Source organism: Protopterus annectens, chromosome 3.part0, assembly GCF_019279795.1.
Source record: "Protopterus annectens isolate FY-2018-M chromosome 3.part0, PAN1.0, whole genome shotgun sequence".
In the NCBI taxonomy this organism is placed as follows: domain Eukaryota; kingdom Metazoa; phylum Chordata; order Ceratodontiformes; family Protopteridae; genus Protopterus; species Protopterus annectens.
Genome location: NC_056731.1, coordinates 1,026,780,630 through 1,026,924,808, shown reverse-complemented (window position 1 = coordinate 1,026,924,808; position 144,179 = coordinate 1,026,780,630). Strand labels below are relative to the sequence as shown.

At 39.4% G+C, this 144,179-nt stretch overlaps 1 protein-coding gene across 1 annotated transcript; it reads left to right on the top strand.

Moving 5' to 3' along the window:
- Nucleotides 1-29,434: 29,434 nt before the first annotated feature.
- On the top strand, nucleotides 29,435-113,131 carry DPM2 (dolichyl-phosphate mannosyltransferase subunit 2, regulatory). The gene is made up of 4 exons (XM_044065324.1): nucleotides 29,435-29,554; nucleotides 56,857-56,946; nucleotides 81,568-81,669; nucleotides 111,696-113,131. Exons 1-3 carry the CDS (start codon nucleotides 29,537-29,539, stop codon nucleotides 81,667-81,669), a joined length of 210 nt encoding a protein of 69 aa, XP_043921259.1. The 5' UTR covers nucleotides 29,435-29,536; the 3' UTR covers nucleotides 111,696-113,131.
- The last annotated feature ends 31,048 nt before the right edge of the window (nucleotides 113,132-144,179 follow it).

Genomic DNA, 144,179 nt, shown 5'->3' with positions numbered 1-144,179 from the left:
GTAGACCTACACTGACAGCAATACAGGCACGTGAACACACTGGGCCATTCGTGGAGCCTTAGAATAGCATCCTGCCTGAGCAGCACACACCTCTGCAGCTGGCACACAGGCATACGTTATGCCTGAACACATCACACATAACACATAGCACACAAATCCTGTGTGCCAGTCACAGCCTGTACAGCTAGACAATACACCTGCCACAGTTGTGTTAGCTACCTTTATTGTCTGGTACAGTATGGTCACGCTCACCAGGCTGGACAAGGTGAAGGTCACAGTGATATGCCTGTGGGGCACTATGGTCCACCACATAACACAAGCATACAGGTCAGTCAGAGGCATGGACACATATGACTCAGTCATTGTCCATGCCACATACCTTCTCCTGCTGTACTTGTAGGGTGCTGACATCATCAGTGTTTAGAAAGGGGAATGTGCATCCTGTAGTGTGTTTTCCCAGTTGCCAAAAGGGACATTTCCCTCACACACAATTGCACACACACCAACCCCACTCACACACACACACACACACACACACACACACACACACACACACACACACACACACACTGAGCATTTGCAGCATTCAAACCCCCTACCTAACTATGTTATGACACTTGAGACGGACGCATTAGCGGAGCGCGCTATTCGCATTACTGGGAGGTTTCTTTTCTCCTGCTGTACTTATAGGGTGCTGACATCATCGGTGTTTAGAAAGGGGAATGTGCATCCTGTGGGGAGGCAGACACAAGCACACTCTGGCTAAGCTGTCATTCCCTAGGGCAAACAGCCTAGTGTTGACCTCTACACCCATATGTTTAATTGTCAAATGCACATTATTTGTTGCTGATAGACTGTTTGCACGTCTTTATTGCCATAGCATTCCCTGTTTGTATGAACAACTTGTGTATCTGTGGAAGATGTTTGCATATGGGAGGGATCCACTATATCACATATGTCTCTGTAGTCATTTAACTGTGTGCACTGGGCAGATTGCTGTAATGTGGTTGGTTCCTGGAATAACACGTAAAATTACCAGATATGTGTGGCCAACTGCTAAACTGAGATTTGGCCTAAGTGTGTGAGCATGCCCAGTTCAGCCTTCCCATGGCATGTTGTCTGAAATATGTCTCATTTATCAAAGTGTGTGAGCATTCCATATGTTGAACTCTGCAGCCCACCACATTTGTGGATGAGTGTGAACTTCAACAAATATCTCCCGTTTATGGTTGTGTGTCATGTTGTGTAGTTACTGTACAACTGCTTTGTGTGTGAACACAACAGGATTATACTGTGCCTGCAGGGTTTCAATGGGATACTTTGCATACAGTTGTCAACATCCTTTCACACTGACCTAACACTGTAGTACTGTATAGTGTACTGGTTCAGTACTTTGACTGTGATGGACAGTATCCTGGGCTTTAGTCCCATCACTGCTTTAAATTTCCATAGTGAGCACAACAGCCTGGTTAGGGGCCAGTTGTACACATCTGACCATGTTGCATTATGTTCAGATATGAACGACTTAAACCAGGCTTGTCCAACACTGGTAGTGTATTCCACAACATAGGTGTACATTTGCAAACACTAGCGATGTGCCCTAGTCCATTTCTAATGCTAGTCGGAGAGTGTGTTTGTCCTTCGACACACATTGTAAGTGGAGTTTGCCATGACATATGTATGGTTAGTATACTGTGCCTCTGTCTACCTGTGACATGACAGTGATACCCAGGATAAAGCTACCATCTCCCATCCACTCATCAAGATTCCTCTTGAGGAAAATCGGTAAGTGACTCTATGGGTAGCCTGTACTGGGAGTTTACTCATGGGTGGGGGTGGCTTCTGTGTTATGGATCATGCAGTACAGCTTGTCCTATGTAAGTCAGTGCTGGTAGTGCTGTCTGTGCTGTCAGGAGGCTTGCAGCAGGTTTCTGTCACTGCACAGACATCAATGTTCTCCATACTGGGGATGGCCTCGGGAGCATGCATATTGGGGTTTACACATCTGGCATTGGTCAGCATTACCCTTATGTTTCTTTCCACTTACGTTTTCTAGGGTGGTGGGTTAGTCTTTTCAGCCTTGCCTATGAAAGGCTCTATGGAGGTGGCAAAAGCCTTATCCAATATCCAGACGCCCAGGGGTAACAGGTGCAAGCCATCCCAGGAACAGCTGCGTGGCTTGTCAAGCATGACATCCCAAGCAGACAGACATTGGATCCCCTTGGAATGACACCAGTAAGTGTGCCACTTGCTATAACTGATCATTCCGTGTTTGTACTGTGGCATTATTCTTGGTAAGGGTAGGATGCTGCAAACGGTGAGCGTCATACAGGCCTGGACTACATAATCAGAGAGCTCATCTATGTCTCTTTTCATGTAGTCTAGGGAGGTACATCTCAGGTCATTCACACCAGCATGGACTATGACTGCATCATATTTCTACTTGCTTTGGGGTGACCTGCATACTTGTGTTATGTGGCGTATTGTGGCAGCCTACAGGCAGCTTACTGTACCCTTTCCCTTGTTCAGTCTGGTGTGCGGGACAGCAGTGTCTCGCTATGGAGTCACCTATTACAACTGTATCGGGCATGTTGTTTCTCCTTCTGGCCTGTGACTGTTTGGCACACCAGCTTTGTGTACTATGTGTTGCATGTGCTATGTTTGGAAGTTGTTTGATTGGGTGTCTGCTTTAGAGGCCTCTGTTGGTGTGCTGTGTTTGTAATTTGTGCCTCCGGGAATGTTTTTGTCTTTGGTTTGCAGTTGTGATAGGTCTATGTGGGACTGGGTTTGTGGTGTGTGTGTGTGTGTGTGTGTGTGTGTGTGTGTGTGTGTGTGTGTGTGTGTGTGTGTGTGTGTGTGGTTACCTTCTCCTCCTGACTAGTTTTGGGAGTACTGAGTTGAGGGAGCTCAGCCTCCAGTTTGGATAGATGGTTGCATCTCTCACATAGATTTGTATTTCTTGGGGGGAGTTGGGGGTTGTCTGTGTACTTGGGGCAGGTGTAACATTGCCTCAAGATTCACAGATTCAACTTGTTGTGGCTGGCCTTAGTGGATTGTATGTGTGGACATATTTTATTGCCATACTACTGAACAGTGATTACTTCATTGTTTAGGTTTGCTCTATCATGTAGTAGCTTCCTCATTCTCTTGCATGGTTTGGTTATGGCTGGTGTCCACCATGCCAGATGCCTGCATGTATGGCATTGTGTCTTGTTTTAATTTAGGATTGCATAATCCAAGCATTCCTGGCAGTGTTTGTGGAATGGCTGTATTACAGGTTCTGCGGTGTGGCCCATATTTTGCACCTGCACAGGACCTTTAATGGATTCCACATCAGTTTGGAGGAGTGCAAATATTGCTTTACACATGTTTTCCACTGTGGTTTTCTGGCCAGGGACTGTGGTCAGGATTTGTATATCCAGTGTGATTACTCTATGGTCTGGTTTTACCAGTGAGCAATACACTTCTCGTCTTGCCATCCAGTACCCATGTTGCTGATTTTCACATCCAGTATGCTTACCCCTCTTGTGGGAGTGGTATGTTGTTCCTGGGCATTTTGGTTTATGGATTCTATGAACTTTTGTCCTACAGTGTTGGAGCTAGTATAATGCTCCCAGTCTATGTCTGGGTATTTTCAATCACCCAATATAATGTGGTTTGGAGGACTTGATATATTCATGTATTCCAGCATAGGCCAGGTGCAGTTCCTGGTGTTGGGACAGTAGTCTGTAGCAGGCTATAAACTGGGGGGCAGTTTTAGCCACTGTTACTTGACCATGGCTAGTCCATGCTGCTTCTTGTTGTGGTACCAACATGGGGGTGTGGTTATCCTTGACAATTATTGCTAGTCACCCTCCTTTTGTAGCTTGTTCCATGTTTTGAGGCTGTACAGCACAGTATGAGGTGTAACCTGGTTGTGTTAGGGTGCTGTTGTGAGCTTTGACCCAGTTTTCTGTTACAGCACAGATATCAACGTTCTCCATACTGGGTGAGTTTAGACTGCATGCATCTTGCTGTCTCGACTTCTCATCTTATTCTTATCCCTTCTGATACCTATGGAGGTAGGTTTGTGTTTTGAGCCTTACCTATTCAGGGCACGCTGTGGGTAACAACAGCCTTTGCCAGTATCCATACGGCCTGCACTGATAGGTGCACGCCAGTCCTAGCAGGTGGAGCATCATGTCATGCTCAGCATGTCATCCCAGGCTGGCACACATTGCATCCCCTTTGACTAACTGCGATACTTCAGTCAATTATTGCACTTGATCATCTAATTGTCATATTGTGGCATGATGCTTAGTGAGGGTAGGATGTTAGTCAGGGTCCTCAGGTGTGCATATAGTACATGGTGTTACACATGGCATTCATGCCTCAGGTGGTGCTGCAGGGCTGCCTCTGTCGGATGCACATATTACACTCCCTGTACATGTTTGTGAGCAGGTCATGTCATTTTAGGCATCCCTGTTATTATCTGAGTGAGTCAGAGGGGGCATCATTCCCAGGGTTCCTACTGAGCCAGTGTATGTGCTATGCGTTGCCTCTTTGCCAAGGCCAGGGCATACTGGGCACGCCTCCTTCTGCCTACTGGGGCAGGCTCAGGTTGTTCCTCCTCCGAGTCACGCTCTGCCTGTGATGGCCTTGGCAATGGTGGGGGACTGTTTGGCCCGGCCCTATGCTGGTCCTGCTGCAGCTGTTTTCGCAAGATCATATTATGTAGCATAGCACATACCATGACAGTTTGGGTACATGTAGTTGGTGTGTACTGCAAGGCTCCACAAGATGTGTCCAGACACCGGAACCGTGACTTGAGCAGCCCAAACACACGCTACGTGTTTGTGCGTGTGCCTCATTATGGCGTTCCTGTTCAGGTGTGTGTGCGTTTCTGATGGGTGTCATCAGCCATGGCTCCAGTGCATAACCTGCATCCCCCACTAGGTGTCCGTGCAGGATGTCCCCATTGGCAAATGTCTGGTACAGCTGCGTCAAATGCCAGATGTGGGAATCATGGTAGCTCCCAGGGCAGCCAGCACACACATTCATTATTATGCCCTGGGCATCACACACGACCTGGCAGTTGATGGAGGGGAAGCCCTTGCGGTTAATGTATGCCCTACCCCGCTCACCGGCTGGTGCTTTGATGCGTATGTGCGTGCAGTCTATTGCACCCACTACCTCAGGGTATTCCGCTATTTGCTGGAAAAGACGCATATTGCTGGCCAATACCTCACGGGCATTGGGGAAATATACATGATCACCGACATGTGCTGACATGGCATCCAGGAACTGGTGCAGTACCCTGGAAGCTGATGCCTGTGATATCCCCATCATATCACCAGTTGGTCTCTGGAAGGTACCTGTTGCTAGTATTCTTAGGCCAACACATACCTTGGTTTCCACTAGGATGGGTTCCCCTCTGTTGGTTCTGTGTGTGAGGCGTGGCCTGCACAGCTCCACTATTTGCTGCAGGAGGTCTCTGTCCACTCTATAGCGCTCTACTATCTCCAGCTCATGTAACCCGTGGTAGGTGACCCTGGGCCTGTACACTCTTCTCCGTCTCCTCACTGTGGGTTGTCTAGCACCATCTGCATTGTCACCACCCTCAGCAAGTCGCCTATGTCTCATTATGACAGCTATGGCAGCCCCTAACATTTCTGCTCTGAGTTCAGCTTTTTCAGTTTTCACTTCTAATAGCTTACTCCTGTCTTGCAGTGTCTCTTGAGAGAAACATCTTGCACTGCTGATTGCAGATTTTTAAGTTTTGGTCTGAGCTACTATTCTGCCTGTGTAATTGCCTGCTTCTAATTGTTTTTACCTGCTAGCTCCAGCAATATTCCCTGGTAGCTTCCTACTAATTCTGTTGCTTCCTTTTTCCTTTCTGTTTCCTCAGGGGGGAGCAGTGTGTATACCAGCAGAAACAAGCTCACAGTGGCTTACACGTGCACACACATGCTTACACGGCTCAGAATCGTCTTAATCAGGTTAAAACGTGCGCACACCAACGCAAACAGTGTTACAGCTCTGCCAACAGACTTCTACATGCTAAGTCTGCCCTACACGCGCGCACATCCGTGCAAACAGTGTTAAACATCTCCCAACACGCTCCCACATGCTCAGTCTGCCTTACACGCGTGCACACTGTCTTACTCGTGCTTCATGGCACGCACACGTGCGCATGCACGCCCAGCAAGAAACTTTGGTGTAGGCAACAGTGTACACCTTCCATTTCTTGACTTTCTCATGCTTATCTAGTGGCACACCTCTTTCCATGATATCTGTCTGACATCTGTCATGTAACTCTGACCTCCAATGAACTGCATTTCTTTCTACCATTCCCCCTTGTGATGTCACCTATCTCCTACTGTGTTCCTCACCCTTCTGTAACTCTTACACTACTCAGAATGTGCTCATTTGCTATGTAACAGTGGAATTCAGTATCCTAACATTCATTTGCATCAGATTGCCTACTAATGCTTAGTTACATCTCTTAGACTCAGCTTCCCCCCTTAGCAACCACTACACGGTGGCCATGTTGTATTTGGTCTGCTGGTCCCTGCATTGAAATTCCATGTATTGCATAAAACCCACATTTGTGGGTTTATAACCTTCGTTTTTATGTTTTATAAAGCGCAGCCCATTTGCGCGGGGCTGCGCTGGGTTTGAACATCAGCGATTGCCGAAAAAACATTTATATTTTTAATATTTTTGCATCGGGTTACCTTGCCAATGGCCACATATTTGGCCATTGGCATGCTGCCTGACACATATGCACCCTTTATTTGGAGCTGACATGGCTCCATTGCGGTTTTTGCATTAACGTACTCAGTTGTCAACTGAGTACATTTCTGCAGCTAAAGCGGCTCTTACACGGGCTGTTCTGGGCTTCCTGGATCGCTAATCATCCCCATTTGCATGCTATTCGGCTGCAAGTGAGGTAATTAGCTTATCCACGCCCACTCCGTGTAAGAGACATTTTAGCTGGTCTCTTACACGGACTTTGGGCTGTTCCTGGATCGCGAAGGCTGCATGGAGTCTTACACTACTCTTAGACTCCGTGCAAGCCTTCGTGAATCCGGCCCAGTGTCTTTCAACTATTTAACTTGTCTTTTTCAGAAATAAATCATGAAAAGCAATTGCTCCTCACAGTCACTAACTTCATGTTTATTTTTCTAATGTGCTGCAGCTGTTACAGCATGTTAAGTGGCTGCCATCATCTTCCCTTACATCTCCTCCTACCACTGGTTATAGAAATAGTGAACCAGAATAGTTAAACCTGCAGGGGTTGGATGGTTTGCAGTAGCAGTATCCTAGCTGCATATACACTGAACTGTTGCTGTTAAAGTTTCTTCTAATACATGCTTAATCTGTAACAGTAAAACTGATTTACTGACTACATTCATGTTCTTTTTTGGTTTATTTTTCATAATGCACCACTAATGCTGCTGTTACAGTGCACAAGGAGGACTGCTTACTCTCAGCCTCCAGCTAGCTGACAATATAGTGAAAAAGTCAGAAGCTAATCTTGAGGGGTTTGATGGGAGTGGTATTTCCTTTAGCATTAACACAGTGTCAGCATATTAGCAACAATGCTCTCAGTTACTGACGATTATTGCAGCATACTCAGCTGTTACCATTAACTTCATGTGGGGTGCTGCCACTCCCTTAACCTGCCAAGCAAAACTAGTTACATGCATGGATGGTTAGTGATACTAGGCTGCTGCCCTGCAAATAATAAAGCTTTTTTTTTTATTTTGTTTATTTTTACTTAAAAAATAACTGATTTTCCTGTTTTTGGACTTGGACTCAGAACTTGAGCAACAGTGCATACATAAGAGTTTTAATTTCTCTTAAAAAGATGGCCTTCTCATCTAAGACTGGGGTGTTTTCAAAATAGCCCAGCATTTAAACATATGTCCCAAATGAGAATAAGGTTGTTAGATTTTACTACATGCACTCCTGCTGTTTCAGATGGGCAGAAATGACACTTCACTGGGGGTTGATTGGGAAGCAGGATGGAGTGTTGAGCGGTCTTTTCCAATTAGGTCAAGCTTATCAGGTGACTGGTGCCTCAGCCTGAGATTCAGGTGAAAGATGACTGTGCTGGTACATGGGACTAACTCACTGATCAAGGTTCATTTTTATTAAATAACTTTAAATCAAATAATAATGCTCTATGTTGTATAACAGTGAAGCGGTTCAACTTCCTGGTACTACGAGCAGCCTGCAAAATGGTATTTTTATTAGTGCTGACTAGCAATTTGAGATAAAATGTGAGTGTGTGTATATTATATATATATATATATATATATATATATATATATATAAGAGAGGTTTGCAGTGTTGTATTGTAAAATGCATTACTTTGAGTATTATTTATATATTTGTTCATTCATGTGATAGGTTTATAGGTAAGAACTAAACTATCTGCCCTTGGGGGTCATTTTAAGACCAGCCAATTTCCTTTTTTGTGCTCTTATTAACCTGTCTTACAGATTGGCCTTACCCTTTTCCCATCCATACATCCAAGAAGTTGTGAATATGGCCAGGGATGAACTTTGATTTATGTGGATAAGGAGTCTATTCCAAAGCAGTGGTATCCTCTGTGAGATATATCTGTCCCTCCAAACCATTCTGTTGATGTTGTAGAAGAGGTTTAAATCTCTTAACTGATTATGTCTGGTGCAATTTGACTTGCTGATGTGCAGTAAATCTGTCAGTATTGGGTTGGAGGATGCCTTCTATACCAGACACAGCACCTGCTAGCAGTCTGTGGGGTAGTGAGTATAGTGACAGGGCTTTGAGCCAGTCCATGTAGGACATGCTGTTTAGGCCTTGTATACTTTTAGTAAGGTATCTCTGTGGGCATTCCAGTTGTTGCATGTATCGGGACAGATACATGCCAAACAGGGCATTATACTAAGTGATTGGCTTAATGAGGGCTGAGTAAATGGGAGGTAATGACATTCCTAGAGCTAGATACAATCCCTTTGTTTTTAAGCTGTGCAACATAGAAGGACTTTCTTACAACAATGGACACGTGATGGTCAAGTTAGATCTTTGTCCAAATAAATTCCCAAATCCGGAACAACCGAGTCAACTCTTAATGGTGTATTGTCAGTGTGGTAGTTCCTTCGGGTAGATGACTTCCCAAATGCATTTTTTGGCATTTAGTTTCAGTCCATGATTTTGGTAACAGTTATTGATTTGGGACAAATCTTACTACAGGATGGTTAAGTCATTTGGGGATTCAGTGACTGCTTCTAGCTTACAGTCACCTGCAAACTTAGTTAGCCAGAGCCCTTTGGTATTGGCTTTTACTTCAGAAAAGTAAATGGCAAACAGGAAAGGTCCCAGCACAGAACTCTGGGGGACTACACTAGTGACCATCTCTTTGTGGAGGTAGTTTCTACTATTTTATTTTCTGCATCCTGTCTGTGAGCCAGTTGGCAATCCAATGGGTGACACAGGGGTTTATTTATCTTTTCTACTATGCCCGAGTGCAGAATTGTGTCTAAAGCTTTGGCCAGGTTGAGGTATGTACTGTGTACTGTTTTGCCTTCATCCATTGCTTTGGTGATCTTATGAATAAAAATTCACCAGGTTGAGTAAGCATGACCTTCACTTGATTATAATAAGTCATATGAAGTCTACCCAGTCTTTAAAGTGGCTATAATCAGTTTCCACAACTGTGTGTGTATTTACATGTGTGTGTTTGCGAGGTTTATACTGGGTTGCATTGCATCTGTCTGACATTAACAAGCCATTATTTATTTGTTCATTTAATTAGATGCAGACATTTAGTATATACTTATATATATATATATATATATATATATATATAAGTGGCGGAGTTGGTGGTCAAGGAGGCAATCTCTGGGTGAAAATGATTACTGACCTCTGCTGTTATTTAGTAGTCATTGATCTGGCTTGGCAGGGCTAGTGTGTGCGAGTAAAATGGGCTGAAATTCATTAATATAACCATCATTACTAATTTTTATTAGTTTGCAGTCCGACAGCTGAGGTGTATATAGTCAATAAAGTGGCTATATTGAATATATTTACTGAATCAATATGTGTACGACTCCACCTGGAAATGAGTAATCACTGCTATTGTTTGATTCAGAATCATAGTTGGGCATTCTAGCATGTGCAGTTCCCTGATCTGGTACCCTCATCATTTCTAAAAAAAAAAAAAAAAAAAAAAGTTCTTCCTGCCACACTTGAGGATCAGAAAATAGAGTTTTCCTTTTGAATTCCAAAACAAACCACTTGGGTTACTACAGCTACATACCCAGCCCTGATGTACTTCAGCCTTTACAAGAACTGTAGTACTGGCATTCACTTCTGAATGCTGGTGCTGTACTATCAACCCATTGGCATCTGCCAATGGAGTACCCAACACATTGTGCCCAGGGTACCTGCCTTCTTTGCTGCAGCCTATCTTTGGCTCTAGTATGATTACAGGTAAATAGTTAATAACCTGCCATATTTCAGTCCCAACCTATTCAGTGGCAGATTTAGGCAGCAGTACAGTGGCACCACCCTTTTTGCCACTGTAACATGCTACAACTTGAACTTCCAACAACCGTATTTTAAACTTTTCACGTATAATTTAGTACAGCATTTTTCCCTAGCATTCAGCATCACCATCACCATGCTGAATGGTGAAAAATGGGACAGGGAGAGTCAACAAGATGTGTTACCGTACACCCATGTGATAGGAATTAAGATGCTCCAGGGGTTGGTAGGGTGGCCTAATGGTTAAGGTGTTTGCCTTACAAACACAAGGTACAGGGTTTGAATCTCACAGGGGATGATTGGCTAGGTTTCAAATGGCTCACAAGGGCAGTTAGCCTAGTACTAATCTATGAACCTATTAATCTATGCAGTCTGCAGTAAAGAGTGTGGAGGAAAAACAAAGTATTGAAATTAGCATAATCTGGATTTTAGTTCTTTTCTAGCCCACAGTTGTGTGTGCTGCTGATGCACTCTTCGTTTTGCATAGTGCAGATCCAGGCTGTATATTTTACAGTTCTGCTTCCCAACTCACCAAGAGTTACCATTGACTCTGGGCCAGTGCTGGGGAGGTAACACAGATGAAATAAAAGTGTATGTGAAACTGTAAGGACATGGGGGGGGGGGGTTCTCCTGAAATCCCTTTCATATATTGCCAATTTCCATGAATATGCTACTATTTTAAAACATTTATTAGAGAATGAATACATCTGAAATAAGATAAGTGAACAGCCCAATTAAATATTATTGAAAGAGTGACCTTGTCATGACAACAAATGTTTGACTCCTCATCTGTAATGGAGAGGAGTACAATGTCTTTACTTCCCCCTTTTATGTTTATCAAATTAATGTAGTGCATATTTTGTTGGCATGATGATTTCTTCACACTGAAAAGTTCATGCAAAGCTCTCAATGTCTTACATCCAGAATCAGGGAAAACTCCGGAAATGCTTGAGAATAATCAGGGATGTAAATAACCTGTGAGATTGTGACATACTTTGAGTATCTGTACTATGGAATGTGATCTTACTGATCTATGACAAGCAAAATAATTCAGTCAGGCTACATGCTATTTACATTGCAGCTGGTATGTGTGCTTTTAATTAACAGATGTTCTCAGTATCCATTACTGCTGTGTAGACCAGCAGTATCCCTCACTCATAACAAATTCAGAAAAAACATTCTGCCTTTGACAGATAGTCATAGTTCTCTGGCAGTTCACAGTAGAATGTGCCATGTCTTTATGTATTTAGAAGTGTTTTGATGATTATTTGTGATGATGTTGCATATTTGTCTGTTTTACAGCTTATATGATAAAGAGTTTATTCTTAGCCTTATGCCTTGGTTTTTCAAAGATATCCCAACCAGTCCTCTATGGCTTGCATGAGGTACTGAAAGAATTGTTCAGTCAACAGCAGAAGTGTGTAAGTGTAAAATACTATTATATTTTGTATAAACTAAAATCAATAATCCTGAATTGATTTTAACATGTATTTGAGCCTGCAAGGTAGGTAAAAAAAAACTATCCCACTATAAATGTGTTCCATAAAACCAGGAGTCCTGCAATTCAAAGTCTTATAGTCAAGTGTTTTATGAAGAAATTTAGAATCTGTTAAATGACCAAAATTCTGTGGAAAGCCTGTGTCTTGCAGTTCTGTATTTATTCTACGTCCTTGTAAGAAAATGCAAAATGTACTATAAACATCTTGACAGTAAAATTTAATATTCTGTACATCACTGCAACATATGTGTGCTGATATAGAGACTTTACATATAGTTGCTTATGTAGTTACATTAAACATATAAAATGGGGTGATTATAACTTATCTCTGAAGGCTCACAGATCTTTATCTGATGTTAGATTAGGGACTTCCATTTTATAGTAGTTATTAGACACTAGACAGGCTAAAGGGTAAAATAGGCCTAGAAATCGTGTTTCATTTATGCATAAAAGACAGTAAAGCAGAAAGAAAGAATAACCTTGCTGGTCAAGCATGAGAGATAAAAGTTCCCAAGGAAAGGTTACAGACTATTCTTTTTTGTTCTCTTTCTCAAGGGAAGAATCAAGAAAATGTTAAACAAGACAGCTAGGTACTTGTAGAACAAGACAAGGCTGCAAAACAAAACACGACCCGAGAATTAAGGCTAAGAAGGCATTTAAAGCATTACAGGGTTTTGGTATTATTAAATATACTTCAGATATACTTAAAGAAGTCAGTCAGTTAGTTAGACCTGATATACAAAAAAGATTAAACTACAATAAAGGCACTCAATCCTGAGTACAGAAGACAGGTCAAATAAAGACTGTTTTTACATCAAGGACAATCAGAAGATATGTGCAGAAACTTTGAATATATTTAGCAGAACTGTTAATAAAGAGACAGTATTCAGGATATTGTAACCATCTAAAATAGCCTTATTAAATGCACTACAGTGTTTGGAGTTGGAGAATTCATTCTGAAAAATACACAAGACTTGGCCCATAAAGGAGAGACTGGCACCCGTTCAGCACGAGTTTGGGTAATTAACAGATAAAGACTTTTGTTTCAGTCTCATTTCAGTTGTTTCCAGTTAATTACAGTAGTCAGGTCTTATCAATTCTTACAATAGCGAGCCACTATAAATAGGGTGAAATAGTTAAGTAACTCCCAAAACCCCATAGTAACCTTGCATCAGCAGTCAAGACTTTGCGTGTTCTACAAAAAATCTACAGCATAGCAGTATTTCTTTCAACTACATGTGTTCTACACACCAAGTATTCCAAGCAACCTTATCAGCCACACTTCAGAACTTCAGCAGAAACAGCTGCAGTAAGTAACCATTTCAAGTACAGTTTTAGTGCAGCAGCCAACTTAACTTCAAGGTTTCATTAGCAGTTTATAGTGACAGCAAATGTTTCATAACAGACTTTTCAGCAGCATACCAGTGTTTTTTCCAGAAAGACTGTAAACTCTAAACAGAATAAACCAGAAATGATGGCACTACAGTTTCTCATTACAGAGCAGACCTTTCAGTAAGACAGCACTACTTCATGCAGACAACGGACAGAGCAGACGACCTCTACATACAGTAATTGCAGCTGTTACTTCAGGAAAAAGTCTCAAAGAACTTCAACAGACCAGCACTAAATCAACAAGCTTCAGCAGTGTTCATTCAGAATATAAAATACATTATCCAGTTAAGAGCTGCCTCTACAAACTTTCATGTTTCCCGTGTGACATCACACAGCCCAGAAGCAAGAAAAACATTTAAAAAGCAAGAGACAACAGGACACATTCTTCCAGGATCATAAAGTTATGTAAGACTTTATATGCACTTTTTAGTTAACAGCTCAAAAAAGTTTAAATTCATCAGTAAAAGTAATTTGCATACCGGTTGTATAAACATGTCGAATAATACTTCTACATTAGGACATCAGTAAATCTTTAGTTTAAAGTTAAAACCTGGGTAAAGCAGTCTTAAAAAATGTGTTCCAGAAAAGTTATTTTAAAGTTAAAGGTTATTAGTTCAGGAATGTTAAATATTTCTAGATGCAAAATAATTAACTCAGAGAAACAGGCTACAGGAAAGCATTATCATAATGAGACTGCTTCTATCAGTACAGTTTCAGACAAATGTAAATGCTTCAGCACATATAATTCAAAATACAGAATTATGTTGCAGTATTAAAGGTACAAATGTCAACACAGTCAACGTACATAACATGCAGGCGGTGTCTCTAGTTCACATTACTACACCTAGTTTGTTATTTTCTGAAGCAAGTGCAAACATTGCACTGGGGGGATAAGATCAATCAAAGTGCAGACTTAGATAAAGTAAATTCCAGTATAACTGAAATATAGACTTCAGTGCAAAGTGAAATTGGTACAGTTTCAGAGTGAAATAAAGAAAGAACACATTCCATGGCTATCTGTAAAGGGTGCAGCAGTCCGGCACCAAATCAGAGCATTAATCTGTCATTGTTTAAGGTTATAAGAAATTACACTATTTCATTGTTTACAGACAAATCAACTTCAGTTACACACAGATCTGTATTAGAGGACACAAATGCAGTTTTGTCAGGATTTAAAGGGTCAAAGATTACAGCAGCTAACAGTTCAAAGTGTAACAGTTCTGTACTAGGTATGAACTTGTCAGAGTTATATGCTATTTTAGATTTCAGTGACAAGATTTTTGCAAATGTACAGATTTTAGAATTGGTTATGACAGAAACATGTAGATTTATGGGTTAAAGATAAATTTTCAAGTTCAGCTGACACAGCTAAAGTGCTCAGAAAGACATATTGGGTGTGGCCAGTTAGAAAAAAGGGTAACCGTATACATCTATGTCTTGTAGGGTACATCAGAAATAACAGTCAAGTTAATTCACAGAATAAAGGATTCACAATTACAGATTTGGCAAATTAATTTTTTGTGTTATTGTTTTGTTTAGCAGTCATTAGTTAAGAGCTTTGTATTAAAGTGTTGCAATACATAAACAATATCTTAATACAGAGGCAAGAAAAGCATTCATGCATAAAAACAGTACATGTATCATTAAATTCAAAGTTTCAGCACTTATATTATAGATAACAGACAAGTAAACTTATGTAATCAGTTTAAGACTGTATATATTTCTTACAGAAATAGCAGTTTACCAAGCACACCAGATCAGATTACAGTCAGCTTAGTAAACTGAATTAAACACAATACTGTATGCTATAATGTAGTATGGTAAAGATCACTTTAATGCCTTTACAGGTTAACTATGTATTCAAGAAAATTGTAGACCGTAATGATAAATTCTTGCAGCATTCAGTAGTACTGAAACGTTAAATGTCGTCAGCTAAAGAATCGATTATGGTGAGACAGTGGGTTGAGTTTCACTCACAGAACAGTATGTTAAAATCTGAGGGTCACAAGAGTAAATGTAAAAAGTTCCACAGTTAAAATAAATGTTATATAGGTGCAGAAATGCACAGTGTTACATTACTACTTAAATTTCATTTGAGGTCATCAGTCTGCTTACAGACTTGCAAGGGTTTATTAGCAGCAAATTTCATGCATAAATATGTACATAAAGTCAGCACAATAAGCAATGCTATCAGTTTATAATTGTTAAAGCTGCAAATGTTTATTTCATGCAGAAAAATATAAATAAGGTCATGGCAATAAGCAATTCTATCAGTTTATGACTGTTAATGATCCAAATGTTACTTTAAGGACCTGATACTAAATACAATCAAGAACAGCCTTACACAAGAAATGAAAAGAAGAGTTTTATAAGGCCTAACTATAAAAAGGGCACTTCAACATTAAAGCAGGCCTTCCTTTATCTCATCAGTGACTGGGACAATGCATAGTAAAATATGACAAGAGCTGTGGTGTAAAAGTTGACTGTCTATGTGTTTCAGTTATTTCTTCAGTCTTTGTTTAAAGTTAAAATGTATGAGTTAAAGCAAGTATGTAACCCCAAGCTACCATATAGGGGGCAATCCATTAAGCACAGAAGAGGTTATCAGGGACCTGGGGACCCAGGTTGACAGTGGCCTTTCTTTTGACACTCACATTGCTAAAGTGGTTAGAAAGACCTTCTACATTGCCCACCTGATCATGAAGGGATTCACATCCAGATCAAGTGAGGTCACTGTTCCCCTGTACTCTTCACTTATCAGACCAATGATCGAGTACAATGCCCCATTCGGGATGCATCTCACCCGACACCTGCAGCAATTGGAGAGACCCCAAAAGTTCCTCACCAAAAGGATAAAGGGACTCCAAAATCTGTCATATGCTGCCAGACTGAAGAAACTCCAGCTCTATTCAGTCGCATACCGCCTGCTCAGAGGTGACCTGTGCCTGACATACAAGGCCATGTCCAACCCGGAATTAATGGACATGCTCCACCTCAAAAAATCCAAATCTACCAGATCCACTAGAGCAAGCGACTTAAACCTTAGCACAGATATAAACAGGACATGCTGGATGGATAGATTTGTCACCCAGAGACTCCCTATGCTGTGGAATAAAATCCCGGTCCATGTGAGGCAGAGCACCTCGCTGGCTCTGTTCAAGAGAAATCTTGACCGGTGGATGGGAGATCGTAAGTTTACCCCGGGAATCATCTCTGTGTCACTGCTGGACAGAGGCACAACAAACTAATGGGCACAGTATTTTTTAACATAAGGGGTGGCGTAAGCCACAAAACTTTGGGCTAGGCTTATAAATGCCTTAGGGCAGATAGCCTAGTATAAACCTATGAACCTATGTTTTCAGACAGTTATAGAACAGTACTAGTTTCAGTTTATGTTTTTATCTATGTGCAGACAAAACTGACAGGAAAATAGATTTCAGTTTATTTTTTTATCTGTGCTCAGGTAAAACTGTCAAATGCCCTCATGCTTTCAGACAACTGTATAACAGTAATAGTTTTCAGTTTATCTATGTTTAGACGGTACTGACAGAAAAAGCTACTAATAATTTAGTTTTCACAATATAACAAGCTAGTTTTCAGTTATGCTTTTATCTGTGTTCAGTTAACACTCTCAAAAGATATTCTTTTAGTATTAGTTTAGTTACCAGAATATACACAGCTATTTTAAATGTTCAGTACACCCTAATGTAAAATTCAGTCAAGATACAGAATATGACATTCATACTCAGTTATGTGTTCAGCATAGTACATTTCAGTCAAATTTCAGAATATTAAAAAATAATATTCAATCACTTCACATTATTCATTTGTTTTAAGGGTAAAGTAACAGAATTACATTTAGTCATTAGTTAAGGGTAAAGTGACTTATTGTACAGGCTTATTACATCATCCTTCACATTAATCAGTCATTAGTTAAAGGTAAAGTGACAGAATTATTTATTACAGGCATATTAAGATAAGTTATCTAAATAATAGGTAGTAATAGTTATTCAGTATACTCAAGGCATAACATGGCAGGCTTAATTTGTTAGTTAATTTACAAATTACAGTACACTTTACATAATTATTGTACATTAGTCAGAAAGTTAAAAAAAGACACTAACAGAAAATGCAAAAGTATAGACCTGAAATACAGAAAGAATAAGTTTTAGTAAACTAAGTTATCTAAATAATAGGTAGTAATAGTTATTCAGTATACTCAAGTTAAACATGGCAGGCTTAATTTGTTAATTAGTTTACAGATTACAGTGCACGTTTACAAATTACAGTGTATTTTACATAATTATTGAACATTAGGTCAGAAATTTAAAAGGACATTAACAGAAAATGCAAAGGTATAGTTCTAAAAAACAGAAAGTATAGGTTTTAGTAAACTATTATAGCTCATAAAAATTCATAGAATATTTCAGACACAAATTTAGGAGACAGACCTCTATTACAGCACATAAAAGTTAAAAAAGGTAAGTAACATTATAAGCAAATCTAAATGTAAATTTATAGACACAAGTTAATACAGTGCATGGTAATTATGCTTCAAGACCACTTATAAAGTTATCTCTTTAGTGCCAATTTCAATTAGTCTTCATAAAATAGCCATCATGCTTGATAGGCTATACAATAAAAAGAAACAGTACAATGTTTAAAGATTTAAATCTATAAACAACAGAAAAAGGTTTTATTTGCTATAAGACAGAGACATCACAGTACACTAAGGCACCAGTTCATAAGGTAAAAAAACATAGGAAACAGTGTAACTTTACCATTACGGTACATAGAAATTTGGAACAAATAGGCAGGGTTAACAGTTCATACTCTAACTTAAATAAAGATTCACAAAGACAAGTTAATCAGCTTTAAAAGCCACAGAATTAAAAGACACTCATTTTCAGAATAATGTACAGGTTTTGAATATATCACTCATATAGCAGAACTTAGACTTAAAGACTCTAAAGACTATGAAACTAGGTAATATGAAAATTAAATCATAAAAGTTAACAGACTTCAAGCCTAGTGGTCAAAATTAATTCAAAAGGGCCATAAATGCTCAAGTTACACCTAGGTCAAAATTAAAATTGCAAGTTTATTTACCAAATAAAGAAAAATTATTTTCAGATTATGAGTCAGGTAGCATAAAGCTGTATACAGTAGTTAGCATTACAGATGTAAGGTAACTACAGAAGTAGGTCTCTGTAGGCTTTTGTCAGGGACCTCAGGGGCAACTGTTAGATTAGGGGCTTCCATTTTAAAGTAGTTATTAGACATTAGACAGGCTAAAGGGTAAAATAGGCCTAGAAATTGTGTTTCACTTATGCATAAAAGACAGTTAAGCAGAAAGAAAGAATAACCTTGCTGGTCAAGCATAAGACATAACAGTTCCCAAGGGAAGTCTACAGACTGTTCTTTTTCTGTTCTCTTTTTCAAGGGAAGAATCAAGAAAATTTTAAACAATACGATAGCTAGGCACCTGCAAAACAAGACAAGGCCTGATAAACAAGGGTAAGAAGGCATGTAAAGCATTACAGGGTTTTGGTATAATTAAATATACTTCAGATACAGTTAGAGAAAAGTCAGTCATTTAGTTAGTTTGACCTGATATACAGAAAAGATTAAGCTACAATACAGACACTTGAGCCTGCGTACATAAGACAGGTCAAATGAGGACTGTTTCCATTTACATCATTCAGGACAATCAGAAGATATGTGCAGAAACTTTGAATATATTTAGCAGCATTGTTATTATCAGCAATGTTAACAAAGACAGTATTTTAATATTGTGGACATGCATTAAAACCTTATTAAATGAAAAACACTGTTTGGAGAATTCATTCTAAAAAGTATACAAGACTTGGCCCATAAAGGAAAGACGGATACCTGTTTAGCACGAGTTTGGCTAATTAACAGAAAAAGACTTTTGTTTCAGTCACATTTCAGTTATTCCCAGTTAATTACAGTCCAGTCTTATCAATTCTTACATCTGATATTGAAGATAAACACGTTGTGTCTTTCGGCTTTTCCCAGTCAGGGGTCACCACAGCGGAACTCTGGTCCGCTAATGATTGGCAGTAGATTTTTACGTGCCGAGTTGCCGGCCCTGACGCACAACCTTCAACGAAGGTACGCCCATTCACGCATGTCTCTACACAAAAGACGCTCTAGCTGAGAATCGAACAGGACAATGTCTTACTGTGAGGCGACAACACTACCGCAGCACCACAACCGCAGTCTATTGAAGATAAATATATTATTATTAATAAATTTCAAAGTTTTGCTTTCACTCCTCTGTTTGCCTTGTGTTTTAAATTATGTAGCAAAGCACAAAAACGCTAGGTTTTCAGTCAGAGATAAGGAATATGTCTCTCATGCAGACAAAAGGTCCTTCACCTCAAGAAATATGCTCAGGTAGTGTATGATCTGCTTCATTTATATCGGTGTAGAATTTTAAAGAAGCCAGGTTATAATTAACTAAATGTTAAAACAACCATATTTTTCTTTGTTTTGCATATTTACAAGGTTAAAGAAGTTAAATAAGACAATTTATTATACCTATTGTATGTATTGGGAGTATAAGGCTACATGTAAGGTAAGGTAAGAAAACAACACAAATGGGCAAATTAATAGATGTTAAAACTTGAGCATTGTAGTACTACTCCAGAGAGAGAGGACGTTTTTCCATTGTTAAGTAATTCCATGATTATGAGCTCTAAAGGAAGCGGAGCTTTCATAAGAACATTTTAGAATAAAACACAAAGTAAATTATGTAAGTTTGTTAACAAACCTAATATCCTGAGATCATCTTCCTAAATTCCTATAATGTGTATTGTAAATGTTTTAGAATGTACTTTGACATAGTTATGCAATTTGTTTTAGAATTTCAAATGTGTTTTTCTTTGCAGAGTGAGTTTGTAGATTCCTCTATGAAACAGCAGAGAGCCAAATGTAGCTGCTCTAGATAATGTAATTGCATACAGAGCATAGATCTTGTAGGTAACACTTAATATTGCTTGAGACTTTAAGATGTGTTATTTTAGCAAGTCTGTATAGTATATACATTTATTACTGCATAGGAGACTTGAGGCTATGGTAAACTGTTGGCCTGTGATCACATTTCTCAATGAAGGCAGAGTCTGAAGTCTCAGGTTAGCAGTTGAAAGGAGCCACTAGTATTTTGTAATATTTAGAGCTCTCTACATGGATTATGTAAGCAGCAAAGCCTAGTAACAACCAAATGCATTTGTTCAGTGCATGCTAAGCAGATTACAGACAGTGAACCTACTAAAGTCATTCTTGCAAAGGCAAGCTTCTAAATTCAAATTAGCTTTTTACTTTGCTATTGAACAAGTTTGCTGTTGCTGTTTAGTTCCATAAACCTGACTCTTTTTACCTCACCAACTTGAGTGTACCAGACCTGTCTGTCAAAAACTTCTTTAAGTTCTTAGAAATTCATATTCATTACTTCTCTAGTGTTGCCAGTCCACCTTAGCTTCTGTCACCTCTTATCTTTTTTTGCATTCAGCCTTTACAACCATCAGTACATTCTCCAGTTAGTCCTGTCTTCACATTATGTGGCCAAGTATTTGAGTTTTAGTATTACTATCAGGCCTTCCAGTGAACAGTTTGGAATTGTTTTCTTAAGTATTAATGAATCCGTCTTCTTGCGGTCCACAGAACTCTCAAAAGTTTTCTCCAACACCAGAAAAACATCAATTTTCCACTATTTAACTGTACTCATAGTCCAATTGAAACAGCCATAATTTATTACTGAGAAAAAAACTCAGCTTTGACTAAAACAAGCTTTGTCAATAGTGTCATATCTTTGCTCTTAAAAATCCCTTGTTCAGATTTCCTGTAGCTTTTCTTCCAAAAACAAGCAGTTCCTATTCTAAATTTACAGTTACCTTCTGCAAAGATCTTTGAGCCCAGACAAATAAAACCTATCGGTGCCTCTGCTTCTTTACTTGCCCATCTGTTTGTAAAGAATTGACAGGACTAAATGACACCATTTTATTTACTTATTGTTTAATGTTGAGCAAAAAGCCAGCTTCTTCTGTGCCTTTTTCTTTCACCATCATCAACAAGCTCTTAAATTCTTCCTCCCTTTTAACAATTAGAGTGGTAACATTTGCATATCTTTGACTGCTAATATTTCGCCAAGCAATTCTGACATCATTATCCGACTCATCTAACTCAGCATTTTGCATGATATATTTAGCATATAAATTGAATAAACAGGGCGGCAATATACAGCCTTGTCCTACTCCTTTTCCAATCCTGTTACAGTAAGTTATTTCATATTTGATTCTAACTCTTCTGCATACAGATTCCTCAGAGAGACAAAGAGACTCGTATCACCATTTTTCTAAAAACTCGCCACAGTTCATGTCCACAAAGTTAAAGCCCCCCATTCACGTAATGCATTTATTACACATTATTTTTTAAGTGCCAAGATATTTTCACCTTTTCTTAATATAAAAATGATTCACTGCCCTTAAACACAGCACAAGTTATACGCCCAGTAACCCACTCTGGTTTGTGCATTTTTGGAGTTCAATCAGCACACTAGAAGCTGTGAGGGCACTAGGCTTTGCCATGTAGATTACAATGCAACCAGTGTGCCTTTTTCACCCATTAAACATAGGGTGGTACTAGGCTATCTGCCCGAAGGCATTTATAAGCCTAGCCAGAATGTTTTGGCTTTCGCCACCCCCTTAGATTAGTTCCCTGTGCCTCTGTCCGGCAGAGCCACTGAAGTGATCCCGGGGTAAACTTTCTGTTTCCCATCCACTCGTCAAGGTTTCTCTTGAAGAGTGTTAGCGAGGAGCTCTGCCTAATGTAGATTGGAATCTTGTTCCAAACCATGGGAAGTCTCTGTGACAGCAATCTATCCCTCCAGCACATCCTATTTTGTTGTTGTGGTGAGGTTTAGATCCCCAGAGCGTGTGGCTCGAGGGGATAAGCTTTTCTTTAGGTAGACCATGTCCATCAGTTCTGGGTTGGACATGGCCTTGTATGTCAAGCAGAGATCACGTCTCGAGTAGGTGGTATGCAACCGAGTACAGATGGAGTTTCTTCAGTCGAGCTGCATAGGGCATCTGTTGGAGGCCAGTAATCCCCTTGGTGAGGTACTTCTGTGGTCTTTCCAGCTGTTACAGGTGTCTTGTAAGATACATCCCGAATAGGGTGTTGCACTCTATGATGGGTCTGATGAGCGATGAGTTGAGGGGCACAATGACCTCTTTTGATCTGGATGCAAACCCTTTTGTGATAAGGTGTGCCATGTAGAAGGATTTTCTAACCACTTTGGCAATGTGATTATCAAAGGAGAGTTTACTATCTACTTGGGTCCCCAGATCCCTTATTACGTCTTCCGTATTTAGGGGACTACCACCTATGTGGTAGTTGGTGGGTACTTTGTTTTTTCCAAAGGGGAGGACTATGCACTTTTTGGCATTTAGCTTAAGGCCATGATTTTGACACCAGGTGTCCGTCTCAGTGAGACCCTTTTGGAGTATGTCTGTGTCAGCTGGAGAGTCAATTATAGCCCCTAGTTTGCAGTCGTCTGCGAACTTGGTCAGCCATAGTCCTTATGTGTTTGCCTGTACCTCTGAGAAGTATCTGCCGAACAGGAGGGGTCCTAGGACTGAGCCCTGGGGAATGCCACTTGTAACCGGTTTAGAGTCAGACCTAGCTCCCACAACTCTTACCATGTGGGTTCTGTCCATGAGTCAGTTGGCAACCCATCTTGTGACGTAGGGGTTTATGTTCAGGCTGGTGAGCTTGTCTATAATACCAGAATGGGGAATGGTGTCAAAGGCCTTTGCGAGGACTAGGTAGGCTGTGTGTACTACCTTTCCCTCGTCTATAGCCTTGGTAACTGTCTCAAAGAAGTCCACTAGGTTTAGGAGGCATGATCTGCCCTTAAAGCCGAACTGGGTATTGCCCAGTGTTTGGAGGTTCCCAATGTCTCTGTTAATGAGTTCCATGATGATGTGCTCCATAGCCTTGCAGACCAAGCTAGTCAGGCTTATAGGGAGATAGTTCCCGGGATCTGTTGTGGCTCCACCTTTGTGGAGCGGACCGTTGCTGTGCGCCACTCTATGAGTACGTAACCTGTGGAGAGGCCGAGTCTGAACGGTGTGTTTAGGTGAGGGGTTAGTTCGTCTTTGAGCTCATGTAGGATGCAGCCTGGGACACCATCCAGTCCCATTGATGCTGTGTTTTTGGCTTTGGAGAGGGCTGTTTTACCCTGAGTGTCTGTGATTTCAGGAGCTCTACATTCTTCTGGTATGGTTATGGGCCCTTTTGGGGGTGAGAGGGAGGTGAAGTTTACGCTGAACCTGTCTGCCAGGATGTTGGCAATATCAGCCGGTTCGGTGTATTTTGTACCATTCTGCACCAACTCCGAGCAGATCTGAGCATTGCCACAGATTCTTGACATAGCTAAAGAATGCCTTGTGGTTATCTTTGGAGTCTTTGGCAATTTTTCTTTTGAAACTCGCCTTGGATGATTTTATGAGGGATCATAGTTTCTTGCGGATACTGATCAGGGATGTCTTCCCTTCTTGGGATTTTACTCTTTTCTGTACTAGTGTTCTCCTTCTATTGTATAGCTTGTTTATAGTAGGAATACACCAGACTGGTTTCCTTTTCTTGGACGAGTGAGTCCTGGTTTTGCTTGGGATAGCATGATCCATGCATTCTTGTAGGTGCCCGTAGAATGCATTAGTAAAGTATTTTGCAGCTTGGACAATGTTATCCTTTAGCATGGGAGGTTTGAAACTTTCCACCTCGGTCTTAAGTAATGTGAAGTTTGCTTTTGAAAGGTTTTTCACGGTGGTTTCCTTGTCTGGGGGTGGGGTTGGAATGTGGCTATCCAAAGCGATTTGTTTATAGTCAAATCTAACCAGTGAGGGGTTGACCTCCGGTGTGGAGCGCCGGTCGCCCATGTTGGTGATGACCAGGTCCAATATGTTGTCATCTCTGGTGGGAGTGTTGACCAGTTGATCCAGGGTGTTTGAGTTTATAAATTCTAGGAAATGTTGAGCAAGGGAGTTAGTACTGGAGTAGTTCGCCCAATTATTGTTTGGGTAATTGAAATCACCCAATATTAGGGTGTTTGGTAAGACCTTTATATTTCCCATTGTTTCCAGAAATGCGGAATAGGGGTCCTGGGACATGGTGGGTGATCTGTAGCAAGCTACAATTTGAATTGCAGTTTTGCCCGTTGTTAGTTGTACGTGGATGATCTCTGAAGCATCGTGCTGTGCCACTAACCTGGAGGTGTGGGTATCCTTGATGAAGATGGATATGCCCCTGCCTTTTGTATTTCAGTCCAGGTTCTGTGGCCGAAATGTATAGTATGAGTTGTAGCCTGGTAGTGCTGGCGTGCTCTCGGGAGCCTTAAACCAGGTTTCTGTTACTGCACATATATAAATTTTCTCCATACTGAGGAGTGCCTTGAGTGTGTGCATTTTGAGGTTTAGACTTCTGGCATTGAGTAGCATTACCCTCAGTTTTTTGTTACTTGTGCTATTTATGGCGGTGGATTTGTCTTTTGAGCCTTGCCTAAAAAAGGCACTATGGGGGTGGCAAGAGCCTTGGCCAGTATTCGAAAGCCTAAGGGTGACAGTTGCAAGCCATCTCTAGCGAAGCAGCGTGGCTTGTCGAGCATGTCATCCCAGGCAGACAGACACTGGATCCCCTTTGAATGACACCAGAAACTTAGCCAATTGTTGAAATGTATCATTTTTCTTTATACTGTGGTATCATTCTTGGTGAGGGCAGGATGCTACTCAGGGTCAGGGTCATTCCAGCCTGGGCTACAAGATCAGAGAGCTCTTCCATGTCTCTTTTCATGTAGTCCAGGGAGGTACAGCTCAAGACATTCACACCAACATGGACAATGACAGAGTCGTATTTGTACTTGTTCTGTAGTGACCCGAGTGCTTGTGTTATGTGGCGGACCCTGGCACCAGACAGGCAGCTAACAATAACCTTCTCCTTATTCAGCCTAGTGAGTGGGATGCAAGTATGCCTGACTACAGAGTCACCTATTACTAGTATGTTGGGTATGTTATTTTGCCTTAAGGGTTGTGATTTCATGGCACACTGGTTTTGTGAAGTATGCGTTTCATGATTTGTGTTGGGGGGGGGTAGAGGTTGCTTGGATGTCTGCTTTGGAGGTCTCTGTTGCTTTTGCAGATTTTTATTTAGATAACAGCAGAGTATGTTTTTGTGTATTTGTGTGTGTTTTTTTGCCGGTGCTGGTTTAATGGGTCTATGTGAGACTGGTGGTGTGATGCAAGTATTTCCCTTCTCCTCTTGACTGTCTGATCCAGCCTTGGGTTGAGAGAGCTTAGCCTCCAGTTTGCATGCATCTCTCACATGTAATAGTGTTTGGTGGTAGGAGGAGAGGGTTGTCTGCGTACATGAGGCAGTTGTAACATTGCCTCAAAATGCCCAGATTCACCAGTTGGACTGGAGAGTACGCTTGAAGCTGCCCTTTGGACATGCCTAGATAGGTACAGTGAACTGTTTTACTGAATGGCTGATAAGGTAGAATAGAGATCCTTGTCCTTATGTACAGTATAGGAGGGTCTAGTGCTAGGGTTTATAAGTGCTTGCTATGAGTTTTGAGCAAGTGCCGGGCTGAGAAATGAATGGCTTGAGTGCTTAAGTTGAAAGTTTGTCTAGTTCCAAGGTAAAAATTGAAGAGGAGACTTTGTGGAGCCGTGAATAGTTATACCCTAGCTAACCGGCACTGCCTGGCCTGCAAAACTGGGCAAATGCGGTATTTATAGCAGGGAAATGAGAGATAGAAATTAGCCGAAAATGGCCAATAATCTACTAATTTCTGGGCTGAAACCACTCCTCCAGGTACAGATAGGCTGCTCAAAGCTCCCCTCCCTCAGATGAACAGAGAAACTTCCTTCTATCCAAGTAAGGTATGGGCAAACACAAGAGATTTGTAACACAGCCCTGAATTCAGCACTTAACCTGAAAACTGGACTATACTAGCTTAGAAAGGTGGGAAACAAGTATAACTTTTTTTGTTTTTTCAGAAAATAAATAAAGCAGCTACAATAAAAAAAAAACTCTTTAAATGCACAGAAAAGGATACTTATTGTTATATATCTCAGATCAGAGTTGTAGTCAATGTTACTAGTAATAAAGTAGGAAGAAACACAAATACAGTATAAGCAGATGAATAGAATGCATATATATATATATATATATATATATATATAGAAAATGAACAACTGATTTAAACAAGTTACCCAATTAACCAGAAAAAAGATTAAAACTGCGCCCTGCTCCAGCAGTCTTCAGACAAGTTCTAACTGCACACTCCTGCTGCTAGGGTGAAGGGGAACTTTCTCCAAATAAAGATGGCCTGGGTCAGTGCTCAAGTTATACAAACAAAGCTAGATTCTGCAGGCCTGAATCTCGTCTATGCTGCAGCAACAAGGCACACCAATTTCAGAAACAGTTCAAATAATCAGGCACAATAAGCCTGTGACCAGAAATTCTCAGCTCAGAAGGGCAGAATCCAGCCTCCCACAAGAGTGCAGACCACATCTTCTTAATGTAAAAAAACTGACCCAAAGCCCAAGTGCTTAAACCAGAACTAATACACTTTAGAACAGACACTAAGTCTTCAATCAGCAGCTCCCAACTCAGAAGGATGTAAGCTTCCTGTCCTGCCACAACAGTGCAGACCACAAACCTTCCTAATGTGAAACAACTGGTCTAAAGCCCAAGTGCGTAATCCAAAGGCTTAGAATTGTTTATCTTTTCGGCTTTTCCCGGTGAGGGATTGCCACAGCGGAACTCCAGTCCGCTAATGATTGGTCAATTTTTTATGGTACCGAGTTGCCAGCCCAACGCCCAACCTTCAGCGAAGGCACGCCCATTCACACATGAGGCCACTCTACCACGGGGAGGACATGCAGACTCCACAAAGAAGGCACTCCAGCCGAGAATCGAACTGGAGAACCTCTTGCTGTGAGGTAACAATGCTATCGCTGTACCACCGTGGATTAATCCAAAGGCTTAGAATAACAGTTACAATTTAATCAGCTACTAACAATTAGTAATAAATGCAGCAGAATAAATGCTATTAAGTACTTTTAAGAACAGGCAGCAAGAGCAAAATAAGTAATAAAAAAGGAAAAAACATAAACACAGTAAGCAGATGAATAAAGTGCAAAAAAAATTTTTTTTCTCTTCGTATTAGGTAGAATGAGCTAAAGACACTAGACTGGGAGGAGTGTCACAGATCAAATATACAGTAGGGGCGGGCAATTGCAAAGCCACCAAGTATAAAAAGAAAACACCAAAAGGGAGAGCAGGGTGGGGGAAAAAAATCAACTCAGAAAAATAACACTTTCAACACAGATCAGAAGCCAGCAAATATGATCTAAATCAATCAATTAGGATACTGTAGAACTTTGTAAAGAAGTGCCAAAAAATATGCTTATCAATTTATATTTTGAGTTGTTTCAGTAGCACTCTCAGAACTCAATTAGATTCAAGCAATATTCTTCTGTATATTGCATACATAATCATGGGCTGCCACAGTGGTGCAGCAGTTAGCGTTGTCACCTCACAGCAAGAGGTTCTTCGGTTCGATCCTCGGCTGGAGTGCCTTCTGTGCGGAGTCTGCATGTCCTCCCTGTGGTCACATGTGTTTCCTCCGAGTGCTCCTGTTTCCTCCCACATCCCAAAGACATGCTATAGGTGGATTGGATACTAAATTGGCCCTAGGCGTGAGTGCATGTGTGTGTGTGTGTGCCTTCTGTGGAAGGTTGAGTGCCAGGTTGGCAACTCGACACTGTAAAACTCCACTGCCAATCATGAGCGGACATGTGATCCGCTGTGGCGACCCCTAACTGGGAAATTCCGAAAGAAGAAGAATATTGCATACATAATCATGTCTTGCTATAGCACAGTGTCTATTTTGAGTTTCCCATTTGGGCATTTTATTAGATTCTTATGGGTCATACTAACGTGCTATAGCATTCTGCCCCAGATTCATCCATTTATTTATAGCCCTTCACAGATATACGTTTCAGAAGCACGAGGAAGATGTGAAAGAGTGAATTCTGTTAATACTTGTGGGTGGTACAAGTTGTTAGTTCAGTGGTACAGCCAGTGACATTATAATGATAAGTACGTTGTAGAAAAGGGGTGTTGAAGGAAAGAGAACATCGGTTTGTACCTTTTGAAGATTTCACTTGCTCATTAGAAGCTTTTTTTTTTTGTGCTACTTGCTCTTGGAACTTTTTCATTTTCATAGTATGCAACTTCTTAGCCTGCTGTGTTAATTCCCTTTTTCTGAAGGACTCTGAAGGTTTTTCCCAGTTTCTTTATAACAATTATTTACGTTTGCTGCGATACTTGCTGCGTGACATTTTTAGCGGGTCTGTCCATACCGCTCAACGTTCCCTGATTTTGGCTTAAATTTTAGCCCTGCCCCTCTTAAACCCACCTAAAACTGGTGATTTTTTTTAGAAAAGATGGTGAATTACACTTATTAAATAATGGTAATAGTTAGAATTGTATATTAATACACATTGTCTTAATTCTGTCCATGTCTCAAGTTAATACCACTAATATTTTAAAAGTGTCCGTGGTTATTTCTGGATTTGTCCCTTATTGGTTGAGAGTTATGGTTAACCCCATCCATTACATTCCTTTCTGCTGCGTCCCACCCATATCCACACTCCTTGAAACCATTAGCCCCTAACTTACATGTCTGAATCTGAAACAATAAACCACCAAACACTTACCAGGAAGTGCCATGCCAACCCTAACTGGTACACGTCACGGATGCAGTCACGCTTCGATACGGGCAGTGTCCATACAGAATCCCCAAAGAGCATTGCGAATACTAGGCTACCTAAATCAAAAGGTTTTTGTAATGAGTTATAAGACAACTTTGACATTAACAGACCGACTATGATTTACAACCAGTAAACCAACTGTATTAAAACAAAACGCAAAACTTGAAATAAATGAAGTCCCTCTGACAAAAGGCACAGACTTTGACGTGTTATAACAGGGACTGTAGCAAAAGAATATCGCGAGTTGTCACGAAACCGAACTTTTGTTATGGCGTTAACTAAGGAAGTGAGTTATGGACTTAGATTCAAAAATACATGGGAAAATGAACACGTTATTCTTAACATTAATATGACAGAGATGAAGCCAGAGAGAACTAGTATATAGTTTTATTGCCCTTTTGAGACACGGAGGAAGTTGTTAGCTGAAATGCATGTTAATCTCGGATATTTCTTCTGTGGCTTAGTTCAAGATGTGTCTCTTTAAAATGTATGGTAGAATGAAAATATTGTCATAAAGTAATATCTGCCGTTGGCACTTTTGGATTTATTCTGCTAAAAATGAATTGCAGTGCAGATCATAGTATTCTGTCCGATGTTTAAGGAATGAATACCTCCATTTTAAAACAGATGTGGTGGCTTTTCTGTTTAATTCATCGCTGATTCTTGAATATTACATTGTTGTGCACCGTATAAAAAGGGTAATGTTACCAACTTGCAGAGAAAGAATTAATGTATGTACTGTCAGGGCCATACATTGTTGCATTAGCAGTTTGTGGTGTAACATGGTTTATATCTGTGCTGTATTTAATTTCCAGTATTATGAGGGTCCTTGCTCTAGCTTTTGCTCCTTGAAGTGTGGTGAGAGTAAGTTGCTGTGTTCATACCTCTCAAGTGTACCTCATTACTAGGAACGTACCTCATTTGGAGACTTAAAAGTTCATGTTCCTGAAGTTCCACATTAAAGAAGTCTGTGACACATTTAGTGTTGGAAATATTTTAAACAATATTCATGGTAAAAAGAAATCCTATTGGTACATTAAAAGATCTTTTTATAAGTAAAACCATCATATTTTAACCATCCTGTGAACTTCCTGGTTTAAGTTATTAGTAACTCATTAGTAGGTGTTCCACATTTTGCCATTTGTTCCACATTATGAAGGCTAGTGTTCCTCATTTTGGAAATGGAAGGTTGAGATCTATGGCTGTGATACAAGTCATAAAATTGGAATGGTTAGTGATGGAGTGAATGGGTGCGTGTATAAATTATACAGACACAAGTAGATAAATGTGCATGAAATGAGTGATTGCATATCATGTATATTAGTCTATGGATGTGCATATAACATACATGTGTACATATATGTATGCTCACACATCTAGTATGAAAATATGTATTTGTGTGTGTATATATATATATATATATATATATGAATTTAGTGATGCATTCATGAACCGATTTGAAATGCTGTTGTATTTTTATTAGCTGTGGGAAAAGAAAAGGTTGACTGTAACATAATGCATAGTGCGTGCAGTAAAGCAAAGTATGTGTACATTTGCTTATTTATTTTAGATTTCATTTGACCAGAGTGCCTCCCTGAGCTAGTAGAACATTTTCATGTAGATCAGAGGAGTACTGATAATTCTCCACATGTTACTTCAGTGTGTTAGTATTGCAGGAGTAATAAAGCTTGGGCTAAAAATAGTTTTGTTGGAGTTGAGGGGTACCCAACCACTATATTGTAGAGTAAGCAATTTTACCAAACTTTACCCACATGGTGTGTGACAGTACATCAGACATTGGGGAAAATAATAATTTACAGAATCACTGTAATAGCTTTGTGTAGAAATTGGGTCATTAACCGTGTCCGTAAGTTTGAGACGGTTGTCATTTCTATTTAGTTTATACTAGAGTACAGGCAGCTGTGAATAGCAGCAACACTTTTTTTTTTTTTTTTTTTGCGAAGTAGAAGATTATGTGTTGTAGTGTGACATGTATAGTGAGCTAATGATTTTGCTTAGAAACAATACAGATATAGGTACTAACTTTAATTAAATATTTGAAAGCTCTAAACTTACTTCACTTGGGGTTTAATTTGTCCAAGTCTTTTGGGTTTCTAATGCCATGACAGGAATGAACCCCATTTATAAGCCAAAGTATGACTAAAGTTCATGAAATTAGTATTGTTTCCATCTTTCAGAAGTGCACTTTGCAGAACCTGCAATGTGCCCAGAATTGACTCCTTTTGCCATTCATGCAGAGTTACACTTACTTCAGTAGCATATCTAAATAAGACTGTAAATTCTTTTTTGTGAGATCCATTGCTTCTACTGCTAGTATTGGAACTGTCTGGGTATACATCCACATTACCCCCATTTCTGCCTGCAAATTCTGGTATTTTATGATTTAGTGTCTCTCTGTAAGACACTGTAATCACTGTGCTTAGCAATTTTGATGATTAATGCTACGTTTGTCTTCTTTAATGGACGACCATATCTGTTTTTCCTCAATCTGTTCTTGAACTGTTGGTAATGGGTGATCACATGTGATATAAACTTCATCATTCTCTATAACACTTTGTGGCTCATGTTTCCAGTGCTTCACAGCTACTTCAATATTGTGATGTTTGCATAATCCGCAATGCATTAGTCTTGCCCATTATCATACCTTTCAGTATACAAGCCCTCAGCCATTAGTGTGTCACATCCAGCAGCAAGATGTGTGACTGTTTACAATTCACGTTTTACAGAACCTACATATGTCTAATTATCCAGCATGTTCAGTAGAGTTTGTAAATCAACATGTATGTAGTCCACTGTCCTAGGCCGCCAATGTTAACCTTTTGTGTTTTGTTTAAATTTACTCCTACTTATCCAGTCCTGCATTAGATCCTGATTGACATGAGGTTTTTCCAGGAGTTTTCTGTACTTGCAACTATATTTATGCATTTTCCACATTTCTTTCCTTATCATCTGATTCCTCACCTTATATTGTTTCTTTTGGCACACTCGATTGCTGCCTGATTTTTTTGTCTACTTCTGGTTTAATTTCCATTCTTGCTTGACACCGATATTCTTCCACTAAACTAAGCAGGGAAGTCATCTTAGACTTGCTATCTTCATGTTTTAAAATTTTCATTATGTTTGGATCTCGTGAGGTCAGCAAATATGTATGCAGTCCTGCAATTGCAGATCTGTATATGTAGCTAGTTTCGAGGAGACCCTTACCAACTTCTGAATGGAAAATATGTAATCTTGGTATACACTAATTTTTTATAATTCATTTGATAAGCATGGAGCATTTTTCTTATTTTTATGTCCAACTGATTCAGTACCTTTTGGGCCCAGTCTGTCACCTCAAAACTGGAAGTTACAATGGGAAGGGCCATTTGGTTTATAGCTTGGACTTTGTTCCTAGATGTCAGGGCTGATTCCAATATTAATTTTAGTCTACTAAAATGTTCCTTACTAAGTTTGTTTAATTGTTCATGTTTTATTGTTGATACTTCATGAATTCCCAAATATTTATATACTTCTTGCTCAAGTTCCTTTATATCACATTCCTGTCCCAGACTGATAGTTTCTTGGTGCTTTAGCTTTCCTACATTAAAGGTAGCCTTTGCACATTTATCAAGACCAAATGACATTCTTATATCATCTGAAAAAGTTTTGACCACTTGAAATGATGCTTTCAGCTCCTCATCTGATGAACCATAAAGTTTTAATCCTTTCACAAAAAGAAGATAAATCTTTACATTTCACTGTTGTCTAGGAGCTAAATTGTAACCATGACCTAATTACTTAAATAGCTTAATGGGTTAAGGGCAAGACAAAAGAGCAGCGGTGACAAAGAGTCATGCTGAAATATCCCTCTTTGAATTTTTATCTTTGTGATAATAATTTGTTCTTTATCATGGCTTAGCTGCAGTGTGGTTTACCACGGTTTCATGGTCACTGTAATGTAATTGATCAATGTAGGGTGTAACTTATACATCTGTAAGCACTCCTTTATCCATGAATGTGGGATGCTTTCATATGCTCTTTTTATAATCTAACCATGCAATACTTAGATTCTTCCTCTTTTTACAATTCTCTATTGTGACTTTATTTAACAACAAATTATCCTTTATTCCATATGACTTTCTTTTGTTACCCTTTTGTTCTTTTGGCATTATTGAGTTTTCTTATAAATGACTACAAACTCTGTTGGCATCAGTTCCATTATACAGTTTGTACATTGTTGGAAGACAAGTTATTGGTCTACAGTAGAGAGTTGATTATCCAAACTAATTGGGACCAAGGGTAGTTAGAATAATCAAACTGTTCAGGTAATCAAACATACATTGAACTGGATATAAACTTATAAAATCTTGTTTTTTATGCATGCAGGGAATACACTTTTCAACCATTCAGTGATCCCAGTAGACAATAAGGAATATTTTTCACACATGAACCAGCTACAAGCTCAAAAAACAGGCACAAGCGAATACATATAACGTTTACATATTCAGATTTTATGATTTTTCCTACCCAAAGACTTTGTAAGACTGTGTTCAGATAATTGACTTTTCGGATTATCGATGTTCGTTTAATCAACTCTTTACTGTATAGTTTTTAGTGCATCTTTCAGGTTCACTGTAAAGGAGGAGTATAGTTTTTCCTGTTATTAACCAGGATGGTATATGTTCGTGATGTGCATATAAGTAGTTCTTACTCAGGGCTAAATATTTGTGTAACAATGTTAATACTTTTAGCCAAAAGTTGGGTACTGCATCTGGGCCTGGGGTTTTCCAGTTAGGAGCTTTTCTTAATTTTGTTTCCATTTCTCTGGCTGTCACTTCATTCCATTTCACATCCTGTACATTTGAACTTGTTACTGTTTCTTTTACGTCTTCTGTCCATTCAGCATTTTTATGTTCCACAGGGTCTTCATAGATATTTCTTTAAAATGTGACTATTTCTTTTTTTGGTGGTGTTTCTATTCATTTTGCTTTGTTTACCAGTTCTCTACAAAACTTTTTTGGATCATTAATGAATTGCTTATTTTGTACTTTTCTGTTCTGTTTATCTGCATATCTTGTAAGTTTTTCTGCCTGTGCTGATAACTTTAGTTAACTATTTGCAATAGTGCATGGTAAATTCTGGTATGTTCTAATACTGCGCATTGCTTTTATCACATCTGTCTTTCTTAAGTATTTTTGCTAATCTCTTCCCACTTTTATAGTCTTCTAACAGTGGCACTTCTTGTCTTAATTCCTTATAGTTTTCTTTATTTGATACTTCCATGATGGCATTTGATTTTGTCTCTTCCTTTCCCTTATTGTCCTATATTTTTTGGTAAGACTTTTATCTTTTGCTGCACAATAATATATTACTTTTGTTACATTGCTTCAATTTATGTCTACAGTCTTGATTACTGTGTTCATTTGTTTTATCAATCTTCTGGCATTTTAGGTTTATTGACTTTCTTAATCTATTTCTTTCATCGATCTTAATATGTCTATCCATGTCTGTTGAATCAAGCAACTCTTCCTTTAGGGGTTCCTGTCATGTAGTCGAACATTTACAAGTTCAAACCTCATATGGTCGAGACCATAAGTTAGAATTTGTAAAGGTTCGAGCATTTGAATGGAAATCTCCAGGCAGAGGTTTCCATTTTGCTCAATAGGGTGCAATCTCGGAGTCAGTATATTTAAGTAGCGGGGGGTGTGGGGGGTGCAGGGGGGGCTGCTTAAAAGAGTTTATTTTGTTTTCCATTTTTTTTAATACATAGTCAAAGCTTTGTAACTTAGAACATAATAGTTTGAACATTACATGTTCGAAGTTATAAGACTTCGACTATGTGATATAGACCCTTCCCTTAGATTTTTTTTCTTGTAAACTGAAGGCACATTCTTTATTCTCCCTTTCCTGCAAACATTCTACAGAAAGTTCCAAAACGTCTTCCTGTCACATATTCTCTTCAACTGCATCCTACATCATCCATTGCTATTTTGTATGGGAACTCAGGAACTCACTTGGCTCTCACTCCACAACATTAACTGCATCAGAGTTGTCACCGTTTCTTGTTCCTTTCCTTGCTGTGCAACTCCAGCTGAACTGTTGTACTGGTTTCCTACTGAAGGCTGCAGGGTATCTTCATTTGGCAGCTGATAGATGCTTCCTATTCCACCTGTTTTTCCTTAATTTGGGGACTAGTTCCATCAGGCTGTGATGTTACCAGAGTTGAATTTTCTACATTAAATCTTTCATTTCACAGGTAATACACTTCAGTTTCTATTTCTTTAACTTCTCCATTACTAATCCTCTTATCTCTTTCTCCCATTTGTTTTCTTATTTTTTGTATTGTAAAATTTTCCATACCCAGATACCTTTGCCTGTATTTCTGTTCATATCTTTGGTGCTATTTTTTTTGTATTGATTAGTTTTGCTTTTTCCTTTGCATAAATATTGCACCATATTAAACCTGTTCTATTTATATATTTTTTTAACATTCCATCTGAATTCCCTTTAATACGCTTGTTTTGCTAAGACATTAGATACACTAATAGTCCCAAACCTCCCTTATCTTCCCTATTACATAATACTGTGTTTTAGCAGCATTTAGTCTTGAGCCCCACATTACAGTAAAAAAGTCTGTTATAACTCTGTATTCTTTGCTATTGAAAACGTATAAACTTTTAAGTACTTTAACTTAACTAATGCCACAGCATTTAGTTAACTTTTTTCTTAAACAATAGCTTAAAAGACTTCAATAATGCTGTAATACTTCTAATGTCTTATAATGTGTTATCTCATTTTTCAGAAAGTTTATTCATTTGACATTTGTTAACCGGGTTAGTCTGGCTGAGCTAAAAAAAGCCCATTTTCAGTGGAGACTCATGGAGAAAAGCTCCAGTATAGTGACATAATTATTTACAGAAAGTAAAAATTACATAATTATTTACAGAATGTAGAACTACTAAAAGTACTAAGCAATATCATGATGGTAGAAATATACATATAAAAGCACATGAAATAGATGAAGATATGAAAGAAGCAATAGGAAATTGCCATGGTGAATGAAGGCAGAAAAAATATTATGAGCTAATAGTAGTAGAGTTTAATCCTTGTTTTTTTTTTTAAAGGTAGGAGAGAGATGGAGGAGGAGATATGAGAACAGGACGATTGTAAAGAGACTGTGTTAGGTGAGGCAAGTATAAACAATAAATATGAGGGTTATGGTTATAGTAGTCTGATCTATTGAGTAGGGAGAAAAGGACAAGGGGATGGCAATAAAATACAGTATAGGTGTAGGTGAGATGTATGAAGGTATAGTTGGTTGAGTAGAAAGTGTTAGTAAATTAAGTAGGGTCATGACAGTAGCAGGGCTGTGAGTCAAGTAGAAATTGTTTTAGCCCTTTTTTGAAGTATGCGGGATGTTGGGTGGTTCTAATGTGTGAGGGGAGTTTGTTCCAGGCCTGGGCTACAGAGAAGTTTTCCTATGTTTTTGTTAGGTTTATAGGTGGCCAGGAGTTGTTGATTAGATGTACGGAGAGAATGAATGGGATTGTAATATATAGTGAGGGAAGACAGAGAAGGGCAGGCTGTGAGGTTTTTCAAAATGTTGTGAAAGTAGTGCAGCGGTTAGCATTGTCGCTTCATAGCAAGAGGCTCTCCAGTTCGATTCTCGGCTGGCGTGCCGTCTGTGCGGAGTCTGCATGTCCTCCCCATGGTTGAATTCACTTTAAAAGACATGCAGGTAGGTGCATGCGTGAGTGGGTGTTCCTTCCTTGAAGGTTGGGTGCCGGGCTGGCAACTCAACACTGTAAAAATTCACTGCCAATCATTAGCGGTCCAGAGTTCCACTGTGGTGACCCCTAACTGGGAAAAGCCGAAAGACAGTTTGGAGTTGTTGGAGAAATTCTAGCCATTGGAGAAAGGCAGTGGTGTGAGTTATATGGTAAGTTGTTAGCAAAGCAAGCTATATGCTTGTTCTAATTTAGTTAAAAGTGTGCTCTGGATATTAGTAACGATAGGGGCTGCATAGAGAAGGGAGGAGATAAGTAGTGTTTGAGCCAGTGAGAGTTTCGTGTCATGGGTAAGGAATTTTCTATTTCTGTATAATAGTTTGTTTTTTATGTTTTTTTTTAATACAATGTTGGATGTGCAGGTTAAATTTCAGTTCATCATCAATAATGGTACCAAGAAGTTTAGTATGGGGGGGTCAGCTATAATGGTAGTTGACTCAAGGGATGTAATGACAAAGGTTGATTTATGGTGTGTGAGGGTTCGGGGGAGGAATAATAAAAGATTGTTTGTTTGTTTGTTTTTTGGATTCAAGATGAGCTGATTGTCAGAGAGCCATTTTTCAGTGGAAAAGAAAGTGTTTTGGGTGCGTGTGTGGAGGTCAGTGATGGTGTCTGAGATGGTTATGAGTGTTGAGTCATCAGCATATTGTATAATTGAGGATTTTGAGCAGGCAGTGTGGAGGTCATTTGTGAAGATATTGAAGAGTAGAGGACCAAGAATGGATCCTTGGGGGATGCCAGTTTTGATGGGTAGGAAGGAGGAAATGGAAGTAAGCCATCTGACTGATTGCTGCCTATTGGAGAGGTAACTTGCAAACCAGTCAAGAGTGGGTTGAGAGTGGAAAGTTTAGACAGAAGTAAAGGGTGATAGACAGTGTCAAAGGCCTTGGAGAAGTCAAGGAAAAGGCAGGATACTAATTGATTGTTTTCTCTGGTCAAGGCTACAGTGTGGGTAAAAGATAACAGTGCGGTATTAGTACTATGGTATGGCCTGAAGCCATGCTGTGTGGGTGTTAGTAAGTTTTCCTGGAGAAGAAAATCCATGAGTTGAGTGTGCATGCATTTTTCGAGTAGTTTTGATAGGGGTGAAAGTATAGCAATGGGCCCATAGTTAGATGGATCAGTAGAATTTCCACCTTTGTGTAATGGGACCGTGTAAAATGATTTCCATATGTCTGGAACTGTGGCCTCATATGGATCTATTGATTAGTAGAGTAATAGGATAGACAATGGATTCGGCAGCAAATTTGAGGAAGGTGGGAGGATGGTTGCCTGCAGAGAGAGAACAAGGCTTAAGTTTGAGAAGCAGGGACCTGATATAGGTAGTAGAGATAGGTTTGAGGGAGAAAAAGGGTGTACTTTGTGGAATAGGAGAAGTGAGTGGGGGTTTGGGTTGTGACTGGTATGAGTTAGTTTTTGAATAGTTAGTTTTTGAATAGTATGAATGAAGTTGTTGAGGAGGGAGGCAGTTTCATATGGGGTATTGTTAGGGAATGGGGAGGGTGTGGAAGGGTTTCTTGAATGAAGAATTTTGTTTGTAGTAGACCACAATTTTTGTGGATTCGATTTTCTGTTGAATTGGACTGCGAAGGTGTGGATTAGATTTTCTGTTGAATTGGACCGTGGAGTAGAAAGTTTTCTTATTATTACTGATTACGTTTTTGCAGAGATTCCTGAGTTTTCTATAGATTTGGAGTAGAGCTGGTATTTTGTTTTTAATCCAAGCTTTCCATGCATGTGGGATCAGGTTTCTTTAGTTAACCAGGGAACGTAGTTAGCTTTTGTTCTGATTTTCCTAGGAGGGGCAAGGGAGTTGAGAATGTCCAGAAATATCTGATTACATTTTAGTATGGCTTCATTGAGAGGGAGCTGTCAGAGGACTGACCAGTTGACGTGTGATACTAGGGAGTTAAATGTTTCAGTATTGAAAGTGGACGGTTTACAGATGTCTCTGTAAGTTTGTAATTTAGGTGTTTGGAGAGTATATCTTTGGATATATGTAGGGAGATGGTCACTCAAAGTATCAGGTAAGGTATGGGAGCTATGATAGAGAATGGGGGTGTTAGTGAGTATCCAGTCGAGGACTGGGTAGGTAGGTGAAGTTTTCTGAATACATATAGGGAATGTGACTAATTGGTGAAAACCATGTAATTTTATGCTGAGTTTTGGGGAGTCAGAAATAAGTTTGGACCAGTCAATGTTTACATTTCCAAGGATGACAGTTTCATAGGTTATATTGAGAGAGATAGAATATGTTCAAAACTGGGGATGTTATTACCTGGTGGGATGTATATAGAGGCTATGACAAATTTCTTGTGTGAGTTTAGGTGGCAGTTCAGAATACGTATTTAAGCAAGATGGAAGTTTGGAATAGGGAGTATAAGGCTAGTGAGATTAAGATGATCAGAACAGAGGAAAGCAATGCCTCCACCTTTCTTGGGGAATCTGTCAGAGCAGAAAATGTTGTAGCCAGGTGGTAAGACTGCAGTATTGGGGATGGAAGGTTTTAATAGGGTTTCAGATATGGTAAGAATGTCTGGGGAGTGTTGGGGAATCCAGGCATGTAATTCACTGGTTTTGTTGACAATGCTTTGGGCATTCAGGGAGTAAATAGAGATTTTTTTTTGGTACAGGGTTGCTGGACTGGGAGGGTGGGAGGCTTTGTGAGTGGTATGTGAGGATGTGTCATTGGGGCTGGGATTAGGGTGGATATCTCCAGAGGGAAGTATGGTGATTGCAGATGGATAAAATAGTTGGGGGGGGGTGCAAAGTGGTTGACTTTAATATAGGTTTATTGAAAGAGGCTGTATTATTAAGTAGGCTAAACTTCAGAAGGCAAATGTTACAGATGTTAGAAAGAGAGGGGGAGATGATAAGGTAGTGGATGTTATTTGTGTAGGATTGATTGAATATGGTAGTTGGGAGATGTGGTAGGGTAGAGCAGTTTTGTGTATAATAAGAGGTAAAGATAGTTAGAAGGATAAGTAGTGAGAGGGTTAGAAGTAAGCTGATATTAAAGTGGAGCATTGTGAGGGTGTGGTGGCACTGATGTATTGGATAGGGTAAGCTGGAGGGTGTGGAGCATGTGACTGTTTAAGGTGTGTGCAGTATAAGTGGGGGAGTGGTTAAGAAGAGGAAGTGGAAGGTGAGTGGTCAGCTGTGGGGGAGAGGTGTGGTGAGAGTATAAATCTAAGAAAAGGATGGGTAGGTGGGAATGGGGGTAGGGGAGCAGAGTGACCTTGAGTGGAGCGGGTTCGCCAATCGCCCGGATAGAGAAAGGTGCCAGAAACAATCAGGTAGGTTGCTGTACATGAAGAGATGAGTGGAGGAGAAGCATCTAAGAGAAAAGGAAAAAAAGTAGGCGATAACAGGCAATGGAGTGAAATCAGGTCAAGATCTAATTAAGGGCAAGAGGTGTAGATAGGAAGGGAGAGAGAGCACTAAAATAGGACCAATGTAAGGGCGGGGGAGTTGAGGAGGGAAGGTGAATGGAATGAGAGTATGGATAAAAGAAAAAACAGGGGTGTTTTTATATATGGATGAAGGATGGAAAGTTTGGAAGGTGGTCAAGTTTGCTAGGATAGGGGCCGTGCAAGGAATACAAGTAGAATTGGGAAGTATAGGCTAGGAGAAGATGGGGAGAGAGGTTGAAATGCAGGGGTGGTGATGTGCAAGCTGCCGGCACAGTAGCACTATAGGAGAGTCAGTTTGTTCAGTGTACATACATCAAGACTTAGAGGTTTTCAAGCAGTGAAAATCAGCATTCTAGTCGCCGCACTGGTCAGGAAAATCTCGAGCAGGAACAATTGTGTTCTGTTAAGATATGTAGGCAGAAGCTGGTACAAGAAAGGGCGTGTTAAATAAAAATGGGAGAAAGGAAGTTGTTAACCATCTAGGAGTGTAGGCTATTATAAGAAAGAAAAAGGTAGGAAAATGAGCAGTAAAAGGAGAGGGAGACATTGGGAGAGAAAAAATACAGGGAGGTATGGACAGTAAGTGCAGGTATAGTATGAACGGAAAGGGGTAAGTTAGAGTACTGTAGAGGAGTAAGGGTGGTTACATTTTAGAGAGAGAAGGGTAAGGTAGTCATTTATACTGATAACTACTATATTTGTCAGCAAGCAATGGTATAGCAACAGTATTTAGAGTAGGTGCATAACAAAGCACAAGGTAAGACAGTGAACAAGTGAAATATGCAGTTCAGTTCTGTAACCTTAAATAAACCACTGTCTACCAAGTACAAAAAACATGCTGCTCACTTCATACATTCAAATAGCAAGTAACATAAAAACCACTGCCGAACAGGTTACACTTCAGCTACAAAAAAAGTAACAGTAGTAACATGTTATACCTCACCACTGGTAATTGGTAAGGCTACTGGCAGAGCGAGTTTCACTGGGGCATCATAAAACTGCTGTCGAACAAATTTGACTACAGCTAAAATAAGAGGTAACTATAGCAGTATGTTGTATCCAAACAAAAGTATAGACTTTTTATCAGACCTCACACACACTAACATTTTTTGTAATGGAAAAGATCCACACAGTCTGTTTTTAAAAAATCTGTTAAACCCGTAATTTTTACTTTATTCAAAGCTAAACATACCTTCTGCAGTAAACCTTCCACCTCATTTGTTACCTTTTTCATTCATATCATACTTTTAGCCAATAGGACTATATCTTCTGCATTTTCCATAAATAATGGTACTTAAAACTTTTATCCTGTAAAACAAAGTTTGCACCTTTTAATGTGCTTAACCTGCTACTCACAATAGCATTCCTATCTAATGAAAACAGCCCACTCATGGACATCTTTGTCTTATCCCCTTTTCTGTTTCAGTTTATCTGTTCAACCATCCATTCTTTGTCTTATCCCCTTTTCTGTTTCAGTTTATCTGTTCAACCATCCATTCATTATAACTGTCAATATTCCACTCTCATATGCCATTTTTTTAAAAACTTAACTTTTTCACTTATTACATATGCTTTTAAGATATTTCATAACTGCTATGTGGCATTATCAGATGCTTTTAATATTACAAGCCAACAATCTTGCATTTTTTCTGCTATATGATATACTATTAGCCATGTATTGTATCAGAATTAGCATTTGTTTACCCTTTATCCCATTCAGCCTCTCAGTTAACATCTCCCATAACACTGCCTCAGTTTTTTAATGTACTTTCATAATAGTTTTATAATGAGTATTATTTGGGTCTATATCACCATATTGAATGGTGATAAGTTCGACTGCCCTTTTGTTTGAACCTAAAAGTCTGAAAGCAACGAACTCACAGAACAGAGATTTTTTTTCCCAGGGAAAAAAATTGCTGCTCCGTGGAAAAAAAAGTCACAACTTTAAAACAAACTGAAGTGGGAGGCTTCACCCCCACACCCCCCCCCTACTTAAATATACCAACTGTGAAATCGCACTACAGTGGAGGAAATAGCAAAGCCTTGAAGACGGCCCACCAATTTTTTTCCCTGGGAAAAAAATCGATGTTCCGTAACTTCGCAGTTTAGGGCTTTCGGACTTTTCGTTTCGAACAAAGGGCGTTCAAACTTATCACCATTCAATGTGGTGATATAGACCCGTATTATTTAATGTAGTTGGTCTCCAGTTTGATGCATCTGCCTTACCCCTTTTTCCATGCGACTCTTAACACTCCTTCAGTATTTTTTTTCCTTCATTCCATTCTCTTTCCATTCACTCAGAAATTTTGTGAATATACACTTTTCTTCTGTGACATGAATTTATAAAAACTGTAACCTTGATCATCGGTATCTGCAAGTGAATGCTTATTTACTTGTTTAAACACATAATTCAGTTTTTGTACTCTAATATCCTTCTGTAAATCATTGTTAGAGCATTCTTTCACTTTATATACCTTCCAGTAAAAATCTGCCCATACTAATACTGCTGAGATACCTTGTCACTCTCTGTATTTCATTTAATCTTTGGTCCTGTCTCATCTGACAGTTCCTTAGAATTACTTATTTTTTCTAACTATTTTTTGTCAAAAATGCAGATATTTCTATCCTCTTATTTGCCTAGTATTTCTTTATTCTTTCTTTATAAATCTTCCTTCTTTAACTATTTCACCTCTTTCTTTTCCAAAACTACTTCAGAATTGTTCACCATTACTTTATAACTAACTTTTTAATGTAGTGTTTTTTCACATTCAAGTACAAGTGTCCTAAATCTGGGCATAACCCCCCCCCCCCAGGACGCTCATTAGTTGTATGTGGTCTTCTGGGAGTGGATAATCTGTCTGCAGATTTTTGAGCAGAACCCAAATTCCCAACTATCTTTCTCCATCCCTTACTGCTTTGCACTATATCGATTCATGATCACAACCTTCCATAATAGTAGCTATCTGCTCCACATTGTATCTTTTTCTTCTTCTAAATAAACCCTCATTTCTTCTTATTTTGACTACTTCATTATGCTCCAGCCTTTAATTCACCTCATTTCTTTACATTCTAGAGAAGATACCTGGGCAATCTCTCTTCTTTTATAGAAAATACTTCCCTCCATATCTGTCCTTTTCCAGCTTTCAGAATCCACCATCACTGAATTTATTACTGTCCTGCAACTTGTTGCTTCCTTCTTCATTGCTATTCCCCACTACCTGACGTCTATAAAATACATATTTCTATACTTAATTATGCTACTATTCAGCTTATTCTCCTCCTACTGTGCCATCTTTCATCCTACCATGACTCCGTACTAACTCGTTACATCTCTTCAACTCTATCCCATCCACATATCCATTCTTCCTCTTTGCACTCTCCACACATCGCATCAAACGTATTTAATATTATTGCCCCTCACCTTTATTCCAAATATAGACTGATTAACTGCACTTCAGCTCAAGCCAAAACAAAATTAAGTGCAAGAATGCTGTCTGAGAAGCAAGCATGCATAATTTCTCAATATAATAAAATCCTTCTAGGAAGAGATATACACCCTAATCATGGCCTCACCTGTCACAATGAACGCAAAGATAATTCTCAGCCACACACTTCTGTAACCCAGCAACAGCCAGTCTACAATCCTGATGATCTAATTTTTGCTGAAATAAATCTTAGACGTATAAGATATAAAACTGCTGAACTACATGCCTGGATTACCCAATAAAAGCCTGATGCTCTTGCTGTAAATGAAACTTATCTTAAGACCAGCATAAATAACTCCAACGTTATACCTCCTGTCTGTAATATCATCCATAATGACCATATGAAGAGGAAATGTGGTTGTATTTAATATTTCCTAATATCTATTACATTTTCCCCTTACTGCAACCAAACACCAAAATTCAATTCAGCAGAGCTTCTTATCACGTTCCTCAAAATAAACAATTATATACAAATGTGTATTACTGTCCTTTATATCCCACCTGGCGATAGTGCAGCTATACTGGAAGATATTCTACACTGGATAGCCATAACATTTCCACAAGAAAAAAAAATTTGACTAGGTAATGTGAATGTCAGTTGGTTTGTTATAAACTCTAACTTCCCTACATCTAGCACAAGCTTGTATGGTTTCACACAACTAATTAATAGCCCCAAACTTTAGAGCAAAACATCAAATTCTGCCTTAGACTGGATCCTAGTATCAGACCCTAGCAAGTATTCCACCACAGGTAGAATGTTAGGCTCTCTCAGTGATCCTTTCCCAGTCTATATGACCAGACATCTCACACATCCAGTTAAACAGCAGGTTTATAAAACAGCACACAGCCTTTCCAAGTTTAACCCAGGAATGTTCATTACTGCACTGCCATCTGTTAACTGGAGCTTCCTAAAAATCCTCCCCTTAGACTGTAATTGAATTCAGTACAGCTTTTCTGAGTATGCTAAATAGTCTTGCATCTACTAGAAGGAAGAGACTGAAAACAAATAATACAATTTGTCTGTCCAAAAAGAGTTGAATGTTAATGCAGGATAGAGAGAAAGCATGGAAAGAATGGCAAAAATATAAAACCCCTCAGTAACTTAAACTTCAGAATGCATTGCAATTACACTAAAAAGCAAATAAATGAAAACAAAAACCACACTATAATAACTTTCAGTATAATACTAAATACCCATCCTAAAAAAATTTAGACACCCGTTAAAGAAATCTTACATCCCTGCCACAAATTCAACCCAGGCCCCTCTCCTGATAACTTACCACTCAAAACTGTAGTACAGTTCAATGCTTATTTTATAGATAGTATAGCATCTCTAACCAAGGATTCCTCAACATCTAATCTGAACCCTGCCCAGTAGCCACATATCACCACATCCATTTTCACCTTCAAACCTGTACCTACATCCTATATAAAGCTATTCTTAAATAAACTTATACTATGCTGTTCTTCATCTGATTAACTTTCAAGTGAGTACCTAAAAGTAACAGCTAATAGCATTGTCCATCCTGTCTCAGACCTTATATAGGTCAGTCCAGGAATTGCATGTTCCCTCTCTCTCTGAAAAAAGTCATACACTATCCCTCTGCAGAAAGGAGGAAATTTAACAAACATTAATAACTTTAGACCTATAGCAATCTTATCTCCTGTCACCAAAATACTTGAAAAATGTATTCAAAAACAATTGCTAGACTATTTCCTGCAAGAACTCCTATCCCCTACACCAGCGGTATTCAACCTTTTTTGCACCAAGGACCAGTTTCATGTAATACAATTTTCCATGGACCAACCATTGCGCATCTATAAAAATAAAGCATAATAAAGTGCAGAACAATTACAACTCGCCATAATGCCGAATCGGTGGGAGTCCTGAGCTTGTTTCCCTGCAATGTGACAGTCCCATCTAGGGATGATGGGAGACAATGACACAAGAAATGTGTTCCTTATGTCCAGTCTATTCTGTAATTTTGTTTTGGTTGCTGTAGAAACACCTGCTTCACAAAGACAGTATGTTGGAAATGGAAGCAAGGTTTTCAACACTTATTCTAGCAACTTTCTAAGTTTATAAAAGCAGTATTTAAATTTGTCCCTATTATTTGTGGCTCTATCCAGAATTATTCTGCGAGAGGTTGAGAGGTATGGTCGAGAGGTATGCAAACCTAATGGAAACCTTATTCTGAATCTGGCAACTTTATAAGTTTATAAAAGCAATATTTAAAATCTGTCCCTATTATACATGGCTCTGTCATACCTCTCAACTGTCCAGATTTTCACAGAATGTCCAGATTTTTGCCTTATATTTTTGGTCTGTTTCTCATAATATCTGTGGTTTTCTGGATTTTTGTGACAGTTAAGTGAGGACTGAAGTCATTATATAATGGCAGGTATTTGAGTTTCAGAATCCTTCAGAAAATGCATGGTAACACACGATCTTGTATTCTGTTAACTTTCTAAGTTTATAAGAGCAACATTTAAAGTTTGTTCCTGTTTTTGGGGCTTTGTACCCCTGTTATTTTTGGCTTTGTCCAGAGTTATTGTGTGAGAGGTTGAGAGGTATGCTGGAGAGGTATGCAAACCTCTTAACCTCTTGTGTTGCCAGGGATTGCTGTCACTTTTCACTCTCTCTCTCACGCATACACACACACAGTCTTTTCTGCTTTCATGCAAGCATTTACTCACACATGCAGACAGAAACATAAATGCACATACTTTTTTTCCCATTTCATTTATTTTTATTTTACAATCGCTAAACAGCAAAAGTGCTTCTTAGCGAGTGGCTCGATCGATCTCACTATTTACTCTCACACACAGATACACAGTCTCTTCTGCTTGCACGCACACACGCGCGCGCACACACGAACACATATATTCTACTTTCATGCATGTATTCACTCACACAAGATCGCTGTCACTCTCTCTGTCTCTCGCACACACAGTCTTCTCTGCTTTCATACACGCATTCCCTCGCACAAGCTCTCTCTCACTGTCTCCATCTTTCTCTCTAACACACCCCTCTGCTTTCGTACATGCTCTCACTCTTTCTGGCTCTCTCACACACACATTCCTCTGCTTTCCTACACGCATTCACTCACACAAGATCACTCTCACTGTCTCTGTCTCTCTCACACACGCACTCCTTTGCTTTCATACATGCATTCGCTCACACAAGATCCCTCTCACTCCTTCTCACACACATTCACTCACACAAGATCACTCTTATTCTCTCTTGATCTCTCACACACACACACACACACACACACACACACACACACACACACACACACACACACAGTCCCCTCTGCTTTCAAACATGCAGACAGAAACATGAACGCAGTCACAAACATACATACACACACACACACACACACACACACACACACACACACTTTTTTGTTTTCACTCCCTGCCTAAAAGTTTCTGTACAGCCCGATACCAAATGATTCATGTCCCGGTGGTTGGGGACCGCTGCCCTACACAACATGGTTTCTTTCCTTCCCATAGTACTAGCACTGCCATTCTAACCTGTATAGTTACTGTCAATAAAGCTAAAAATAATGGCAAACTAGTCTCTTACTCATTTCTAGACGTGTCTAAAACCTTTGACCCAGTCTGGCACAGCAAACTTGTACTTTGAATGTCTTCACTAGGTCTCTCTCAGCCCACCCTTCTGTGGTTCAAAAAATACCTGTCCAATAAGTATCAGTCAGTAAAATGTCACACCATGCTCTCTCCTTACTGTCTAGTAACCACCTGTGTACCACAAGGGTCTGTCCTTGGTTGCCACCTCGTTAACATTTTCACCAACATCTATACATCCACACAACAGGTCACCCTAATACAATACTCTGATTCCACCCTCATTTGCACATCTGACAACATGGTACACCTTCAACAAATTACTCCGGAAGCTTTAACAGTGACTGAAGTGTGACTTCGTAATGCACAACTCATGCTTAAATCAAAATAGACCAAACTACTACTTGTTTCAGGACTTGTACAAGGTTGCTAAGACCTGGAACTCCTTACCTATGTCCATCAGGTCAATACCCCTCATATCTTTCAAAACCAGGGTAAACTATATCACTAAATGTGAACAAGTACCCCTTCATTCCTTATACCTCTTCACTGTCCCTTCATCACTTACTTCCTTACTGCTATCAAATTATCTTCCCTGACTTTCTCTCTTTATGTACCATAAGCCTGTTTTAGCCTTACTTCATATTGCAATTGCTATTGGTATTAGACTAACTTAACTTTAATTGCTCAACAAACTGTGTAAATTTTTTCTAAATATTAGAAAATTGTCATATACCTTTTATAGATTAACCAATGTTTTTATATTATATTTAATTTGTTATAATTATTTAAACTGCAGTTGTTTTTTATTTTATTTTTTAAGATTGTAAAGTTATTGTACTTAAAATGTTTCATAATAAATTGGAGCTTTTTTCCAGGGCCTCCCCTGAAAGTAGGCATCTACCCAGTCGGACTTTCCTGGTAATTAAATGTCAGTAACTAACTAACTAAATAAATACTTAGGCCCTCCAATGATGGACGGTTGTGCCTAAGAGTCCAACAACTAAGAGTTCTCTAGAGTAAACAATGTGGCAATTTTCTAAGTTCTTGTACCATCTCACAGCTCGTTCTAAGTTCCAGTGCACTTTTAATTTAACAGTAGTAGTTTAGTCCAGGCTTCCTAAAAGTTTACATGACTAATTGTATTTTATTTTATTTTATTCTACAAATTGGTTTTAAATACCATTTTAAATCCATTGAAATTTAAGTGTATATTTTGTTTCCATCATCATACATACATTTTTTTTCTTATTTTTATTTTTTTCTGGTCAGGAATAACAAGATCTGTCCACCTGCCCATTAAGGAATCTGTGTCTCTGGACAGGATTGGGAAGTGGACATATGCTTTAGGCATCTTCACCCTTAGGGCCTTGAACTACACTGCTCACATGAACCACTTTCAGAAGCCTAGAGGAACAAGTGTTAGCCTCTTTGAAGAAGTTGGAGACTATTTTGGGCACTATGGTTAACACTACAAACTTCATATGGCTGATGTGTAATGCAGCTGATGGAGCAGCACAAGCTGCAGGTCGAGGTATTATGATGAGGCTTCATGCCTGGCTTTGCCTTTGTGACTTTGTGATTAACTTTAAAGCATCCTTTACAAATGCTTCTTATGACAGCTCCTCCTTGTTTGGACCTTACATGAAAGAAGAAATGTAGAAATCCAAGCAGGATGGGAAGATGCTGTCTGCCACAGTAGACAAGGTTGAGACCCCACAGTGATCAAACAGTAGGAACCAAAAGGGGGTCCAAAGCCTTATTGCTGAGGAAATAGTGGCATCATGTCACTGACTCTGCTTTTGAAAAGGGCAGCTGTGGCTGAGGTGATCCCTTTAATGAGCACAGACCCAGAGGTTTTGAGGTGGTTTGCAAAATCAGGGATTTCATGGACCTTTATCTGACAGGCATTCTAACCATCCCTGAAGGGCTGCCCAACCGCTACCTTCTGAAGGCATTCAGGGAGTTGTCTGTTCCTCTACTCTGCTGCATGAATGCTCATCATGCAGGATTCTTGGGTAAATAAGTTAATATCCAGAAGTTAAACAATTCCCTTTTCATGTCTACCCCTCATAACAGTGTGGCCATTTCCAGACATACCACCCTATTAGCAAAAAGCAATCGGAAGAGAGATCTTTTCTGTTCGTAAAAAAAAGAGCCATCCAGGAAGTCCCACCAGGCCAGACAGGTTCAGGATATATTATTCAAGATTCTTTTTGGTTCTGAAGAAAATCAGGTATATCGGGCCAATTCTGAACATCAGCCATCTATACACATATGTAAAAAAAAAAAAAAAAAGAGCCAGTTCAGGATAGTTGTTTTCCAAACAACATTGCCTTGTCTGCAGGCAAAAGATTGGATGTGCTCTACGGATCTTCAAAATACTTGCCTTCATATCGAGGAGAAACTTTCGCTTCCATCTGGGAGCCAGTCACTTTCAGTTCAGAGCCTTGCCCTTTAGCCTCCCCACAGCTCCCTGAGTGTTCATCAACAGCACGGCAGTAGTCACAACTCCAACTCTTGACTACAAAAGATTTGAGTGTTTCCATACCTCGATAACTGACTTGATGCTGCCACAGCAAGAGAGGCCTTGATCAGTATTGGGGACTACTTGCTTCTGCTTTGTCTGTCCTTGGGCATATAAGTAATCTTTGAAAAGTAATAGCTGCAGCCACTTAGGCGATCCAGTTCATAGGATGCCACTTGGACAAAACGTCATACATAATTTCAGTGGCTCTCGATAGAGTTGAGAACTTGTGAAATTCAATTCAAACTCTCCATCGGTATTGCCCATCTTCTGAGTTTTGGCACTTAGGGCTTCTTCCATCCTGATGGTGCTGTTTGCTCAATATCACATGAGAATACTTCAGTGGCTGCTCAGAGCTCAATGGTCTCAAGTTTTGGATAATCCTTCTGCTCCAGTAATAATCACCTACTTTTACAGACTACACTTGCAATGGTGGCTGACTTCCCCCATACATTCTTTCAAGGAGATCTTTTGTCATGTCACCCCCATAGTGGTTGTCATCATGGATACCTCCTCCTTGGGGTGTAGCGGACATTGTCAGGAGATGGTTCGAGTTACTTGGAATCAACAAGAGACTAACCTTCACATCAGTGTTCTAGAGATGAGAGCAGTCCTCTTGCATTGCAAGCGTGACAAGACTTTTTATTGAAGGGAGTGTTTTCCATCCAGACCAACAACATGATGGTTGTATGGTGCAGCAACAAACAGGGAGGAACCAAGTCCTATCCTTTTATGCCAAGAAGCAGTGAGAGTGTGGCAGTGAGCAATTGCTGCACATCATTTCTAGATAGGTGGTTCTTCTGGGAATGAAGATTGCTGTCTTGTCAACACACTCGGCAAATCCATTCTGATGACATATGAGTAGTTTCTCAATCCAGTTGTAACACAGCAGCTATACAGTCACTGAGGTCATTCTTGCTGTGACCTATTTACCTCCCCAGCTAGCACCAAGTGAAGCAACTACCTTGCCTTGATACCTCAGAAGGGACAGTCCCCAAGAGATGATCTAGTCAGATGGTCGCCTTTCGGCTCCTTTACACATTTCCAGTTCTGTCCCTAATACACAGGTCTTTACAGAAAGGCTTGAGATGCAAAGTCACATTGATACTCATTGCTCTTCACTTTCCCAGGCAAATTGGTTTTCTCCACTAAAGCCTCACATCAGGACACCTCCCTGGCTTTTAGATCCCAGGAAAGATCTGTCCCACCCATCTTGGCCATCTCATTCAGACCTACACGATATCAAGTTAACCTCCTGGGTTCCCCAGTTCCAGTGATGTCCAGTGACCTTTCTGTCTTGAAATCAATTGTGTGTTGGTCCACATCTCGGAAGGAGATGACACCTGCTATTTTGCTTCTCAGACTATGCAGGGCTGTCTTCAAAAGAGACATTCTTCTATGTCCACAAGTCATAGAACCAGTAACCCCATGGGACCTCAACCTTGCAAAGTGAGCACTGACAAATTCAACACTTGAGTCAGGGTCTTCCACTCCTTTGAAGTTTTTAACCTATAAAACCATATTTTTTACGGTTATTTGTTTGTTTGTGTCTTTTGGCTTTTCCCGATTAGGGTTCGCCACAGCGGAACTCTGGTCTGCTAATGATTGGCAGTAGATTTTTACGTGCTGGCTTGCCGGGCCTAATGCACAACCTTCAACGAAGGAACGCCCATTCATGCATGTCGCCACACAGAAGACACTCTAACTGAGTATCGAACGGGCAACATCTAACTGTGAATTACTTCTGCTAAAAGGATATCTGAAGCACAGGCACTGTCTTCTGTTCCTCCTTATTTAGCTTTTCATAAGGGCAGGGTTTTGTTGCATAGTAACCCTTCCTTTTGTGCCAAGGCGGCTTCCAACATTGTTTGAATTAACCCATTAATCTGACAGTATTTTTTCCATAATTACTCAAGCAAAGAAAAATAAGCTCTGTACAACTTTAGATTGTCACACACAACTCAAATTTTATCTAGAGAAAACTAAATCTTTTAGAAAGGACTCTCAAACATTTGTGTCCTTTGCAGCAAATAAGATTGGTTCAAAAGTTTCAAAGGTCATTCAATCTACGTGGCTTTAAAACTGTATTTCCTTTGTTTATTTTGTGTACAACCACCCATGAAAGCCAAATGCTAATTTTATAAGGTCCATCACCACTTCTACAGCTTTCTTTAGAAATTCTTCAGTTGATTAAGCTTGTGCTGTGGCATCCTGGTCTACATTGCACACTTTTGCTTGACATTACAAATTGAGTTTAATGTCAAGCAACTACCCTCCAGGGCCTTCTCTGTTATAATGCCACCCAGGTATTCTTTAGCTGGAAATTGTGACGCATCAGTTGAATTGGACAGGTGGGATGAATAGGATATGTTGGTGATGTAGTTACCATAATGCTGAGCTCTTTCATTCCATCCATCAGCTATGACATTCCTTCCTCCATCTCCCTTCCAAATTGCCATTGCTGAAGGCTTTGAACGATGGTTAAGAACTCTTCTTCACAACCATTATCATAGAACCATTGCACATCTTGGAAACCAACTTAATCTGACATAGCTTCACCTTCAGGTGTTTTGTGGGAAAACATTAATAGAGCTCAAGGCTGGAGCACTAGTTTTGTCAGATTGGATGCAACAAGCAACCTGAAGATCAGTCAGTCATATTGGACAGCTGTGGATAAAAGGATCCATTATTGGTAAGTGCATAATTACTGTTTTATTTTTTGCAAAGCACTTTCTAGTGGTTTGCCAGTCAAATCTCAACAGTACATGTATATGATACAACATTGAGGGTACTGCATTCCCACTGTACTGTCAAACACGCGCATAATTTCCTTTAGTCTCTCACTGGGAGCAATTGCAAAGTCTGGTGAAATGCACGCTAAATGATTTCTGAGAAATTTTGTTTATCAGAGAGAGCCACTTTTTTAGTAAGTAGTTAACACTATGTAGTCCTACCATGGGTAACAAAAAAGTGTCTGAGCTACCTGCATTCTTAATATTGTTGGAGAAATTAAATACGGAAGGAAAACGCCAAGTCTTTTGGGTTTCTAATACCATGACTGGAATGGACCCCATTCCTAAGTCAAAGTATGATTAAAGTTCATGAAATTAGTATTGTTTCAATCCTTGATGTTAGCCAGAAATGCTCTTTGCAGCACCCGTACTATGCCAAGTAATGACTCCTGCAATTCGTACAGAGTTGCATGTATTGGTAGCATATCTAAGTACGGCTGTAATTTTTATAGGACCCATTGCTCCTACTGCAACTGGAACTGTCTAGGTGTCCTTCTTCTTCTTCCACATTGCCCTCATCTCTGCCTGAAAAATCCTGATATTTTATGACTTTTTGTCTCTCTGTATGTAAGACACCGTAGTCACTGGGTATAGCAATTTCAGTGATCAATGCTACTTTTATTGCTTCTGTTTTTTGAACTGTTGGTAGTGGGTTATCCATTGTGGTATATACTTCATCATTTTGTATAATGCTTTGTAGCTCATGTTTCCAGTGTTTTTTATCTACTCTTGTACTGTGGTTATTTTTTCCACTTTATTCAAAATGATATGTAATAACAATACTAACTAATTATACAATTATAGCAATAACCCACGCCTGGGTGTGGGTAATGCTGGATTTACCATGGTTGGTGTGGTTTGGTTACGAGGGCGAAACCTGAGTGGCCAAACAAAGACAACCGTGGGTAAATCCAGCATTACCCATACCCAGAAGTGGGTTATTGCTATTATACAGTGCCATTATTTAAGGAAAAAAATAATTACTTTTCTTAAATAATGGCATTGTATAATGCCTCCTTGCTGCCCTTCCGCAGCTGTCTGGTATTCTGTGGTAGTTCTGATGTACTGCGCATGCGTATGCTTACGCAGTACATCAGAACTGTGGGCAAAAGCAACGGAGAAAGCAAGATCTCCGTTGCTTTTTACAAACTGTCTCGCTATGTTAAAGGAGTTTAACATAGCGAAACAGCTTTAAAAAAAGCAACAGAGAATCTCCGTTGTTTTTTTTAAAGCTGTCTCGCTATGTTAAGCCCATTTAACATAGCGAGACAGTTTTAAAAAAAGCAACGAGGAAAGCAAGATCTCCGTTGCTTTTTAAAGTGTCTCGCTATGTTAAAGGAGTTTAATATAGCGAGTCAGCTTTAAAAAAAGCAACAGAGCATCTTCGTTACTTTTTTTAAAGCTGTCTTGCTATGTTAAACCCATTTAAAATAGCGAGACACCTTTAAAAAAAGCAACAGAGATAGGAAGATCTCCGTTACTTTTTTTAAAGCTGTCTCGCTATGTTAAACTCATTTAACATAGCGAGACAGGTTGTGAAAAGCAACGGAGATCTTGCATTCTCCGTTGCTGTAAAAAAAAAAAAAAAAGAGTTATACTAATGGAAAAAGTCCGGACGACCGGACCTTTTTCCATTACTATAACTCTGGTCAGCGTGCACGTTGTAAATCAATCAGCATGCATGTTTTGGAATATTAATGGGGGGTCGTTGTATAATTATATATATTTTTATAGATTGTTTTAGGGTTCTTGTACACAGACCTAAAGAAGTCTAGAAGGACGAAAGCGATCTTTGTTAACAATAGGTTATGAAATAGAAATTGATTTTTACATGCAAAATGTATATGTATATATTTATATATAGTTTTTGATTGCCAAATGAACTAAGGTTGATATATTTCCAGCCATGTAGTATATTGTCTTGGATAAAATCACAGACTTAATAATCTAGTTAAATAAGAGGTACCACATCATTATAAATTTTATTTGAAGTACATAAGAGTTATATATTATTATGACAGCTACTAAGTAGGGCAGGACCAGCTCGAATTTCACACGGATGGGGGAAGGGATGTGAATTTAACATGTGTACCAATAACACTTTGTTTTACAGCACAATAAACCACTCCCATGCCTGATAAAAAGTATATATATATATTAGAAAGCTTCTGAGGAAATTACTCTATTTTTGTTTTACTTGGATCGCTTGTCTGTGTACTTAATAAAGGAGTTTCGACTGGAAACAGACTGCCTGCCTTGCTTGGATTACTTTCGAATACTTAGTAATGCTTTACAATTATATATTTTCTATTATTATTTTTTGTTTTGACTTGACGAGTTTACGTTCGCTACTTCTACTACTGTTGTCTGATCTGATTAATATACAGTGATTAACTAGAAATATATGGACTGAAAATCTTCTACCACACAAAGAAGTTTCTTACACGGTTTTGAATGAGAATATGTCAGGACATTTATATGTTTCCCCTATCCATGAGGGACAGGGGGCTAAATTGAGGGTAAATTTGCAGGCAGCCATCTGTTTGTCCAAGTTATATTTCAGTAAAGTAATAGAAGTACTTTGCTTTACATGGAGTGTTAGACTGTTACATAGAAGCAGTATTCCTTGTGATACAAAGCTATCTGATCAACATATTATATTTATTTTGCAAAAAAGATTGTAATACTATTGGACTTGCACATTTGTAATAGGTTTGTAAGAATATGCTTTGTTGAAGCTCTTTCCAAGGCAGTGGTTGCCTCTTAATCTCTATAATACTGAAAAGAGGAATAAGGCTTTGAGATTATTTGCATAGTTTTTACAGTTTAGGCTTTTGATGTTTTTTAGTGTGAAAGCATTGTGCTTATTCCAACTGTGACAAGTATTTGGATAGGTGCATACTAAAATGGGCATTATACACAATGGTATTTCTAATGAATGTCAGTACGGTGATATGATTACATCCCTGGATCTGGGCACAGTACATTTAGATACAAAACTGTCAAAGAAGGACTTTCTCACATCAGTGGGTATATTGGGATTAAAGAACAGTTAGTTGTCGATATAGATTCCCATATCAGTAACTGCAGGGTCAGTTGTCATGAATGTGTTGTCAATGTGATAGCTACAAGGGGAGTCATGCTTGCTGAATGATATGATTATATGCTTTTTGTCATTTAGTTTATTTCATGATTTTGACACCAGCTATTTGTTCAGTACAGGCCCTCTTGGAAGATCATGTTGTTCTTCAAGGAGTTTATGATGTCACCAAGTTAGCAGTCATCTGCAAACTTGGCCAGTCACAAACCCTTAATATTAGCTTTGAACTCCAGGACGTACATGCCAAAGTGGAATAGCCCAAGGACTGAACCTTGGAGTACAGCTCTAGTGACAGGTCTTTTGGAGGAGGTAGAGCTGCCCACCGTAACTTCCTGTGTTCTGTTTATGAGTCAATTTGCTGTCCAGTGAGCTGCATAGGGATTTACATTTAGCTGTGAGAGTTTATCCAAGATACCCGAGTGCGAAGTCTATATTTGCATGCACTGCTTTGCTCTCATCATAATTTAAAAGCTTGCACGGTGTTGTAGTGCACTACTGAATAATTAAAGTTGCTCATCAGTTTAGAAGTGAAAGTCCTGCCTATGAACCAATATGTGATTTAAATTGCATGTCTGCCTTTTTCATATGTAACATTTTATTATTGATGTTATAAGTCATTGCTGTTACAGTTGAATGGAAGCCTTTTAAGTATCCAACAAGAATTTAAATTGTATGGATCAAAAGGGACCTATGCCTTAAAGTCAGGGATATAATCTGCCTTTCAGTACAGCACAGGAGAAGGAAAGGGAAATGGGGCTCCTAGTTTATTTGGTTTTTCTTATGTATTTTTAAAACTGTGTGCATTGTTGATTTGACCTCTCTTGAACATAGCTTACTTTTTCTGTGGTTTAAATGCTTCATGTATTTTCTGTAATTTGTCTAATTTTTAGTCCGCAGGAGTGGATCAGCTGGTTGGAGTGGGCTTGGTGGGCTTCAGCCTCTGTCTCTTCGTGTATTACACCATTTGGGTTATAGTACTGGTATGTATATCTTCTCTCTTTATTGTTATTCTAAAAAGGAATGCACAGTGCTTATTAGCGCATGAGAAGAGAATAGGTTACATCTTTGGAGAAGCTTTGTTGGTGTGCATACAGTAGCCAAAAACATACATGAAGACAAATGTACTGAACAGCAAACCAACTAGACAACTGAATGGCCTAGTAGTCTAGACTGACATGCCATTCTGCATATTTGTGCCTTAGCTCAGATTTATTTTAAATATAGTAAACTCTTAGTTAACTAGCACTCATGGGGATTGGTAGATGCCAGATAACTATAGTTTCTGGTTGCTTGAGAGTTACAATTAAAAGTAGGCCTGACTAATACTGTACACTATACTATTTGTTTAGTTTGACTTGTTCTTAGTTTGGGGAGCAAGGGAATTTATTCCTATCTTCCTTTTTAAAATTCTAAAACTCTAAAAACATAAGGTATGTTTCTGTGTGTGTGGGGGGGGAGGGGGGTGCAACATATGAAAATTGTACTGTATTTCTTCGATTTTTGTTTTTCTGGTTGCTTGAGTTCCAGTTAACTGAGAGTTTACTATAAGTGAATGGAGGTAGATCTTCAAGAAAGAACTCAAGAGAAATTCTACCTTTGACATTGCAGACAACTTACTAGGTAACATGCAAAACATTGTTATACTGTGCACTCTTATCATCCTTGAAACATTTTCGTTAAAGTCAAATAGTTTGTGGGTTTATGACAGTAATGTCTGCACCAACTATCATAGTAAACTAAATATTGATATGTTTAAATGTATATTTCTTTTGTCATTGTTATCAACTAAGAAAAATGAAAGCTGCACATTTTACAGAAAGACACATAGATTGACTTTGATGAGAGACAAGCTTCCTCTTATGAAGAACTGTGTCTCCTGTCCCTCGCTATTTAATATTCACCTCAAAGTTCACACAGTCTTAGGAATTAAGTATTTTGTTTTTCTGTGAGGTTGCACACTTGGAGTGAGAATGTTGAAGTAGGAGGTAAAGAGGAGGCGTTAGAAGTTTCTTTATGTTCTCATGTTTTTTTTCACCAAATATTCTCTGTGTTTTCAGTAATTTTCAGTAAAGATGGATATGGAGATTTGTATATTTTATGTTTGTCCCAGATTTCAGCCAAGTATGATTTAGCTGACTTTGTTTGGTGTTGATTTATGAGGATTGCCTTTATTGTATTGATTTTATATTGAGTTGTTTTCATGAGTTAGTAGTATATGGGAGATTCACCATGTGGTATGCCTGTGTACAAGTAGCACTGAGCAGCAAAGGTCTCGTGGTCCTTCTCTTGGACCTGTAGTTCTCTAGCAGTGGGATTAGTTCAAGATTAAGCTCTGCTAACTTGTGTGCCAGTGTTATCTCACTGACTGACTACTTATCATTAATGGTATTTTGGATAATGAAGCTAGTTTTCTTAAAATTCGGATGCCGACAATGATTTCAGATCATTCTGGTGCTTTGGAATTTCAGGTACTGGTGTGGCTGTTTTATGTGATAGAGCATTGAAATGCATAAAGACCACTCTGTCCGCTCACTGTAGTTTACCACCTTACTGATGGAATACCCTTCTAAAGTGATACTGAGGTGCATAGGCCTCTAATATTAATAATCCACCACATATTCTCCCATTTAACTTTCCCCTACACCTCTGAATAACTGACCTGCTCAAACATGATGTCACAGTTGAAACTGGAGCATTTAGAAATAAATCAATAACAAAACCAAAATTACCCAAAGTCAGTAGTTGCAACAGAATGGTAAAATCCTCACAATCTGCAGTTGTAGCTGTTAACGGTTTAAAGAAAAGATTCTGTTGATAAAATTTATCAATTTGACTCATTAGATGCCTTTCTAAAGAGGCACTGTTGGCACCTTATTTCCCTAGAATTAGTAATTCATTCCTTGTTCCTGTTTCTTAAACTTCCTATTCATTCAGTGCAGTGTACAGCCTACTCAGACACATTTACAATGGCACCAGTGGCACACAGTCCCCAGTATCAGTAATGTTAAGGATGGATAAATAATACAGACAGACTAGAAAATGTAGCTGCTGCTCTAATGTGCTGCCAAGCCACCCTCAGTAGTTTGATGTATTTAAAAAAAATCTTATCCACCCAATCATTTCATCACCTCTACCATTGAAATAATATATAAAGCATATATTGGGATTCCCTAGTATCAGTCATGTAGTGATCCGTTAATTTTCAGTAACTAAAAAGCCCTCAGATTTTTTTTCTGGTTTTATAAATAATGGAAACAGTACATTGCCATCATCCTGCCCCCCCCCCCCAATAACTCCATAAATATTTTATCTGCAAGCCTGCAGAACAGTTTTCTTTATTGAAGGGAGGACTCTTCCTGTTTCAAGCTTCATCTCACAAAGTTTCTTGTGACTGTCAGAAGTATGAGCCTGTATTTGATTTGCTAAACGCTTCTGTATAACTTCAAAGTTTCAACTTATTGGCACAAGACTTGTAAAATGTCATATCTGAGTATATGCTAACTAATAACCAAAATATTTGTTGACATCTCTCTACCAGCACCCCACAGCATTGATATAATCGTATGTGGCAGATGAAAAAGCATCAGAAACATTTAAGAGGAAAGTTCACCACTTCCTTCATTCTGTGGGTTTTGCCCCATGTAAATTCCACCAACAACAAACCGATAATCACATAAAACTCCCCAAAACTGCTCTTTTCCAAGGAAATTTTATTGTTGAACTCGCACTATCAAAAAAACAAAGGTATCACAGATACCTAATGGCAGCAGGTTTAAATGACAGGTGTTCTTTGGCACCCGTGTTAAAACTTAAATATTATGGATGTGGTACTTAAATATTATGGATGTGATTTTTAAATGTTAGTTTTTAGTATAATGCATATTGTTTTATCATGTGTTTTTTAACTTGATGTTGATTGGTCTAGGATGTATATTTAAAGGCGTAGGTTCACATTGTTCTGATGAAGTTCCTGTTCTAGGAATGAAAGCGCTAAACCTGTGATACTTGTGATACCTTTGGTTTTTTGATAGTATGAGTTTGCCAATGAAATTTCCTTGAAAAAGAGCAGTTTTTGGAAAGTTTATGTGATTTTTGCCCCATGTAGCCTGAACTTTGCTATTATAACTCCAAGAGTGCTTCATGCCAAGGAAACTAAAATTCCTAACTGAAGCAACATTGGTCAGTAAAGCCTATCTCTGGAATTATTTTTCAACCCTGTGGGCATCTCCAAAGTAGTTTTCAGCAAACTTGTCTTTGAAGAAGGGACTAATATATATATTTGTACATGTATGGATATATAATGTATAATTATTGACCATGGGATGGGTAAGGCCAGTCTCTAACCAAATGGAATAGGTTAATTTGAGCACAAAAAGGCAGATTGGCTAGGCTTAAAATGGCTTGCAAGTACATCTAGTCTAGTACTTACCAATGAACGTATAAGACTAGAAATTTATCTGACCACACCTCATAAACATCTGCATTACTAATCTTAAGATGAGTATTCTTTAAATTTTGTCCCAAATTGTTAGCAACTGACAAAAGTTATGAATGTAAGTTTAATGTGGCAAATATCCTTTATGACTGAACTAAAGTTCTTTATCTCATAACAGGTTTGTAAAATCCCATCTGTAGGACCTTACTGCTTAAACTTCTTGACTGTTCTTAATGACTTCTGTGACTTCTTGAAGTAGAACCATAGGAGGAGTGTTGAGAAAGGTTGGTTCTACTCGGTGTAGTGTAGAGTTGCCACATTGCAAATTAATTTAATTGCTGCTAGTCTTTGGTTAACCCTCAACATCCCAAATTCATCCTTATTGCTTATTGTCCAGGATCCTCTTCCATACCTCCTCCTAAACTCATGTTCTTTGTATGTTGCTCTGGACCTCCCTGCCACCTCCAAAATTCATGTTCAAAGCTGGTCCTTTGGAAGACTCATCTGTACTTATTGTTACATAGTCCTCTGAAGAGTGAGTTGTATCTGATCTTCAGAGCATTGTCTGATCAGGTTTTATTTGAAAACTGTCTGCAAAAAACACAATGTTGCAAAGACCAGACTTTCATGCTGTAATGGAAAAATGCATTTGTTGTAGTGATTGTCAAAACTGCATACCAAGGCATCTGTTTTACAAATTTGACTGACATTATAGTAAACTCTGCATTTTACAGATGATGAAACTTTGTGTTGTGGGAATGGAAATTTAGCAGATGTTCTTCATCTCACATTGCTGCAGTCCTTACATATGGGTAGTCCGCTGTCCTCGGTCGGCCCGAATACCAAAGTATAAGGCTGACGTCGGTCAAGGCGCTTAAAACTGACATCAGAACGTCAGGGTACAAAAGCGCATGACCGACGTCATATCCTCAGTCTTTTTTGCCGCATGGTCCGATGCAGAAGCAGCGTTGCAAGTGCCGTTCGGAGTTCTGAAATTTTTCGAGTTCGGAGTTTTAGACCGAATCCAAGTTGGCTAAGTACCCCGTTGGGGAATATTTTGGTTTTTTCTTGCCTCAGTGTATTACCGGATGTCAGAAAAAGTGAATAATTGTATTTCTTGTGGGAAACAGATACCGCATAGGGATTATCATTCTTTGTGCATTCCTTGTTTGGGGCCTGAGCACGACGTAGTCGGTTGCCGCTTTTGTGCTAGGTTTAATAAGCGCACTATTAAGCGAAGGTTGGATTGTGCTAGGCTGGTCTTCGGTAAGCGGTGCAATTATAATATGCCGTCGGATACTCCGACGCCCGCTTCCACGAAGAAGCGCAAAGACAAAGCGGTTAAACCTAGGCAAGATGAGTCGTCCGTTCCGGACGCCGGTTCTTTAGAGGCTTCAGTGGAACCGGTGGTTCCGATGGAGGCTTCTCTGGAGTCTCAGGGGGAGACTTTGATTTTGCAGGATGTGGCCTCTCAGGAGGCAGGTCAGGCTGAAGGGGCTTCTCAGGTTTCTGTACTCCCCTCCCTTCCCAGGGTGGTTAGACCCTCTCCTTCTGTTTCCAAAACTTCTTCCAGAGGCAGGCCAGGTTTAGCTTCTGTTGGTGTCAGTCCTAGTTCTGCAGGGTCTGTGCCTAAGAAGCACATGCTTAAAATGGCAGAAGATTTGATTACTCTGATTAGAGGTTCTTTGCCCCCTCCTGATAAGAGGCCTAGGGTGGAGCCAGAGTTGGAAAGTTTTGTACAGGCTTCGGATGTTTCAGAGTCTTCGGCTGAAGACTTGCAGGAGTACTCTCCTTATTCTGATTCTGATGCAGAAGATTCCACTCCTTCTGCTTCTCCTCCAGAGGATTTTTCTTTTTCAGAGACACTTCATTCTATGAGGGAACATTTTAAGTGGGAAGGTCAGGACTTCTCTGATTCACGGAAAAGGCTTAGGGAATTTTTGTTTTTACCTCAACATAGGCCCTTAGCTATACCCCCTGTTCTGGATGTTGTGCAAGATGTGTTTTCAGAGGCTTCCCTTAATCCTGATTCTCTGCCCCCTGCGCCTGTTAAACCAGATAGATATTACAGGGTGCCTGAGGCTCATAAATATCTCTATAAGAGTCCTAGGGCGGACCCAGAAACTATTAGTCAGGGACCTAAGGGTGTCAAGGCCTCGGTTGTAAAGAACCCGATCCCTCTAGATAAAGAGGCCAGGGCTTTGGATAGATGGGGAAAGAAGGTCTATACATCTTCTACCTTAGCAATGAGGGCTTTAAATTGCCAGTTTCATATGTTGAAATATCAAAATTTTCTTCTTTCTCAATTGAAATCTAAGGTGGATGCTCTGGCAGAAGGCATTGAGTGTAAAGAATTACAAGATTTGGTGCATGTCTCTGAACGGGTGGGTAAGCATTCTTTACAGTGTGGTTTTGATGCTGTGCAGGCCTCTTCTAGGGTGGCTGCCACTGGTTCAGTTCTTCGCAGGCACGCCTGGCTTAAGGATCAGAATTTATCTGACCATGTTAAGACAAGGATTTTGGATGCTCCTTTGCAGTCTGAAGTGTTGTTTGGTCCACCTGTGGAGTCAGTCTTGAAGAAAATGGAGGACAAAGCTAAGTCTATGCAGACTGTTAAAGATTTTTTGCAAGTTCAGCCTCCGAAGTTTAGTAGAAATTGGCCTGCTAAGGGGTGGACGTATCCTTCTTCTGATTCTCAGTCTAGGGGTAGGTCTAGACGTGGTAGGGGCAGAGCTCAGAGTTCCTTCAGACCTAGAACATGGAGTTCACCTGCACAATCTTCGAGTGAAGGCAGGGGCCAGTCCTTTCGTAAACAGGCCCAATGACCTACTCTTTCAGCTGCCAGATCCTTCTTGCCTGGCAGCACCTTTGGGAGGACGGTTGGCACTATTCAAGGAAAATTGGATTTTAATTACCCAAGACAAATGGGTATTGGATATCATACACCAAGGTTACAAGTTTTATTTCCATACCTTGCCCCCTTCAAAGGCATGCCAGACGTTCCTCCTCAGCAAAGGCAGAGGCTCACAAACAGATTTCTCTACTACTTCAAATAGGGGCTATACAACCGGTCCCTCTGCCAGAAGTGGGCCTAGGATTTTATTCTCGCCTGTTTCTAGTACCAAAGAAAGGGAACACGTGGAGACCAATTTTGGATTTATCTATCCTCAACACATATCTGGACATTCCCAAGTTCAAAATGTTGACGTTACAACAGCTTTTACCTCTGCTGGGCAAGGATCACTGGATGGTGACTCTGGATCTCAAGGAAGCTTACCTTCATGTTCCTATCAGGCCCAGTTGCGGGAAGTATCTACGTTTTCGGGCTGGGATTTTTCATTATCAGTTCTCTGCATTGCCCTTTGGCTTATCTACTGCGCCCAGAGTGTTCACAAAGGTTCTGGCTCCAGTGATAGCTTTCTTCAGGCTAAGAGGAATACAAATCTATCCTTATTTGGACGATTGCCTGATTCTGGCTCAAGGAAAGGACGAACTTCTTCATCATTTACAGTATGTGATAGCAGTGTTAAGATGCCTAGGGTATTCTGTGAACGAAATAAAGTCCAGTCTAGTACCCTCTCAGGACATGTGCTTTCTGGGTGTGAGACTGAATGCAGCATCCCAGATGGCCTTTTTGACCCCGGACAAACAAAAGAATCTTTCTCTTTATTTCCATCAGTTGTCTCGTCAGTCCAGGCTGACTGCAAGGACAGTCCTTCAAGCCTTGGGGTTCATGGCATCTTGTATTCTGGTACTTCCCAATGCCAAACTGCATATGAGGAAGCTACAATGGTATCTCAAAAATGTATGGACGCAACACTGCCAAGATATGGACACTGTCATTCAGATAATACCTTGCATTCAAAAGGAATTTTTGTGGTGGGCTCAGGAATGTCACCTAAACAAGGGACTCTCTGTGACCCGACCAGAGGCGAGTCAGATTCTAACGACAGATGCCTCAGACAAAGCTTGGGGAGCTCATCTAAATGGAAAATGGGTACAAGACACGTGGCCTGCCAGACTTCAACATTTACATATCAACTTGAAGGAGATGTTAGCAGTCCAATTTGCATTGATAGCTTTCAAGGATTTACTTCTTCCAGGGCAGGTGTTGATTCAGACAGACAACACAACTGTCATGTGGTACATCAACAAGCAAGGGGGGACACATTCATACCCTCTATGCAGACAAGCAATGATTTTGTGGGAGACTGCACTCAGTTTACAGCTAAATCTTCAGGCAAGGTTTCTGCCAGGAGCACAGAACTCCTTAGCAGATGTGTTGAGCAGACAAATTATGGATCCCCACGAGTGGAAATTGGATCCTCATGTATTTCAAGAATTGACAGTGTTATGGGGAACTCCAGACATAGATCTGTTCGCTTCTCCACTGAATTACCAGTTGCCAAAGTTTTGCACAAAAAGGTTTCATCCCACAGCTTGGAAAGTGGATGCTCTCTCATTCAATTGGAGCAATCTTCACGTGTATGCCTTTCCACCTCTGCCTCTCCTCCCAAAGGTACTCCTGAAGGTCAGACAGGACAAGCCAACCATGATCTTAATAGCTCCGGATTGGCCTCGACAGCACTGGTACCCATTACTGAGAAGTCTGGTTCGGGAGCCTCCATGGCCTTTGCCTTCGATTCCACACCTGCTGTCTCAGGAGAACAGTCATTTACTCTATGTCAAACTTCACTCTCTACATCTAACAGCCTGGCATATTCTGTTTTAAACCCTGGAGGGTCTCAGCTTCCACAACAAGTTTTGAATGTTATTTTGGAGGCCAGAAGGCCTAGTACAAGGAAAGTTTACGCAGATAAATGGAGGAGATTTTTAATTTGGAGTACAGCAAGGGACTTTGATGTTTCTAAACCTAATTTAAGTGTTGCTCTTCAATACCTTACTGAGTTATTGGACAAAGGGTTGTCCTTCTCCTCTATAAAGGTTCATGCTGCAGCAATTTCTGCTCACTATGACTGTGACCCACAATTATTTTCTCATCCTTTGTTTAAGCAATTCCTTAGAGGGGCAAAGAATATAAGACCCCCACGTAGAGCTCCTACTCCTCCTTGGGATCTCAATTTTGGGTTGGAGAAACTCACTCTACAACCTTTTGAGCCTGCAGCTACGGCCGAGTTGAAATATTTATCATGGAAGACTGCTTTTTTGTTGGCCATTACCTCTGCAAGAAGGGTTTCTGAATTACAGGCCCTTATGGCGGTTGAGCCATTCTTAATTTTCCACAAGGATAGGGTGTCTTTGCGTACTAACCCTTCCTTTATGCCTAAAGTGGCTTCTAGTGTGGCTTTAAACCAAACTATTCATTTGCCTACTTTTTATGCAAACCCCCAAAATAAAGGGGAGAAGATCTTGCACACTTTGGATATCCACAGACAGTTGCGATATTATTTGAGCAGAACTAAAGGGTTCAGGCAGTCTCAGCAGTTGTTTGTTTCATTTGCTTTGGGTTTTCAGGGCAAACCTGTTTCAAAACAAACTATTTCTAAGTGGATTGGTTTTTGTATTGCTTTCTGTTATTCCCATCATGGTAAGGAGATTCCAGTTGGGATTAGGCCTCATTCCACTAGGGCTACTGCCACTTCTACAGCTTTTTTAAGGGGGGTGGCTACTAAAGATATTTTGGAGGCAGCTACTTGGAGTTCAGTGCATACTTTCTATAAGCATTACCATGTTCCACTTTACTCTAAATCTAGGGCTGGTTTTGCCACTGCAATTTTACAGGGCATTTTGGCAGCTCCGAATGCTTTATAGTTTTGCCATCCTCCCTTACCTCTGCTTTGGGATTCTACCCATATGTAAGGACTGCAGCAATGTGAGATGAAGAACATAGTACAGTTTTGTACCTACCATAAATGTAGATGTTCGAAGATCCACATTGCTGCAGTCCAATTTACCCTCCCTCCTGCCCCTCTGTAGTTAGAGGTGGTTGTGTGGTGTGGGTTGTAAATTTTGTAAATATGGTTAGTGCAGGGGTGGTTGGTTGTTCTTTGCTGTTTTTTGGCTTTGGCCTTTCTTTTTAGGGCCTTCTGACATCTGGGGCAAGAAAAGACTGAGGATATGACGTCGGTCTTGCGCTTTTGTACCCTGACGTTCTGATGTCAGTTTTAAGCGCCTTGACCGACGTCAGCCTTATACTTTGGTATTCGGGCCGACCGAGGACAGCGGACTACCCATATGTAAGGACTGCAGCAATGTGGATCTTCGAACATCTACATTTATGGTAGGTACAAAACTGTACTTTCCAGTGGTACAATTTTGCACTTTGGTTATTCAGAGTGTGTTCTTTGCTTCATGAGGTGGGGTGTAGTGCAGTCGTAACTGTTACTACATCTCCATAGATTCCCATAACAAACTTTAAAGTCAGTATACATGCCGTATGCCTTTGCCCACAGTGAATTTTTAGTGAAGTTTGTGTCTAGAATATCTCTCGTTTCTGCTGGGGAATTGGACATTTCAGTTATATCCCTTTTCATTGAGACACAGAAATTTGGGAAGAGCTTGAACGAGAGAGAATACAGCATTACAGTAAGGTTGCTTTGTTCTTGTATTTGCTGGGTTACATTGCTGAATGAATTTGCCTTTTCAGATGTGTGGCAAAGAGGAGAGGAAAATGAAAGAATAATTGTAGAAAGAATGTTATGGTGTCAAGGTTTTTAAGGTTAACAATAGATTTCCTTGCTGCTGATGCTGTTAAATGAAACTTACTTGGTGCTTACTTAGTTCTTGTAAAAGAGCATGTGTGTGAGATAATGTTGTATTTTTTTTTTTTGCTCTTTTGCTCCATGTTTTTTATGCTACACTTTTGTGTATGGGGAGAGAGAGCGAGAGAGAGAGAACTCTCGTGGTAGGATTTATTATAAAATGATCTTCTCATAAGATGCTGTCTTTCCAGACATGTAGACCAGTCTTAGTATGTGAACATGGTGTATTATTGGCTCAAATGACTGCATTCCAAATTTCTTTGTTATATGTATAATATATAGCGCAATCTTTTAAAGAGATGGCACGTTATCTGAGGGGGATGGGGTGGATGGATATCATGTGAGCTCTCTCTCTCCCATATATATATGTGTGTGTGTGTGTGTGTGTGTGTGTGTGTGTGTGTGTGTGTTTATATATATTTTTGTTTGTTTTCAGTTTTATTGTAATTATTAACTCTTAAAAGCTATTAAGTACACCCACAACATCTTTATCATTGATTAGCATTTAAATCTTACATGGCGTCAGAAGTGAAGTGTTTAAGTGTTTGTTTTTGAGACTGTGCAGTTAGAAGTACTGAAATGCAATTCATATTTCATAGTTTTTCTCTTTCAAATGTAAAGAACAAGATAGTAAACTCCATGCAGTCTTTGTCTTCCTTTTATCCCCTCATGCGGGTGCTTCCCCAGACCACTCTTGTATATGCTGTTTATTTTTTTTTTCATACATAACACATGAGAAGCCTTCAAAGTATTGTTTATTCTTCTTCGGTGTGATCTGGTTGCATCCACTAGGAATTCTCTTACTCCAAGGCAGTTTGACAGAAAACTAGAAACTCTGGATCCAGAAATTGCTTTTATTTCTCACTGAGAGTGGGTTGGTGGATAATCCTGAAAAGATTCAGTGTGCTGCATTTTTGTATGTCACTGGAGAAGAGGCCTTGAAGATATTTAACACTTTGTATTTCCAGAAGAGGAGAAATGCAAAATAATGGAAGAGCTTAGAAAAAAATTGCTGTTTATTTGTTCTTTACAAGGAATTCAGTGGAGTATGTAAATGATTGTTTTAGAGATAAAAAATTGAGCAAAATACTGAATTTGGAAAGCTGCATGATATATTGACAGGAGGCAAAATTGTTTGTGGTGTATAAAATGATCAGATAATGAGAGGCTTTTAAGACAGGCTGGTCTGACCTTAACTAAATGTGTGGATGTTTTCAGAAGAAGTGAAAATGCTACAGGCAGACCTGCTCTTAAGTGAAGGTGTTGATGCATGCAGAACAAATGAAATTACTGATACAAAGTCAAAATAATTAACCAAGGAAGTAAAACCGTACAAATCAAAATGGGAACACAGTAAAAAAGTGGAAACGAGACACAAGTTAAGACTATATTATAAAAGCAGCAGTAATGAGAAGGCTTTGCGGAAGTATGTTGCAACCGAACTAGCTAGAAGTGGAAGAGGATATGTCCAGGATTTAATTGGTGACATTGTAAGCAATATATTCAGTCAGAGTGGCACAAAATGCTCAAACTGTATAAAGAAAGTTTTGAATTTAAATTAGGTTCAGAATGTAATATGTCTGAGGGTACTTTTGAGGTTTTGAGGCTAAAGGGCAGAAAAAATAGGACAGTTTGCACAGCATTCAGGGCAGTAAGTAAAGTTATTGAATTAAAATAAGCTGCTGTCATATGATTATAAAAATGTGAAGTACAGGATTCTTTTTTCAAGAGGTTAATTCTAAAAGGCAGAGAAAATTGGACAATTTGCACAGGATTCAGGGCAGTAAGTAACCATAATGAATTAAAACAGCTGCTGTCTTATGAACAGAAAATTGTGAAGTACAGGATCTTTTTTTTTCCAAGAGGTTAATTCTAATATTTTGGGTCATTTTGCCTGTGAAAAGTTGAGAATTGTGAAACAGATTCACATCACAAAAGCAAAGAGTGGATGTTTTCATGAACAATCAGAGAACCGTCTCAAGTACTGCACAAAGCCTTTCTGATATCAGCACAAATAAGCATAAATTCAATCAAAAAAAAAAGTTCATGCCTTCCTTATGTATGATCAGTGCTCAGAAGACATTGCTTGACTGCAACTGATCTGAGAATACATTCCCCTACAGACTAATCACAATGATGGAAATAAGCATTTTTGCAGAGTAGAAGTTCCGCTGCTGCCCCATATAAGTTTCAAACTCCATCCCTCTTGAAATTCTGTATGTAGTGATTCTGCACTTGCACAACAGTGGGAAAATGAGATGTCTCATTAAAGCACATGGCAGTCTTACACAAACTGTACTGTACAAAGTCTGTTGTTCTAGAGGTCTAGCCTTGGATCAGTGAGAAAACCTGAATGGTGTTAGAAACCAGTTTGCTGATTGTGTACCATCTGTAAGGGAGGCCAAAGACCAGTGTGCAAAAGCAAAACATTTATTTTAAAACAATTCCTGATACCTTGGACTGTTTTGAGGGAGTTAAAAACACAGAATGAGCAGAAACAATGTAAATACAAGAACAAAAGCAGTCAGAAAGTAACAGTTATTCTGAAACTAAGTTATTCTGTTAAATATTTCAAGTTAAAGACATTTTTTTAGATCATTAACATTAAGAGTTTGAAACTTTGAAGTATATGTAGCTTCTTTCTTTCTTAGTCTACATTTAACATCCTTACCTAATCTGTATGCGTTACATACTTGATCTAAAGCTTCACCTGACAAATTATGTAAGTCTTTAAAATGTAATGAAGCAGGAATTGTGACAACACAGTTCCTGTATGCCCCAGATTTTCTAGAATTAATATTGAAATACCTTTTGATTTTCCTTGTATAAGACAGCTTACAGAAGATGAACAGTTTATTTTGAAGATGTGTGAGTGGACATAGTGGTAAAACATTTAAAATTACCACATAAAATACACTTACAAATCGAACAGTAGCAGGATTGAATGTACCTTTGATATTTAAAGCTATATCATGCTTATTTAAAGTTGCAGCATACTGGCTACATTTTAAATAATCAGCAACATTTTGACCCTAGGGAATGATACAGTAGGCTTATGATACAAACATCTGCTCCGTATTAGAATCATTTTTAAGAATCCGCTAATACCAAAGAATGACACACAAGCCCCTTATGTAAAATTACATTATATCTTAACCCACAAGAAAATTTTCTCCTGTTACCATTATTTTGACAAAGTTAAGCATAACAATCCTAATTAATACAAGATGTGTGATGAGTTTGTAGGTAAGAGTGCCTGTTGATGTTCCACTAGAAAATTTTCTCCTGTTACCATTATTTTGACAAAGTTAAGCATAACAATCCTAATTAATACAAGATGTGTGATGAGTTTGTAGGTAAGAGTGCCTGTTGCTGTTGCACACTTTCCAGTGTGATTTATCAGTTTTGTTCAACATTTGGCATATCTGAACAATCTGACCGTAGTTTTTTTCTAATTATTATTATTACTTACTCCATAGACACATAATACTCAGTGGTTTCTCATAAGTCAGTGACTAACAGGTGAAATGGTTGGTAACTATTTACATCAAGATGTGTCTCACAAGCAGTTAGTTTTCTGTATAATTTTGCAGCCATAATCTGACTTGTATTCTATATAATTATTTCAGCTGAACAACTGGTCTTTGATAGTACATGAGAAATCATTTAATTTACAAACTTGACAGCTATTTAATTGAACAACATGCATTACTTTAGAAGTGATATACCTTGACTCTGCTGATTTGTTTAGAAGCTTAGGGAGTTTGACAGAATATCATATGCATATAAATCCTAATACAATGCTAGTAGTCCATGCTCATTGCAAAGTGCTAGTATCACTCTAGAGTATAATTGGACAGGAAGTAAAATGAATGGGTGTCGCGGATATCGTTAGAGTGAAAAGAATGTTAAGGAATATAACCACTGTTATGATGGGGGACGTGATTCACATATGCATACATTTACAAGACCTGATTTAAGTGATTAACTGAGAGCATTGCACATTGCTTAACGATGGTGAAACAGTCTCAGTTCTACTAAATGCCAAGTTTTTTTTCAATATATGATGCAAATGGGTCTATATTACATCGTCGAACTCACAAGAGTTCGAACAATGTAATATTGAACCAGGAAGTTCGAAATGCAAAAAGTATGAACAACACACAGAACAGCGACCCCCCCCCCCCCAGGGGAAAAAAAATCACTATTCCAGTACAAAAACAACCCCCCCCCACACCCCCCTACTTAAATATACCAACTCCGAGATCATGCCACAGTGGAGGAAATAGCAAAGCCGTGAAAACGGCCCACTGAGTTTTTTCCCTGGAAAAAAAATTGGTGTTCCGTGGCTTCGCTATTTTCACATTTCAAACATATGGGATTAGTATTACAACGTTCGGACTCCTGTGAGTTTGATGTTGTAATATAGACCCGATGCAAATCGGAGATTCTGTCAGATCAGTTTAGGTAAAGAAAAACTACTGGATTTACTTAATACACAACTGGGAATGTACAGATACCTAGGAATTCAGTTTGGTATGTTATCAGTACTTGAGATTCTTCAGACAGCTGTTCTACAAGTTACTTAAGACTTATAAGACATTGTAAATGTAATTGATGTATTAATGTGAACATAAGCACAGAAATAACAAGATCATGGGCTGATACAGTTATTGAACAGACCTAAGAAGCATATTTTCAAATTAAATAAGGTGAATATAAAATTTGAGTGACAGATGTGAAATGTATGAGCCATAATCTGACATCAGAATGACTGAAGACAGAATATGTCAGTAGTAGTACAAATGACAAAACCAGAGAACAAGCAGGCATTAATTAAGTTTGTAGTAGTAATGTGTTTATATTATAGACTCTGCTTACTGATGGTAGAAATAAATTTGCCTTTAAGAAGGCCTTTCGGAACAAGGTGTAGCCTTGGAGTGGAACTATGTGGAGGAAAACTGGTTTGAAGTGCTGAGGGAACTGTTAAAAAAGATGTACTTAAATTAATTCACATTGTTATAAATAAAACAGTCATGCTGTAAGTGGTTGCATGTCAGAATGCTGTAGGGACTATGATCTTGCAGGGGAATAAACCAGTTGCCTGTTGTGCATGAGCGTTTACCAATGCAAAAAGGAGGTATATTGAAATAGAAAAGGTGCCATTAGCAATAATGTATGGATAAAGAGAAGTTCAATGAATCTATTTAAGGCAAAGAAGTGTAAGCAAAGATTGCACACTAAACCAATACAAAGTATGTTTCGAATTTTTTTGAATAAGACAACTCTAAGATTAGAGGCTGTTGGTTTATCTACAGAAGAATGATCTTAAAGTAAAATACAAACCAGGCAAGGTACTACATACTGGAAATGAGATGAGAAAAGTGTATTAACTAGGCTAGAGCAAGATGGTTTGCCAGATCTACCCCCAAATCAGTGAGCAGAGGCTCAAAAGAAGTACTCTCTCTCTTGAGCATAAAGGCTATTCAGACTGTACCAGAAGAGGAAAAGGGACAAGATTTCTACTCAAGACTTTTCCTGGTACCCAGAAAAGACAATTCATGGCGTCCTGTCCTGCACCTCTCTACCTTAAACACTTTTTTGGTGATTCCAAAATTCAAGATGCTAACTCTTCACCAGCTACTTCTATGCTAGGCAAAAATTCCTGGTTGGCAACACTGGCTTTAAAGGAAACCTACCTGCACATCCCCATTCAGGGAATCTTGCAAAAGATACCTACGCTTCAAAGCAGGCTACATGCACTATCAGTTCTCTGCACTGCCCTTTGGCTTATCTACTGCACCCAGGGTATTCACAAAATGCTTAGCTCTTGTCATTGCATTTTGCAGGCAAAGAAAAATTCAAATATACCCATGTCTGGATGATTGCCTAATTCAGGCAGAAAACCAGGACATACTTTTGAATCATTTGGCATTTGTACAAAAGGTGCTAACTTGTCTGGGATACACCATAAACAAAAAGATATCACATCTTGTACCCTGTCAACAAATTATATTCCTGGGAGCAAGCTTGAGCACAACTTCCCAGATGGCTTTCCACACGCCAGAGAAACAAATTCATTTGACAACTTACTTCAAACTAGTGGCCACAAAGAACCTGCTATCTGCAAGGCAAATACTACAAGCCTTGGGGTTCATGGCCTCCTGCATTCTACTAATTCCATATGCAAGACTGCATATGAGGAAACAACAGTGGTATCTAAAAAGCCTATGGTGTCAACATTCTCAGGGTCTAGAAGCAATGATTCCTGTCATACCTTGCCTACGGCTAGAATTCCTTTGGTGGGCAGAGGCCTGCCACCAAAACAAGGGACTGGCATTCACTCTACCCCCTGCCACCCAAACCCTAACAACAGACACATCAGACTATACATGGGGGGCTCACTTGGCAGGGAAGTGCATTCAAGGCAAATGGAACCCAAGTCAAATGCACCTGCATATCAACCAAAAAGAAATGTTAGCTATACAGAATGCTCTGACAGCCTTCAAGGACCACATTCTTCCAGGACAATTACACGGACAACACCACTGTTATGTGGTACATAAACAAGCAGGGGGGAACCCACTCATACCCTCTCTGCAGACTAGCCATGGCTCTGTGGAACACAGCCTTGAGCTACCAAGTGCGCCTACAGGCTCAATTCTTGCCTGAAAGCTAAATATACTGGCAGATGATCTAAGCAGAAATCTCATGGACCCACATGAGTGGAAACTGGAACCAAAGACATTCAACATGTTGATAAACAAATGGGGGAGCCCAGATATAGACCTGTTTGCCTCCCCCCAGAACTACCAATTGGACAAATTCTGCACAAGGACTCCCCACAAATAAGCTTGGAAAGTGGATGCCCTGTCCTTCACCTGGAAAAATCTATCTGTTTATGCCTTTCCTCCTCTGCCTCTCCTCTCCAAGGTACTACTAAAGATCAAACAGGACAAACCAAGGACAATACTGATTGCACCAGACTGGCCACGCCAACACTGGTACCCCCTCTTGCGCAGTGTGTCACTGCTGGATCCATGGCACCTGCCCAAGACCCCTACCCTGCTGTCCCAGCAGGAGGGCCAGATTCTACATCCTCATCTTCAAACCCTGACCCTGGTAGCCTGGCTAATTACCTGAACTTTCCGTTACCATCCCTCAGTAAACAAGTGTTGGATGTCATTCTGGAGGCAAGGAGGCCTAGTATTAGAAAATATTATGCTGAAAAATGGAAAAGATTCTGTTCCTGGAACCAAGCTCAGGGGATGGGCACAGCAGTGCCCAATTTACATCTGATTCTTCAATACTTAACTGAGATGCTTCACAAGGGCTTTTCCTCCATCAAAATTCATGCCTCAGCCATTTCAGCTCATTACAACACAGAACCTCTCCTCTTCTCTCATCCACTGCTCAAGCAGCTCCACAGAGGGGCCAAAAACTTAAGACCACCTAGGAGAGCCCCAACTGCAGCCTGGGACCTTAACTTTGTATTGGAAAAACTTACTCTGCCTCCTTTTGAGCCAGCTGCAAGTGCAGAGTTGAAATTTCTTTCTTGGAAAACAGCCTTCCTTTTAGCCATCACTTCAGCAAGAAGGGTGTCTGAATTACAGGTCCTTATAGCAGTGGAGCCTTTCATCTTTCATGCGGACATGGTGTCTCTCAGGACCAATCCCTCCTTCATGCCCAAGGTATTATCCAGTGTGGCTCTTAATCAGTCCATTCATTTGCCAACCTTCTTTTCTAATCCAAAGAACAAAGGGGAACGTATACTGAACTCCTTAGATGTGCACAGACAACTTAGATATTACTTGGACAGAACTAAACCTCTCAGGAAATCTGAGTAGTTGCTGGTGGCATTTGCTGCAGGGGCAGAGGGGAAGGCCATTTCAAAGCAAACCATTTCTAAATGGATAGGCCACTGCATTTATTTCTGCTATAAGCACCATGGAAAACCTATCCCACAGAGGATAAGACCACATTCTACCAGGGCTGCATCTACCTCTACAGCCTTTCTCAGAGGTGTCCCTACCAGGGACATCCTAGAAGCTGCTACCTGGAGTTCTGTACATGCTTTCACCAAGCATTACCATTTGCCAATTTTCTCTAAACCCAGAGCTGGTTTTGCCACTGCAGTCTTGCAGGGCCTTATAGCTAGTCCTAATGCTGTTTAAATTCCTCCTTCAATCCTTAGCTTTGGGAGTCTACCCAAATGTGGTGATTGCAACAGTGAAGCACAAAGAACATAGTACAGTTGTGTACACTTAACATTAATGTAGATGTTCAAGTGTATTCACTATTGCAGTCCTGGTTACCCTCCCACCAACCCCCTAACTTCTTTTGGCTATACCTCTGTTCCTTTTTCACTATGCTTATTTTGGTGTATTTGCTTTTTTGTTGGAGGTATAACCTTGTATGTGTGTGTGCATGTGTGTGTATGTATGTATGTATGTATGTATATATGTATATATATATATATATAAAATTGCTTCCCATTAGGGGGGCACCTGACATCTGGGGCAAGAAAAACTGATGTAATACCATCGGCTGCATGCTTTATACCCCCTGATGTCATGGAAGATGAGACAGCAACCGATGCATGACCCAAGACCTTGATAATCAAGCCGACTGAGGGTTACAGTGAATACACTTGAACATCTGCATTTATGGTAAGTGTACACAACTGTACTTTTTTTTGGAACCATCTGAGAGGGACTGTTGATTCTATAAAGTGTCCCGAATATCTGGTGAGTCTTTTTTTTTTTTTTTTTTTTTTTTTATGGTCTGATGTATATGCAAGCTGAATTTCAAATTGTCATCTTTAATGACACCTAAGAGTTTTATATGTGAGACAGTTTCTGTTTTTGTGTTATTTAGGGAGGTAACAGTGAAGGCATTCCTGTTCAGGCAGTGTGTTTTGTGAAGAAATATGAGTAACTTTGTTTTCTTTGGATTTAGTTGAATTTAGTTGGCACTCAGAGTTACTAAACTAGGATTCAGTGGAGGTTAAGATTGCGGTGTTATATGCTGAAGATGGGACAGAGTTTGGCAGAATATAATGAGAGTTAAGTCATCAGCATGTGTGGATGCAGTATAGCGATTGTTAATAAAAATATTAAAAAGCAGGGGACCCAGAATAAATTATAGTGGGACCCCAACAGGGAGTGGTAAGAAAGCTGAATGGGACACTTGGCCATTTGACAAACTGTTATCAGTCTGATAGCTTTTGAAGCATTACAGGGATGGGTGTAAGAGACAAAAAAGAAGCTGTAGCTGTTGAAATAGCTTGGGATGAGAGAGAGAGAGAGAGAGTATTAAAGGCTTTGGTAAGTCAAGAAATAAGGCAGAAACCAAGTTGCCATTGTTTCTTGCTTGGTTAATGGTGTTGACAAAGTTGGGAAGGCAGTGGTAGTACTGTGTCCTAGGTGAAAGCCTTGCTGAGTAGGGGTGAGAAGAGAATTGTCAAGTCTGTGGGCACATTTTTTCTAGAAGTTTAGAACAAGGAGACAGTATTGCAATTGACCTATAATTTGAGGAATCAGTGGCATTACTACCCTTTCTCAGTGAGAGAAGGTCCAGAATATATCAGCCGAGGAAGAGATGATTGATAGCCCTATATGTTTTGCAAGGGATAGCCTGTACTTCTCTCCTCATGGCTTTTGTATATTGGCAAAATATTTTCTTCCCCTGTAGTGCTTTTTTTAGGTAAGGTTAGTTTCCATGAATTGCTAACATAGTCAACCAAAATCAAGATTATATAAAGGTAACACTGATTAACGATGGAAGCGTAAATAAGTTGCTGTCCTTCCTGACCCCCTGAAAGTAGATATCTGCATAGTTACTGAAACATAGTTGCACTGTAGTGATAGCACCCCTGCAGTGTCAGGTTTCGGTGGAAACCTCTCGTTCAGATTCACCACAAAAAATGAATGTGCTGTTGGAGGAAAAATGTCCGTACTCCATAAGGCTGAGCAACGACCATGAGCTCATCCATATTCTACTCACAATCAGTAAAAATGTGTATCGCACCATAGCCAACTGTTGTACTTCACAATCCACAAAGCATATCTTAAACTAGAGTCCTTCTCAGTTCACTATTTTCCTGGGGAGTTTCAACTATTCTGTTAATCTAGAAACCTCCACTCCCACAATGAAGTATGCACATCACTTCCCAAGTTTCATAAATGCTAGCTCCTTAAACTGCCTAGTTCGTCCCCAACTAGGAGATCACAACTTTTGGATTAAATTCTCTCCCTAACTCCCACTATGCATCGCACCTATAATTGCTCCATTATTAGTCAGATTTGACCACCTTTCACCAAAAAATTACTATGAGAGTAAAAACTGATTTACCTTCAAATGTGTCTGTCTTTAGAGACTATTCTAAGGCACACCTGTTATGGGTAGCTGATGACCTGATGAAATATAAGCACCCCCTCCCCATAATGAGTCCATTTCAAACACTGCCACATTCGTGGGCTATCTTTGTGCTCACCTAAAAGCACTCCTTGAGACATTGATCCATCTCGGACATGAGCACAATGCCAAGTTCAGGAATAAGCCCCTATTATGGAACTGTAGTATAAGCCAGCTATACAATAAGAGCAAGAAACTTCTTGTCATAAGAACAAACTTAATACTCCAGTCTCTAAACGTGAACTCAAAAAATATTAACAAAGAGTTCTTTAGAAAAAAACAAATCCTACAAAGGTAAGTGTGAACTGAAAATTGCCATCTGTGTTAAGGACATCCACACTGCTCTTTTTCAGCTGTCAGAAACCTTACTAGCAGCATCCAGCAATGCACTGAGATAAGTGTCCGCTAAATAAAACACAGTGGCAGCTGGCCTGGGCACAGGTTGTCAGATCAGAAGTAGCAGCATTCAGTTTCTGAATGACAGTACTGTATTTGTGGTCAGGTCTGAAAGACTAGCAGTGCTATTTGTGAGGTATATGAAGTAGTGGCATTTGGAAATGAGTGCCAATACTGGCTGCATGCGTGGTCAAGTCTGAGGCACTCATTGCTCTGTGTGAGGTATTAAGCTGTAGCAAGCCACTTGTTACTTTTGCAGTAAAAGGTTTGCTACAGTTTAAAGAAGTATTTTTTCTTTCTCTCCTCAACTTTAAAAATGGGGCACCAGATCAGGAAACAACACAGGACACCAGCATAGCTAACTATAGCTGTGGTGTTCCCAATTCATGTCAATTGCACTGCACAGTAACACTGAGCAGTGAAGATTGAAGGTGTGACATGTACACGTGGTACTCTGTGGGTGTAAGCTGTTTATATTGGGTCCTTGCACATCCAATACACTGCCTTGTATGGAAGACTTGTGTAGTTTGGCATTTGTAATCATCTTTACTATGGAAGATCCATGCAGAGCAGTACAATAGCAAGTGCATTCAATTAATAGCTGCTCTGCAACTGTGCTTTCGGATGGAAGTATCTACACAGCTTATTCAAGAAGTATGCTGTTCTTTTTTTTTTTTTTTTTTTTTTATCAATGTTCATCTTTATTACCCTTTTCATCTGTGATTTTACCAGAGATTCAAAATCATAATGTGGGTGATGAGTACTGGCATGCAGGTAGCTTTTCAAACTACATGATTTGTGTTATATGCATAAATCCACTTCTTTATTATTTTGATTTATACAGGGTTGTACATACAGGCACTCTTGTCTGTCTACCACTGATTGTATATGTAAAATTGAAATTACTATTTGAGCCACTAGTAGAAAAAAAAAAAGATGAATTTGTCCTCAAAAGTTACCCCTTAGCATGAACATTGTATCTTTAATGTGCAAGTACCGTAGTGTGTTGGCATTCTGGTTAGCAGTTTAAAAGTTTAACATAGTTGTTATCCCATTCAGCTGTTTACAATAGAATGGGTCAACTAAAAATGTTCTATAGTACAAAGCCTGAAAATATGCAAGCATTAACTGTCTTCCTGTATGCTTGGATTACTTAACCGATGGGTCATATGCAGTATGCAGTCACTGCGTACTATGAGGCGTCATAGTATGCATTGACTTGTCTAATGCAAAAAGTTATCAAGTCAACCAAGTATATTCATAAGCCTCAATAAAAATCAGCCAAATCTAGCACAGACGTCTTGTTATTCACAAATTGCTGCTTTTAACTTTTGCTGTTTATACATAGGGGTTCACTGACCTATTTAACCCTTGTACATAGCTAGAGGTTGTGCTGCGGTGGTGGTGGTGCTGCGGTAGCATTGTCACCTCACAGTAAGACGTTGTCCTGTTCGATTCTCAGCTAGAGCGTCGTCTTTGTGGAGACATGCGTGAATGGGCGTACCTTCGTTGAAGGTTGTGCGTCAGGGCTGGCAACTCGGCATGTAAAAATCTACTGCCAATCATTAGCGGGCCGGAGTTCCGCTGTGGCGACCCCTAACCGGGAAAAGCCGAAAGACACAACAATGATGACCACAACATAGCTAGAGATTCCGAAACCCACTCCTTATCAGCTGCCATCAGCCTCACTGGGGTGAGGTCACTTAAATTTTTATTGACATTCGTACGCTGAAAATGATGGAGGATAGCAGGGCAGTTTTCCTATAAAAATCATCCACTTTCTGAGGAGTGTGTTAGACCAAAGGCCTGATATAACATATTTTGTCTTATAATGATTTTTTATATATCTATTAGGGATATCACTCGCTACACTCCAAGCTCATTCATCTTTAAATGCCAGGAAAAAAAAATGTTCTTTAAGAGCTGTTACCCCACTCTTAGATAATTGGTGAAATGTCTGCTAATATTCTTTTGGAGAATGAATGTTCTCCAACAGGGTGTTAATGTACAAATATTGCCCAGTACAAAATGAGCAAAACAAGTCTGCCATGAAGACCAGACTGAAAAAATAAGCAAATAGACACCATATTTTTCTGCTCACTGAACATGATTTTACTGTTCAGTAAGCATAAAAAAAGAAGAAAATTAACATCACAAGAAATATAGAGTAAAAAGGAGAGCTGGAGAGCAAGCAACCAAGAGACACTAAGCCAACACTTCTTTACTGAAGAATTCAAAACAAAGCCAATAATATCCAGCGAAAAAGACTAAAGAAAAAATAAGGGTCAGTCTTTAAATGTAACAGCCTGCATTTTCTGAACAATGATAAGTATGGAACTATAATGTCTGGCTTTATTGACTGACTGTAGTCTTTGGTGGTTTATCAGAAAATCACTTTTGAGAGACCGACCAAAACTGGGGACAGATGAGATGCACGGAGTTGGGGGTGGGGGGAGCTGCAATGCCTTACACTGTGTGTTTTTTTTTTTCATTCATTTGATCACAATGAGACATCTGATGTGTACTCAGTCAAGAAAAGTAGATGTGTGTGTGTGTGTGTGTGTGTGTGTGTGTGTGTGTGTGTGTGTGTGTGTGTCTGTCTGTCTGTCTGTCTGTCTGTGTGTCTGTGTGTGTGCACGTACGTTAAAAACATGTGTTTTGTATACTTTCTCCAGCAACAATTATGTATGCTATAACGACTGTGAAACATTAGACTGAGGAACTGTTTTATATAAAAAATGTTTGTATACTAATAAAAACAAAACATGAAAGAATTTAGCCCATTATCCTAGTACAGTCATTACCTCAGGTGGGTGGTATGAGGGAAATAATGCACCATATAGGGATGCTAAGGCTCAACGCAGCACCCCTGAGTGGTCCATTATTTTCCTGATAGTACCAACCCTGTCAGGCATTATTGCTTGCTTGTCAACTTTTTTGTGGCAATGTTACTGTTATAGAAGATAACTTTTTACAACAGCTGATGAATGAATTACTGTCAATGTTATACAATGGATTTTTTAAATTTTCAAAATGTTTCTCATGGTAATTTCTTCTGAACTATAGTAGCCATGAGTTATTGTTGCTGTATTTCTTCCCAATTAGCCAGGTTTGATTCTAATAGCAGAGTCCAAGGAATGTTTAGTTTGATGGTCTTTTAGTACTGAGCATGTGCAGTACTGTATGTTACAGTGTTTACATAACATGAAATGTAGTAAACAGAACCTAACTGTTAATTCAGCACAGTGTATGGTAGTTACCTCTGTAGTGCATGGAATAAATCATAGACACAAATGGGACTTTATTTTTGTGTGAGAGATGAAGATCCCATTAATGTAATGCTTTCTGTTACAGAAGTCTGCAGAGAGCTGTGTGAGCTGAGCATAGTGTCTGTCCAGGAGTTATGCAGTATTAACTACGGAGTCAGCTGAGCTTTCTGACCCTTTGAATGGTCATTTTACTTCTCATAATTTCCAGCATGATATAATATAGTCCATTCCCCTGCTTTCACTGCATTTATTAGTTTTATGAAGTCTGTGTGACGGTAGAAAAGAAAGTATATAGAAAATATGAGAATTGAAACTACTACTTCATCCTAATATCTGATCCTGTCATGTGTTCATTCTTTCTAGCCCTTTGTTGATGAAGAACATGTGATTCACAGCTACTTCTTGCCACGACAGTTTGCTGTCCTGATTCCTGCTGTAGCTGGTTATTGTTGGTATTATTTATAGGTAAGTGTAATATATTCACGGTAGTCAGAGAAGCAGAAGTACATCTTTGGAATGCATTGTATATTACATTAATCTTTGGGAAACTTCTAAAAGTGGTGAGAATATCCTGCTGGTTATACAACTCAGAATACAGGAATGACTACAGATTACCTTGGGGAAGCAGTTCAGGTTTGACAGAGACATAAGGTTTTGAATTAATAGGATTTTTCATGTAGTTCTGGACTTGTTTCCCTAAGTCTCCACTTTCATACACCAGAGCTTCTATGCTACTTCTGAAAAAAGAGGCATTTGTATCTAGTACCTAGTATATTTATATAAGTAAAATTGTGTGAATGATAGTTATATTTATCGGGTCTATATTAGAACACCAAAATTTCACAATTTCAAATGTTCTAACATCGACCCCTATTCAGCGAACACTGACAACATCGAACATTCAGAACAGCAAATTTTTTCCTAGGGGAAAAATTTGCTGTTCCGAAACACATACACACAACACAAGCACACCAAACAAACAGCAATCCACACACATACACCCAAAATCTTACAGCTAACCCTACACTAAACTGTACAAACACCACTAACTATCCACTTACCTTAACCCAAACCCTAACCCTAACCCTAAGGTCCGTCACTATCACACACTCACCTCACACGCGCCCTAGCCCTAACTCACCTAACCCGTCCTAACCCTCACGTCCACACAATTGCACACATACCTAACCCGCGCCCAGTCACACACTTACCTGAATCCAACCCGTAACTTTCCACCACAGCACTGAAAATAGTGAAACGACAGAAACGGACAACCAAATTCTTTCCCTAGGAGAAAATTCAGTCATCTGTCATTTCGCTATTTTCAGCATTCGCTGAATAGGGGTCGATATTAGAACATTCGAAATTATGAAATTTCGATGTTCTAATATAGACCCATATTTATCATTCTTTTCTAACATAATTGTTCCACTACTGAAAACTGCAGTCACATGATTGTTTTAATGTTGTAAGCGATAGTTTTTGCTATATTTTCATATTCTAGTGGGACTGTTTCACTGGCATATGACTAGCATATAAGCAGTGCATCAGTTCGCAATATGTGCTTAAGAGTAATAGCAAGTAATACACATACCGACCTATACATAATTACCGGTTTTGTTCTGCAAAGAAAGGTTGTAGCATGAGAAATAAATCCAGCATTTTTGGTGATCACGTAAGGTAACAGAGTTACATACTTGATTTGTATTTGGGGAGCACAGCTGCCCTCAGTGTACTCTGGAATGTATCGTCTCAGCTCCTGATCTACCACTAGAACATTGTAGTATTGATGGCCTTTTCGGTGATCTTGAAACGTATAGTTAAAAAAAAAATCTTAGGATTACATGTCTTTTGTAGCATGTGTTAAAAGACTTTTTTATTCATCACATTGTAGAGTTACATGTACTAGACTATAAACACTTACACTAATAGTCTGTTTATTTGTGAGAACACTAACAGTAAGAAATACCTTAATCCCTTACCCCTCCCCAGTTAACTGTAAAGATCATATAATGAAAGCGATAACCAAGACCAAAAATACTACTTCCATGAGAACTGGCAGTATACCCTTGCAGACGTACTCCTTAAATTGTTTAACCTAAGTTTAGCTACTGGTTTCATCCCTGTTGTGTGCTGCACTGCAGTGGTGATATCCCTCCATAAGTGAGGCCATACAACCAACTGTGATAATTACAGACATGTCAGTCTTACAAGCCTTGTCTGTAAAGCCATGGAGTGTGTTGTAACTGATGTCATAAACTACAATTTCAAGAATATTATTAGATATGACCCAGACACTTTGGCTTTGTGAAGGGTCTTTTCTGTCTGCTGAATCTGGTAAACTTATTTGAAAGGGTTACAAAGGCTGTAGATGATGGCTGTGTGGTACATACAGCTTATTTTGAACTGGGCAAGGCTTTATTCACCATGCTGGCATCATAAAGGAGCTAAAAGCTTTATAAATTGACCCATATGTAGTAAGATAGATAGCAAACTGGCTGAAAGAACGAACAGAGTGCAAGTTGCAGGGACCTCATCAGAAAGTATGAAAGTGACCACTGATGTCTCTCAAGGCTAGGTGCTGGGGCTTCTGCTTTTTTACCTTTATTTGTCTGATCTCCAAGCAGTAAGCCAAGACCTCTGGCTAACAAAGTTTGCAGATGACTGTGGGGTGTTGTTAAGTTACTCTGTTACATCAAAACCATCCATAATGAATTCTTCCTAGTAAACTGTAGGTGTACTTCCCTATATTGTATAGACAACATACCACTACAATACAAAAATGTAGTTAGGGACCAAGGAACCTGGGTTGATAATTCTGCCTTTTGACCATCATTTGAAAACAGTTGTCTTAAGATCCTTTTGTTTATCACAGCTAATTGCCAAAGCAATGTCATCAATATCTAAAGATGTAGTCACTCCTGTATACTCGGCATTGATCAGACCAGTTATTGAGTACAGTGCCACCTTTGGGATGTAACTCTGAAAACATATCAAACAGGCCCAAAAGGTTCCTATCCTAAAAGATCACCAACCTAAAGTCCCTGAGCTGTAAGCCGTCTCCCTTTGTTGTGTCTTTTAAATTTGCTTACTGTATCAGTAAAGGCCTGGTTGTACTGGATATCTGCAAGTCCAATAACTCCACTGACACTAGAGCCAGAGACCTTAATCCTCAATGATAGCTAAATAAAACACAGAGGAGGGACAGGTTTATAAGCCAGCTTCTGTCTAACCTGTGGAATAAACTTCCCTTGCACATTGAGCAGTGTGACTCACAATCTCCCTTTTAATTTCTTCAAATCTTTTGGGTTTCTAATACCATGATGGGAACAGACCCCATTCCTAAGTCAAAGTACTTTTAAAGTTCACAAAATTAGTATTGTTGCAATCTTTGATGTCAGCCAGAAGTGCTCTTCACACCACCTGCAGTATACCCAGTAATGACTCCTGCAGTTCGTACAGAGTTACATGTAGAAATATGATTGTAGATCCTTTTTTATAAGACCTGTTGCTCCTATTACTATTGGAACTGTCTGGGTATCTTTTTTTTCCTCATTGCTCTCATTTTTGCCTGCAACTTGGTCTATACTGTTTAACTTGATCTATACTGTTTAACTTGGTCGATACTGTTTAACTTGGTCTATACTGTTTTTCACATCTGTTGTAGTAATGACCACAATTTTTTATTTGAAGCTTCTGACAGTTTTTCTTGTGAAGTATTTTATTTTCCTCTAATTTCTGTCTTAATCTTTTTGTATATCTTGTGTCTGGAAATTCTGGGCTGCTTGCATAATAAGTAACAATACATAATTTCTTTCTTATCCTCAGTAGTCCACTCTGTCGTCTTTATGGCTCTTCGTTGGTCTATCAGTTTTTGTGATTTTTGTGGACTGCTACTTCCTTCTACAACAGGGGGGCCATCCTCCCCCTGAGCCTGGCCCGGCCCGGCCTCATTGTAGTAATGTTTATGTATTTTGAGGATTCTACACTGTCATTTCTTCCAGTCAAGGCATGCGTGTGCCTACCAGGACTGGGCACTTTTTTTATCCTGGGTCTTGTGCACCCAGCTATCTTTTTTAATTATTGACCTACCTCTGTTCATGATATATGCTATATAAATACAGTCTATATGTCAGTGTCATTTTGGGGAGATGTTGTGAAAACAGGGTCCACCTTATGAACGTACCCACCAAGACTTGAGGAAGAATTCAGTTTCGGCAATCCTATTTTCCTTTGCTGACTTATGATCTCTCCATTTGTACCCCTCCCCGTTTGAACTGTCTGTAAGCATAACCTAGATGACTGGATGAATTTTCACAAATTTACTCCAGGATTGACTGGTATAACTTTTCTGTAGAAGAGGTGCAGCCTGAGGGGGAGGGTACTGGCAAAGTACAAATGGTCATAAGACTCAGTGAACTTTGAATATCTGTGAATGCTCTTTATTATTTGTTTGAGTTTGTTGATTGTGCCTGTGATTGACTTATTTTCAGCAGAGGCACAGGAAAAAAAATAAAAGCTTGACAATTACTTAACTTGTTAATAACATCATACTTATTTTGTTTAACGAATAATGCTTACATACAAATAGAACTTATTTTACAGATGTTTATAGTTAGGAACAGTGTTACCAGAAAAAGAGGAAGAAACATTGTAAGTCTGTTTTGACATCAGATGTATGCATACAATGCTAATACAAGTACAGATCAGAACATAGGCACTCATTTGACATCAGTATAAATATGTGGCAGTGAACATTATCTGTGTTACTTTATTTCTGTGGTTGAGTAGTGTATAGCATCATGGCTACACATATAGCTGATTACACTATAATAACCCTATAATCGCAGTTGGCATAATGGTTAAGGTCTTTGTCTCCCTTGCACAAGGTACACAGTTCGATCCTAATCACCGGCCAGTACTTGTGTGGAGTTTGCATGTTCTCCTTGTACCTGTGTGGGGTTCCTGCCATTTCCCAAAACATGCAGGTACTTCCACCTCATTCTCACCAAAGAATGAAGTTGTGGGCAGCAGCACAGACTGTAGATAGTGCCTGTTCGAAGAAGAGTTGTATAGACCAGCTGCTTTGGGTGTTAATTGTGGTGTGCAATATCCTCTTGATAAGAGAACGCAGATGTGTACTTTGATAGGACTAGACAATTGACCGTGTAAAATTTGGCTCTAGGTGATTTGTTCACATTGAGTAGCATCAGCAAAAAGAAGTATGGGTTTTGCCAGTGGTAAGTGGGTTCAGGACCCAACCTATGCAAGGTATTCACGCTAGTGGTGGGATGGGTATATGTGCCCTTACTGGCCAGGGTGTACCGACCCTAAAGCCCAGCAGCCCTGTGTATATGTGAAGGGCAATGCAGGAAAGCCACTTGACTTGGCATTTAGAGTCTACTAGGACAGATTCGAAATGGTGTCGGAATTGCTGTGAGGGAGAGGGTTTAGTAAACAGTGAGGGACGTCATCAGAATTTGTGATAGACTCTTGGCAGTGAGACTCCAGAACAGAGATACGGAAGTGTTCATAATTTCAGCTTATGCCCCACAGCAGAGTTATTATAGTGAGGAAAATGTGCATTCAGGCAGCAGTTGCAGGACATGCTAGATAAAGCAGGACAGTGTGAGTTGATGTTGATAATGGGGGACTTGAATTCAAATATCAGGACAGACAAAACTGAATATGTGGACTGCCCGAGTCCACATGGGCCAGGAAACAGGAATAAAGAAAGGGAGTCCATTCTAGATTCTGTCTGGCAAATGGCTTGATGCTGGTCAATCAGTGGTTCAGCAGGATCGACTGTCACAAGTTAATGTACAAGAGTGGCCAGCATGCAACACTGGTAGACTTTCTCCTTGTAAGGAAAGGGCATTGGGGTAGAATCAGTGATTGATAAGTTATCCCTGGTGAAACAGTTGGCCCATATCATAAAACACTGGTGGCCACAGTCATCTGCAAGCACGGGTCAGAAAAGGCTGCAAGATCAACAGTGGCTAGGCTGAAGATCTGAAATTTGACTGGAGAGAAAGCACAAGAGTTCAAGGAAATACTCAGTAAGAAAAGGAAATATTTGGACTTGAAGAATGGCAGTGTCTCAAAACAGCATGTGTGAGGACTGTAGAACAGATATGTGGTTGAGCCAGGTATGGAAATAAGGAAAGTTGGTGGTGGAATGCAGAAGTCCAGGAAGTCATGAAAAGAAAGGGGTACAGGAAAAAGTGAGAGAGAGAGAAAAATGGACCAGGTTAAGTAGAATACTGGTTGGTTAACAAAAAGGTTAAGAGAACAGTCACAGTAGCAAAGAACAAGGCATTAGAGGCACTCTACCAGCTTCAAGAACAGGACTGAGCAATTGGCATAAAGAAATTCTATTAGGTTGCAAGAAAGACAAAGATAGTCATCAGACACCCTTCTTAAGGGTTGCCAACAATAACCTGCTCACCAGTCCACCGAACATTAAAGGGAGATGGAAGGAGTATTTCCAGCAGGTTATGAATGAAGAAAACCCCACAGAAGCTGCACTGCTCCAGATACAACTTACAATAAAAGAGGAGGAGGATGAGGCCATCCTTTAAGAAGTAAGAACAGCATAGGGAAAAAATGAAGTCAGTAAAGTGGCATCTCATATGCGGTCACGGCAAATATGATCAAGATGTTGAGTGAGTTAGGGGAGAAGTGACTGTAGAGAGTACTGATTGCAGTAATGGGAAAAAGGCATATCCCAGATGACTGGAGAATAAGTATTCTAGTGCAGGTGCACAAGAACAAAGGAGGCATTCACAGTTGTGGGCACTATTGAGGTATCACACTGCTGTTACTGCATGATAAATTTTGGAGAGGGTAATTGATAAATTAATATGCACAGTAGTAGAAAGTAAGATGGTAGATGAACAGTCCAGATTCAGATCAGGATGTAGCACAACTCACCCAGTAAATACAGTGAGACAGGTGGTTGAGAAGGCACTAGAGATGAGGAAAGAGTCCAACTAGGCATTCCTAGACTTGGAGAAAGCATACGACAAAGTGCCAAGAAAGCTGATTTAGGCAGTCCTGTAATGGTGTGAAGTCCAAGTGACATTGGTAGAATTTGTGCAAGGACCCAATGTTAAAAGTGAGAACTGCATTCGGACTCTCCAGAGGGATTTCCAGTGTGTATGTGTGTTATTCATGGTTCAGCTGTGAGTCCACTGCTGCTCGATTGCATTAGTAAACAGGATGGGGGGGGGGGGCACAAATCAACAAAGCTGCTGTATGCAAATAATGTGGCATTTCAAGTACACTCTGAACAAAAACTTCAGCAAACAACAGGAGAATGGAATTCAAAGCTGAAGGCACACAGGATAAGACAGAGTACAGATAGTTGTATTAGCAGCAGATGGGGGAATTCTGAAGAAGCTGAGAACTGAGATAGAGGGGAAAACAGTGGAACAGGTCGAGAGAATCCGGTATCTTGGAGGGGTGCTTGTGGAGAATTGAAGTCTGAATGAGGTCGAAAAAAAGCTGCAATCAGAGGGACTGCAGCGAAATAGCACAGAGTGTCAGGGGATGTGTGTGAATGCCAGAGAAGCTGACAAGGTCTACAAAACAGTGGTGTGACTGGTACTTCTGTATGGTACAGAAACCTGGGCAGTGATTGCAGAGCAGTTGAGGAAGCTAGAGGTGATAAGTGGTAGGATGTACACTGTAGGACAGATGAAATAATGAGGACATCAGAGCAGAAGCCACGATAGCTCCAGTTGCAGAGAAGATCAAAGAAAACGGGTTACAGTGGTTCTGGCACGGAGACAGTAGGAAGGCAAAAAGAAACCAGGGCATTTCACAAAGAGGTGGATGGATTTGTGAGGGAAGACTTGAGACAGTCGGGCATGACTGTTGGAGAAGGTGGGAGAGTGGCATTGAAGTGAGAGAGATGGAGGAACAGTTGAAGTGACACCTTGGCACCATGTAGAAAATGTGAAAAAAGGGGTCAGTGAATGTGATGACTATAGTAAATTTCTATCTACATTGTACAGCACTAATGGGTACAGTACCAAGGACACCGTAGTGCAGAGATGAATGATGCAGAGATCATCAGCTGCCCGGATAGAAGATATTGTGTGTGTGAGGGAAAGAGTTCAAAATGGGACAAATTACAGTGTTGCTATGTAGATGAAACAGTGCAGCCACATTTCCAAGTGGTCAGAAAGCAGTGTTTGATTGTTGCCTTAAAGGTATTGCAACTTAACGTTTAATGTAACAGCATGTCAATACCACATTTGTGGTACTTCCTAAGGATAACTGAAGTCTCCATGACTCTTGTAGGAAGGTCGTGTTTTTGGTGGATATTGGTAGTTGATTCGTATGCTGGTGCATACCATTGTAGGAGTGAGACAGGATGGGTACATTTTCAGGTTGATGGCAAGAGAGACAAGTGGTATTTACAAGAAGAGTCTAATTTTGCAAGGTTAAAATGAAAAAGACAAGTAGTCTTTAAGTAAGAATTTTATAAATGATGGTCAAATTCTGGCCAGTTATTGGCTTTGAGGGAAAATCAGTGGTATGCCTTTGATGTTTGGCTAGAACCAAATCTAAATATTCACTGGTATTCCTGCTATATTGTTGCAGAGAGGGAGATGTTAAGATTTGTAAAAATGCTACTGCTGCAAAGTAATACTGGTAGGAAAAAATTCTGTCATTGTTAAGTTGTGAGTGAAGGCACATAAATTATTTTCCCGTAATAGAGCATGTCCAACTTGTTTTTGTAATGAAGTAAAGATTTTTGAATGTAGTCTATGTTTACTGTGTAGGGAGGTAAACCCAGTGCCTAGATAGGCCTCCAAGGAGATTGCAACCAAAGTACACAGAGATAAAAACTCTCTCACCAAATAATCTTAATTCCTTTTTATAATTTATAACTTTAAGGCTTCCTGATTCTAAATGGAATCAAATTCCACCATCTACCAGCAAGAAAATAAAATGAATTTTGTAATAATTTTGTAATAACATTTGGTATTTTAACAAAAAAAATGTATTCCTAATAGCTACCTGATGCCTACCCTTGTTTATTTCCACAATCGAACCATAACTGTCACTATGATAACAGTTATGAATTACAGTTAGGTTATCCCTTATCAATCACCTGCCCTTGTGGGCCATTTTAAGCCAAGCCAGTTTTTCTTTTTGTGCTTGAATTAATCTATTCCATTTGGTTGGAGATTGGCCATACCCATCCTATGCCATGGTCGATAATTATATATAAAACCCTTTACATGGGATAAAGCATTTAGGAGCTACCTCTGTACAGTACAGGGGGCAGTGGTAGGGTAAATTTTCTTTTCCCCATCCATAGATCCAAGTTGCACTTGAATATGGACAAGGATGAGCTTTGTTTTATGTAGATGGGCAGTCTATTCCAGAGCAAGCGGTATCCTGTACTATATTTAACAGAAAAAGAGACTGTTCTTTTAATCTCCTGTGTTATCTCATCCCCCTTAAACATCTTATTTGTCTAGTAAAATACTTCATAATTCTTTCCAATTTGTCAAGCTATTTACAATTATATGTACAAATGGGTGCACCTTATTGCATAATAGGTCTTATTTATTTATATATAGGAAATAGCACTTCTTTCTTCCTCCTAACAACAGTTCTAAATAAATTCCCATGCTCATAACAATACTTTTCTAATAACTTCCTTCAGATACAATTCAAAACTTGATTCTTTATCCATTTGTATACCCAAATCCCAGACAAACTCTACCTTACCAAGCAGACAGTTGTCCATTGCATAAGGATGACAATGGTTATATCAAAAATGGATTGCACAAGTCTTTTTAATGATAAATTACATACTGTTAGAAGCAGCCCATAGACATAACGTCTCTAGATACCTTTGTAATCCATATTGGTCATTAAGGCATGTTACTATTGAGGCAATTTTGGAATTATCCAGATATTTGCATACCCATACCTTTGTAGGTCCTACAAAGTATGCCATAAATAGACCAAAAAGAACCAGTCCTGACAAGGACCCTGAGGGACACCAGAGTTAAGCATTTTCACTGCAGATTAAGTATAACCAACCCTCACTGTGAAGGACCTATGTTATGATATAACCAGGTCTTTACCCATCTAATTACATAGTGATTGATACCATTTTACATAATCTGTGTAATAATTCTAATAAGAATTGTATCAAAAGCTGTGATCATATCAAGATTAACCACATCAACAGGCATCCAACATCTAAAGGTTCCATATGAGGCTGGTAAAATATAATACATGTGTTGAACAAGAGCAACCCTGAACAAATCTGTGTTGGATATAATCCCTCCCATAGGATCAGAGAGGATCGTAGGAGTTTACTAGACTATTGACCCAGTGGTCATGTCAAGCCTAGCCGATTCATCCCAATGTAATACCATAGATATGCTATTTAGTACCCAGGATTGCATTTAGTAATGACTTCCCATGTCCAGGAGGGTTGTGGGCACTCTCCCCGGTAAGAATTTATGGTGTCCCATCCATTCGTCCAGGTTCCTCTTGAACAGTGTCATAGATGTGCTCTGCTTCACATGAATTGGGATCCTATTCCAAAGATGCAGCAGTCACTGGGAGACAGATCGGTCCCTTCAGCATGTCCTGTTTAAGTCACAGGCCATATTTAGGTTCCTGGAATGGGTAGGTCTAGTTCCGTTTGATTTATGGATATGCAGCAAGTTCATTAGGTTTGGGTCTGAGATTGCTGTGTAAGCCAGGCATAAGTCACCCCTAAGAACTATATATGATGCAGAGTATAGTGACAGGGACTTTAGTCGGTTTGTGTATGGCATGTGCTGGAGTCCCTTGATCTTCTTTGTTAGAAAGCTCTGAGGTCTCTCCAATTGCTGCAGATGCTTTGTATGGTACATGCGGAACAGGGCATTATACTCAATTATGGGTCGGACTAGTGCAGACTATAGAGGGGATATAATCTCCTTTGCTCTTGAGGTGATGCCTTTATTAATCGAGTGTGCTACATAGAAAGTCTTCCTTACTACAGTAGACACATGGTGGGCGAAGTTAAGGTTGCAGTCTTCTTGTGATCCCAGATACCTTACCACTTTGTGGGTATTTAAGGTATTGTTTGTCTGATAGTGTGAAGGGACATTGTTTTTGCTGAAGAGAATAATGATGCATTTTTTTGCATTCAGTTTGAGACGGTGACTAAGACACCAGTTGTCAGTCTGCTTAACACTCTCCTGGATTATACTGACATCATTTGGGGATTTGATAATTGCACCCAGTTTGCAGTCGGCCACAATCTCTTAGTTTGCTCTGAACTTCTGAGAAGTATATACCAAACAGTAGGGAGTCCAGCACCAACCCCTTTGATACCCCGTTAGTTCACAGGTCTGCTGGTTGATGTGGAATCACCCATTTTGTTAGTGTGTGTCTGGTTTGTGAGCCAGTTGGCAATCCATCTTACAACAAAGAGGTTTACATTCAGTTTGCTAAGTTTATCAGTAATGCCCGAGTGTGAGATTGTGTCAAAAGCCTTTGCCAAGTTGAGGTATGCTGTGTGCACAGATCTGCCCTCGTCAATGGACTTGGTCACATTTTCAAAGAAATCCACCATATTTAACAGGTAGGATCTGCCCTTGACAAAGCCAAATTGGGTTGGATCCAGGGTTTGGAGGTTGGTTATGTCTTTATTTGTGAGATCCATAGTGATATGTTCTTTGGCCTTGCAGATGACGCTAGTCAGGCTTATGGGTCTGTAATTCCCAGGTCTGTTGCTAGACCACCTTTGTGGATGGGAACAACTGTTGCTGTTCTCCACTCCACAAGAACAAATCCTGTGGTTAGACTATAACTGAAAAGGGTACTTGATGCTAGTTCATGTTTTAGCCTGTTTATAAGACAGCCTGGGATGCCGTCTGGTACCATAGAGGCTGTTTTTTTTTTACTCTGGACAAGGCTTTAATGACCTGCTCTTCAGATATGTAGGCTGGGGGGAAGGTTTACAATAAGCTTGGAAGGGATAAAGGAGTGATATTTTTGCCAAACCTATCCGCTAGCAGGTTTGCTAGCTCTGTGGGGTCAGTGTGTGTGTGATACTGTTAGTCACTAGTTCTGCACATGCTTTGGTTCCACCTTTTAGGCTGTGTACATGGCTGTAAAAGGCCTGATGGTTATCATTGGCTGTGTTTACTAAGTTTTTCTCAAAGGAGCCCTTAGAGGATTTGATATGTTGTCTTATTTGCCTGTTGAGGTTGAGGAGGTTGCTTTTCCATTGTTGGGGCCTCACCTTTGTTTTCCTGGACAGCAACTATTTGCATTTATTGTGAAGTTTATTGATGCTGGATGTCCACCATGATGGATTCTTTTTACTTGGGGCTCTGGCTATGATTCTTTCTGGTACAGCCAAGTCTCTACACTTATGCAAGTGATTGTACAGGGCTTTTGTGTAAGCTGGGGGTGGGGCTTAGAATGCATTTATACCTTCACCTAATTGACATAATTTGCTTTGGTGAAGTTTTTTAGTGTGATTTCGCCCTTTGTGAGTTCTGGTATTAGTGCCAGCTCGAAGGTGACTAACTTGTGGTCAGATTTAACTAATGATGGTTCAGCAGTTGTGGTAGTGCATCCGTTTGATATGTTAGTGAGGGCCAGATCTAGTATGTTTGTTCCAGTATGTTGGGGTATGAACAATTTGTTCCAAGGCATTTGAGTTAACAAATTCAAGGAGCTGTTGTGCTAGTGAGTTAGGGCTAGTGTAGGTTTCCCAGTTGATGGTGGGATAATTGAAATTCCCCCATAACCAGAGTGTTTGGGAATATTTGGATTGACTGCAGTTTGGTTAAGAAGGCTTCATGTGAGTCATGATCCATGGAGAGGGATCTATAACAGGCTATAACTTGAATGGGGGTCTAAACCACAGTAACCTGTACGTGGAGTAACTCTATGGAGTTGTCCAACTAGACGGGAGATAAATTTATCTATAATATAGATAGGAACACCACCTCCTTTGGTTCTCACATGTTCATTTTGTGGTCTGAAGGTGTGGAAGGTATTGTAGCCTCACAAGGCCAGGGTACTTTCTGAGGCCTTGAACCAGGTTTCTGTGACTGCACAGACATCTACATCTTCCAATGATAGAAATTCTTCCAAGGTGTGCAGTTTTTGGTTTAAGCTCCTAATGTTTAGCACCATGAACCTTTTGTTTTGATTGGCACATTTCACGTCGGCAAGTTTGTTTTCAATACCTTGCCTAAAAAAAGACACTATGAGGATGGCAAGAGCCTTTGCTAGCAGCCAAAAGCCTAGTGGTTCCCGGTGCAAACCATCTCTGGCAAAGCAGTGAGGTTTGTCGATCATGGCTTCCCAGGCTGACCGAAACTGGATCCAGTTTGAATAACACCAAAAACTAAGCCAGTTATTGAAATCAATCATTTTTTGTTTATACTGTGGCATCATTCTAGGTGAGGGTAATATGCTGCTCAAGACTAGGGACATACCTGCCTGGGACACATACTCAGAGAGCTCACTCATGTCTGTGTTCATATAGTCCAGTGAGGTACATCTCAGGTTGTTCACTCCAACATGAACTATGGCAGAGTCATAATGGTATGTGTTGTTGAGAGACCTGAGTGCATGCATGATCTGATGAATTCTGGAGCCAGACAGGCAGCTGACCGTAACTTGTCCTTGTCCAGCCTGGTGAGTGGGACATCTGTGTGTGTCACTATGGAGTCGCCAATGGAAAGAAAATGTGTTTGAGTGTTATGCTGTATGGGCATGGTAGGTGAGATACTGGTGTTGCTGTGTGTCATGGGTGTTGTGGGAACTGTGTTAGTTGTAACAGTCTTGTGTTTTGGAGGTCTCTGGTGTTTCAGTAAGTTTTTTGAGAGAGCCTCTCCGCGTATGCTGATTTTTGTGTTTGATGTGTACTATGTGTATGAGTAGTGGTACTGTGTGCATGAGTACTGGTGGGTGGGTTGGCAACCTCTTCAGTGTTACTTTTTCATGTGTGAGAGAACATGTATTCAAAATTCTTGGTGTAGATACATCTCATGAACTCTATACTTGAGCGGGTTATCAGTAGAGGGTTGTCTGTGTACATGAGGCAGTTGGTACACTGCCTCGAGACCCAAGTCAACAAGTTTAGCAGGAGAAACACGGATAGTCCAACTGTCCATAATGCTAGGTTGAAGAATTGTTATTGCAAAGGGGGGCTTTTCAGGCCTGATCAAGGAGGAGCTCAGTGGATGAATATATCTGCCATTTTTTTTAATAGGTTACAGCTTACTAGTAGTATATCTTTGACCAGAGAAGGTACTAAGGATGAGGGCGACACTAATGTGCTACAGCTGTATCTATGGGAGAAATTGTTGAATTTATCTGTCTGGCTATGGCGCACAATTACTAGGCAGTGTGCGATGCTGCTCGACACGCAAACAAGCAGAAACCTGCTCATATACAGGGTTTAAATACCAAAAGCTTAAAACTTGAAAAAAAAAATTAAGAAGGTTCAAAAGGACCAATGAGGATGTCTACTCAAAGCCTTAGACCAGCCACCCTTTACCAGACAAATTCCATTCAGCACAATTCTCTCACTGGAGTGCAGAAGGGCCCTTTCCAATCAAAGATGGCCTGGAAAATGTGCTCAGAACAAACAGCCACTACAAACAGACCCAGATGCAGACCTGTATCTGGACTATGCTACAGCGACTAGCTACCCTAGTTTAGGCAGGAAACGCTATAGAATGTTTAACATAGCAGAAGAATAGCAGTGAGCCTAAAAACATTTTAACCAGCAGTAAAACAGCAAGAAGACCCTAAAGAATGTTTAAACCGCTAACACTCCAGTTATTTTAACACTGCTTTTTGGAAAAACCAGAACAAGCAGAACAGATTATTTTACAACAGTGAAAAGTACCAGCAAATACTTCAACAGTGAAAATAGCAAAAAGAGTAGAAAATGGTGAAAAAAGCAATAACACACGATTTAACAGTCACAGTAAGGCAGACAGGTTTTTATAATATACTCGGAGATCACGCTTTCAAAGCATTTACTTAGGATACTGGTCAGACTAATTCATCTGTAATTCTCACCCACAGTGCAATCCCCCCTCCTTAAGGTATGGCACAACTAATGCTTCTTTCCACAATTTCAGAACGAAACCCTGGACAATGTATCTTAAACAAGGGATAATATCCATAATGATGGTTCTCAAAAAATGGGCATTTACCCCTTCTGGCTTGATCTTTTCAAACACAGTCTCAGTAGTATTGTTTAACAAGTTTGGACAATCATCAACAAACTCAAAAGTAATAGAATCGTTATTGGGCTTATCTGCTGAAATATCAACTACAATATCTAAAAAATATGTCAGCAAACTTAACGTTAATGATTAGTCTTTCATTCATCATAATATTATACTTTCCATTCTTATACTTAAACTGCTTCATATGTCTAAAAAACAGCTTTTATTATCCACCACATAGCATGCAAGTTTCATCTATTATTGTCTCATAGTAAACTCCTAGAACTAGTCCTAGCTTGTTTATATCTTTCCTTATTATTTATACCTAGTTGCTTTTTGTAGTTATTCCACAAAAACTTTAATATTTTACTAGCATTATTCAACATTGTTCCACCATAGTGATTTATATTTTATAGGTTTAAAGGTTGGTACTAGGCTATCGGCCCTAGGGCCTGTACAAGCCTAGCCATAACAATTCCCTGGATATTTCTTCCCACAGTATTTACTTTGCTGGACCCCTGTCTAGCATGGCGACTGATGTGATCCCCAGGGTGAATTTCCTATCTCCCATCCAATCGTCAAGGTTCCTTTTGAAGAGGGCCAGGGAGGCGCTCTGCTTGACAAGTATGGGCAGTGTATCCCATAGTATGGGGAGTCTCTGGGTTAGGAACCTATCCCTCCAGCATGTTTTGTTTATTGCGGTGACAAGGTGTAGATCCCTGGAGTGTGTGGCTCTGAGGGATTGGGATTTCTTTCTTTAAATGGAGCATGTCCAACAGCCAATGGAACACCCTTTTCCATAAGTTGAAAAATATAAGCATAAATTGTATCTAACTGGTTACAGTATCTCCCAAAGTAAGAACTTCATCCCATTTCCAGTTCATTAACTGCTCCCTAATCAAGGAATTAATTCTGTTATAAGCATGCCTTAGTAATTTGCCCTTCTGAAACAGATCCTGGGTCCCTATTTTATATCTGCATGTGACATCAACATGACCAGATCCTACTAACTCAGGTTAAGTTACACATTCCTAAGTAGTTTTATCTTTATTAGCTGTTACAATGTCTAAAATATTAAACCTTCTAGTAGCATCTTTAACTTCCTGAGTACACCCATGCACTTTGCAATACCTTATCACATCTCCAATTACCTGTGTAACACTGGAGATAAAGTCTTTGGGCATGAGCTGATTTAGGATGTCTAACAATAATGTCATCTTTTACCAGATTAGTATTATGACATGGAAAAAGAAGTGTATAAAAGAAATCGAGAAAAAAATAAGGCATTACCCTTTAGGCAGAAATATTATTTACAGAGAAGAAGTGAGGCAGTATCTGCATATCTGGATAAAATAGTAAAGGAAGATATTCACATAATGAGGGAAATGAAAAATGAAAAAGAAGAGGTTAAAAGTACACAAGAACAATTTATAATTATTGCAGTATGTGAAAAATTAGAAGAGTAAAAAGGAAAGTAAGAGAATGGAAAGTAAAAACAAAAATTGCAGAATGAGTTAAGGAAGAATTTAAAAAAGAAGTTACTATTAGTGAATTGGATGAGGTACTTAGGAAAGTAAATGTTGATTCAGTATCAGGTCCAGATAGTATAGGGTATAGAATGTACATGAAATTATTGGATTTGCAAAGAGTATTTTGTAAATGTACTGAATGAATTGTTGAAGGAGGGGTTTGTTTATGAGGAGTTGTATAGTGGCATATTAAAATTTACATGGAAGTAAGATGAGAAGAATGAAATAAAAAATTGGAGACCCATCGCACTAAGTAACACAGATTATAACATTTTTATGAGAGCAATACAGAATAGAATGCAAGGAAGGATGAGGGATATTAAGGAAGAAAGCGTATATGGTATAAAATAGAAGAGATGTCAAGAGTCATTATTTGTTAGAGAAATTGTGGATGATATTATAAGCAAAGGGAAGGGCATGTAACTTATGATAGGTGATATCAACAAGGCATTTAATACAGCAGGACATGATGCTTTGTGGGATATTATGGAGAAGTGTGGCAAAAGCAATAAAATTTGGAAAGTGTGTATGTCGGTATATCAAAATAATACAGTTCAGAGTGCTAGCGATTGGGTGGCTGAGTAAAGAAGTATGTATGAAGTGTGGTATACAACAGGATGTCCCATGAGTGGAATACTGTTTGTGCTGGTAGTGAATGTGATAGTGAGTGAAGTAGATTATGAAATGAAAGACTCTAGATATGCAACATAAAAGAATTTGGTGATTGCAGTAGTTTTGACATATGCAGACGATATACTTGTGGTTGCTAAGAACAAAATATGGATGAGGGAAGTGTTGGTTTGTCTGAATGGCTGTTTAAAGGAAATGTACATAAAAGTAAAGGTGTGGGTAATGTGGTTAAAACTGGGGTATGTACTTTTCGATGAATGAAGTGTTTGTTAGGAATAAAATCTGGGAAAAATTATGTAGTTGTGATGCAGTGGGGTTTGATAAAAGAAATGGAAAAATATGTCTTCTGTGGAAGATGTATAGATGTATAGTATTCAGAAAAAAATATTTATCTAGTTTATTCAGTATTTATGGGGAAAATATATGTCAAAAGTTTGTGATCCTAGAAGAATATAAAAGTAAATTGTGCAATTGTTTTCTTTAATCTGATATTCAAGATTAAACCCAGTAGAAAAATACATTTTTATGAGTGAAGATGAAGGGGGTTCAGGGTTACTAAATCCAGTTATTTATTCTTCTTCTCTAAACTTGTATAAAGTATTAAAATGGATAAAGGAAGAGAATGAGAAATTAAATAGTGAGAATGTTTAAATATAAGTAAAAAAATTCTGGGAGATGAGAATAAGAAAAAGAACATGTAAATGAAGATATTATATGTTATCAAGAAAAAATACTAACATAGAACAAAAAATTGCTGATACAGAGAAAGATAGAAGGATGTGATATAATAATATGATGAAGCAATACTACTATGTAATTCTATGGGAAAATTTACCAGAAAAGGTTATTAAAGCCAGGAATTCTATTCTAACCATAAAACTGACCTTACCAAGCTAGAATCCTGTTACAATAAAATTACCAAATTTGCTACTAATGCCACACAACCAGTCACATCACTGAGCAGCTGTTAAACAACTAAAATGGCTAGAACTCCCTCAACTGCTACACTATAAATAACTAACCTTTGCCCACAAAATCCTGTATCAACCAGATAAAATCCCTTCTCTCTAAAATCTTATCAAGCCATACACCACATCTAGAGCCCACCAGTGCAGTAATAAACTCTTTTTATAAACCACTAGAGCTAACAACTTAACTGGGGAGTCTATTTTCAAACTTCATTCCTAAAATATGGAATAAACTACCAACCTGTATCACCTCTAACTGCTCCACAGGACAATTTAAAAAGACTCTTAACTACTCACTTAGCAGACACCTGGCTTTGTCAGTACAACTCTCATGGCTAACTCTGACTCTAGTACATATTTCCACATCTAACTCATTGGTACTATTTTCCTCATAACTATGCACCCATTTTTGTTGGAGCTTGCTTCCCTTCATTATTTAAATGTATATAGTTTTTGTGTGCAACATATTTTATTAGCCTAAATCTATAAAGAATTCTATTGCCCAGCATTGTACTGTTGCTGACTGTGAACTACTACTGGAATTTCCATATATTATTTTAACTTTTATAATGATTGTAATTGTTATTGCTGGAACTTTTCTCCCTGGTCCCCTGCTGAAAAAGGACCTGTGTCCAGTTGGACTTTCCCAGTAAACAAATCTAAAATAAATAAATAAAATAAGGAAAAGTGGTGTACCAAGATAGCAGAGTGTCAGGATTTCCTGTGAAGACTGGTAATAAGTTACCAGTAAAGGGGAATGTGCCATATAAAAGGAAAGTGGAAAGTGTGTGTTTATTTTGTGAGGAGGAAGAGACAACAGTGTGTTTTATTTATTTTTTTTGAGATGTAAAAGAGTGGTGAAACTCTTGAAAAAGTTGTGTGAAGAAATATTAATGACAATATAGATACAAATATGATTATGCATGGATGTTATCAGAACAAGAACCCATAACATGTGATAAGGGTAGATAATAATTTATTTTATGTAATATGAGTTATTTGGAATGAAAGACAATGACATTTTGTGAATGGGAAATGGATTTCAGTAGATATATTGTGAAAAATTACATTATGGCTGTGGAAGAAGGGATAGTGGTCAATTATGGAAGAATAACAATGTGGATGTTATAACAAATGCTAAATAGTAAAAAATAGAAATATGTATATATGTGCCTGTAAATATTGTACATTTTGTAAATATATAAATGTTTTTATGTTGTGAGTGATAAAGGAGCCCCTGCTCTTTGTGATATTTGCCATAGGATCTTTTCCATCCACCTGAGCTACCACCAACTCAAGTAGATGTGACTTTGTTTTAACATCTCATCCAAAGAATTTGTAATAGTAGTTGTTGCCTAGGCCACATTGTGGGGTATAAACGTGGAGTCCCTGTGTTTACCCATTGAGATATATAAATATGGCTAGCTATTCCCAGACTCCTGTTTTATCTGGTAGTCTTTTGTATAGAAACAGTTTCTCACATAGTGCTTCTCTGTGTGAGCCATGTTGCATTATATAAACTTGTGGAGACTGTCTCTTTATCCCACTAAGAGCAGTGTGGTAGCAAATTCTCAAGATCCCATTTTGGCTAGCAGTCTGTTTTGTTTGTTACATGGGAATTCATTTTGTGGGCTACTTTCTGTTGTTGTGGACTTTCTTTGTTTAGCTTACTGAAAGATGTGAAAGTGGTAAATTCCCAAAGTCCTGTTTTAGCTAACAGTATTGTCTAGACCCGTTCAGATTTAAGACATTACCTTTCTACCACCAGGGATAGTGTGTTTTATTGTTCGTTTGCTGAAAAGGTGTGTCATAATAACCATCTGGGTTAGCCTTTGAGTTACTGAGTAAGTGTTTACCCAGACATGGCTCTTTTTTTTAGGAACATAAGAACAGAGGAGCAATACTAGGCAAGCAAATCATTGGGACAATGTGATGCCTTTAAGTACATGCTTACAAAATTTTATCACCCTTTTCAAGCATTTAATGGTGATCATGTGCCAAATCGAGCAGGGCAATACATGATATCCTTGTTGTAAATTTGTATCTACCACTAGCCTGTACTATTAACATTTCATAGGTTTGGAATACAGCTTTGTTTTCTTTTGTTTGAGTAAATTTAGGTCACCAGTTCAGGTGTTTATAGAGCTACTGGTTTTGTTAGGTAAAAAGGAGGTTAATTAGGATTGAATCCTTCATGGCTTGAAAAGTGAGCAACAGGTCACCATGGAAAAGCCAGTAGGCTATTGAATAGAAGGAGAGCCATGCTAATCATTTGAGATAGTTGAATGATTTAAAGGTCTTCAGTTTTCTTGTTTAGAAATCTGTGGAAAAGTCCGCTTGAGTGATATGCTTGGAATTATATATACTAAAAGGGGCATTGTATTTGATGATGGGTCTGGTAAGGGAAGCATACAGTAGTAGGATGACTTCTTTGGCTCTTGAAGATATTCCTTTGGACATTAATTGGCCAAATAGAAGGATTAACTGACTGTGGTGGAATATTGATGATGAAATGAAAGAGACATGTCCACTTCTAACCATGTCTGTCTGAAGAGGAGTACCATTTATAACCTATGAAGTAGGAGTGGCTTTTTTGCTGAACACTTCTATGATGCACTATTTGCATTAAGCTTGAGACTGTTTTTGGTATGCCAGGTATGTACAAATTCAACCCCTTGTTAGAGCTGTTTATCATTAGCGGATGAGTGATAAATGGTGCCCATCTTGCTGCCTGTCACTTATTCTGCAGATATCAGAGGAAATATCCCAAACAGGAGAGTGCCCCACACTTATCCCTGTGGTATGCCACTAGTTACAATTTTACTTTCAGAAGGGGTATCTGCAACTTTCACAAGTTAAGAGGGTCGCACTAAGTTTGTATAATTTTTCAATAGTACTAACATGAGAAAGGATGATATAAGCCTTGGCCAGATTGAGATAAGCAGGATGCATGGCGTGACCACTGTCCATAGCTTCAGTAACATTTTTCTTACTAAATTCAGTAGACAGGGCTTGCCCTTCACAAAAAACATACAGGTTGGGGGTCTAGATCATTAAAGTTGCATTACCAATGTCTTCATAAATGAGTTCCACTATTAGAAATTTCATGACTTTGCATATATGGGGTTGTTGAGGCCGATGTGTCTATAATTACCCTGGTCAGTAGAGGTTGCTGTCTTGTTTTGAGAAGTCACAGTGGCTGCTATCTAGGCATCGTACGTGCACCATGTGGATAGGCTGAAGTTGAACAGTTTAAGTACAGGGTGTGATGATGCATACTTGGCACAGATGATAATGCAGCCTGGTATGTTATCTGGTCCCATGGGAACACTATTTGTAGCATTTGACAGGATTTCTAAGACTTCTTCCATGGTGACCCAAAGATAAAGTACATTTTCAGGGATAATGGGTGCAACAGTGTGGGTAGGTGGAGTGAAGTTATGTCTGCTGATATACTGACTGTATCTTTGGGATTAGAATATGTGATATTATTATGGATGAGCTGAATGCATTCTTGGATAATATTCCTTAATTTCCTGACATTAACTGAAGGAAGATGTATAGTTTCCCTTTGGTATATGTAGCAATCTTAGGCTCATAGTCTGCTTTACATTTTCTAATAGAGCTTTTAAGTTCTTTCTGGCATGATTTAGTAATGTCTTGATGTACAAGATGGAGATTCCTTATAACTTATTATTGTCTGTCTTCTGTCATATAGTTTATTACAAGAGTTCCATCAGAGAGGTGTATTCCTGTATTTACCATTGTGTTTATGGCAGATGAGTGCTGACTTTTCTATGCAGCTTTTTAGGTGCCGGTTAAACATGGAAGTGAAAATTTAAATCACACCAGTTGTGTCCATTAGAAGGAGTTGTTGGAAATGCAGCATAGGTCCTTTACAAGTTGAAGTATTTTTACCCTGGAGAACTTCCTACAGATACTGTCATTTTGATGGTGGGTGGTATCAGTAGGCCTGATAGAGAAGATAATGAACCTCTGGTCAGATATAACCAGGGTTGAGGAGATGCAGGATGGGGTAGGGGCAAACACTAGGTTGGCAAGGATGAACAAGGATATTAGATCTCCTAGTAAGTATATATTTTTTTTTTACAATTTCTTGCAGTACACTGGTATTAACAAAGTCTATGAAATGCTGAGCATATCCATTTTTAGAGGTGCAAATGTGCCAGTCATGACGTGGGTAAAGTCCCCTAGAAAGAAGGTGTTTGTTTTTGTTTGATACTTAATGCTTCAGTGGTGGTAAGGTAATTTCCATGATCTTTGTGGGACGTTGATTGGGATCTTTAGCTATCAGTGTTGTTGGATTTGTTAAATATGATTTGGATTTTCAGAATCCCCAAGTTAGAGTCACTGGAAATTTGATATGAGGTGGTGGTGTTTCTGCAAATAGTTTCTCCCCTGCAGTTGATTGAAGGCATAAGAAGTGCTAAACTCTGGTAGAGGATGTGCTGGAAGTGAACTGAAATCATGTCTAAGTAACTGCACAAATATGAATGTGTTTGAGTTGCAGGATGGCCTCAACTTTTGGTATCTTTCCATTTAGACTTCCAGCATTGAATAATTGGTACCCTGATGTCTGAATTTGAGTTTTCATTTATGATGTAATGTCCAGTAGAAGGACTCTATGAAACAAAAGGCACTGTGGAACATGCATTTTAAAAATCCCACCCTGTCAATTTGGCTCGATCTTGTCCACTGAGAACTGTAATTATTTTCTGTTAGCCTTATTTTTTTCTTTTTTTTTTTTCTTTTTTTATACAACTTCCTTTTGTGCATTTGTTCTTCTACCACTTTTTTAATTCTTACTTTAGTTTTAAAACACTTGGTGTTCATGCCTCTCAACTTCTTAAAGCAAGAAATTTGGGCAAAGCCATAAAAAAGTGGGGCAAAGGCCCCAAAATATAAATGAGTTTTGAATATTGCTCTTACAATCTTAGAAAGTTGATAGAATAATAGGTTTTGTATTTACATGAATTTTTTGAAGGGTATGAAGTCTGAAACGCAAATGCCTATCATTATTTTCTAACTTCAGTCTTAAATGATTTGCCACTAATTTGCCAGAAAATCACAATTTTTTGAATAACGGACCAAAACTATGAGGCAAAAATCTGTACAGTTGAGAGGTATGCTGGTATTGTGAGTTTTTAACAAGTTGATTGACTTGGATTTGATCGCACGATATTACTGGTTTTAATTAAAAAGACTGTCTTTAACTATTGCTTCAGTCCTGAAGAAGACATAAAATTAAAATATTTGACTGAAGCACAGAGAAACATACATTTTGCTCAACACTGCTGCTGTCTTTTGAGTGGTGTGTTTGATTTCTTTTATGTTACTTGCTCTTCACAACTTTTACCCATTGCAGAAAGCTTTTGAAGTGATATATGTATATATATTATGTGTGTTGTACTCACCAAATACATTAAGCTGGAAAAAAAAAATCTTCTGCAGTGGGTGCTTACCCTCTTTGCCCCTTGTGCCCCCTTTGTCTGGATGGCCTCTCCATACATCTCCTATTGATGAGTTTCCCATTATGTTAGGCAAGCATATTATTTTGTACTCTTTTGCTCCTGTGCCTTTCAGATTATGCTTGCTCAGGGCATAGGAGTTGAACTTGAGATGCAGGCTGGGCTGATGTATGCACCAGAGCTTGGGAATTGGAGAGAGCTTGAATTATGACTTGCACAGTAAATATATATCTGTTGTCTTATCTCTGCAGAGTGCATAGTAATTATTTCATTGTTAGAAGACACATGGTTAGCTAACATTTGCTGTCACAGAAATAGATGCATTTTTTTTTTTACCTAAAGGTGCTCAAAACAGCCATTCTAATAGTGTCATAATGATGTATTGATCAGAGTGACAGGTCATTTTGTGCCAGTGGGTATGGTCTTATACTTTTGTTTTACCAATAAGTTGATGTGGTAGTTGGTTATATTGTGCTTAAGGAGTATGTCATAGACATCTTTATAGGTTCATAGGTGAATACTAGGCTAACTGCCTTGAAGGGCCATTTTAAGCCTAAAAACAACCAAGGTCAGACTCAAACCTGTACCTTGTGTCTGTGTGTTGAAGACTTTAATCAATATGCCAAACCCACATTCTAATTTATGGAGGAGTTAGGAGACTAGAAGCAACATATTATGGAAATGGATTCCTTGGGCATATGTACAAGGTATTGAGAAGATGGCAAAAGGAAATAAAGAGGATGAGACAAATGTAGCTGGATAGGAATATGAAACTAGAAATTGGACTGAAGAGTCTGAGTACAAGAAGTGGAAGGGTGGAGTGTGCTAAAGCAGAAGTTGAAATATGTTGCAGGAGTGATGAATTGGAATAAGGGATATAACTTTTGAATATTTTGGCAGCATGGTAATTAAGACTGGCACCCACTGCCTAGGTCATGTATGACAGTCAAAAATTCTCTTAAGCTGCACCCCCCTTCCTTATGTCTTCATAAACCCCTTCCTTCTAGGTACTTCCCCATTCTGAAAGCCTTTTTCCAAACTGCTAAGAAGGTTTGTTTAATGTTTTAGTGAGAGAAACTTGTTTCAGTTAGCGTAAGTGTTAATGTTACAATAGTAGTAACTCCAGTATCAGATATTTTAGGAGTTTAGTATAAATTTTCCAGTTTAGCTGCCTATCTCAAGTTACATCAAATGCCATCCTAATACTTATTCATTTGAAATTCAAGGATTTTATGATGATGGGATCTAAAACTAACATATCTGGTGTGGCAAGCTGATGTGCATTTAAAGTATGTCTGCCATCTCATGACACTAGAAGTGCCAGGTGTGTCAGGGATTCAATAAAGTTACCAGGTGTGGGTGACAGAATATGTTAAAAAAGGATTCATGTTGGAAAATTGAGGACCAAACCATCAAAACTGCAGCTAATGAAGCAAAATAATAATATCTAGTTCTTCAGTAAGAAAAATGCAGTTTGATCAAAAACTCAACTGAAAGTATTAAAACATATGATGTTTGTAGAGGTGCAAGTCCCAATATCCAGACTTGCTTTTTTGCACATCTTAAACTTATTACATTTCTTACTGTCTCTGAACTGCAGAGAAATGGCAAGAGACTGTATACATCTAAATCCTATCCTGCTTCATTAACCACACTGCACCTCACACAGAACAGAAACACATTAGCCCTCCATAAAAAACTGAAAACAGAACAAAACACAGAAAGTCAGCTGTCACTTACATCAGGTGACAGTTTCACAAAAAAAAAATGGGTGAAATTGTCCTTAATTCATAACATGCTCCCATTACAAAATACCTATATGGCTAAAAGGCAAGTAATATTATAAACAGTTGGATCCTCTTCATCTTTTATTTTACCTGACAATGACAAACAAAAAAATGGAGTGGTCATCCAGAAAACAGATGAAACATAAAAGGAGGATATACATAATTGTGAAAGATAAAGGTCTAAGGAAATCATCACTTCTGAAACAGATGGCAGTGGAATTCCAGCAAGGACTGGCTTTGGTACCTGTCCTTGCCTGCCTTTCTTCTCTTCTTGTATGCATAATCCTTCACATTTGGTGATTTATTGCTTTAGAATCCTCTTGCATTTCTGCATCCAGCTTTTTCACCTCAGGTTCCCTCCATGTGTACATTGATCAGTGTAATTTGTGTGTGTTTATAGATTCTTAGTGAGAAGCTATGACCACTAGTCACTTAAACTCATTAGAGAACTTGATGTCTTCTTCTATCAGTGTCTGTCTTTCCCTTTTAGATCAGGGCCATCCTGTGGGTACAACCAGAAACTGAGACCCCTCTACTAAAATTGACCTGCTGGAAGTCTTGTTAGTCTCCTGGTTGTGTGTCATTTTAACAGTGCTTCAGTTAGATTTTGTCATGCTGCAACTTACTCCCCCATGCATTTGACATGTCTACTTCTGATGTAGGGTTAGCAACAACAGCCTATAGATGTCAGTGCGTTTCCACATGCACTTCCTTTACCAGCTGTGTACTGATTAGCAAAACCAAGCATCACTGCAGTTATACCAGACCTTTACCAGGAGTCAGCAGTGCAAGTGCATATAACCCCTTCCTTCCCCTTGAGATGAATAAGATATTTGCCAGTGTGTTTTAAGTAAATGCTGCTTCCACTTATTAAGTTAAACTCTGAGATTTTTAATTATGTGATTCTTGTCTTCCATAAAAGATCCATATCAGTAAAGTTTCTACTTGTGTGCTGGCAGTGATAACTATGTGTGTTGCCTTTTCACTTTTCTCCATTGCTGTGTGATAGAGATAGTGAACTTAAATAAAATGGTTGTTTGGGGGGATGAATTGCCCCACATGGGGATGCATGTTTAAGATTTTTTAGGGTGATGCTTCAGCCATCCCAAAGGTTGGAGATGCATAGTAGATCTTTGTGAATTTGAGAGATGACCGCACTCCTGGCAACTGAACTGGAACAAATCATGTGGTGTATCATGAAGGACCACTGAATAGCTGTACACAGTGGTATGAAAGAAAAAGGTGAAATGTCTTGTTGCTGGTAATGTGCAAGTACAGCCAATTTAGACCTCCAAAAAGGCTGACATCAGTGGCATCATGGCTGAAACTTGCATCCTTTGAATTTATATTAGAGACCCAGACACTGACAAGGCCGAAATCTGTGGAAGAAAAGAAAGTGTTATTTAAGTAGTGCAATGGAAACCTTTGTCAGTGTGATCACCATCAGAGGGACTGACATCTATTGATGTAACACTGGCTGAACAGGTATTCTGTCCACCAACACTGATAAAAGAAGCAGAATTGATGACATTAGACCCATTGAAAAGTTCATCTGATATTGGAAGGACACTGAATGTTTTCACATTTCATCTAGCATCTGTGTGTTTAGAGACTAGACTAGTATCATTGTCAGTGGAGGTTGTAGAGATGCCATGCCTTTAATTACTGCCATTATTTATTTATTTTGCTTTTGGTCTGTTTGAGGAAATTTCATGCCTGGGATCCACTGCATCACAGGAGATGATGGAAAGGCAGGAGGATAACCTACCGCAATGCTAGTGTCTCTGTGGCATAGAGGGATGAAGGTTGGATTAGCAGCCCGGGGAGGTGAGAGTGAGCATCTGATGGTGGCTCGCCCTGTCAGGGGATACTTCTGTAACCCATATACATCTTACCCAAGGTCGTTTAATGTCTCTTCTTCCCCTGGTAGCAGTAAATAAGACTACTTCTGTACAGTTCAGATCCTCTAAAAGATATGTATTCTTAAGAAAATTCCAGTCGGTCCAGGCCCAAGAAATGTGTCAAGAAGCCACAATATTTAGAAAAAGTTGCCTTTACCAAGTAAGACTTAAAGGGTGGTCCTTTCTTTCTTTCTCCACCTAATGAGCCTGAATATTTTGCTTGAAACAGAGTCTCTTTCTAACTATTATCCCGTTCCCCCATAAATACTTCAGAAGATTTGTAGACTCGGAACAGGACTCTCTATTATTTTATAAGTCAGAATGGAGAATACCTTTATACATTAGCTCTAGTCTGCCATAAACTGAGAGAGAGAGATTGGAAAATTTTGAGCACACTCCTAAACCCACTCTGACTGTGTTAACACATGCTTTAAAAAGGAAATCCATCTTCTGAAGCACAGCCTTTCTACTCTCCTGACAGGTTACTGAAGGATTTTGACAGACTTGCAAAGTGAATGTACGTCCTTACCATTGCTCTTGAGCACACTAATTGATGAAGATGCTGCCTTTTCAGCATGATTTCTTTGATTAAGCTGCCAAGTGTAGTAAAATTAGACTAGGGAGCAATAGCTATGGTGGTGGGCTTCCTGATGGTCTTTGTTGGTTACATTGCTGAGGTTAGGACAGCTGTCAGGATCAAGCAGTCATCATCATTTGTCAGTAAACTTGACCTTCATAATCATCCCTTTACAAAGCCACTTGCTGTTTGGTCCAGAGATAATTGTTTAGTTCAAGGCACTAAAGAGAACAACTGGGGCTAGTCCATCTTATCTGACCATCACTAGCAGAGATACTGAAACACATTCTAGGGTCCTTGGCAAGGTCAGGTAGTTGAAATGCACACTATTTTGGGGTAACTGAGGTCATCTGTCATGAGTCTTCTGACTAGTGATGTACAGAGTGAGGCTTCTTTTCTGTGCTTCTGCAAGGGAGTCTGTAACTATGTATGTTTGCATTTGAGATGCAATACCCAGTGGGTATCCGTTCAGTTTTTGTTGCCTTTTGGCTAAAATATTGACTGTCGCTAGAGAGCAACCAGTAGCAAGACAGCAGATAAGGGCACTTCTGTTGAAAAGTGCCAACTTGTTCATCCATCTTATTCCCAGTGACCAGTGTGACATAGGATACTCTTCCCACTTGCACAAAGAATGGCTTTGTATGGTTACACTTAGGAGTTCTCCCTGCTGTCAGAGTTTGAATGCATTGTTTAAAAATTCAGTATGTTTATGTGCACATAAATATACACAAGCATTTCCATTTTATTGTGTATTGTTTATACAGTTTTGGTGTTGGTAGTGCTCTCAATGAGCACATAGTTTCATCTACGTCTGTTTTAACAAACACTACCGAATTTATATGTAATGAAATGAACAAAAGTCAGTTATGAGGAAGTACTGCTTTAGCAAAGCAGTAAGCTGTTACATTGAAAATGAACTGTGTTATTCTGAAATAATGCAGTTCATGAACTTGCTGACTTTTCCATAGTTGTAATGTTAGTGAATGTTAAGGAGGTCATAGCACTGCCAAAAAAATATTTCGTTTCCTCTCTTTTCTGATGTTATTGTGCTGTAAATGTCTGTCAATATTATTGGTATCATTTTTTTGTGATTTTGCACTTAACTAGATTTCATTTAATTTTTTTTTATTTTAGATGATTTGGTTACTTGTGGATTCATTTTGCTGACATGAATCCTTCTTTATTTGTGTGATTTGCATCAAGGAGTTATTTATTAATTTTGCTCCTAATCCCAGTTCAAGCTTCCCCCAAATGCCATTTTACCCATTCAACCCCCCTGGGCTGAGAGCCTAAGGCCCATTCATTCCTCATTGAGAGCTGAGCATCAAGACTGATGCCTGTATCCATACAGGATCAGGGTTTTCTCTTAGCCCTAAAATTTTCACCTGCATATGCTCATAGATGGCCAAGATGTAGTCAAGCAATGAGCCATTTTGAGTTGTGAGGGCATGTCTCCTGCTTCTAAGACTGATGTAACTCCATTGAAGGCCCTTCCCCTTTGAAGGTAAGCACTTCTGTCCGATCTGGGGATCAGTAAAGGAGTCTGTAACTTTGACCCTTCCCCTCAAAGAAGAGTATCTCTGTCCTCCAATGCCCATGCAGTTGTTCAAGTCCAGGACATCTGAGTCATATCACAGATTTATCCCCTGCCCATATACCACAGCACTGGTGTAGTAATGAATTGTTCCCTGTTGCACCCTAAGAGTTTTGACTCTGTTCTGTTGCTGTTTAATTCAGTTTTATGACTGGATTCCAGAAGAACTAGACAAAAGGAGTTCCTATAGATTTATTCTCTTTAGACTTAAGACATTTGATTTGATGCAACAGAGATACATTTGGAAATTAACAATGGTTGGGGTGAGACCAAGATAAAAAAATAAATAAATTTTTACATAGTCACAGTAAATGATTTTAGTCACAACCTGACTTCAGCATATAAACTTGCATGGGGGAAATATCCACAGTAACTTGGACTTGATACTTTCCCCTCACCATTCCATGTTTTAGCAAGCATGTTAAGGACTTTCAGCTTTATTTAGTTGCTGTTTGTATCTCTAACCTTCAAGGGTGAATAATACTTAATGAGCTGGAATGAATCATGTTGTCATCTTTATTTTACTAATTTTCAGTTTGTTTTCTAATCAGTAACATCTTTATTAAATCTTGTGGTGGACAATTCAATGTTTTTAGTTTGTATTTATAGTAATTTAGCATTCTATCACGTGAACATGTAGCCCTCTTCGATGTTTATAGGTATCGTTTGCTTTACTAAGTAGAAGGCATTTTGGGGGTAGTAGATGCAGTTTATCTGTGTGGAAAATGATGCTTGTAAATTATGTAGGTATTATGGCTTACCAACATTTCTTTGTTTTTCTAGGTGCCTTCATTGCAGCTGTCTGTGGAAAGGTAGAAGACCATCTAAGAAGTCAGACTGAAAAGGACTTGACTATGAGAGATGAACATGTTAGTTCTAAGAAATGTGGGGACATTTTTTAAGTCTTTCTAAGCAACTTTTGGTTGACTTCTATGCAAGCGTGTAAACTTCAAAATAAAAAGACCATTATGGGACCAGGACCAACTCCACATCACAGAGAAAGCAAGATGTGAAATGATACAGCTAAACTGATTTTAAGAAATGAGAGGATACCGTTTCAGCCATTTTAAAATCGGCAATGATTATTTTTGTGATTTGGACCGAGTAGTTCAGAGAGAGTACCTACAACAGATTTGTATTGCTGTATTTCTGCATCAGAGTTACCAGCTGTTCTCTTGTTTTAGTATGTTATGTGCCATTTGTGCGACTTGTAGTAGCAGTCTGCTGTGTATGTGTCCTGCGTTCTGCCCCAACAGCAGCACCAGTTTAAAGACACTTAAAAAGTATGCTTTTGCTGTGTAACAGATGCTCATACTGTAGGTGCAAAGAGAAATAAAAGTGTATTGGTCTCTTTATAGTGTACACTTTTAAACCCTCTTACATGTATTGGGTAATGTTTATAATAAAAATAATTATTGATGGCTGTTAAGAAATAGTTTACCAGTGTTGTATTTAGTAGGACTGGGCTCTGTTACCAGCTGTCTTATTTGTCTTCATTTGAAGTTATTTCCAATCCAGAAAAAAATGCAGACAACAGTGATGTAAATTCAACATGGCTATTGAAGCTTGTACAAATCATCTAACTCTCACCTCTCCAGTGATGGCATCTGTATTCTGTATTTCCTCCATTTTTCTCTTTTCAGTGACTCAGTATCTATTCACATTTATGTCAGTTGTGCTCCTGATAGATAAACTCATGTTTGAAAAGGATGTACACTAAGAAAATTTTGACCGTACAGTGGTGCAGCTATGGAGTTTGTATAAGGAGTTGTGGGAACAGGGAATGAAGTTCCCAACATGGGGATGGAGGGAGTTTTGCTCTCCTACAGTGACATTTATGCAATATCTGCTTGGTTTGATTTTGCATACAATCTGCATATCTTAGTTCCTAGATGCGTTTTATTTTGTCAGTTTGCATTGCTTCCTGATTGTATATATGTCAGCTCTGCATGTTGAATGAGGTTTTCTTTTATCATATGGTAATGTGACCTTGGAGTTAGTATATTTAAGTAAGGGACCTGCGCCCTGCAAAAATATTTAATAGCTTGGTTCACTGTTGCATGATCTGTACAAGTTTGTTTATTTTTTTTTTTGGTGTTTGTTTTGCTTATGTACTTGGGTTTGTGAGCTAAAAGTTTAGCAGTTAACTGGAAATGTTGTTGCTATTTGTAGTTACAATGACTTTTATGATTAAAGTACTTAGTAGGTCTGCTAACTGATATGAATCTGTTTTAAGCATGTCTTGACTCTCCCTGCGGAATCCTGTTCATAGGTTTATATGAAGCTAATGACCATGAGGGTCTTTACACACCTAGCCATGCAAACCAACCTAGTTTTGCCCCTGAGTTCCTTGGATGCCTATATGGTGGAGGAGTTTAGTAAAGAGGTAGCTAAGAGTTATGTGGGGGTGGGCATGTTAGTTGGAGATTAATTTACTTACTGTCGACCTCTGTTCAACAGAGACATCGGAGCCAGACTTGGGGTGAAAGAGGGATTTTCCCATCCAGCGATCAAGATTTCTTTTGAATAGGGTCAGTGATGAACTTTACTTCATATAGATGGGGAACTTATTCCATAGCTTGGGGATCCTTTGAGAGATATATTTGTCTCTCCAGCATGCTTTATTTATGTTGCAGGTAAAGTTCAAGTCCTCGGATCTAAAGTTTCTGTTTGTTTTGTGAATGTGTAATAGATCCATCAGAGATGGATCTGAGGATGCTTTATAAGGTAGGCATAGATTGTCTCTCAGTAAACTGTAGGAGACTGACTAAAGAGATAGGGCCTTAAGGTCATCTGTGTAGGACAAAGTATTTATACCCTGGATTCTCCTGGTGAAGAACCTTTGAGGGCATCCCAACTGTTGCAAGTGCCTGGTTAGGTACATGCCAAAGAGGCCTTGTACTCAATGAATGGTCTAAGGGCTGAGAGTTGCTATAACTTCCTTGGACCTGGATGCCATACCTTTCCTTATGAGTTGGGTGTCATAGAATGATTTTACTGTGTTGGCTATGTGTTGTTCAAAGGCCAGATTACTGTATACATATGTTCCCAGATACCTAACTGTCTGGTCAGCTCTTATGAGTGTTTTATCAATGGACCAATTAGCTTGAGTGGACACTTTCCAAAATGGCATTATAATGCATTTGTTTGCATTGTGTTTTAGTCTGTGGCTGAGGCACCAATCATTTGTTGGTGTTGGACCCTCTTATAGGATGTTTCTTTTGTTGGGTGAATCTACGATACCTCCCAGTTTTCAGTCCTCTGCAAACTTGGTGAGTCAGAGGCCTTTGACATTAGCTTTTACTTCCAAAAAGTAAATGCCAAAAAGCAGTGGGCACAACACAGATCCCTAGGGTACTCTGCTGGTGACCAGTCTCCTGGTGGACATGGTCTCAATGATCCTGACTTCTTGGGTCCCACCTGAGAGCCAGCCAGCAATCCAGTGAGTTATGTAAGGGATTTTATGCCTAGTCTTTGAGTTTGTCAACAATACCTAGTGTATTATGACTGAATACCTTAACCAGATCAAGGCAGGTGGTATACACAGTTTCCCCTTATCCATAGCCTTGATGACCCCATTGAAGAAGTCTACCAGGTTGAGTAGGCAACACCTTCCCTTACCAGAGTTGGAAAGTATAGGTCCAGTTTCTGTAGATTGCCAATGACCTTGCTGAACATTTCCATGATAATTCATTCCATGGCTTTGCAAATCAAACTTGTTATCTTATGGTCTACCCTTATAAAGAGGGATGACTGTTGTAGCCCTCCATTCAACTAGCACTTAACCTGTTTTAAGGCTGTACTTAAATGCCTTAAGTAGACCTGGTTGAATTACAGTTTCAGACTTCATTTGTCTAAAATTAAAAGGTAAGTATTGTCTGCAGGGGGCAGGGCATCCCACTCCCTTGTAGGGGGTTGTATTCCGTAAATCCTATAGACAACTCTGAGGTCAATGTATATATTCCAGGAGCACTGACTGGAGCCTTGTTGAAAAACTGAATTAAGGTATTTGGCATGTGTTGGCCCCACAAAACAACAGCATCTCCACTGACATTGCTACTAACAAATGGTGGTATCTTTTTTTTTTTTTTTTTTTTTTTTTGCATATTGCAAACACATGGCAAAGTAGTAAACAAACTACATGTTAGCTTTTAACAGCCAGATGATGGTAAGCTTAATTTTTTTTCAAATGTTTCTGCTGAAAAGGAAGGTCAGCAAAAAGAGATTCATACTTTATTTAGCCATATGGCATTCTTTAAATTTTCCTTCTTTGAAAGTAGGATTCAGAAAAGCTGAAAGATGCAGATTTCATCTAGCTCCGAAGAAAGGGCAACAGTAGGTTAAAGCACCACAATGAGAGGAATAGTTTCCCGCTAGCCTTCTAAATTTTATTGTAGATGAAAAATAAAGCTGTGTACATTATTTCTGAGGAGGCATGTAGTAAGATGAAAGAAAATAAAAAAGTCCTGTATTTGGACTAATGCAATTCTACCAGAAGTCATTGTTATAGCAGGAGATGACTTTAAATCCAAGATTTAGCAGAGTAACTCCAGGGAAAGACAAGAAAAGCAAGTTCAAAGTGCTTATAATGCACCAGTGTGGCTAGTATTTAAGTTAAAGGCATATGTATTTAGATACCACATGTGATTCTGACATTCCATATTTCTGGTAAGTATTAGGTAAATGTCATGGAAACATTTTCACTTGACCAGTACTGTTTTGACGATGGTCTCCAAAACAATAAAGGAGACTACATGAGAGGGGAGGACACAGTGCAAGCATTCATGTGTTCCTCAGGAAATATAAAAGGAACTTCAGGGGGCAGTTATCTTTTTTTTTTCGAGATGGCAGTAATTTGACATTATCAATTGTTGCAGTTAACCTAGCTACATAGGATCTTTTCTTCAAGGTGCAGCAAACAGTATTTTCTCTCTGGGGACAGTGCCAAGCTGAAAGAGGGAGACTATATGCTTCTAAGAGTAAAAGAAGATTGTGTCTCCATCCCTGAAAACTGAAGTGTCTACCTGTCTCACTTGGTATGCCCAGGTTAAGAAGAGTGCACAGCCAATTTTTGCCTTTCCCCAAACCTTTTTCCTGTACAGTCCATTATTTTAAAGGCAAGCTGCAGGTAATAAGCTTGACTACAGTGTGTGTGGATTAGGCAAATCATTGCCTCAGAGCTAGCATGTCATCAACCCAGTTTCCTAGGTTATTCTTACATTTACAAATTCAGAGAATAATGGAATCTCAGGTATGTGTGTTATCCAGATATGTTCCATTTTTGCCAGGAAGATAGTTAAAAACTTATTTTTCCATCAGAATAGATGGTGCACTCCACGATTGAGCCAACGTTGGTATTGTTTATTCTCAAGTTTGCCATCTCTGAGGTAAGTGACAATTCCTTAATACAGTTACTCTGCAAAGGAAGGTCCGACTCTGAGGAATTTCCTTAATTGAACCCTGCTAGAGTATGTCTTCTCCACCAGACTTAAATAATCTATCCTGTGCATTAAAGCACTGAAACATAATGAACTATTTTTATGTTTTAATTTTTGAGATCCTTGCTACTGTTATAAAACTTAGTATTATTTTCTGTTTTGCAAATGTTATTGTACTAAGCTTATTGTCTTCATTAAGTGAAACTCTTCCACAGGCCACTACTGAAAATAGGTTCTTCCCCGGTCGGTCTTTCCCAGTAAACAAATGCGAATAAATTAATGACATATTTTTTTCTACAAAATCTGACGTGCAGATATTCCTGTTTTGTAAGTACCAACATAGTCAGTGATTGGACACACTGGCTACACAAGTACACCCCCCCAAGTTCTTTTTAGTTACACAGTTAAGATCTTGGTCACTGCATCTGATAAAGTCCTTCATTTGCATACCTAAAAACTGCCTACTTAGTGGCTTGAGGTTCATTCTGGCCTCTCAAAGACAAAGAAGAGTGAAGCTTTTCACTTATTTCTTCAATGGATTTATGGCAGTACTGAAACTCTATGCATGTGGGCACCAGAAGGAGAGAGACTGTTTGCAGTATGACTTTTGGGCTTCTTGCATGCAGCCCAACTTCACTTTTCCACTTCCAGACCTGGTTGGCTTGATGCTGATGGCATAAAGGGACATTGGCTAATGCCATCTTTGATCATTCTTGTTGCAGTTTGTGTGGGCAGTTTGAGTCTCCTGTTGCACCACCAGTCCAACTGATAGACCTGTTTCCAGATAAGCACCCCGTTGGGGAAAATCCTTATTCACGTTGCTGTTGTAGCTTTTAGCATATGTAGTTGTGGAAATCTGGTATTAAGGTTAATAATTGTTGTAAGTGCAGGAAATGGGTACCTCACCAAGATTTTCATAGCTTGCCTTTTTTGTCTGGATCCAAAGCATAACATGACCAAATTTTCCCTAGTGTTTTGTGTTTATCCAAAGAACCATAAGACAGAAAGCGGAATATCTCTAGGAATACTTAACTCAGAAGAGTATGTGTATCTCGGCCTGGCCCTCCATGTTAGTCACCAGCTCCTCCTATGGATTCCCTCAGAATTAAAGAGATGTATTCAGAAAAGTACCTGAAGGAGAAGTGAATCTGAGAGACTGATGACACTATGCTGGAGGTGGGAGCTCCCATTACATGAAGATATTGACATTGGTGAGGCATCTTTGCTCTCTCATATTTGACATTTGGTTCTGCCTTTGGAGTGGTCACTCAGGTGGCTGGTACACAGTTGGGTGCTAACATGTCCTCATGAAATGAAACATCTATGCCACTGGTCAGTCCTGAGGTGCTGTCCATGGCCTTGGAATTCAGTGTCCACACTATCATTAGCACAGAGCATTATAGTATTCCCAGTCTGCTTATTTTGTAGGAGGCTGAAGTAGACTGGATCAAGGTCCTGAGCTTCAGCCAGCAAGCCAAGGCCTCCTGCATAGTCTGCACAGACAAGCTTAGGCTCCAGAATCCAAATCTTAAATACATTGGTCAGCTTGTCTCAGTATGTGCTGAGTGGACCTTGCCCCATTCATATAGGCTACATGACAAGCTGTCTTCAAGTTGCCTCAAGATTTCATGGTTTTCTAAAATCCAGAGAGCCAACCCGTGAAGAACAGACAGTGTCAAGGTACCCTTCTAAATGAAGAAGGGGCCTTTCTCCATAGTAGGACTAAGATTCCATGGACTTGGTGGCAGAAGAATTGGATTACATTGACTAAATGTCACCTGTTGTACAGCTTCAGTCTGACAGTGAACATCCTTTAGGTTCTCCACCTGTGGATGTCTGATTTGGAGATGCCTTTCATAGGATGAAGGAAACCTTTAAATGGGAAGCAAAAGAGTTCTGTCAGGCACAGATCAGATATAGGAACAAAACATCATCTATTCCTCCAGTTCAAGAACTCATGGCGAGTGCACTTCACAGTGCCTCTTGCAGTCAAGCTCATAGCCTCTTGCTCCAAGGAAGCCTGACAGCTTTTATAAAGTAACTGACTTCCATAAATACCTGTACATGCATCCACTTCCTCATCCAGCAATAGTGTTTGTGGATTCCAGCAAGGAATCCAATGTAGTTGCACTTGGAATCCCATTCCTAATGAGAGGGAGTGCAGAATACTCAATTATTTTGGAAAAAAATCATATCTCAGCTAACTTGGTTGTTTGGGCCCTTGATTACCAGTCCTGCATGTTAAAAGTCCCAGGAATCCCTCCTTGGCCAGCTGACACAAAAGGCAAAAAAGATGAAAAAGGGCCTGAGAAGAAAGATGCTTGAATTATGCAACCCCTGAGCAAGGGTTGCCAGTCACTCCACAAAATGTGGGTATAAGTAAGTAAATTAATCCTGCAGGGTAGATGCTATATGAGGGCAGTGCATAGGAGACCTGTGGCTATGGAGTCTGCCCCTGACAGAGCATACATAAATACATACACACGAATATTTCAAGCACTGGCATTAATGCCATTCTAGCCTGCTAATTTATCAAAACAGTTGTTACCACAATAAGTGACCATGGCTCTTCTTAAAAATATCTTAACTAGTGCTTGCTTTAATGTATTTTGGTAGTCTATTTCATGCATCAGCTGCTCTCTCTCTCAGCTTTCCCCATTTAGATGTGAAATTAGAGCTTCTAGATACTGCACTAGATAAGGAGCTTTTCTTTGGACCTCCACCAGAGTGGGTATTTTGGAAACTGGAGGAAAAAGGATAAAACCATGCAAACGGGTAAGGATTTTTTTTTTTATTTACCAATGTCAGAAATTATACACGTCTGGCCCTTCTCCACTAAAGAGACAAAGGCTATATCACAAATGGAAAAGGAGGCCCACTACAGAAAAAAAGTAGCATACTGACGAGAGGAGGACCTCAGGGCCATTACATTCAGAGGGATCAGCTGTGACTCAGCAAATCTTGCCCCTCTCCCCTTCCCCAAAGCCGAAATTTACTCCAAATGTTGTCCTTGTTTTTCTCCACTGTCCTACCTCCCTCAAGGCTAGGATGCAATTTGGTGAAGCAATGGGATGAAGTTGCATGAGGTAGGTAAACCCTGCAAATTATAAAGCAGGGTCAGAGGTTACATTTCTAGAGGGGCAAAACAAAAAAGAGATTTCTAGGCATTTTACCTGCTCCCAAAGACCAGCACCTGGTATCTCCCCAAGAGAAAATCTACTATTTGAGGGAGCGATAGAAATGGTCTGAATAAAAGAAAAGGGTGCTGGATTCTACACCAGACTGTTTTTAGTCATAAAAAGGGTACTATACCAAAACATTTACACCTTCCAGACACTGTATGTTTGACATATGAACCACATCCAAGGAGTAAGGTACATATGAGATGTATGAGTGGACAAATTGCCATTCTGAATGCTACCTTGGTTTAGATCTACAAGATGTTCACCAGTTTGGAGGGAATTCCTGTGAACTGTAGGATACATGGCATCCACTATTTCCATGGTTCCCTTTGCCAGGCTTCATATGAGAAAAATTAAATGAAACCTCAAGACTGGCTTCAGCACTGCCAGCCTCTGAATATTTCTGTACCTCTCTTACCTTGTCTCAAGCTTGAGCTGCATTGGTGAAGTCATCAGATTTCATCCAGGCCTCCCTTTGTTGTACATGGATGCTTCCGACCAAGAATGGGGAGGCACCTCCAACTATCTCAAGGTCTACCATCTCTTTCACCCACTAACACACCATATCAACATCAAAGAAATGAGAGTTCTGATTCTGGCTCTTCATGCTTTTCATTCCCTTTGATTTCCAGGTCCTCATTGGATCTACACAGACAATACCACAGTCATGTGATACATCAACAGGCTAGGGGGAAAAGTCTTAACTCCTTAGCTGGCTCTTCAGGCTTTGAATTTTGTGGTCTGCCTTCACTTGTTTCTTCTGATGGTTTACATTCCCTCAGAGCACAATCTTGTGGCAGGCACATTGAGCAGGTCCTGGACAGATCCTCACAGAAAGTTGATCCTGGACATTGTATATCAGTGTGGTACTCCTCAAGTAGATCTTTTTGTCTCCCTTCTGAACAGACAACATCCCCCAGAGTGTCAAGTCCTATGGCTTGGAAAGTAGATGCCATGTCTTTTTCCTAGAAGGGGATGTTTCTGTATTCCTAACCCCCCCACCATGAGTCCTGCATAAGGTCATGTGAGACAAGTTCAAAATCATGCTATTGACTCCATTTTGGCTCGGACAACATTGGTTCCCCCTTCAATTTCATGTGGCCAGGGACAGTCATCAGAAGTTACCTCAAAGGAAGATTCTCTTCTCACAGGAAAAAGGATCTTTATTCACCATCATGTGCCCACACGTTAGTAGACTGTTTGGGTGACTGGTGTCTAAAAGGCATCAAACTCCTATTTTCTGAGGATGTTCTTGGGTTTTGCAGGATGCCAGCAAGCCCCCCTACTTGAAAGACCTTTGTAGCTAAATGAAAGTGATTTTCTGTTTGTTGTCTTAATCAGGACCTGGGCCCTTTTTCTGTCGGTATTCCTATTGTCCTTTCTTATTTGTCTGAGCTGCTCACTTCTGGTATGGCCTATTCACCTATCAAAGCTCATTTGTTTGCCATTTCTTCTTGTCTATCTTTGAATCTACTCGTTGCTTCTCATTTGTCAAGTAAAACCATTTTTGAGAGGCGGCCTTCATATTAGGCGCCCAAGAAAGCCTATTCCTCTTTCTTGGACCTTAATTTTATTCTTGAGAAATTAACTTGGTTTCCTCTTCCTTGCTGCATTGTACTTGGAAAAGCATACTGTTGGTGACTATTACTTCTGCCAAGAGAACTCTGAAAGCAGTTCCAGCTTTTTTTTCCCACAAAGACAGTCTCTCTCTTCATGGTAATCCTTCCTTTATGCCCAAAGTTGGTTAATGATTTGCATTTGAACCAAACAATTCATCTGTTTTCTTTTTCCCCTCTCCTCAGAATGCTAGTGAAAGGATTCTTCTCACTTTGGACTTGCATATTAGATAAGGAAAAAAAAGCATCAGGAGATCTGAGTAGCTTTTTGTTTCTTTTCATACCAGGAAATTGGGTTTGGCTGTTTCAAAGCAAACCATCTCCCACTGGATCTTTTTCATTATTCCTTTCTTGTCAAGTAGTTTTCTTCTGTTCATGTTCATTCTGCCAGGTATTTTTATACTACAGCCATTTTGGAAGCTGCTGCTTGGTCTTTTGCATATACCTTTACTAAATATTACAAGTTGTACGTGATTTCTAGGGCCTTGGCAGGTTTAGCCAGGGCCATTCTTCATGGGTTCTTGGAGGGCTGCTCTGTGACTTCCTCCTCCCATCCATTCTAGTAGCTTTTGCAACTGTGATAAGGAAGGACATAGTACCATTGTGTAAGGACTTACCATAACACTAGATGCCCTGCTTTTCACTAATGCAGAATTCTGTCCTTCCCATTGTCATGTTATGTTACCTTTTCTCTGGCCAAGAGGTCTTTCTTATATTTTCTTTTTCTTTTTTCCTTCATGGATGTGCATGATTTTGCTTCACTTCTTGGGTTACACTGGTTCTTCTGGGCCAGTTGTACATCACATATGTGCCTTATGCTTTGGACGTATGATATGTTAGATGTACAGTGCTTGGGAAGTGTCAAGGCTTTGGTTTGCTTGCTGGACATTCATCTATCATTGGCAGGATATCCCAGATGTAAAGAATACTACAACAGTGAAAAGTAGGACAGCTGTTGTTATGATAAGTTCTTACCCAACTGTACTTTCCTCACATTTGGAGCAGAGGGCTCCCATTGTCGATTTGCCTCCTTGCTGTTTGGCACCATTCTTCAGAGCCTTTTTATCCCTTTGTCTTCAACAGGCCAGTCATCCTGTGGTCTCTAAGCTCTGGGAAACTTTCCAAGAATCAGTGCTGCAATTGTGAATTCTTAAGAGCATAGTAGAGTTGTATTAGGGACATTCCATTATTGTGGATATTTGAATAGGTTAATTGTTACAGTACCAGTGCCCTGTCCTCTTCCCCTGTATCCCAGGGACACTTATGGGTTGGACTGCTTACCTAAACTAGCCTTTTCTCACCTTTATTTTTGTCTCCTGACCAAACATCCTTCTACTTAATGTTCAGTTGCAGGCTGCAGAAGCAGTTTTAGGGTTCCTCTGGTTGGGGTTTTCCTAACTGAGAGCACATCATCCCAGGGTGGGTTGTCTAACTGGGAGCATGTCTTCCCAGGTTGGGTTGTGCTGTGACACAAAGATAAAGTCAGGAAAGATCCAATGATGGCACTGGCCAACATCTTTTTATTCCACCAGCATACTAATGCTTGTGCATGAGGGAGTCCACCAAACTTGGGGGAAGAATGAAGAGCACTGGAAGTCAGTCTCCCCTTCAGGCTTCTGCAGGCAGGAATCTCATGAGTCAGTACCATAGCAGTGAATGTACTCAAACATCTACAGTTATGTTAGTTTTTATCACAACTGTACTGTTCCTGCAATTCAGGCAAGCTTGTACATTAGTATTACTTGCTTAGAGCTAAATCTTTGTTATTAATTCTTGATGTCTGGGATGGTGAGCTGATGAGTTCTGAAGTTGCTTGTATTGATCTAGCTGGCATGTTCTGTCATGGTGTGTGCTGATGTGGGTGTGATGGTAGCCCTGAATATGGGATTTTGCTGAAGAGAATGTTGAATTGTGTTTCATAACGAAGACAGATGCAAAGAAGGTCCTCTCGTATATCAACTGATAAAGAATACATCTTTTATTTTTGATGGTGGATAAGGACTACATGGCTTATGTAAGGTACACAAATTTTGTGCTGTCTAGATAAGCTATTTAAGGGAAAACTCTGCCCTTTCCTACAGTTTAACCCAATCCTTAGGTTCCTTTTCTCCCTACAGTATGTTTCCAGTATTGCGTAGGTACCAGAAACCTGCCTAAACTTTTTAAAACTCATTGGAATCAAAGAAAGGGAAAGCCCCCCTACTTTTTTAAGCTTAATGTCTGACATACTTTGCAGAGGAATTGATCTTTGCCTGCATGACGTAGCATAGACACACATAAATCTGTATGTTACCCTGTCAGGTACAGCTGTCAATGTTAGATGAGCAGTTAGTCCTGCTAATGTTAGAAGCACAGCAGAAAGGAAATAAGTGCTGCATATTTGCACCAAAGACTGAGGTGATATAAAAAAAAAAGAAAGCTGTGGAACTGTTTTATTGCAGAGAGGAGAACTTAACTCCCCCATTTTGTAGCAAAGCAATTAGATCAGTCAGGGGTTTAAAGGCAGTCGTCACCTCTTCTGACAAATTTACATATGCAGCAACACAGTATTGAAATGTTAAGCTTTAGATGTTGGTTATTTATAATAGTTTATATGTTAAGATAACCTTAATGTAATATTAAATATTTCAGTGACATTCACAGAAATGCCAGAAAATATTTTTTCTTGTAAAGTATCACCACATTTACCACTTTCAAGCCCCCCCCCCCCAGGACAGAACTGCAGAAAGGGAGACAAGTGGCAACCCTATCCTGATAATGTTCATAAAAAGGTCTTTTATGCTTTTTTGTTATCTCCTCCCAGAGGGTGATACATATCTGGTACATGTAGATCCATGGTAAGAGATTCTCACTGACTTTGAGTAAATCCTTGCATTGTTAAGAGTGAATCAACATTTTCTAGTGGGGAAAGGAAATGTGACAATTGATGGCAACCATGATATGTAGCTGAATTTGCATTTACATACACTTATTGTGTGCTCTTGCATTAAAAAAATTAAGAAAGGGAAATCAGAAGTACTTGTCTGTGTGTGTGCATGCATTTAAACACCGTACTGCATCCCACATATAGTATTCTACATACTGCAGGCATTTTTATACACACACACACACATATCTATATATGTCTGTGGGTAGGCACACCTATACAGTTACTCAAATTTTCCATTTTTGTTTTTCTATAAAATACATGAACACATAGGCATATAATCTAGTTCTTCATTATACACACACACAGCCATGTTTTTGTACACATACTTATAATGATTATATGTATATAAGTGCACAATATGGTTGCATACAATTTACTTATAATAAACTTAACATGGCAGAGTTAATGTATACATTCTAAAAAAATGTTGCTTACTGTTTCACACATTGACTATGTGTTGCACATGCAATTTTTGTCAATGTCTTTATATCAGTGTTTTCTTGCTATTATCTTTGCCAATGCAGCCTGAGTAGTGGCTGAAAAGAGCCCTGGGACCAGGTCACTTTCCTGGTTACCAAAGTATAAATAAATAGAAAATAGAAAAAAGGGAGGTGAACATGACATAAATAATTAAGGAACTAGAAAAGCACATTTTAATTCTGCATCATTCATAAGAGAGAGAGAGAGAAAAAAACCTTCCCACTGAAGGCACTGGGAAATAGCAGACATACTTAGTTTGGAGTCCTACTGCTTGTCAGTTGTAAATCTACACCAATGAATATTTACTGCAGTGAGAGTTTTCACACCTCAGCATAAAAGTGTGGGGGGAGATCTGTCAGTTCTTTTAGAACTAAAAAACAATCCCTTTACAAAAGCCTATTTACCTACTTTCTTTTTCTGGAAGTAGCTAACAGCTATTTATTGTATAGAACAAGCATATAAATGAGGGTCAGTCAGGGAAACCTAGAAGTAGCTCTGTTGCAGAAGGTGCGTTAGATGACAGTATTTCACAGTCCTGCAACTCTGTCTTAATGGAAAACACCACCACTTCCTTATGTCTAGCATGACTTGTATAAAGAGGACTTGAAATTTATTCTGGGAAGAAGGAATGAAAGAAAGAAAACAAGATCGCATTACCAAGGCATGCCCCATCAACCATTTTGAGAGAAACACTTTAAAATAAGCACTTTGATTGATTTTGAGGCATTAAACTAGTTCAGAAAACAAAGATACAATGAACAAAACATGTTTTTGAGTTCTAAGATGGAGTTTTCCTTTAATAAATAATTTATCTTCCTTCAAGAAGAATAATTGCCTTCCGCCTGTCCCATGGATTCTTATACTTGTTTATTGGTTTTAAGAGTAGTGCCACCTTAGGATACTTGTTTATTGGTTTTAACAGTAGCGATACCTCAGGAAGATTGTTCATATCATTATTAATAAACACATTATGGCTCTCAGCTAAAATAACTTTTATTAGAATAATAATATACAAACCAGTGTCTCAGGTCTATACCTTCAAGATGCTGAGTCAAGACTCTAGTTTGTGTATTGGTATCCCAATAAAAAGTGTTTTAGCTGAAAGCCCTTGACTCCAAAGTGTACATTAACAGTTTTCCTTTTGAACTAATTATTTGAAGTATGAAAGGTGAAAAAAAAATTCTTTACAAGTTTGTTCACTCTATTCACCAAGCTTTCAGTGAAATTGTGGTTTGTATCTTTTTTGTGTCACCTTACTTTAAATTATATTTTGTCTTTTTCTTTCAGCCTTATTATTTTTGCAAGATTGTACATGCCCACTTGGGCTCTGCAGATTTTTGTGAGACTCTCCAGTAATTTCTGTTATACTCTCCAAATCCTTTCTGCAAGACTCTAAAAATATTAATCTGTTACATTTATAATGTGATTGCTAGTGAGGACTCTGCATCATTTTAAATCTTTCTCTGTACTGACTCTGTTATGCATTCTGGTGGAATTGAAGTCTGTAGAGCCATATGCAAAACTACAGACTATTTGAGAGATCATCACTATGGAAAAATAACTTTTTTTTTTTACATGGTGATACCTCTTTTTATGCACGTCAGCATTTTGCTTGCAGTTTGTCATTTTCTCAAATAAAATGAGTATCTTGCGTCTCCCATCCTTCTTTTATTGTTACTCCAGTTCTATATTACTTTCAGGGGTTACATTTCCCATATGCATTATTTATTTTTTTGCTGTTATGTTTAAGCTCCTAAGTTTTATATTCTGATTAATATATCTCAACCAGACCAAACAAAATAACACCTTTTAACCTTATTTTTATCTCTGTCTTTAGATGTCATGTCTTAGCAGATGGTATAACTAGAATACTGTACACTGTAATTATATTATTTGTTATATTTTCTGTTGTTGCCATCTAGCAATTTTGTGGCTAAAAGGGGCCTTTAGGTTAGCCCACTTATCCAGTTAACAAATAAATAAATATAAATGAATAAATGAAATTAGTAGAACTAGAAATAGATCATAAAAGATCTGCACGCATCATTAAAGCAATAACTTTGCCAGTGAAGTGATACGACCGGGAAAGCAGCAGCACATAAGGCCAAAAAACATTGTTCTAGCTTCATGAAATGAAATTCCATGCTTAAGGGTGGCACTTAGAGATACTAAAGGTGCAGGACTGCATAACTGGCACAGTGAATTCATTCATTTATGCAGTCAAACTACACATCCTAATTTCAAGCAAAATCAAGAGGTAAAATAGAGTGATACTCGTGTTAAGGAAGGTTAGATGCGCTTAATTTTCTGTATACTATAATCACACCATTGAAACTTCATTCTTTTCAAAATGCACAGCATCTTATATCAAGCTGTAAGTCTGTTTTTCCATGTAATTTTCATTGCAAAGTGCAATCAGTAGACACTTGAAAGAATTGCTGACATTTTTCAGTGAGACAAGGAACAAAGACTGACAAGCTTGGTGACCGCCAGAGCTTATTATTCTTTTTGGTGGGTCCATTAATTTTGTTTATAGTAACTGTAATGGCAACTTAAGGAATATGTGTTATAAAACCAGCTTATCAGATTTCTTTTGTGTATATTCATGTGTACATATAATGTTTCTTAGCAATTATACTGCCAATGCAGTAATGAAACAAAAAGGTAGCACTTAGATGTCAGATTCAGACATGTTCAGCACTGTAGAAACATAATGTTGACTTGGTGTCCAAGGTTCATATTTCAACAGTGAATATCAAATGCTAGTGATGGGAGGTTACTGGTTGTAGGGGAGGTTACACTTTGCATACCAGTTTCATATACATACCTTATAGCATACTTTATTTCAGGGATTGTCTTTACTATCCTGATTAAAACATACAGTTCCATTTTATAAGTTAGGCATTGTTTACTGAAAGTCTCAAGTCTACCTATCAAATACTTACACTGAAAATAAAAAGTAATTCATGTGCACTGGAGTAAATTAATGAAAGATTTACTTGGAGAAGCATTTTCATTTTTACTTTAAACAGATGGTTAGGACTCACACTAAACAATTATGCCATTTTAATCAGCGGGCTTTGTGTTTTTCATTAGTTAACAGGCTTATTCAGATATACAGTATGCAGATGACATTTTGTTTACTCACAGTGCTGGTCTGCATAATATATCTCATTCACAGCTGATAACTTTAACCTGTGTGTGCGATTGTCAGTATTTTTTTTTAATTTTTGTGTCATGATACTGTAGGGTAGAGTTGGAAGCTAACATGTGAGTAATATCTTGGTGGTGGTATTAAGGTAACACTTGTATAGGTATTGTAAACAACCTTTCATTGTTGGTGTTCATGGTCAAATTAAATGGTAATGAAAGGTTAGGTGATCATTCTACTGTTGTGTTTAAGAAGGGTATTAGTTTTAAATCTTTTTTAGAAACTGATGGAAATAGATCTAGAGATATTAGGAATTATGGGAGGACTAAATGTTTGAAATGTAATTATTGTACATCTGTCCTGGTGGGTAAAGCATTTAGAGTGAATGATCTTACCATTAGGGTGTATGGAAATTTTAATTTTATGTCTAAGGGTGTTGTTTATATTGCTACTTGTCAGTCCTGCTCATGCTTTTATGTAGGAAAAACTGAAAAGCAGATGAAGGAAAGGATGTATGAACATCTACAGGACATTAGGAATGGGAATAACAACACCACCCTTGCTAAACATATCAGGTTATATCCCTCTCATTTATTTAATTTTTTGTGTTGGAACAAGTGACTCCAGGGATTAGAGGTGGGCCAAGACTGGAAAAGAGGGAGCTTGCTTGGCAGCACCATATGAATGCTGGCTGTTTCCCCGGGATTAAAGGATCAGTTTCCATTTCTTCATTATTCAAGTTAAAAGCAAATGCTAGATGAGTTTTTCAATTGATTTTAACATTTTATTTCTTTGCAGGTTTTAACAATATTTATTATACTTACATTTATATTCATTTTTTATTCTAGGACTGATTAATTTTGGCACTGGCAGTTTAAAACTTTTGACAGAAATTGTCATGCGATTTTGCATATATTTAAATTCTTGTCTTTTTGTAATACCTTCTGATGAAGGCTTTATTTTGGAAAGACAAAAGCGCTTAAAAATAAAGTTCTGGTTATTTCATCTTTTATTTACTGTCTGCTGCATGCTGGTTGTCCCTTTTTCATAGCAGTACCACTTTTTGTTGGCAGTTTGTAGTTCATGTTCATACTTCACTGTTTTAACAGTTGTAATTATTCATTCATGAAAATTTCTACGAGATTTGTCTTGATTTTTGTAACTAATGTATATTACAGTTGTATTCTACATTTTTGTTAATCAGATAGGCAAATACCCTACCACATCATTGCCAGCTATAGGTCCCCCACCATGAACCAAGAAAAGCACACTACCTACCTAGACTTACTAGAGTCACTCACCATACAACCTAAGAACATAGTCAAGGGAGATTTCAACTATCCTTGCATCAGCTGGGTGACATACAAGACCACAAACATGCATGCCCCGAGGTTCCTAGACATTGTCAATACAAATGTTCTGGAACAGATCGTCTGCACCACCACATGGGGCTCAAATGTCCTAGAGATAATAATCACCAACATGGGAGGGGGGGGGTCACTACACTCCCCCCTGTGTGATGTCCTTCGTGATAAGGTTGGACCATAAATCAGTCTTGTTCAAAGTAATTGCTGAACCTGTCACCACCACAGGAGCAAAAAAAGTTAAAAAACTTTTCCAAAGCAAACTACAACTTACTAAACAATAGTATAAAAAGTTTTAGACCCCCCCCCACAATCAGAGACAACAATGACTACTATACAGAGGTGTACACAAATGCCCTGTATAAACAGCTTAGCAACTTTATAGACTCAGCTGTGCCTGACTCAATTAAAACCACGTCCTCCTAAAAAAATAAGACACCCTAGTGGTCCTCAAGTATAAACAGGTTACATAATAAAAGGAAGAAACTGATGTCTAAGAACAAGAGGGTACTGACTCAGAAGAGGAAGATTTCCCTCCATAGATTGAACAAACAATTTACAAATATTGTAAAGTCCTCTAAAACTAATTATGAATGTAAAATAGCATCCCTAGCTAAGGATGATCATAAGGCATTCTTTAACTATGTCCAAAATCTAAAAAGGGATACCCAGCTATGTGTCAAACTGGTAGTAGATGATACCACTCTTACTATAACGGAAGAAATTGCTAGCTGACCGATTCGGCACAAACTTCACCCCCTGTCTCATCCAGCCATACCTCAAAGCATACCTGACAGCCTAATTTATATGGGGAGGGGTGATTTGAGCCAGCAATTAAATATATTAGAGAGTAAGATGATTTTGAATTATTGAACACTTTATCCTAGGGGGCTTAATCTGGAGGTTAACTTGAGTTAATGTTTATAGTATTCAAGTTAATGGTGTACAACATTTAACACTGACAAATTGTGCATGATATGTATTTATTGGTCTAATAATAATGGTAGCTTGTGGTAATTTAACTAACAAAAAAATGTTTATATAATATGCATGCACTTTATACTAACATATATTATATATGTTTTATATAAGATGACAACTAATGTATGGTAAACAGATTTGCAATATAGGTGCTGAGTAGTTTAAGAATGGAATGGATTCTAATTAGCGTTGGAGTTCACCTGATATAAATTGTTTTAATGTACGAAGGCAAAAAGCAGAGGTACCAGATGGTTATTACTAAAAGTTATCTGGGTTAATCCCTGGTGTCTGCTGTGTGTTTTTTCATTATCAGAATAGAGTGTATTCTGTGTTTTTTTGTCATATTTATGCTCTCCAAGGCCAAAAGCATAGCCTCAGTGGTAACAGATTTTGTAGAGATGTGTATTTTCATTATAGGGGTCAGAATGGAGAGATAATAAGCCAGCAAGAAAAGGTCAGTAGTATTGCTGAAATTGAGTTCATCCTCATGTCTTGGTGAGTACCTTCATAAGGTGGACCCTGTTTTCATAAAATCTCACCAAGATGAAAATGATGTATAGACTGTATTTTATACAGCATATATCATGGACAGAACCAGGTCAAAAAAAAAAAAAAGATAGCTGAGTGCAGAAGACCCAGGATAAAAAAGTGCCCAATACTGGTAGGTGCACTGGTACCAGGACTGGAAAAAATAACAGTGTACAATCCTCAAAATATGGAAACCCAAGGGGAAGATGGCCCCCTGTTGTAGAAGGAAGTAGCAGTCGACAAAAATCACAAAAACTGATAGGCCAATGAAGAGCCATAAAGATGATAGAGTGGATTATTGAGGATAAGAAATAATTTATGTATTGTTGCTATTATGCAGAAAGCCCAGAATTTCCAGACACAAGATCTACAAAAAGACCGAGAGAGAAATTAGAGGAAAGAAAAATACTTCCACAAGAAAAACTGTCAGAAGCCTCAAATAAAAAGTTGTGTTCGTTAATACAACAGATTTGTGAAAAACGTTCTATAGACTAAGAAACTTTGATCTGTTTGGAAAATGAAGCACCTGAGGAAGTGTAAAAATATAAACAACAAAACCTAGAGATTTTTGAAAAGTATAAAAACGAAATATGGACATGGGAAAGAAAGAGAGATTTGATATGGTGCAATATTTATGCAAAGTCGAAAGGCAAATTAATATAAAAAAGGCAGCCCCAAAGATATTTGAAGAGAAATACAGGCAAAGACATCCAGATATGAAACATTTGACAATAAAAAATGATATAACAAAGAGGAAATGTAGAAAAGTAGATTAGTAAAGTAGAAGTTAAAAAAATAGAAGCTGAAGTTATGGAATACCTGCAAAGTAAAGGATTTGGTGTAGAAGGTCTAAAACATGTTACTTCACAGCATGATGGAACAAGTCCCCAAAGTAAGAAGAAACAGAAAGATCAGGAGACATCTGAAGAAGAAATATGGACATGGGAAAGAAAAAGACATTTAATATGGTGTAATATTTATGCAAAGGAGAAAGCAAAATTAATCAATACAAAAAGAGCAGCACCAAGGATATTTGAAGAGAAATACAGGCAAAGGAATCCGGACATGGAAAGCAAAAAATAAGACATAGAGGAAAAGCAGAAAAGAAAATTAGTAATGGAGACATTAAAGAAATAAAAAACGAGATTATGGAGTACCTGCAAAGTGAAGGATTCTGTGTAGAAAATCTAACTCAGATAGCACTCCACCAGGATAGAGCAATAGACATCCAAATTAAGGAGAAACCAGTGGAATGGGAAGCAACTGGGCAGTTGCCATATGAAGATATTTTGGACTCTTCCACAGGAAACCAGTATAAACACTCACTTGAAACTGGATAGCAAGGGAAGAAACAGGAAATTGTGGCAACTCTGACAAAGTCAATGTTGAGGAGTGATAGGCAGTGAGTTCCCATGACAGAGCAATGGATGACACAGGATGAAACTGAAGAGAATGTGCCACAAGAAGAGGTTCTCTATTGATTTGTTGACAGCTTAGGTCGTTGAATGCTTATTTATTGACACCTAAGCGTCGAACGCTTAAAATAGCCAATGGCCACATCATCGAATTCTTTCCTTGGGAAAGAATTTGCGTGGACGTTCTCTGGGATTTGCCCTTTCCCCAATGTAGAGCGGTCTCGGAATTGGTATATTTAGTTGGGGTGGTGTGGGGCGAAAAGCCCCCCACTATGTTTGGGTGTGTTTGTGTATTTTGTTTGCAGACAACCAAATTAATTCTTTCCCTTGGAAATAATTCAATGATTTGGCCGTTCGCTGTTTTTAACTTTCAACGCTTAGGTGTCGATTTTGTATTCGACAACTGAAGCTATCAATGTTATGATATAGATGCCAGAAAGATGCTATATGCTCCTCTCTATAGAATGTCTGCAGGAAATGGAGAAGAAAAAATGTGTCCTTAGTTTAGAAGTAAATGAGCTAAGAGAAGAGTTGTTTGATTTAACAGAGATAAAATCAATGAAAGAAATAGACTGCAGAAGGTCAATAAAACTCAAAAAGTCAAAAGTTTGATTAGGACTGTCCATAGAGATCCATGCAATATAACAGAAGTAAACAGGCTATATTACTGTGCAGCTAAATTAATAAATACAATTCTACTACAAGAACACAGGATAGTAAAGGAAAGGAAGGGGAGAAACTGAATACCATCAAGGAAGTATTGAATAGAGAAAACTCTAAAGCAGTCAAGACCAGAAGTGTCACTGTTAGAAGAGTATAGAAGAGGGAACAGATCAACAAAAATACTCAGAAAGATATAGATGTGATAAAAGCAATGCTAAGTAATATAAAGGATCAGGATTGATTTTGCACTATCGCAAATAGTAAACTACAACTCTCAGCACAGACAGAAAAACTTAGAAGATACATGGAGAAATATAAAGGGAAAGTACAAAATAAACAATTAATTGATGCCCCTAAAAAGTTCTATAGATAGTTAGGAAACCAGGTAAAAGGAATTGAAAGACCACCCAAAAAAGAAGAAATAAATACCTTTTTGAGAAATATCTATAAAGATCCTGTCGAACATAAAGATGCTAAATGGATAGAAGAAGTAAAAGAAAGAATAAGAAGTTCAAAGGTATAGAATATGAAATGGGATGAAGTAACAGCCAGAGAGATTGAGATAAAGTAAAAAAAAAAGCCTCCAGTTGGAAAACCCCAGGTCCAGATGCAGTACCTAACTTCTGGCTAAAAGTATTAACATCTTTGCATAAAGATTTAGCCATAAGTAAGAACTATTTAAATGGCAATCCCGAATAGACACCAACCTAGTTAACAACTGGAAAAACAATGCTCCTGCTTAAGAGTGAACCTGCAAGTTATCCTAAAAAATTGTAGACCAATAACTTGCCTTCCAATGATGTATAAACTATACACCAGAATTGATGCTGACATAGTTTATAGTCATTTAGAAGAAAATTCAATCATGGCAATGGAATAAAAGGGTAATCAAAGAAAGCCACATGGAACAAATTATCATTTTTTGCTAAATAAAATCATAATGGAGAACTGTGAAAAGGGGAAGAATCTAAGTATGGCATGGATTGACTACGAAAATCATTTGATAGTATCCCACATTCAGGGATAAAAGAGTGCTTAAAAATGTATAAGATACACCCTACATTGATCAATTACATTACAGTGACCATGAAACAGTGGCAGACCATTTTGCAGTTAAGCCATGATAAAGGACAAATTATTATTCCAGGGATAAAAATTCAAAGGGGGATATTCCAGGGTGACTCCCTGCCACTGCTGCTATTATGTCTTGCCCTTAACCCTTTAAGCTGTCTACTTAACAAATTAGGCCATGGCTATAATTTGGCTCCTTGAAAACAACAAAGTCTAAAGACTTCTCATCTTCTCTTAGTTGATGATTTAAAACTGTATAGCTCATCAGATGAGGAACTGAAAGCACAACTGCAAGTAATCAAAACTTTTTCAGATGATATAAGAATGTAATTTGGTCTTGATAAATGTGCAAAAGCAACCTTTAAAGCAGGAAAACTGCAGCACCAGAAAGCATCAGTTTAGGACAAGAATGTGATAAAAAAAAAAACTTGAGCAAGAGGGAGTATACACATATTTGGGAATTGATGAAGGAACAACAATAAAACATGAACAAATGTGAATAAAACTTACCCCGGGATTCATGAAGCTCGGCGCAAGGATGGCAGTAGGCTTGCACTGACTGCGGCGTGAAGATGGTGCAGTAGCGCCAAATGCATATTAATGAAGGCGTGCTGCCGCCACAGCCACATGCACAGGAAAGGAGTGCGAGTGCATAGGGCATGTTGAAGTGCCGCACGGAGGCATGGAAATGCCAGCTGTCGACGTGCAACCTAAAATGTTTGCATATAACAAGTTGCAAGATAGTAATCACATCTGTCAGTGTCCGTGGATACTGAAATGTATGCAAAGCATGCAAGAAAGTTCCTGCGAACACAAAATGAAGAAGCAAACACAAATGCATAGTAGGGAATAACGGGTCCCTATCCCACGAACAAATGACATGGAAGACCATGTGGCCGTAGTCCAACACAGTGTAGATAGCTATACCAAGTGGAAGTAAAACGCAGCATATGTTAGCAAGCCACCAGTAGATACATCCAGCCCAATGGTTAGGGTCACCAGCTGACCCATAATGTGAGGGAGGGTACACAGCTGGCCAGATGTGTCCATAACAAAATACACGATAAATGTACATATCTAGCGACCGTATGTCTGAATCATATCCCACAAGGCATGTAATAGTCACATACAAAAGGTATGCCCGTATTTCACATACCAAATGTGATAGGAAATAGAATAAGCATGTAAACGAAACAGAAGGAGCATATAAATAGCTACAACAATAAATAAACATGTAGGCTGAAAGGAACAGTATTATCCGTACTGTCGACTGTGGGGACGTGCTGTCCAGTACAGTCGGATATGTGTATGGAATATATCCCATCCTGGACATAGGAAAAGGTGGCATCCTACCAATGAGTAGAACAGTCTGCCAAAATCCGCAAATCAGCGGTACAAGCCGAACTTGTCAGAATGTGTCACAGTTGAACGGGTAGTACCCAGGTATACCAACCACGTAATGAAAGTTAAGTATGGGCGTGTACATATGCGTGTGAGGTATAGCATGTGGAAATCAAACATGGCAGGGTAGTCCACACAACCATACAGGTACCTGACACATGTAGGGTATTCAATGTGTTACTCTGGCCGTGTCATGGACCAACAACCAAAGCAGTGATGTATGGGGTGTGAGGAATATGTGTGTGTGGGGGGATGGGTAATGGTACAATCCTCCAAGGCAATACTGTGTCGTATGCAGAATAGGTGAACCGGAGGTGTATGAGGGAGCAGCGGGTGAAGCTGAAAGAAACACAAACACATATCTAAACAGCTGCAATACAACCAGACAGGCCATACTGTAGAACACAATCCCACAAACATATGAATATTGAAATGTGCGATACAAATGTATAGACATGTCACCGGCACATACCCACAGATTGGTCCTGATGGAACTGGCCATAACAAATGCAACAGACCTGGATGCATAATGGACTACCCAGCATCCCCTCCACATCACACAACCCACTCCCTTACCTGAACGTCCACCAAATCCAGCCATACTTGGCCTACTGGTTTGGTGCAGCCACAGCTACACATAGTGACCACTATGCATATGTAGTGTCACCCTAGGCAGTTGCAGGATTGCACATTATGTATCCCTTGCATGTAAAACCCCCAACACATTTTCATAATGCCAGAAAAATGGTCAGTATTCCTCTTGTTTTGGACCTGTCCAATTTTTGGGATATCCTTCATGGGATACGTAACCTGTGTAAACATTAGAATGGAAGACATGAAGTCCAGTCCTGTAGATATCTGGACACAAGTTGGAATGTGCATTAGGGGTGCACGACACTGTCCAGCCCTAAATGGTCATGCATAACCTACTACCCAGGATCAAACACCTGCCCGTGACGCACATGTCCCGACACGAATAAGCGAGAGAATATATTGCACACATTCACATAGTGGCACATGGTATAAGGGTGATGAAGGCACTGACGTAAACAGGATACCCCTGATCCACTTTGTGAGGGACAATTAATGTGTGTGTAGGTGTGACCTGACCAACAATGGTACAATGCCAAATGTCTTGTGACCGTAGGAAATAACTATGCACCATACTGCATGTAACAGTTGCCTAAAGCGGTCACGTCAGGATAGAATAAACGTAATTCATACAAGAAACAGGCAAACAACAAAAGTGCCAAAGGTATAAGGCTTACAGCTAGGAAACAAATGACTGTTCTAAACCTGCAGTGACCGTGGCTATGTGTTGGCCCAAACAATCTGGTGTCTGCAGTAGGGTTCCCATCTGTCCCGCTTTGCGAGGGACAGTCCATCGTTGGACAGTTGTGTACTGACAAAAGACATTTCAAATGGCAAATGTCCTGGGATTGTAGGACATAATTATGTCCCATATGTTATGTAATAGTAACAGAAAATAATTATTGCAGTATCTACAATACCTAAATGTTACAAGAAACAGAATAAGCAAATAAACCGCTACAATAATAGGCTTTTATGTAGGCAAATAAGTAAAGTTCTATCCATTGTACTGACCGTGGGTATGTGTCGGCTTGTAAAACCTGGTGTGTTCCGAAAATGTCCCATCTTGGCCATTCGAAAAGGTGCCAACCCTAGTCACCGGAATACAGCACAACCCATACATATGACAATGTCAACGATACCAATGGTCAGAGCATTCACACAATAACTGGCCAGACCCTTAAAAACTCACAAAGCCAGTGCCCTTTGGGGGAAAGGTGTTGAATGAGAATGACTACTTACAACAATGAAGAGTACTAGACGCATTTAACTGCAGACAATTAGTAGTATTACGAATCTGTCAACATGTTCCAAGTTAATAGTACTAATATGGTAGAAGTGTCCATGATTGTCCCTGAGTTGTCATAGCCTTGTCCCTGTCACTGTAGACACGAGTCCTCGAGTATCAGAGAGGTCCATATACAGAAGTACACCAACCAACTGTCCCAGCTGTTGACAAGACTATTGCATACCTGTAGTGATTTCTTAACAGATGTTCAGAATAATATTCATTGTATGTATAAATGAATGAAGTAGTCAAATGGGAAGGGAAACCACCCCCCCAACCTGCATTATGTAGTGGAACCACTCCCCACCCTAAATTATGTAGCGCCGACCCAATAATGTGATCAGAGGTGCCCAAACATCTGCGTCGGTAAACTCAGGTAGAATGTTAAACTCTGGACTAACTCTGTCCATGTGCTACATCTGATCTTTGAACAGTGACAGTCACCAGTCGGCCGAGCCTAAACCCGGACCAGCACATGAACACCCTGACAATCAAACACGGGTATGTGCGAGGACTATAAGCATAGGAGTTATGAATATTCTTGGAGTGAGTAGACTTGCAGCATGGGTCCAGAGCAATAGGAAACAGGGAATGTCCTAATTGTAGTACTATGGTTTTCCCAGCAGGAGAATGGATGCCTGCTGTGTAAGGGAAGCGGTGAGGCGTATGTCAGAGTAGCTATGAACCATGGGTATACATATAAACCATTAGTGTAGTGGTTACAGCATCTGCCCAACGTAAAGGCATTCCCGGTGCTAGTGCGACTATAGCACATATTAATTGTGTAATGAATGCCTCTGTGCTGTAAAGCCAACATTTATACATGTAGAGGTGACCGCGTTCACATGGGTCCGTTAACCGGATTCCATCAAAGTGGTACTGTCATAAGGAATAAGGCACATGTAATCCTAAAGACGTGCCTGTAAACATATGTAACTCAGAATAAGTAGATGCAAGTGGGCCTGCGTGGGTGTGCGCAGCTATTAGCATAGCAAATGTATGTTGTCTTCTACAGCTGTAACTTTCATATATATATATATATATATATATATATATATATATATATATATATAGTTAGATAGATGTGTGTATAGATAAATATCCACAGACATAACAGAAATATGCAATTATATAGCTACATATCTATCTATATATATATATATATAAATGTATATATATATATATATATATATATATATATATATGTTAGGAACACTGAAAGACGAAAGCAAACCTAAGGGTTGTGAAGGGAATCCAGAGCAAGTTAGGAATTATGAAGTGCTTGCAGCGTATGTCACATAAAGCTGCACAAGTGTGGGTAGAGCACCGCTCTCCACACCAGTGGCAGGGCTATACCAGGGGCCATAACATTGTTGAAGTGCTACGTCAACATTGTAAACAGACCGAATGTAGGACATGTTGCGACCACCTACACTTGTAACCTGCAAATCATTCGTAATCCATAACACCAGGAAAGGCACGTATGTGCAAATATGAATGGATGGTGAGCCTGTGAATACACGAGGTGGTACAAAATGTGTGTAGGGCCCCAACGCTCATGAGATGGCAATGTGTAAACGTATGTCATGGCTGCAATATCAAGTGTATAATGGCTGTTATGCGGGGAAACTCTACACGGGTGTGCAGGAGAAACCATGGATATGCGAGTATGGACACAGGAGTGATAGGGTATGTTGCGCTGGGTGCAATGGAGCGGCCCGTGGAGGTCAGCTAGTACGTAGTTGCGATTCCCAGATAGAGCGTCGTTTGCATGGAGACATGCGTGAATGGGCGTATCATTGTCGGACGTTGTGCGTCAGGTCTGGCAGGCCAGCATGTAAAACCTATACGCCACCCATGAGCAGAACGGAGTTCTGCTGTGACAACCCCAAACCGGGAAAAGCAGAAAGACACAACTACATGAAGACAACAATTTGTCGACGTACAGTCACAGTAACACAAACACACATCCTATCAACAGTAATAATATGAATGTGTACAGAAACAAACACAGTAGCAGGAATAATAGGCTGCGCATACGAGGAATAGGTCGAATGACACTATCACAACCCAGTTAGCAGCGGCACCCCAGACATGAAAAACTTGCGACATCTGTCCGCTGCATAACGTGCAATATACTGAACACAAGTTCACCGGAGTGAAGTGTCGGTGTCAGAATGACTAAGGCAATAGTATGCTGTTGAAGCAGGGATAAAACCAATATGCATGTGTAAGTGTCCATGTCCGGGAAATGTATAGGTTAACGGACACACAGATGTATATATAGATAAAAACGTATATATACACATAGCTATATTAATTTACATACACATATATATCCATACGGATATATATATATATATATATATATATATATATATATATATATATATATATATACACACACACACACACACACACACACAAGGATATACTACGATATATATAGATAGATATACATATACACAAACAACAGGTAGTGATATATACACATACACACAAAACAAACTATATGTCAGTGTAGATATACACATTCACATAAATAGGTTACTTCACAGCAATTAGGGGTAACATATTTACAGCCCGGGCATTTGTTACTGGGAGGTCCAATAAAGAAATATTGTGCCCCCCCACATCGCCCAGCTAGGCCGGACAGACATACAGACAGGCAATACAGATCAATACACTGCCGCTGTCCAAAACACTGGTAGGAAAGGACCAGTGGGAGAGTTCTGCAAGGTCTACACTTTAAACATGGATAACGGTGTCCCTTGCAGGACCCCAAAAATTCAGGGTATGAAAGAATCTGCTGACACTACTACGAGCAGGATGTAGGTGTACATGGAACAGTAGGTTGTGCAAGTGTGATAATACATGGGTTGACAAAACGTACGACATATGTCTCGAGATGGGGGAGAGTGGGCAATGTGTAGGGGTGTGCTTATACCCCATCTGCGCTCGCAGTAAGTATTTGTCACGACTGCTGTAGAGGGGTGCCAGGTAGGTGGACCATGGGTATGCATTAATGGGTTTAAGTGTGCAGGTGCTGGTTGGCAGAGATGTAGTAGGCCCACCCAGTGGAAGTCATTAATATTCCTATGGGGGCATAGCATACGCCTACACCTCCCGATCCTGAAAAGCACATCTACCGGATAGTTTGTAACCCATCGGGGAATACATAGAGACCTACACAGAGCCGTGTACCCAATTAGCATGGATGTCCATAGTTATGTATCAGAATGCAACAAAGTCCAACTAAACATTGCCAGAACTACTGATATTAGGTGAACAGGTGGCGGAATACAGGTAATAACAGATGACAACATGTATGAGTCATAAGCAGCATGTACCTCGACAAACGTGAATGAATACATATGTTCTGTGACTGTGAATGTGTCTGGTTAATAGAACCAATCATCTAAATGTGTCCCGCAGGGTGTTATGCATTGTTCCTGATATGGTGTTCAGTCACACCCATTGGTATGTGAGTTTTGCTACTGACGAAAAGTGCATAAGTTGCTGACCACCTCAGGTAGATGATAGCATAATAGAAGAGGTTAAACACCCATACGCCTGCGAGGGACACACCCATCTGGGCAGTTGTGTCTTGCAAAATGACAGTTATGGCATATGGCCTGTGAGTTCGGGAATGGAGGCTACATAGTGTGCGTAGTGGTGTTAGACATCAATTTGTTGTATCAGTAACAGCTACATGTAATAGGAAACAGTATTATCAATTATAATGCTACATGAATAACCTTAACGTATGCAAACCATGGAGGTCGTCCATGTACTACTGGCTGTGGGTCAGATCTCTCAACCAACTGGGGACAAATTTCAACAGAATCACGGACAAGTCAAGAAAACACAAGGACAATCATGGGCACATTTAAAATATTAGAGCTATTAACTGGAAACATTGACAGAATCAGAGCATATGAATTAATACACATTTTCTGAAGTAAAAGAAGTTTGTAACTTAATTATTGTCATTATTCATGAAGTGTAATTCACCACCTTTCCTCCAAACGTCACTAGTTTTAGGAGGGATTAAGAGGGACAGAGTTAAAATTTGATTCAAAATGAGGGACGGCCCTGAAAATCAGGGACAGTTGAGAGGTATGCTGTGGGTATGTGTTGCCTCGACACATGTGATAGCTCTACATATAGGGTCGCCACCAGTCTGAACGGCCAAAGTGGACCCTGTTCTGTAGAACTGTCAGATGTACCAGGGCAGAACATACTTACAGCCATGCATAGTACAGAAATATACATATCGGAGCAAATCAAAGTGTAGTCTAGCACCAGTATAGTTGCTTATGCTATTACATATGACATATCGACGTGTCAGGTATACAAGACCTGTAACAAGCAACCAGTACAGACACCTACAACATGAGAAAGTCCCCTAATCAGGACAGTTGCAATGGCTAGAGTATTGTCCATACCACTCAACTGTCCCTGAATGTCAGGTACGTCCCTGAGTTTGACTGAAAGTCTAACTGTGTCCTTCTTAATCCCTCCTAAATGTAGTGGCTGTTGAAGGAAAGGTGGTGAATTACACTTACTGACTAAAGACAATAAGTAAGAGTTATAAACAACTGTTACTTCAGAATATGTGTATTATGCCATATGCTCTGATTCTGTCAATGTGTCAAGTTAATAGCACTACATTTGTAAAAGTGTCCCTGTTTTTCATGACCTGTCCCTGATTCTGCAGAAATGAGTCCCTGATTGGTGGAGAGTTCTGGTATTGTCACATGTGATGTGTGATGAGGGACTGTCCCATGCAAAGTGGGAAAGGTGTCACTCCTACAGTCTCCCGTCGTGCAATCTGAAAGGTGGTCAACGTGCAGTTGGTATGAGGTAGCATGACTCGGCAGACAGCTGCGTTAACAAACTCAAGTCACATGTCAGCATTGCAGAGTATCGGTTCCCATGTATCAGGCAGATGGGAGCAGATCATATGAGGAACACGCATATAATATGATTACGTCACTGGACAGGCCGCCGAGTCCATACAGTCGAACGGCAAAATGGTTACACATACCCGATACTGTAGTCATGTAGTCCGATGTAATACGCATCACAAGGGATCACACACACCCAGCGTGAGTGACAAATGTAAGTGGAAATGTAGGAGAGCGAGCGGCTGTAAGTGTGTTTGTCTACCAGTATTCCAGTAGTGCCCTGTCAAAGAAATGTGGAGTGTAGACGTCTATAAGGTGCTGTGACCAGAGGTCAGCAGTGCTTAACACTGTGCAAACCCACGCACAACAGCTCCCACCTGCTGGACTGTGCCTTACCCGGTTTGTATCCAAAGGCGTCGGCCTGTCTGCAAACAAAGAACCGCCCTATACACGTGATGGTAGAAGTACCCTGCGCACATAGCTCATGTGAATTAACAATAGACCATGGCATATGTACAGACAATAGACCGCAAACACCATACAGCGCAGACACCCAACAGTATAGCAATGTACTGGCAGATATGTCTGGACCACTGGTGTGTGCATGCCTGGCTGTCCTGTGTTTCAGTGTGTGAGCATGCCCAGTATGACTGTTACGCATGTTATAGACTGACAATACCGTCATGTGTGTGAGCATGCAAAGTATGGTCAACTGTATTGCATGTGTCACATGTCCAGATAGTTAGTACTGTGTTGCTGACCCCTCCGTTTTACACAGACAGGTGACATGCTGTGTCTGCAGGGTAGCTAATGGCCATGTGGCATTGACAGTTGCAACATGTCTGTATAGCGTGGGGGGACATGCAACTACAACCACAGTCCTACACAGCACCGTGGGTGGTGCACATGACTCTCACATGTGTAGGTGTGATGGGGGGCACATACAACAGTTATACACATCTGCCGCTGCTGTACTGGTCTGCCGGGTACTCCATGTCAGTGTGTGGACCTACCTAAATTGCTGGTTGGAGAGATACCAGGGTATGTCAGTTCCCAGAATTAATTACCAGCACAGTGGTGTTGGACGTCCTATTACACATCCTACATCAAACAGCCTGGCTTGCTGTCATCTGTGTGTGTCATAGGGGGTTGGGGGTCAGTCATTGGGCATATCCATAGGCCATCGTATATCATTTGTCTGTATTGGTCCACATCTGTCCAGCTGCATGAAACGTGTGTGGACTGTACGGACACACATGATGGTCATCCCATAATCTGCAGTGGGTTAGGACACCCTGTGTACTACAGCCTACCATTGTGACCCCCCTGTATGTGCTACAGAGGTCATGGTGCCACTATTGATGTGTACTGTCTGCTGCCCTAACATTTGGCCACCACAGTCACTTGTATGCTCACATACATACCAGAGCAATGGGTAAGTACACATTCTAATACAACTGCCACTTGTTAGGTCAATAGACATACCCTGGTTGTGTTACGGACTGGAGGATGGTGCTGGAGTGCTGCCTATGTTGGATGCACACAGTGCACCTCCCATACATGGCCGAGCACAGGTACTGTCATATTTGGCATCCACTGTACTGTGTGCTGGTCAGAGAGGGGAAATCCGTGGGTACCTACTGTGTCAGTGCATATGCCTTGTGTTGCCTCTTTGCCAAGGGCAGGTCATACTTGCACGGGCTGTCGCCGACTGTGCCCTACTCAGGTAGTTCCTTCACCAAGTCACACTGTGCCTGTACAGGCCTTGGCAGTGGTGTTGGGCTGTGTGGCCCTGCCCCATGCTGTTCCTGCTGCAACTGTTACTGCAGGATAACATTGTGTAGCATAGCAAATAACATAACAACATGTATGCATGTAGCTTGTGAATACTCAGAGCCTCAACAGATGTGTCCAGATACCAGAACTGTGAACTGAGCACCCCAAACACATGTACATGTATATGTCTTGCCTGTGCATCTGCCTCAGTATGATGTGAGTGTTCAGGTGTGTGTGCATTGCTGATGGGTGTTATAAGCCACTACACCAGTGTTTACCTAGCATCCCCCACTAGGAGACTGTAGGGGATGTCCACATAGGCATTGGTGTGCTACAGCTGTGTCAGACGCCATATATCGGACACATCACAGCTTCCAGGGCAGACAGCACACACATTCAATCTCATGCCCTGGCCATTGCATAGGGCCTAGCTGTTGGATGGTATGCCCCTGCACTGACTGTAGGCCCTACCCTGCTCCCCGG

Excerpts from the sequence above, each read along its gene's own strand:
- DPM2 (XM_044065324.1), top strand. Across the intron at positions 56,947-81,567 it reads CCATTTGGGTTATAGTACTG|CCCTTTGTTGATGAAGAACA; the intron begins GTATGTATATCT and ends CATTCTTTCTAG.